The sequence below is a fragment of the Camellia sinensis genome, chromosome 2, assembly GCF_055761805.1.
Source record: "Camellia sinensis isolate YWXY chromosome 2, ASM5576180v1, whole genome shotgun sequence".
NCBI lineage: Eukaryota > Viridiplantae > Streptophyta > Magnoliopsida > Ericales > Theaceae > Camellia > Camellia sinensis.
Genome location: NC_138962.1, coordinates 51,513,824 through 51,658,002, shown reverse-complemented (window position 1 = coordinate 51,658,002; position 144,179 = coordinate 51,513,824). Strand labels below are relative to the sequence as shown.

The 144,179-nt window shown below is 34.2% G+C and overlaps 9 protein-coding genes, 2 long non-coding RNA genes and 1 other non-coding gene across 21 annotated transcripts; 5 read left to right on the top strand and 7 right to left on the bottom strand.

The window, feature by feature from the left end:
• The first annotated feature begins 17,460 nt into the window (after positions 1-17,460).
• Positions 17,461-19,715, top strand: LOC145819550 (uncharacterized). Its single transcript, XR_014360307.1, has 2 exons — positions 17,461-17,677; positions 19,449-19,715. It is a non-coding gene; the product is annotated as an uncharacterized LOC145819550 (long non-coding RNA).
• A 5,688-nt stretch (positions 19,716-25,403) lies between these two features.
• Positions 25,404-32,307, bottom strand: LOC114258562 (WAT1-related protein At1g25270). The gene is made up of 7 exons (XM_028198533.2): positions 31,832-32,307; positions 31,467-31,529; positions 28,068-28,184; positions 27,242-27,494; positions 26,964-27,122; positions 26,142-26,293; positions 25,404-25,941 (listed from the first exon to the last, which is right to left on the bottom strand). Exons 1-7 carry the CDS (start codon positions 32,023-32,025, stop codon positions 25,644-25,646), a joined length of 1,236 nt encoding a protein of 411 aa, XP_028054334.1. The 5' UTR covers positions 32,026-32,307; the 3' UTR covers positions 25,404-25,643.
• A 23,882-nt stretch (positions 32,308-56,189) lies between these two features.
• LOC114258566 (uncharacterized) lies at positions 56,190-58,702 on the bottom strand. Its single transcript, XM_028198536.2, has 2 exons — positions 58,278-58,702; positions 56,190-56,627 (listed from the first exon to the last, which is right to left on the bottom strand). The coding sequence occupies exons 1-2, from the start codon at positions 58,524-58,526 to the stop codon at positions 56,388-56,390; spliced, it is 489 nt and encodes a 162-aa protein (XP_028054337.2). The 5' UTR covers positions 58,527-58,702; the 3' UTR covers positions 56,190-56,387.
• Positions 58,703-66,303: 7,601 nt separating this feature from the next.
• LOC114258567 (uncharacterized) lies at positions 66,304-68,614 on the bottom strand. The gene is made up of 2 exons (XM_028198537.2): positions 68,376-68,614; positions 66,304-68,026 (listed from the first exon to the last, which is right to left on the bottom strand). Exon 2 carries the CDS (start codon positions 67,926-67,928, stop codon positions 66,651-66,653), a length of 1,278 nt encoding a protein of 425 aa, XP_028054338.2. The 5' UTR covers positions 67,929-68,026; positions 68,376-68,614; the 3' UTR covers positions 66,304-66,650.
• Positions 68,615-70,969: 2,355 nt separating this feature from the next.
• LOC114258542 (fructose-1,6-bisphosphatase, cytosolic) lies at positions 70,970-75,145 on the bottom strand. 2 transcript variants are annotated; one of them, XM_082914408.1, is made up of 12 exons: positions 74,813-75,145; positions 74,226-74,273; positions 74,017-74,091; positions 73,211-73,272; positions 73,017-73,083; positions 72,741-72,854; positions 72,386-72,472; positions 72,221-72,291; positions 72,071-72,136; positions 71,688-71,774; positions 71,459-71,534; positions 70,970-71,320 (listed from the first exon to the last, which is right to left on the bottom strand). In XM_082914408.1, the coding sequence occupies exons 1-12, from the start codon at positions 74,969-74,971 to the stop codon at positions 71,204-71,206; spliced, it is 1,029 nt and encodes a 342-aa protein (XP_082770534.1). In that variant the 5' UTR covers positions 74,972-75,145; the 3' UTR covers positions 70,970-71,203. The 2 variants fall into 2 exon arrangements, with proteins under 2 accessions (XP_082770534.1, XP_082770535.1); XM_082914409.1 differs by lacking the exons at positions 73,017-73,083; positions 73,211-73,272 and having other exon boundaries at positions 74,813-75,103.
• Positions 75,146-77,674: 2,529 nt separating this feature from the next.
• LOC114258540 (actin-7) lies at positions 77,675-82,394 on the bottom strand. Of its 4 annotated transcripts, none has more exons than XM_082914406.1 (6): positions 81,874-81,954; positions 81,443-81,499; positions 80,192-80,260; positions 79,525-79,918; positions 78,367-78,980; positions 77,675-78,194 (listed from the first exon to the last, which is right to left on the bottom strand). In XM_082914406.1, exons 3-6 carry the CDS (start codon positions 80,249-80,251, stop codon positions 78,129-78,131), a joined length of 1,134 nt encoding a protein of 377 aa, XP_082770532.1. In that variant the 5' UTR covers positions 80,252-80,260; positions 81,443-81,499; positions 81,874-81,954; the 3' UTR covers positions 77,675-78,128. The 4 variants fall into 4 exon arrangements, with proteins under 4 accessions (XP_082770532.1, XP_082770533.1, XP_028054305.2 ...); XM_082914407.1 differs by having other exon boundaries at positions 80,192-80,251; XM_028198504.2 differs by lacking the exon at positions 81,443-81,499 and having other exon boundaries at positions 80,192-80,251; positions 81,874-82,394.
• A 10,274-nt stretch (positions 82,395-92,668) lies between these two features.
• Positions 92,669-93,934, top strand: LOC114258544 (uncharacterized). Its single transcript, XR_014360940.1, has 3 exons — positions 92,669-92,802; positions 93,058-93,116; positions 93,867-93,934. It is a non-coding gene; the product is annotated as an uncharacterized LOC114258544 (transcript).
• Positions 93,935-99,877: 5,943 nt separating this feature from the next.
• LOC145820035 (uncharacterized) lies at positions 99,878-105,742 on the bottom strand. Its single transcript, XR_014360941.1, has 2 exons — positions 103,304-105,742; positions 99,878-101,655 (listed from the first exon to the last, which is right to left on the bottom strand). It is a non-coding gene; the product is annotated as an uncharacterized LOC145820035 (long non-coding RNA).
• LOC114258543 (uncharacterized) lies at positions 100,133-108,346 on the top strand. 6 transcript variants are annotated; one of them, XM_082914404.1, is made up of 3 exons: positions 100,133-101,050; positions 101,183-101,668; positions 107,528-108,346. In XM_082914404.1, exons 1-2 carry the CDS (start codon positions 100,133-100,135, stop codon positions 101,657-101,659), a joined length of 1,395 nt encoding a protein of 464 aa, XP_082770530.1. In that variant the 3' UTR covers positions 101,660-101,668; positions 107,528-108,346. The 6 variants fall into 6 exon arrangements, with proteins under 6 accessions (XP_082770530.1, XP_082770528.1, XP_082770529.1 ...); XM_082914402.1 differs by having other exon boundaries at positions 100,133-101,668; XM_082914403.1 differs by lacking the exon at positions 107,528-108,346 and adding an exon at positions 105,494-105,629 and having other exon boundaries at positions 100,133-101,668.
• LOC114258545 (vacuolar iron transporter homolog 4) lies at positions 107,340-109,762 on the top strand. Its single transcript, XM_082914405.1, has one exon. It carries the CDS (start codon positions 107,489-107,491, stop codon positions 108,119-108,121), a length of 633 nt encoding a protein of 210 aa, XP_082770531.1. The 5' UTR covers positions 107,340-107,488; the 3' UTR covers positions 108,122-109,762.
• Positions 109,763-111,433: 1,671 nt separating this feature from the next.
• Positions 111,434-118,837, bottom strand: ATRZ-1A (RNA-binding (RRM/RBD/RNP motifs) family protein with retrovirus zinc finger-like domain-containing protein). The gene is made up of 4 exons (XM_028198518.2): positions 118,689-118,837; positions 114,357-114,474; positions 111,787-112,340; positions 111,434-111,697 (listed from the first exon to the last, which is right to left on the bottom strand). The coding sequence occupies exons 2-3, from the start codon at positions 114,465-114,467 to the stop codon at positions 111,810-111,812; spliced, it is 642 nt and encodes a 213-aa protein (XP_028054319.2). The 5' UTR covers positions 114,468-114,474; positions 118,689-118,837; the 3' UTR covers positions 111,434-111,697; positions 111,787-111,809.
• Positions 118,838-127,841: 9,004 nt separating this feature from the next.
• On the top strand, positions 127,842-140,821 carry TRM11 (tRNA modification 11 protein). Its single transcript, XM_028198519.2, has 6 exons — positions 127,842-128,402; positions 130,768-130,979; positions 135,695-136,012; positions 136,150-136,224; positions 136,404-136,478; positions 140,030-140,821. Exons 1-6 carry the CDS (start codon positions 128,147-128,149, stop codon positions 140,582-140,584), a joined length of 1,491 nt encoding a protein of 496 aa, XP_028054320.2. The 5' UTR covers positions 127,842-128,146; the 3' UTR covers positions 140,585-140,821.
• Positions 140,822-144,179: the final 3,358 nt, after the last annotated feature.

Below are 144,179 nucleotides of genomic sequence, written 5' to 3'. Positions count from 1 at the left end.
ATGGCATAAGTAATTATCTTCAACTCTTTAACTTTCCCCCACAAAACCATATATAAATGACACATTTGGACAAATTCGGAATAAATGACGCATTCAGAACACAACTCTTTACCTTTCATCTTATCCTGGCCCAACAACTAGGACATATTCAGAATAAATGACATTAATCAAGGTCATTTATGGAAATTATAGTGATAGAATATATATTTTTATTTTTATTTTTTTAATATATATATTTTAAATTTTTGTTGGTTGTTGGTTGTTTACCAGTTCAACTGCAAGTTCGTCCGATTTAGCTAAAATAAGCCAATTTTGAAGCTTGGATGGCTTAGAGGGTACATCCGAATCTTTCTCGCTCATACATTCATCAACTGAAAAACGGATTGAATTTTGTTTCAAAAGCTTCCTATCTGATATAAATCTATCTGAATAACATCAAATCTATTGTTGATCAACTCAGTATTATATCTTCCTTTATTGATGATGAGGATATCATTCTCATCACCTTGAACGGCTTACGGACTGAGTATGATTCCCTCAGGACTGCCATTCGAGCGAGAACTGAAAGCATATCTATGGAAGATCTCTCTTCCTTGCTCTGTTCAAAATCTCTTCATATTGAAGACAAGTTAAAACACGACTTAGATCTTCATGTTGCCTATGCAACACAGAGAGATTCCAATACCAATGCTTCTAAAGGTTTTGTTTCCTATCATCATAATCGTGGCTCTTCTCGTGGTGATTCTCGAGGCAATTTTTGTGGAAATCAATTCAATTCTAATCGATACTTTTCCTTTTGAGGAGGTCGATCTCAAAATCGCACCAGATCATCTTTTGGAACCATTTGCCAGATTTGTGGAAAAGCTAATCACTTCACTTCTGAGTGTTGGTATCAGCTTGATCTTCAATATCAGCCACAATCACACCAGTCACAACCACCATCTCAAGCTTATTCATCCGGGGCTTCTATGCCTCATCAATCCAAAGCTTTCCTCACTACCATGCTCGATGACACTGCCTTTCACGCTTCTAGTTCTTGGTTCTTGGACTTTGCTGCTTCTGACCATGTCACAAATGACATTTATAATCTGAATTCTTATCAGCCATATACTGGTTCCAATCAAGTTACCATTGGCAACGGAACCTCTCTTCCTATCCATCACACCGGCAAAGGTATTCTCTCCACCCCCACACTACTCTTTTACACTGTGGTTGGGAAATTGGAAAAGGATTTAAAAAAAAGAAAGAGAAAATGTGTGTGAAACTAATGCTGTGTTTGGTTGGGAGATTTAAGGAGGGATTTGGAAAGGGAAATGGAAATAGAAAGAGTAGGTGAAATATGAATAAAATATACTTACATTTCACCTAGTTTCACACACCTTTTTCCTTTTTTTTTTCAAATCCCTCCTCAAATCTCCGAACCAAACACAGCGTAAGTGAAATATAGGTATATTTTATTCACATTTCACTTACATTTTCCATTTTTCTTTCCAAATTCATTCTGAAATTCCCTAACCAAACACAGTATTAAGCTCGCAAAATTTCTTCATGTTCCTTCCATACAGTCCAATTTGCTATATGTTCAACAATTAGCAAAAGACAATGATTGCTTCATAATTTTTGATAAATCTACCTTTTCCATCCACAATCGTTCTAAAGCAATCCTTCATAAAGGTTTTCATGCTAATGGACTCCATCATTTGCCTGTGGCTTCTTGCACTTCCCCACATGTTTTTACTACTTCATCAACATCACCTTCCACTGTGGCCATATGGCACAAAAAACTAGGCCATCCTTCATTTGCAAAATTTCAATTACTGAAATCTCAATTGTCATTGTCTCATGCTTTCAATAAAACTAATTTTTCTTGTGTTGAGTGTTCAATTTCTAAATGTCATAGACTTCCATTTGCACTTTCTAATTCCAAAACTGATGTTCCATTAAGTTTAATTCACACAGATGTTTGGGTGATAGGGAGTAGTTAGTCTTGTGGTATTGTGTTGTGTTGCGTCACATGTGATTGTATACCTGGATTAGTTAGAGAGAGAGTGGTTGGTTAGACAGTTATATAGTGTGACGATCCACCACGGATAGTAATTATCATTTAATTAATTAATGAAATTTTAATTTTAATTGTTTATTATTCTAATTTAATTGTGCGAGGGTGATTTCCGCACTATGAAGAAGGATTGAACTTCGTGGATGAACAGCAGGCTTTGGGAATTAAAGATCTGCACAGAATAACAAATGATGAGGTTGCCTGACCAGGGTTTTGTCAAAAACCCCTCCGATGGTAAAGTCAGGGACTCAGGGGGAGGAAAAAGAGAGATGAGAGAATACAAAGAGTGTATATGTGTTAAGTGTGTGGATTTTTTGGATCCCTTGAGAGTGAATAGTGTTCACCTTTTATAGGAGAAGGTTGTTTGTCGTTCAAGTCCTTCTCTCTCCGCCATCTGTCCAATGTGTCTTATTCGTGGTCGTCTCCCATTGGAGGAGGACGACCACTCCGCCTAACACTCGGGTGCAGGTCTGTTTTGTTTGTCTCATTATCAAACATCTCTCATTGGAGGAGGACGACCACTCCACCTGCCATTCAGATGCAGGTCTGTTATATGTGCACCTTGTCTCTCTGTACCTCCATGTCTCCACATTCTGTTCATACAGAGGGAGAGAAGCAGAGTTGTTTGTCTCTTGTGGGCCCAAGAAAGATCTTCAGTGAATTGGTCTTCTTCGAGTTGGCCTACTCTAGAATGGTTGTCCAACCAGGAGGTCCAACATGTTGCTCAGCCCACTTCGGAGTGGTTGTCTGTCCATCCAGGAGGTTCAACATGTTACTCAACCTACTTCGGAATGGTTGGCTGTCCGTCCATGAGGTTCAACATGTTACTCAACCTACTTCGGAGTGGTTGGCTATCCGTCCAGGAGGTCCACCGTGTTGCTCGGCCCACTTCGAAATGACGCTCGTACATTGGGCCGAACTCCTATGATTGTCTTGCTTCGCAGCAAGTGTTGGCCATAGGGCTGAGGTCCAACCTAGCTCCACCTTGGAGTGAGTATCGCATTGGGCCTAGCACCAAGACTTGATTAATTTTTACCCACTTCATTTGCCCCCTGGCTTGCGCTTACGTTTGGTGAAGCGGAAGCCAATTCTGTCACAAACTTCGAAGTTTGGTTGATTACAACTTAATTTGAGCTCCGTGAGTTAGATTCAAAATTATTGTTCGGTCCAACGTTTGCGTCTACCCAATGTTTCGTAGCTCAGTTGTGCCCCCAAGCTAAATGTGTCTTCACTAGCCTTGTAATTGTCTAGCTTGGTGCTTTTTCAATCGGCTGAGCGTCGTTGCTTGACTCGAAAAAAATATATATATACACAAATTTTTTTTTTTTAAATATATATATATACACAAAATTTTTTGTATTTTTTTATATTTTTTTAAAAATATATGTATACAATTTTTATTTATTTATTTATTTTTTATTTTTAAAAACATATGTATACACAAATTTTTTTTGAAAATATATATACACAAATTTATTTATTTATTTTTATTATAGCACATTGCACATGACCATTAACTTATATAAACAATTACCTTGAATGTTCAGTGGCCCTTTGCTTGACTTTTGGTGCATGGCTATGCCTTATAAGAATAGGTTTGTAATCTGATGGACTTCAAATCACATGCTGGATGTTCTTAGGTTGAAGCCAAGCGAATGCTTGGTAGGCCCCGTTTAAGCTCTCTCTTGCATGTAAACACCAGATAATTGTTTGGCCTCAGTTGGACATACGGTAGGCCATCCATGCTCTTTATTGTTATTAGATGCAAACAAAAGTGGGTCTGGCCAACTGTTATTGTTGTCCCGTCTTTTCTGTTCGGTCATGTGTCTGCCTCATTGGTTTACCTGCAGCTTCTCTTTTTTTTTTTTTACTATTCGGGCATCACCTTCAGGTACTGCTCGGTCAGGCTTGTTTGGTTGACATTGTTGCTCAGTTAGGCCTATTCTGACACCTGATGGGCCGAACAACTCTTGTTTAATTTAGGCATGACCACTACCCAGCTGTCCATTTATTTCAGTCTTCAAGATCCTTTTCTGCGTCGCTTGGTTGGTTTGTATGTCGGTCAACCGAGCAGGTCGTTGGTGGGCTGAGCAATCGTGCACTTCGGTTTGGACATAATCAACAAATCAATTTTTTCTGCTCATCTTCATGCATTGGTCGGTCATCTGTCATGTTTGGCTAGCCTTATTTACGTCTAATGAACTGTAGCATGGCCCATTATTTCATTGGCTTGATCCCATCTCCAGGTACTGCTTGGTTATAAACTTTCTTCATACCCAAAAGCACTTTTCCTCCTTGGCCATCTTTTTTGTTCGGTTGGACTGTTGCTAAGTCAAGCCAATTCTGACACCTGATGGGGGCGAGCAACTCCTATCTAATTTACGTACACACTTGCCCAACTCGATCTTTTTATTTCAGTCTTCCAATTCTTGTTCTGCGTCGTTCGGCCTCCTCCATTTCTATTTGGTTTATTTTTGTTCGGTCGTCTTTATTGTCGTTCGGTTGATCGGCACATCTATGACTTGGTTTGCTTATCTTCTTTATACCAGAAAACTTGACTTCTAGAATCCGTTTGCTTGCTGATTTGGTAGAGCTACTTAATAGAGTTTCGGGTACTCACATGCCGTGCTCGGCTTGCCTGAAGAGTTTAGAGCTAGGCCAATTTCACACTTATCGTTATTTCAAGTGCCCTTTAGCTCGGTCTAAGATGCTTCAGCCGACCGGTCTGTGAGCGTCGCAGCTCGGTTGTCCGTGATCTTGGCCTTGCCACCAGACCTCGAGCTCGGCCCTGACTAATGTCTTTACTCCGACTGTCGAGCCATCACGCGTCTACATTTGACTAGTTTGGGGGCTGTCAACATGACGTGAAGGCAAGCCCCTTTCAGAGTTTTTAAATGAAGACAAGCAAACCCACCTTATTTAACACTTTCTCACTCTAGAAATTTGAATTTCCAGACCTATTTTTTCCATTTCCTTGCTGCATCACTTTTTGACTCCAGGTGCAACAGTACCCATTTTGGAACAAAGCTCTGACTTTGTTTTTATTCTCATGCTTTCTTTCGTTGGAACTTTAAAACAATTTTTAAAATATGAGAGCTTGACCATGGGACTCTTCTTATAAATTCTGAATTTCTTTCCAGAAAGTTGATACCTTCCTCCAACGTTTTGGTTTTCCCATTTTCTCTCTCTAGACTTTCAAATTAGAGAGACCAATCTCTTCTCTATTTCATGTTGGTCCAGGCTTCTCCGATGTCTTGCGCAGTGCATTTTCGATGGAATGAACCCACCGCTGTCTCGTCGCCCATGGCTTGTAGCACTGTTTCTTGTGCCTCTATTCCAAAGCTGCTTTTTCACCAAAAATACTCCATTCCTCGCAGTGGGTTTGCCACTGTAAATTATTGATTCATGTTGTTGACACTGTTTTGTAAGTCCTCCACTGTTATTTATTTATCTTCTTTTTTTTTTTTTTTTGCTCTCTTTTTTTTATTGAATCTTTTATTATTATTATTTTTTTTTTTTTTTGCAACTCACAATTTTTCTCTTGGTTGCCACAATGGGATTACTTCATCGAAGATGCTCGCCATCGAGTTCCTCTTGATTTTGACACCGTAAGTTCTAGAATCCATGTATTTATTTTCCACCTTCACCATTACTTTTTTGGCTAAGTGTAACATGAAGAGTTGTCTAGCATACGATTTCTCGGTCGGTCATTGTACCTCCAACCTTGCAAGTCATCCTTAGTGTAGTTGTTTGGTGGAACGTCGCACCTCCCATGGGTAAGTTTCGGAACCTAGTGGACACCCCGGAGGGAATGGATGAGTTCTGCCGAAGATATAACATTCCCAATGATGTCACGTTGACATTGGCGGCGGTAGGCGCGGATCGGTCGTGTATGAGCACCACAATGCCCTTCTCAATTGCCTCCATCATAGAGGGGGGTGTTAGGTTTCCGTTGAACCCTTTGTTGCGTCGATTCTTTTCTTATTTTGAACTTACACCAATGCAAATATCAATGAACACATTTAGAGTGGTAAACGGTATCTCGGTCTTGAACAACCTCTTAGACTTGGATTTGGGTATTTGGGATATCCTTCATTGTTACTCCTTATGTTGTAATAAAGGCGGTAAAACCTATTATCTCAAAGTTCGGTCGTTGGACCTCCAACTCGTTACTAAACTTCCTGATAATGACAAGCATTGCTCTGATTTCCTTCAAGTCGGAGGTAATTGGGAGATTGCGGCCGAGGAGGTGGACCGATCGAAGCGGGTTCCACGAGAGAATGGCCACCCAGGTCATTCTTTATTTTAGCTTCCTTTAATCCATTCGCTTATCGCCTGTGATTTTTTTTTTTTTTTAAGTGTTATTGTTCGTACTTGCAGGTTCAAAGAAGCTAAAAAGGAGGCTAGAAAAAGAGCATCCGAGGGATATCAAAGTTGCACTAAGGTACGAAGACCGGTCGGCCTCGCATTTGCTTAACTATGTGCGAACTTACAGACATGTCATCCAATGGAAACCCAAAGTAAACAACTTCTCGAGGGACTCATTTGAGATTGAAATCGAAGAACAAGTTGGCCATACCACCGGAGCTTTCTCTTCCGCTGTTGTTTATTCATCAAGTGGATCACTCAGTAGAGGCTACTCTCCGTCGCCAGACTTAGCAAGCGAAATGGCTCGTCGCCAAAAGCACAATCTTGATGCCTTAGTCTTTGGATCTAATGATGAGGACCATCTAACTGTTTCGACGGTCCGAGTTTCTTCTCCACCGATTGAGAGATCTAAGGGTGGAAAAAAGCATGTTGTTGTTTCTCCTCCTACTGTTGCTACTCTTGCTCTTCCTGCTAATAGGGCCTCAAAAAGGAGGAGGTCCAAAGGTAAAGAAGTTGCTGGGGGTTCTAATGAGCAGGGCTCAGTTGAAGAATGGATGCCTCCCTTGGAGCATAACGGCCGAGCAATCACTACATCGGATAGCACAATCTACTCAAGCGACTTGGCCTTTGACTTATCAAAGACATTGCTACTATCTTTGGATATGGCAGAGCAAAACATTTCAAGCGACGTGTTGATCAAGGGTTCGGTGCAGATGCTAACCGCAGTAAGTCTTCTTTTATGTCTTTGTCATTTACTTAAATTTGGTTGTTGAGAATATGACATTTTGGTTTGGTGCAGTGCATTCAGAGGATGCACATCATGGATGAAAGGCAGCATCGTGAGGAGCAAGAGAAGGTTAAGACAATCAACATCTTGGCTGATGCTGATATGTCCTTGAAGGCGGCCGAAGAGGATCTAAAGGAGAAGGAAGATGCAAAGAAGAAGGCCGAAGCACTGATGTTCATGGCCGAGCAGAGGGCTACAGATGTCGATGCTGCTCTAAAGTCTTTAAAGGCTAATTATCAAGGGATGGTGGACGAGGCCGAACAGAGGGGCTATGACGAGACCGAAAAGACCTATTCGGAGGAGATTTTGAAGCTGAGGGACAAGATCTTTACTAAGGGTTGGACTAGGGCTCTGCACGCTGCTAAGGTGGAAGAGGCTTCTCTTCTTTATGATATTGACGATATCCCAGTCCCTTCGAAAACCGCTGTAAGGGTTAAAATGAGAAGGCCTCGAGGGGATGGAGCTACAGATGTTGATCCTTTTGGCCTTTCTCCTTTCCTACCGAGCTCTTCCTTAGTTAGGCAGACTGTCAATCCTACAAAGGAAGAGCACCGCGAGGATGGACACTACGAGGAGGAGCAACGCGAGGAGTAAGTTGTTAGGTTGCCCCGAGTTTTTGCTTTTACTTCTGCTTTAGTAGTTCTTTTGTAATGAAACTTGGAAGTTAATGAAGTATCTTCAACTTTTGTTTTAGTGCTCGGTTGGATAGGCTATGATACAAACCGAGCTCCCTTTTGTAATGAAGTGCCTTCTAAATTTGCCAAATGTTGAACTCGCAACTTGTACTTTTTTATTTGTCTTGGAGTTCGGTCGACTGGACCTCTTCTTTTGTAAGGCCGAACTATTTTTGTAATTGAAGTTTCACTTCAATGCACTCGTTTTTACATTTTCGCAATTGTTGAACTGCTTATCTTCAATTTTTGCTTGTATGTAATGTTTGGCCCCGGCCGAGCAGAGGCTCTGTGGCCTAGCATGCCATATGTTCGGTCTGATCAGGCTTCTTGCCTTAAAAAAAATTGAGGTTTTGATGCCCCCAGCTGAGCATGAGCTCTGTGGCCTAGCAGGCCATCTGTTTGGTTAGACCATGGTTCATGCCTTAGTAGAGAAAAAGTTGTGAAAGTTTTTTATCATGTTGTTTGGCTGCCACTTGACTTGGTCAAGTTTTGGCTTGATTTAACCCCTCGTAGAGTGTAATTTTGCCCTTCTTCGAGCACGAATTATGAGTATGGACCGTGCTTTAAGTAACGATTCTTGGCACAAATTCCACCAAGTTATACCACTTGGCACCCCGTTCCAACTAAAGGGTTGAGCATCCGAGATTGGCTTGAGTTAAGACCCGTGGCTAATGTGCTCCACCGAGCATAAATGTACAACACAAATAAATAAGAACAAACTGTAAAATAAATTTCCATTCATTAATACTTGTAACTTTTGATTACATCAAGGCATGTTCTGAGAAATCCATTACTGTAAGTACTTCATCTTAAGAATCACATCACTGGAAGTACTTCTTTAGGTTGGCGACGTTCCATGGTCTAGGGATTGCCTTCCCTGATAAGTCAGCCAGATGGTATGCGCCATTGCCAAGTGTTGAAGTAACCTTGTAGGGCCCCTCCCAGTTAGCACCGAGTTTCCCTTCTCTAGGAACTTTCTTGTGATCCATTACCTCCCTGAGTACCAAGTCACCTGGTAGGAATTGCCTTGGACGCACATTCTTGTTGAAGCTCTTAGTGAGTTGCTGCTGGTAAGCCGCCAATCGAATGAGAGCACCCTCCCTACGTTCTTCAGCCATGTCCAGAGCTTGGGCGATGGCTTCATCATTGTCTGCCTGCTCAAAGATCTCAGAACGGATGATAGGAAGGCCAACCTCCAAAGGGATGACTGCTTCCATCCCGTAAATAAGAGAGTAAGGTGTCTCACTAGTTGACCAACGAGGAGTAGTTCGGTAAGCCCAGAGGACATTTGGTATCTCTTCCACCCATTTGCCCTTGGCTTTTTCAAGATGCTTTTTTATCCCGTCAATGATCGTCTTATTAGACGCTTCAGCTTGGCCATTGCCATGTGGGTAGGCCGGAGTGGAGTTTCGGAACTCTATCTTTAAGTCAGTGCAAAATCTCCTGAAGATCTTGCCATCAAATTGTGTACCGTTGTCAGAGAGAAGGATTCTGGGAATGCCAAATCGAGTCACAACATTGCGCCAAACAAAACTCTTAGTGTCTGCTTCTTCGATCTTGCACAAGGCCTCTACCTCCACCTACTTGGTGAAGTAGTCAGTTGCGGCGATGAAGAACCTTTTATTCCCAGTTCCCCGAACTAATGGTCCAATAATGTCTAAGCCCCACTGAGCGAATGGCCAAGGACTGGTGAGGGGGGTTAAAGCTTTAGCTGGCTGGTGAATGAGAGGAGCAAACTTTTGGCACTTGTCACACTTGCGGACATACTGTTGGGCCTCCTTTTGCATGCGTGGCCACCAATACCCATGTGTTAGGGCTCGGTGTGCGAGGGACCGACGACCAGTGTGACTCCCACAGATTCCATCATGGATCTCATAAAGCACATCTTCCACCAGACTTGGATGAACACAGAGTAGATAAGGGCCCATGTAGGACTTCTTGTAAAGCTTGCCAAATGGGGAGACCAAAACCGCACGGCTCTATGCCTTGTCTTGTGCGCTTCTTTTTTGTCCTTAGGAAGGGTGCCATTCTTCAAGAAGGCCAAGAGTGCGTCCATCCAACTCGGGCCCAAGTAAGTGCAAAGGACCATTTCGACTAGTTGAATACTTGGTTGGGGTACATATTCCACCCATATTTTGCGGCCGTCTCTGGAGTCGACCGAGGAACCCAAGCAAGCTAAAGCGTCAGCATGACCATTTCCCTCTCGGCCAATCTTCTCGACTCTGATGGCTTGGAACTTTCTGATCAAATTTTTGACCTGTTCTGCATAAGTGGCCATCCACTCATCGCGAGCCTCATAAACTCCAAAGAGTTGGTTGACCACTAATTGAGAATCACTAAAGACGAGTAGCTCCTCCGTGTTGAAGTGTTCGGCACTTCGCAAGCCGGCTAGTAGAGCTTCATACTCTGCTTCGTTGTTAGAAGCTTTCCAGCCCAATCGAATGGCTTGCTCCCACATGAATCCTTCAGGAGAAATAAGGACAACTCTTGCTCCTAACCCTTTTTGGTTAGAAGAGCCATCCACAAACAGCTTCCATACATTTCCAACAAAAAGTTTCCATGCTTCGGCTGGGGATTGCCCTTTATGCTAGGCAGTCATAGTGACCAAAGCCGAGCTCCCTTCGGAGGGGACAACTGGTCCCGGAGTGAATTCTGCAACAAAGTCTGCCAAGACTTGAGCTTTGATTGTTGTTCGAGGTTGGAACTTGATATCAAACCCTCCAAGCTCCACCATCCACTTTGCTGTTCGGCCTGAGAAATCTGCTCGACTGAACACCGACTTGAGAGGGAATTCAGTGAGGACGTTGATGGTATGTCCTTGAAAGTAGTGAACAAGCTTCCTAGAGGCAATTAATAGTGCATATGCCAATTTCTCCAATGGCAAGTATCTAGTTTCGGCATCTAAGAGTGTCTTGCTAACATAATACACTGGTTTTTGCTCCTTTCCATCCTCTCTGATTAGCACTGCACTAACAGCATGATCAGAAACAGCCAAGTAAAGGAAAAGCTCTTCGTTGGTGACAGGTGTAGATAGAAGGGGAGGAGAGGACAAATACTTCTTCAAATCTTCTAGTGCTTTAGAGCACTGGCTTCCCCATTCAAAACTGGTTTTCTTCCTTAGAAGTTGGAAGAAGGGCTTCATCCGATCAGAGGACCGACTAATAAAACGGTTAAGTGCTGCAGCCATGCCAGCAAGTTTCTGGAGTTCCTTAGCCTTTGTAGGCGCTTTGAGGTCTTGGAGGGCTTTGATTTGGTCTGGGTTGGCTTCAATGCCCCGTCTAGTCACCATATACCCCAAAAACTTCCCTGATCCTACTCCAAAGGCATATTTTGAGGCATTTAGTCGAAGCTTGTGAGTCTTCAAAATTCTAAACACTTGCTCAAGGTCCCTTAGATGGTGTTCGGCCAACTTGCTTTTGACGACCATGTCATCAATGTATGCTTCCATGGTTTTACCGAGCTGGTCCTTGAACATTTTGGTGACCATTTGCTGGTAGGTCGCACCAGCGTTCTTCAAGCTGAAGGGCATCACTTTGTAGCAGTAAGTGCCTCTAGGGCTAATGAAAGCCATTTTCTCCTAGTCAGGACCGAACATGGGGATCTGGTGGTAGCCACTGTAGGCGTCTAGAAAGCTCATGCGCTCATGTCCAGCCGTTGCGTCAACAAGTTGATCTATTCGTGGAAGAGAGAAGCTATCCTTGGGGCAAGCTTTGTTAAGGCTAGTGAAATCAACGCAGACTCTCCATTTTCCATTCTTCTTCTTCACCACGACAGTGTTGGGCAGCCACTTTAGGTACTGCACTTCTCGAATGACTTCAGCGGCTAATAGTTTGTCAACCTCTTCGATCACTGCATCGGTGTGTTGCGTGGATGACCGTCTACTCTTCTGGACAAGCGGCCGCGCTCCTAATTGGACGTTGAGTCGATGACAAGCATAATTGGGGTCCAACCCAGGAGTGTCATAGGCTGACCAGGAAAACACTTCGATATTTTTACAGAGTAGAGCCAGTAATTGCTCTTTCTCTCCAACAGTGAGGGAAGTGCCGAGCAGTAAAAACTTGTCTGGGTTTCCTTCTTCTACCAAGACCGTCTCTAGGTCTTCTACCATCTTCTCGGTCGGCACCCTGCCGACGTCTTCCAAAACTGGCTGGTCAGGTACTTCCACCATCTGCACTTGGTCGCAGACTTGTTTGGTTTTCATGGCAGCAATGAAGTAGTGTTTGGCAGCCACTTGGTCTCCGCGAATCTCCTCTACTCCATACTTGGTTGGAAAGCGAACGAGTTGGTGATAGGTGGAAGGGACTGCCTCCATCTGGTGAATCCAAGGTCAGCCAAGGATGGCATTGTACGGAGATGGGGTGTTTACCACCAAGAAGTCAACAGAGACCACCTTGGACTTAGCTATGGCAGGCAGAGTTATTTGGCCGAGCGGCCATTCTGTTTGCGAGTTAAAGCCAACTAAACGGGAGGTGGCAGGTGTTGCTCACTGAGGCCGAGCTTCTTGAAAAGCTCATAATACATGATGTCTGCGGTACTTCCTTGGTCAATCAAAACTCGCTTCACATCGAACTTGTTGGCCACACCAACTGTAACGATGACGGCATCGGTGTGGGGGTACTGGATTCTCTCTAGGTCCTTCTTAGTGAACACGACATTAAACCGAGAAGGTCTGGCTTCTGTCTTGGACATTTTAGGAAGAGGTCCTACCGACATTACCTGTTGAATGTGGATGGCTCGTTGGATTTCTCCTCGAATTGTGTTTTCTCTTTCGGGGTCAGTCATTCCATGGATAACGTTGATGACCAACCTCGGGGCATGGTTCTCTTCAGGAGGGGCTTGGTCTAGTCCTTGCTTTTCCCTCGTCTTATCAACGTCTATCCATTGTTGGAGGTGTCCTGCCGTAACTAAGTCCTCCAAGTGTTGTTTGAGAGCTCTGCAATTTTGCGTCTTATGTCCCTTCTCTCGATGATAGGTGCAACGTAGTGTCTGATTGCGCCGAGCAGGGTCTCCAGGCATCTTAGCCGGCCAAACAAAGAAGGCTTCCTCTTTAAGTTTCTCGACGAGCCTGTATATTGGCTCTTTGAAGACGGTGGTGATGCCTTCATAAGACTTGGCCCTTTCCTCCTCATTTTCTGCTGTGGAGCGGTTCCTTTGGCCATAGTTCTTGTGCTGCTCATCCCTCCTTGGATGCTCAATCTTAGGCGGTCGAGGCGGTCTGACTTCTTCTTCAGCAGCCGCAACATGTACCGAAGCAGCGTCATCTTCCACACGAGTTTGTTGCTCTATTCGAGCCCTCAAATCCTTCAGAGTGGGACAGGTCGTTTCGTCAACGACTGCCTTAGCTTGTGCGAAGGGGGTAGGCCTTGCTTGAAGTATAGCACGGCCAATTGTTCACTACAAACATTTTCCTCCAAGTCACCATACTCCTCCCAATACCGTCGCGCGTACTGGCGTAGGGTCTCTTTCCTGTCCTTTCGGATATTGAACAAAGTATCTAACTGCTTTGGGACTCTGCTGTTGGAGACAAATCGGGCTAAGAACGCCTCAGAGAGCTACGTCCAGTCATAAATCGAGCCATTGGGGAGTTTGTCAAACCATCGGAGGCCAAGTTCTCCAAGGCTAGAAGGGAAGACTTTGCACATGAGTGCGTCGTTGCGGTTCTAGAGGGACATCATCTGGCGATAATGGTTGATGGGGTCAAAGGGTCCGTCTTCCTATCATAGAGAATGAATTTCGGCGGGCTATACTTCCGTGGAGGTTCTACAACTTCTATCTCTGGGGAGAAGGGGGTGGACACCAACCGGTCTAGAGCACGACACTCTTGTTGGTGTATGGACCGATCCAACTGGTCTCTTTCCCTATTGAGCCGGCGTTCCTCCTCCCTATCACGTCGACGTTCTCCTTCCCTGCATAGCCGTCGTGCCTCTTCTCTGTTATCATTCAGCCTACTTCTCAAATCGTGTGGTCGCTCGTCGCGACGACAATGAAAGGTTTCAGATAGGCGGCTAACGGTCCTTTGCCTTTTATGAGAATTCTCTTGTGGGTTATTTTTTTGTAGGTTATTCGTCCTACTGCTGGCCCCTTCACTAAGTATCGGAATCGGCCGCCTACGCTCTCTACCAGTAGGACCACGACTGCAGTGCTCTTTGCGAGGCGGATGGGGAGAAGGGGTACGTCTCCTTTGCGATGGTCCACCAATGGATTTTCTTGGCTCCGCTTGGGTCGCCATGAACTTTATCAATTGGGTGCGAAGCTCAGTGATCTCCAAACCCATTGAGTCGATGATGCGATCACGGTGGTCTTTCTCAACAAAAAGGCGTTGAGACATCTCAACGGCAATGGCACGGCGTCGCTCCGCCGTATTGGGTGTCTGATTGTCGTGGTCCATAAGGTCATCGTGCACTGGAGGGAATGCCAGACCCTTATCTTTGGTTCTCTCCGTCATTGAAGTCCTCTCTGCTAGCCCAGAGTGGGGTGTATCTTCGATTCCCATCGCCGGAGGTCGTCACGAAGCAAACAGTGGTTTTCCCACAGACAGCGCCAATTGTGCGGGGGTGATTTCCGCACTATGAAGAAGGGTTGAACTTCGTGGATGAACAGCAGGCTTTGGGAATTGAAGATCTGCACAGAATAACAAACGATGAGGCTGCCTGACCGGGGTTTGGTCAGAAACCCCTCCGATGGTAAAGTCAGGGACTCAGGGAGAGGAAAAAGAGAGAGGAGAGAATACAAAGAGTGTATATGTGTTAAGTGTGTGGATTTTTTGGATCCCTTGAGAGTGAATAGTGTTCACCTTTTATAGGAGAAGGTTGTTTGTCGTTCAAGTCCTTCTCTCTCCGCCATCTGTCCAATGTGTCTTATTCGTGGTCGTCTCCCATTGGAGGAGGACGACCACTCTGCCTGACACTCGGGTGCAGGTCTGTTTTGTTTGTCTCATTAGCGGACATCTCTCATTGGAGGAGGACGACCACTCCGCCTGCCATTCAGATGCAGGTCTGTTATATATGCACCTTGTCTCTCTGCACCTCCATGTCTCCACGTTCTGTTCATACAGAGGAAGAGAAGCAGAGTTATTTGTCTCTTGTGGGCCCAAGAAAGATCTTCAGTGAATTGGTCTTCTTCAAGTTGGCCTACTCTAGAATGGTTGTCCAACCAGGAGGTCCAACATGTTGCTCAGCCCACTTTGGAGTAGTTGTCTGTCCATCCAGGAGGTTCAACATGTTACTCAACCTACTTCGGAGTGGTTGGTTGTCCGTCCAGGAGGTTCAACATGTTACTCAACCTACTTCGAAGTGGTTGGCTGTTCGTCCAGGAGGTCCACCATGTTGCTTGGCCCACTTTGGAATGACGCTCGTACATTGGGTCGAACTCCTATGATTGTCATGCTTCGGAGCAAGTATTGGCCATAGGGCTGAGGTCCAACCTAACTCCACCTTGGAGTGAGTATCGCATTGGGCCTAGCACCAAGACTTGTTGTGCGGGGGTGATTTTCGCACTATGAAGAAGGGTTGAACTTCGTGGATGAACAGCAGACTTTGGGAATTGAAGATCTGCACAGAATAACAAACGGTGAAGCTGCCCGACCGGGGTTTGGTCGGAAACCCCTCCGATGGTAAAGTCAGGGACTCAGGGAGAGGAAAAAGAGAGAGGAAAGAATACAAAGAGTGTATATGTGTTAAGTGTGTGGATTTTTTGGATCCCTTGAGAGTGAATAGTGTTCACCTTTTATAGGAGAAGGTTGTTTGTCGTTCAAGTCCTTCTCTTTCTGCCATCTGTCCAATGTGTCTTATTCATGGTCGTCTCCCATTGGAGGAGGACGACCACTCCGCCTGACACCCGGCTGCAGGTCTGTTTTGTTTGTCTCATTAGCGGACATCTCTCATTGGAGAAGGACGACCACTCCGCCTGCCATTCAGATGTAGGTCTGTTATATATGCACCTTGTCTCTCTGCACCTCCATGTCTCCACGTTCTGTTCATACAGAGGGAGAGAAGCAGAGTTGTTTATCTCTTGTGGGCCCGAGAAAGATCTTCAGTGAATTGGTCTTCTTCGAGTTGGCCTACTCTAGAATGGTTGTCCAACCAGGAGGTCCAACAAGTTGCTCAGCCCACTTCGGAGTGATTGTCTGTCCATCCAGGAGGTTCAACATGTTACTCAACCTACTTCGGAGTGGTTGGTTGTCCGCCCAGGAGGTTCAACATGTTACTCAACCTACTTCGAAGTGGTTGGCTGTCCGTCCAGGAGGTCCACCGTGTTGCTCGGCCCACTTCGGAATGACGCTCATACATTGGGCCGAACTCCTATAATTGTCTTGCTTCGGAGTAAGTGTTGGCCATAGGGCTGAGGTCCGACCTAGCTCCACCTTGGAGTGAGTATCGCATTGGGCCTAGCACCAAGACTTGATTAATTTTTACCCACTTCACATGTGATTGTATACCTGGATTAGTTAGAGAGTGGTTGGTTAGACAGTTATATAGTGTGACGATCCACCACGGATAGTAATTATCATTTAATTAATTAATGAAATTTTAATTTTAATTGTTTATTATTCTAATTTAATATGGGATTTATGAAAATTATGGAAACTGATTCGTATATGATTCTATTGAAGATTTATTTTAGAATTAGAAATTGAAAGTCTAAATAGCTCAAGAGAGTATAATTGATGAATTGAATTATTTTAATTTCGAATATCATACCATACGGAAGTTTAATTAAATATTTGATTCAATTTAATAAAATTGAGATTTTATTAATTGGGTCTGAGGGAGTTAATTAAGTTACGAGAATTGGGAATTAAAATTATTATAAATTAAATTTATTTATGAGGTGCTCAATTGAATATGTAACTTACTGACAGAAATTTGGAGTTTGATCTAAAATTGAAGGCCTTAATGATTTGAGAAACTAAAATTAAGGATGAAAATGAGTTGAATTTGATATTTGGCACATTTTGGGAGTTTGATTAAAACTCTTATTCAGATTGATAAATTTAAATATAATTAATTGGGCTTTAATGGAAGTCAAATTAGACTGATTAAATTATGCGGGATTTATAATTAGTTATAATTAATTTAATTATGTACTAATTAAGTTTTATTAAGACTAAGTGTTACTTAGCCTCCGTTTGGGAAGTGAGTTGGCTTTTTGGCTTTTTGGCTTTTTGGCTTTTTTGGCTATTTTAGCCTGGGCTTAAAAGCTTGGTTTGGGAAGGACTTTTTGGCTTTTTAGCTTTTTTGAGTTTTTTTGTGAGAGAAGAATGTAATGATTATGGGTTGGATGTGATGTTTTGTTTGTTATGGCTAAAATAACCTATTTTGTTTTTTGTGGCTAAAATAGCCAAAAAATCCTGCAAACCCACTTGCCAAACACAGGCTAATTAATTAAGCTAATCTTAATCATAAATTGAATTGTGGAATGGTTCAGAATTCGGAGTGTATTTGGGTGTGGGTGTGCAAAGAAAATTTTGTGGGTCTGTGCATGTAAAGTGTTGTGCTGGAAGTCCTACGAGTGTAGGTGTGCACGTGTAATGAGGTCAAAAACAGGGATGCGAGTAATATGTGTAATGTGATGAATTGAATAGTGTAGTGTATCATTGAGTCCAAGAACTCTAAAGAGAAAGAGAAGAAAACCGAGAGAGAGAAAGAGCTCACCTCATCTTTGTTGCTGGAAAAGAGCTTGCTGGAGAGGAAGAATTCAAGATAAACAACTAAGAAAACAAAGGAAAAGTGAAGAATTGAAGAGAGACTATAGAAATTTTGAAGGGCTTCACCAAATTCAAGAGTTTAGGTAAGGAGTTCAAACTCAATCCTTATAGATTAATTACTTAGCAACTAAAATCAAGAAGTAAATGGGTTTAATTTCATGAAAGTAGAAGGAAATTAAGAAAATAATGAAGGAAATTGAGCAAGGATCATGGTTTTGGAAATTGATTTAGAAATTAATTATTTTTGGTTTGATTTCGTAGAATCTTCTTATAATACTTGAGATTGAGAAGGATTTGAAATTATATTCACGGAATTAGAAAAAATTGGGTTTTGAACGTGAAATGGGTTACACGCATGTTCATGGTTATGGAAATTATTTATTTTGGATTTGATTTTGAATATCTTACATGAGTTTGAGTCTAATTCTTACATATATGAACAAATTCTATAAATTTTGATGCTCTAATTGTACATACATTAAAGATTTCTAAGAATTGATTTCCATGTCTTGACGAAACAATAACTAAATTTTGAAAAAATTATGAGTCTATGAAGGATGAGCTTAATTTTTATATTAAAGAAGTTTTGATATAAATGGTTTAAAATTCATCAAGTTTTTTTAATTATTTAAGAGTTTGTATATTTTTAAATAAGCTATGTTTAAACCTAAGTTTTGGAATTATATTTTGAAAGTTTAATTCATATTTTAGAACTTACGAGTTTGAAATTGCGTTTGATATGAAGGAAATGAATTAAATTTAAATTTAGACAAATTAAGGAGGTTTTTGTATTGAGATTTGGAAATTAGTCATGTGTTCATATTTATTAATGAGATTACATATTTAAAATGAGTTATGCATGAATCTAAATTTGAAATGAAGTTTGGAAGCTCAAACTACAGTTTTGAAACTCAGAAAATTTACAAACCGCTCGAGCAACCAATTGGTGGCTCAAGCGAACATTACGAGCTTCTAGTATTTTTACAAACAATACAGTCTGCTCGAGCGACCAAGTGGTAACTCAAGCGGTCAGGCTATTTTCAACATGTTTTGAAAAATCACACTTTATTCATATTTTCATCTCATCTTCTTCCAAACATTTCTAAGCAAGAATTATGACTCAATGAAGATTAATAAGCTAACAATCAACATAAATTAGTTGGCTAAGAAATAAGTCATTGATTTAGTAGTAATTGATTACGAAGCCAAGTAGAAAATCGATACGTTTGGAAAAGAAGAATTTAATAATGAAATAATATATGAAATGAGGACTTGATTCATTTGAATAAAAAAAGAATAAGTAGAACTTTGGATCAAGGAAGTGATATTGTGTTTCAATGTGTATATGTTATGTGTTTGTGTAGTTTACATGCTAACGTCTATCTGATCTGTCTAATCTGTCTGATCTACTTCTGGAACTATCTATGAGTAACAACTCTATAAAGCTATATTTGAATTTAAGTATTTTCTGAACAACATAATATGATCTGTTTTTTGAAATGTTATTTTGTAAATCATGAATGATTGTCCGGTTTTTAAAATGCATTCGTGACATCTTTAGCATCATGTGTTCATGTGATATCGGTTACCTGGTACCAAGGTTTCACATGGGTTCCATTCATGGAATTGGTTATGCATAACCGCTTATATGATCTGCACGTAGGTCTTTATGAACAATCTGATTTGTTAGCTAATGGATGTATCACGTATAACTGTTTATGAAATTTAAATAAGTATATGAATCTGTTTCTAATCTGAAATCTGATTTCTGAATCTGTTTAGACATTATTCATAAAACCTTTACTCAATTGTTATTCACTAGATTCCAGCTCACTATATTATTTATGTATGTAGATGATCAGGCGCGTAACCAGGCCTAGAGCTTCTGCCTGGACTCCGCCTTTCGTGGAGGTTTCGGATATGTCAAGTGGTCATGGCTATGTGATAAAAGTTTAAGTTTTTTGTTTTTTGTTTTTTTTTTTTTTTTTTTGTTAAACAAGTTTTTGTTTATTTAGTAAATAGGGCTAAGTTCCCTTTTTGTCTTATCTGTATATATGTGATGATGTAAGAGCGATGTATAATATATGTATATAAAGTTTAAAAATTTTCTGTTCCATATAAGTCTGCACAGCTCAATGAATGATATCCCTAATAAATTGATTTTTGTTTAAGAGGCTTTCGGTAATCTACGGATTACTGACCGGTTACGATGTTAAACCTATAAGGGCGGATTTAGATCGCGACACATAGTTTGTTAGATAGATACATATAGATGTATACATATATGGTAGCTAGTCTATAAGGTACATTTAAGTCCTGTCATTGTATTTAACGTTATCTTTTTTTCCTTCCGCTGCAATTTTTTTTATTTGTGAATGATTTCCTCCCGTGGATCATCCTTCAAATTAATGAACCAATCAAAGCTAAAGAAAGGTTATTTGGAGAACATTGTGCATAATGCATTAGATCAAATAAATTCACTCAATCATTAAAGCCATGTCCTACATGTTACTGCATTGTAAAATTACCAAATGATAACCTAAACTGAACCCAAGTTTTGCAAGATCATTTTGCAATATTTTAACAATTTTGCTAAACCGGCAACAAAATGTGAGCCTTGAATTTGTGCTGATGAAAAACTAATATATTGGACATTTTGGTATTGCCTACTTGCTGATGCCATATCGCTAGCACCATGTTTGTTCTCTAGAAATTTGTTTGCTTCCATTTCTCACCTTTAAATTCATCAACTCTCTTGTTGTCTTCATATATTTAATTGCAGTAGCAAATTTCATGGCAGACAGGGCAAATCCAGTTTCAATTTTGTTTTGCTTCTGGTACATGTTCCCATATCTGCAGAAAAAAAAAACTCATGTATAATAGAATCAGATATTATAAATTTTACCTTGTCTACCATGTGTAACACTAATGCGGAGATACACTAATTCTAAAACAGCCAATCATGGATTCCACCATGGGTAATTTTAATGCTTTTCTTATTACTGAACATTTGCATTCAAATTTCGGAAAAATTAATGAAGAAAACAACCCCTACATAAGCAACTTTACCCGCCATGACATAGAGAGCCTTGGCCCCAACTGTCGCAAAATGTGGATTTGCTACAACCACAATGATGATTTTAGCTGAACATTGCTCCAATATTTTCTCAACAACATTGCTCTAATATTTTCTCAAGATCGTACGTTGTGTTTAAATGATAAATTTGGATAAGAATTTGAAAAAGAAACAAGAAAATGTGCATCAGATGTGAATGTTTGCCTACAGGCTAAAACTTGCCTCGGTGTTTCATAGGAAGTGCACAGTTCCAGAAGAAAGCCCCGAGGCCCAAATACATTCAATTTAGTTCTCATTTGATGGGAATTGAATTTCATATAATACATTAGACAAATTAAGAAAAGAAAAAAGGTCACTCTCAGAACTTGAAAGGACCAACCATTGTTGAAATAATCTTTCAAAACTGTATTTATATATATGAAAGTAATAGTTTAAACTTTTTTTTTTTTAAACTCTACCTATTGAGATTGCAGTGCTCCCAAAACATCAGTCTTTTTTTTGTAGGCCCAATTTTTATGGCACAATGATTTTCTGAAGGCCTAGGCCTAAGCCCAAGCCCACAAAGACCACCTTTTCCCAAAAAAACTCGAGAAACACTGAAACTGAACATCCAAATTCAAATTTGTTTATAGCCAGTAGGTGTTGGGTTGGAAAATTGGCTATTTTAGAGATTTTTTGGCTTTTTAGTTATTTTATGAGATAAAAAAAGTTGTGTGTTTGGAGTCATTTGTGGGTTTTTTTGTGGTTAAATAGATGGTTGTGAAAGAAAAAAGTGATTGATTGATATATAAAATATAACATTTTGTCTTATTGACTATTTTAACATTTTTTGGCTTGTTTTGGAGAGTATCCAAATAAGCTGCTTATTGATTTATTTATGTCACATCACCTCTCTATTTTTTTACATGTCTTTTCGTAATAAGTAAAAAAGTCAAAAAATAAGTCATACCCAGACCAAACATCCCAAACAAAGCCTAAAGTTGAATTTTGAATTATGGATTTAATTAATTTTTCTATTTCTCTCATATTTTTCTTTTCTTTTCTTTATTTTAAATTTTTATCCAAATTTATGATTTAAGCCCTCGTTTGACATGTTGGGTTGGGAGGCTAAAAGGTTAAAATAGCCATAAAATAACAAAATAAGTTAAAAAGTCAATAAAATAAAATGTCACATCTAAATTATAATCATTTCACTTTTTCTCTCACAAAAGCCAAAAAACCAAAAAGCTTAACCCAAACAAGTTTTAACCCAGACTAAGGCCAAGTTTGGCATGTATCAAAAAAAACAAAAAGTCAAAAATTACTCAAAAAGTTAAAAAATTATCACTATTTACGAAAAAAAATATTAAAAAATTAATTTTACACACAAAAATACAATTCATTAATTACAATTATACAACTCATCAACTCACCAAATCAGATCTGTGTTGCGGTTCGAAAGGAAAATTGTATAGTTGAGGTGTAATTTTAACACACTGTTATTCGGCCCGTGGGGGCCATCACAGGTCCCGTTTTGATAATCTGAACCGTTAAATGTGTAGAACTCGTCGATTACTATATGTCTACCAAATATCACGTTGATCGGATATCGATAACTACATGATCAAATCAGTTTTGTATAAAAAAATGATGGTGTTATAGTTAATGGTTGAAAAAAAACAGATCTGATCAGAAAGCTATCGATATCCGATCAACGTTTTTTTTATAGGCATGTAGTACTCGACGAGTGTTACACATTGAACGGTTCAGATTATCAAAACAGGACCCGTGATGGCCCTCACCAGCCGAAAAGCACCGTCCAATAAAATGCTTGAAAAGTAGACAATTATTTCTAACCATCTATTCAACCTGCGCACGAAGGACAGTCGTACTACCCAAAAATAAATCATTTTCTATACACTAATTTATACATTTTTTTAATACATATTTTTTTATAAAATGTCAAAAAGTTAACCCAAACAACCATATTTTTTTCCTCAACTTTTTAGTCCAAAAAGTCAAAAAGTGCACTTATTTAGAACACCCCAAACAACCCCTTAACCAAAAAGTCAAAAAACCAAACGAAACCTAAATAGACATAATCTTAGGCTTGGTTTGACATAACACAAAAAAGTCAAAAAGTCAAAAGTTACTATCCTATTTAAAGTCATATCATCTTATTTAAATCACATTACCTCTCTACCACATCACTACAAACTCAACTCATATTTCATAAAAAATCAAAAAATACACTTATTTAGATCATTCCAAACAACCCCTTAATATACACAATTAACATGTTGAAATTCCTTGCAACCATGTGGGCACTTCCATCTTTTTCTTTTTTTTCTTTTTTTATTAACAAAAATTTATAGTAACTTCATAAAAATGAATACAAAATTTAATATAATTGTGATATGATGTAATAACTAAGATACATGCAAATGTTTATAAGTGTTCCTAGGCATTGTTTAATATTAAGATTGAGATGTAAAGTATTTTACAAATAGAATAAAAAAAAAATTAAAAGTTTTGAAATCAATAAAAAATGTCTTGTGTTGTTTAATATAATAAATTATGAGTTTTTAATTTTATCAATTTAAATTTTAAACTTTTGATTTGTTTTTAATTTAAACTATTCGTCTATTTCCGTTAAGTAAAGTTGACGAAGAAATTATATTTTATCCATCAAACTCAATATAATGTATATAAAATGTTTAAAATACTATTTTTCGTTTACTTTAATGATTTGGAGCAATGTTGTGAAACCCGGACCGGACCGGACCGGCCGGTCAAACCGGTTGGACCGGGAATCGGGCCTTCTTCCGATCCGGTCAACCCCCTAAAACCGAACTAGGAGCAAAACCGGCCTGGAAATGAAAAACCGCCGAACTCGGCTGTCGAACTGGGATAACCGGTGACCCGAACCAGGTTTTGGCGGGTTAGACCGGTGATTTTTTTTTTTGCTTTCTTTCTTTTCTCTTTCTTTCTTATATATATATATATATATATATATTTTAAATTTTTGACTAAAAATTCTTACTTCAAAAACCTTCTCTCATAAGAAAGAGTCACATTAGAAGTTTGAGAAGATTATGAAAGTCTATTCCTATTTATAGGAAAAGATTTTTCAAAAAGAATCTACAAATTTTTATGTGGGATTCAATCAAATTATTTGAAACACATTGATTGGAGGGAGAGTTGAAAATTTCATTTCCCTCCAAAATTAAACCTAACATTCAATCAATTTGTTTGGAGGGAATGTTTAAAAAATTTAATTTCTTTAAAGCAAGTGACTTTTTTTATCAATTATGATTTTATTAAATATTATTAATAAATATTATACAACAATTTTTATTTTTATTTGAGTATTTATATATTTTTTTATTTATTTATAATTTTTAATTATATTTTTTAATTATATAATATTAATTATGACGTCACGGTTCGACCGCTATGACCCAACGGTTGAACCGGTGACCCGTTCAATCGATCCCCTTTCTGGTTTGTTCACCGGTCCGATTTTCAAAATATTGATTTAAAGAAAGCAACAGAATTAATTAATTAATTTTTATTTATAAGATATCACTCTCTAGCAAACTTTAACTGCTACTTTTGAACTTGAGATCAAGTATTATTTTAATTTTTTTTTTTGAAAAGATTAAAAAAAAAAAAAAAAAAAGAGCCTTTATTTCAGGTGAGAAAACAGTGATGATGAGCTCTTCACTATGAATTCAAAACCTATCCGAGTCAATAAATGTCTACTCAAGTCCAACCTAGTACGTGTAAATAATAAAATATGAATAATGCTTGGGACCCCCTTTTGGGGGTCACCCCCTCACCCCCTTTGCCACATGGCAGGTAGTGATTGGAGGAGCAGGAAAAAAAAGAAAAAGAAAAAGAAAATGTAACCAATGAGAGAGAGAGGGGGTCAAAGGGGGTGGGAAGAAAGGGGGGATGAATCATTGTTGATAAAATATATCCAATGATATCGACTAATTCAAAATTTATTTAAATTTAAATTATTTATTAAATAAATGAATTCCGGTCATATTTATATTTGTTTAGTAATTAAGTTGAAGTGACTCTAAAGTAAAAAATATAGTGATCACATGGATTCAGAGATAAGTAGTAAGGCAATAATGATACAGACTTCCACTATCCTTTACTTCCATTATCCCGACACACACGTGAGGATTAGTAATTGAAAAAAAAAAAAAAAAAAAAAGACCAATGACCGTCCACTGGGAGTTATGGGAGTGTCTCAATGGGGTCCCAAGCATTATACTTGAGTCCAACATGTGTTTTTTTTTTTTTAAATATATTTTAAAAACATGATTTGAGCCTTAGTAAAAAAAAGAAAAAGAAAATATTAACAAACGACTGATTATTTCTTTTTAGAGAACAAAATCTGAGTCCCCTGTTCTTTTTTAATTACTTCGAACAAATGCACCCAGTTCTTTTTCAGAGACTTTTGATTAAGAATGTTAAAGTGTATTCTTAAAGCTTATGTTACAAAAAAAATAAAATTATTGCAGGCATTTTCATGCATAATGTATATTATTTTTAAATTTCCTAACATGTACCACAACAACACATTAAAAAATAAAAAATGATGTACAAGTCCACTTTCAATCAATTATCTTCTTGACACATCATTGATCTAAAAAATAGATTTAATTTTTAGACCTAAATAACAATAATTTTAAAAAAAATTCTTTTAACTGATAATCCACCATTGCTTCTTACAAAACTCATTATAAACTAGAAAGTTATCATCCTTTATATTATATATATATATATATTATGAATTTCATTTTTGAAAATATAAAACACTTATCAGTTCAAAGAAATTGAAGAACACTATTACAAACACAACCACCAACCCTACCAAAAATGCCCAAATTTATGGGCGGTTGGGGGTGACAGTTTACACTAAAATTTCCTACAAACTTTACTATAATACTACATTAATAATTACCATGCTCCTATGTTTACACATTCACATTCACCTCTAAACTTTTATCTTGCTGTTCTTCTTTCTTGTTTATTTCTAGTATATCGACGTCTAAAGCATCATTGTAAAGAATCGAAGGACTACTTGGAATAACTGCTACAATGTCGTTGCTACTTCCATTGTTGTTTTCTGTCAAAGAAGTGACAATGATATCGATACATTCCGATTCTCGGGCACTCTTTGATGGCATCAGTTGTGTAATTCTCTTCAACTCCTTTCCTTTTCCCCACAAAACCATGTATAATCCGCACACTATCACCCCAGCTCCTATCACGCTATTATTATATGCAAATAAAATTAAAAAAAAGGTCAAACAAAACAAAAAAAGAAGCAATGTATGTCCATATATATCAAGCAAAGAATTATTTATATGACAAAGGAGATAAGATCCATGATTATTAACTTGATTTTAGTAGTATTAGCTAGTTACGGTTGTTAATAATATCATATCATTATGTATATATGTTATATATACCTTCCCAAGTGTAGCTTCTCGTCCAATAGCAATGAGCCAGCTATTGCCACAAGAACAAGCATCAGAGGACTAAAAACTGATACAAATAGTGGACCCCTCATTTGTACACACCATGCCATGAGTGTAAATGTTACTCCAGAAGCCACAATCCCCTACAATGCAAGAAAGCCAAACACATTTTACAACTGAATTGAAATTCATAATTTAGATTTACACCCACGTCTAAACTTTATCCAATCATTTCAGAGAATTTTTGTAATCACACGTGTTAAATTGTTTAATACTAGCACATCTAACAATTTAAGCTTTTAGATACATTAGTGATTAACAATTTAACATATTATTATAAAGCCAATCATAGATCTTGTATCTGAAATATAGATAATCGTATGATAAACACAAAAAATAATTTGAGAATTGAACGCATAACATGTATGAATGAAAAAGATTTTGCAAGATTTGTTAGAAGCATCAACTTTTTGAAAAATCTTTTTTTTAATGGGTGAATAAAAAAAATCTTTTTCATCTTTTGTACACATACATTCTATATATTACTATGACCATTTCCTATGTTTGTAAACTTATATATATATATATATATATAGAGATAATAACGTAATCAATCTCTTTCATAATAATTTAAACATACGTATATCTATTATTGTAGTATATAAACCACATATATAACTTATTTAGTGATCATTTTTTTTTCTTCTTTCCAATTATAGTCAATTTTTTTTTTTTTTTTTGCTGCTAAATGACGATTATAATCGTCTTTCATTTCTATGCGTGCATGTGTGCTTTTAGTACTACGATACATACCGAGTAAGAAACAACTAGTAGTCTGAGGTTCCATCCCAACTTCCATGCACTCCAGTCTCTATTCATGCAGAGTGCAAATCCAACGGCTTGGATTGCTCCCATCGTGATCATCAGAGCAGTGCTGGAGTACACACAAGGGTAGTTCCGGATCATCTTAGTCTGGCCCAATAAACAAGACACATTGAGAATAAATAACATTAGTCAAGGTCATTTGGGTAAATATTATTTATTTATTGTTATTATTATCTGTTTATTTTTATTAGTTGTTGCAAGATCACCTGAACAATCAATCCCATTGCACTAGAGAAACAACACGACACAACCAGTAAAGCTCCCAACACGTGATTACCATCATGTGTGTGTGGTGTTGCCACGTGTCCATGCTTGTGATGGAGAAGGTCAACGTTGGTTGACCAGATGTTGAGTTCTGCCCCTTTGTAGAACGTGAGCAACATAGCTCCACCTATGCACATCAATGTCCCTGCCACCTTCGCCTTACCTGTCATTGTACCCAATCCTAGCCTCTCCATCCTGTACCCAGATACCCAACATCAAACAACTATCATGCAATTCTATTTGTGTGTTATTTATCTAAAAAGAATACATATACACACACATACACACACACACATATATATATATGGAAAATTAAAATTAAATAGAATTTATAAATCAAAAAAAAACTAATTACAAATTTATAGAAAAAGCTAAGATTTTAATTTATAAAGTTTATTACTGATTTGTAATTATTTTTTGAAAATATCACTGAATTGATATTTTTCCATATATATATATATATTGATTTGCCAAAAAAAAAAAACAAACAAACAAACAAAACAAAACCTATTCATCTAGAAAATATATAAAAATAATATGACAATGTCAATTTTATAAATAAAAACAACCTTCTTGAATGTTTTATTTTAAAATAAAAAATACACATTGAATTATATTATTACATAAATTCTATTTAAATTTTTTATTTTATATGTTATTACTATAAGATTTTTTTTATCACTACACACAAAGTTAGTTTAATTCAAGAAATCAATTAGCTATATATTTGAGAGAGAGAGAGAGAGAGAGAGGGAGGGAGGGGGGTACCCGAAAGAGATGGCCAAAATGAAGGTGAAGGCGGGGATGAGATTGGTCATAGCAGCAGCAAAAGTCGCTGATGTCAAAACCAAACTCTGTGCGTATAGATTTTGTGCCATTGATCCTCTGCAATTGAAAATTATATATAACAATCAAATATTAACAAAATAACAAGTATATAAATAAAAAATTCATAACAAAAATATATTTGTAGATAATTATGTAACTCAATAGGAAGCTTTCAGTTTAAAACAAAACACTTATAAATATTTTTTTTTTTTTTTTACAATAATCTTTTAATAATAATTTAATTTCAAAATATATCATCCTTAATTATTGCATAAATATTATTGCAAAGAATTATATATATATTTTTCTGGAAATTGACATGTTGCCAAAACTTAGGTCTCATTTGGCAAGTAGTTTTTTTAGCTGAAAAATTAAAAAGTCAACAATTTATACTAAAAAGTCAAAGATTTCATTTTCGCTCTACTTTTTGTATTTCTTTTCGTAAAAAGTCAAAAAATCATTTCAAATATATTAATTTTTTTATATCATATTTTAATTAAAAAATTAAAAAATTACTAAAAAAAGGAAAATGTCTCGTAACTCAAATTTTGTGGCTCAAAAGTGGCTCAAATGGTCAAAACAACGTCGTTTTGACCATTTTTATGTTGTTCTGTACTCAAAACGACATCGTTTTAGCTATTTGAGTCACTTTTAAGTCACAAAATTTGAATTACGTAGCAATATCGCTAAAAAAAATATGTTTCGAAAGAGACCTTAACAAAAGTGACAAGTGTAAAGTGTTGAGCTTGAGTAGGCAAAAAAGATGACATAGCAGTTATGACCTACGTGCTTAAGTCAACGATCACCTGTGACCCACATTAATAGAGAGAGAGAGAGAGGAATAGACGGACGGTAGTTTTTGTAAGGTAGAACAACTACACAGACAGATTACTGTAATCTAAACCAAACCATAAATAAATAAATAAAAATACGTGTCACGTATAGCAGAACATATGGCTGTCAGTTTTTTGCAATATTTTTATTTCTTTTCAGCGGTCAGCATGTCTTGTTCCGACTAGTTCACGTACTGCTCGATTATTTTCAGTCTAATAAGAAATTAGTCACAAGTCAAAATTGAAAAATTCACGTGAAATTAATTTTTTATAACCTAATTTACTAGAAAATAAGTCATAAGTCGAAACTGAAAAATTCACGTGAAATTAATTGCTTATAACCTAATTTCAAAAACCGTTCAATGAACAATTACATGGAAAATACACCTACAAACCACTAGAAAATAAGTCATAAGTCAAAACTGAAAAATTCAAGTGAAATTAATTTCTTATGACGTAATTTCAAAAATCGTTCAATGAACAATTACATGGAGAATACACCTACAAACCACTAGGGACAATCCATGGATTAAGATGATTGTATGGCTTTGTTTAGAAAGTGGATTAACTTTTTGACTTTTTTTAGTTATTTTAGTCTGTGTTAAAAAGTTTGATTTGGGAAGGACTTTTAACTTTTTTGTGAGAGAAAAAATGTAATGATTATGAATTAGATATGATATTTTGTCTTATTAGATTAAAAAAATTATTTTATTTTTTATAAAATCAAAAAAAATCTTTAAACTCAACTTCCCAAACATAGAGTATTTGGGGAGAATATAGTGAAGTGGTATAACTTGGTAGGTAGGTATGCACTCATATATAGCGCGTGACTGGTTGTTCATCTTCCACACCTCCTATATATACAACCTTTCTTGCTCCATATAAATCCATTCACATAGGTTGATTTGAGAAATTGATTAAAAGTTAATTTTTAAAATTTTTTTATCTTTTTTTAAATAAAAAATATGTGAAATAATATAACTCAAAATGGATTAAAAATGAAAAGATGGCTTTTAAGGAGCTTCCCAAAGTGCCCCATATATAGGCATAATAATATTATATTTATGATCTCTTTGTATTATATTTATGGTCCGTTTGGTATAAACGGTGAAAAATTAATTTTCTTTTATAATTGATCAGTTTATTTTTAATACATTTCATCATTTTTAGTTGTGGTTTGGGTAGAACTTTTTTAGTTGACTTTTTTGAGTTTGGACTTTTTTAATTTGAGACTAAAAAGTTTGTTTGGGTTTGGCTTTTTAAACTTTTTTTTTCCACTTTTATAAAAAAAAAATGAAATGATTATAGTTTCGATGTGGCATTTTAACTTATTGACTTATTTATCTTATTTTATTTTTGTGATTTTTTAGTCTCAACCATAATTGTCAAACAAAGCCTGGCCTCGTTTGGCAAGTAGCTGTTTTAGCCTAAAAGTCAAAAAGTTACTAAAAAAATCAAAAAGTCTATAACTTACACCAAAAAGTCAAAAATTCCTTTTTCTCTTTACTTTTTGCACATTTTTTCATAAAAAGCCAAAAACTCACCCCAAACATACTAGTTTTTTTACCTCATATTTTAACCAAAAAGTCAAAAAGTTACTAAAATAGTCTATTCCCAAACGGAGCAAGGATCCTCTAGAGTTTTTTTTTTCTAAAGTTTCCTAGAGTGGTGTGTTGTATAGTTGAGATTTAATGACAAGTCACATCAATTTTTTAGCAATAAATCTCACCCATACAATACACCACTTTAGAAAATTTTAGGAAAAAAAAAAACTATAGAGGATCCTTGGTGTCCCAAACGAGGCCATGAAGTAGGCAATATAAGAAAATTCTATTTCTTATCAATTTTCACTGTCTCTCATCAAATTTATAAACTTAACGTAAAGAGAAAAAAAAAAATTAGGATTTGGTTTAAAAAAAATAAAAAAGACTATTAAGATATCATCTTATGTGATATATTCACAACCGTATACTAATGGAGGGTTTATGAGATCATGAATGTGTCAACACTGGATAACATACAAAACATGGCAGGAAAAAATTAGTAAGTGTGGCATTATTGTATATATATAAATGAGTAAGTTGCTGATAAAAAAAATATAAATGAGTTAGTTATATAAAAAACAAAAATATACATAACTCATATTGATTGTATTTGAACTTATCGTTTTAAAACATAATATTCTTTAAAAAAATAAATAATCATAAAAATATCACTATCATATTAATTTAGTAAATACTATAACAAAAAAATGAGCATTACTATTCAAAATCAAAAATTAGACTCAATTTTCTCAGTGACAATCAATTAAGATATTAAAAGTAACACATTCTCTCATATATTTTCTAATTATCAATTAATTATATCAACTACACATAAATCTAGAAAATGAATTTAGAAAATAGGTTTATCTATCATTTTTCTAAAATAATTTATAAAAATAATATTTCTCTATATATATAGTCAAGCATATATATATATATATATATATGTACATGCAACTTACCCAAGTAACCCGCAAAGAAAAGCTTGGCACGCCACTTTCCATGTTAACTTTGGTCTACTTTTCCTGTAATTACAAATTAACTCACATGTCAAAAACACAATATTACAACAATACATATATGTATGTGTATATAATGTGTATAAGTTTTTTTCTTTCTTCATTTCTCTTGCAGATTCATGAAATAATACAACCAACAGTAAATGAACAAAACAAAACAAATTTCCATATTTTTTAAAATAAAAAGAAAAACAAACATGTATACATATATATATATATATATATATATGTTCAAATGATCAAAACCCATCATAAAAATAAAATTTAAAAAAAAAAAAGATCAAAACCCAGAAGCGTATATAGATGACCTTTCAAGGAGGAGAGCGATAGGGACAATGAAGGCAGCAGCAAAGACAAAGCGATAGGCAATCAAGACGCTCATGCTCATTCCAATACTCGAAGCCAGTTTGTAGAATACATTGACTCCTGCCAATGCAACCTGAACCACCGCCATCATCATCGCTGGTTTCAACCCATGTATAGTATTCGCTATCTTCCCCATCTCCCTCCACCCACAATGCCAAATCTATCTCTCTATATATATAGCTATATCTATATCTATGTATGTGTATGTGTATATGTATAGCAAGAACAAGCAAGAAGATCGAGAACAGCTTCGTCTTCTCGCTTGCTTGTCTGGAATTCAATTGAAAATGAAAAAAACAAACACACAATGAATATATATATGTGTATGTGGGTAGAGAGAGAGAGAGCGAGTCAGTTGGGGAGGTCTTGAAAGAGTTAGAGAGAGAGAGAGAGGTGAATGGGGAGAGTTGTGTGGTTGAAAGAAGAGAGAGGGGGTGGTATTTATTGTAATTAAGAGTCGTGGGGTCTTGGTGTGGTGCTATTTCCCCACGTCACTGCTCGCAAGGGTAAGTTCATCGGTTGACACGTGCGAGATTGTACTCGTGGACGTCCCTCGCACCTTCTTCACTTTGCATGGCTTGTGCACGTCACACCCTACGCTTCACTCCACTATACTCATGCACTTTGCCATATGTGTAGGCTAAATCCCATTTAAATAAAAAAATAAGTACAAACACATAAAACGATTTATGTTAGTGGACTATATTTAGGCCCCGTTTGGAAAGAGATTAATTTAGTAATTTTTTAGTTATTTAGTTAAAATATGAGTTAAAAAAAATTAGTATGTTTGGGATGACTTTTTGACTTTTTACAAAAAGATGTTCAAAAAGTAGAGAGAAAAAAGAATCTTTGACTTTTTAATATAAATTATTAATTTTTGACTAATTTAATAACTTTTTGACTAAACTAAAGGATTCCGAAACAAGGCCTTAGTTCTCTATTCGATTTATGTGTTTTGATTACATTTTGGCTCTTTCCACTTTTTATTAAGAAAATGCTTGGTTGTCTTTAATGTTGAAAAACGTAGAAGAAAAATTGTATCCTAGTAGTCTATACATTTTGTTATTTATATTATATTGGTTTGTATAATTTTAATTGATTTATTTTTAATTTTTAATTTTTAATTCTGTATTAATTTGATATAATTGATTCGTTTGGGAAGTGGGTTGATTTTTTGACTTTTTTATTATTTTAGTCTAGGTTAAAAAATATCGTTGGAGATGGACTTTTTGATTTTTATGAGAGAAAAAATTTAATAATTATAGGTTAGATGTGATATTTTGTATTATTTGACTAAAAAGTCTTTTGTTTTTTTTGTTTGTGTGTGTCGCTATTTTAGCAGGAAAAAAAAAAACCTCAAATCTAACTTCCCAAACAAGCACAAAGCTGTTAAAGTTTTTCATTGAAAATTGAGTTGGTTGAAGTTAACCTATTGAGTTTTGAAAAATGTTTGAGTGGGTCCCACAGACTGATGTGATGTTTTGGCCTTAAGTTTTTTTTTTTTTGTTTAATTTCCACCTCATTAGTGGTCCATTAGTGCTCCCAAATTAATAGGATGTATCATTGTTGTTGAGTTTAGGTTTATGCTTTTATCTAAAAAATATGACACATGTCATTTATTTACGTATTTTTCATAAAAATATTAACAATTATTTTACCAAGTTAAGATAAAATTATAAATTGAGAATTAAAATCGAGTAATTTAAAATACAAGAACCAAAAACAACTAAATTATAGGAACTGCGGGGGGAAATTTTGTGATGTTTTAAGAAATTGGTAAAAAGTTAATTTTTTATTTTTTTAGTCAAAAAAAGCTAACTTTTTGGATAGTAACTAGGTAAAAAAATTAATTTTTTTAGCTGAAAAAGTTAAAAGTGAGTTTTTTGCTAGCTTGCCAAAGCAAGCTATTTATTTTGCGTTTCTAGACGATAACATCATTAGCCTCACCTTTGTTAGTCTCACTTTATTTTTTTTTAGTTTTTAATTATAATAGTTAAGTCTGTATACTTTCTTTCCTTTAGATCCGTATTAAATTTCTTACTGAAAATTATCATGTGACAATCACATGAGTCATTTTTACGGACAATTTTTTTTTTTTTTGCTTTTTAATTTCTTTTATATATTTTTAATAATATTCTCTCACTGTTGTATTTTTCCTAAATTAATTACAAAAGAGTGATCGGTACTGATGTTTTAAAAAGAGTAGTGTTACACAAATAAAAAATTCATACATATTGATGTGATTCATTGTGAACCTTTCATTTCAAAACAAAATATCACTGAAGATTTTTTTTATTTACAATAGTGACATTATCACATAACTCTTATCAAATTTTTGTTCAAATTTTATGTACAGTTAGAATTTTCATTTTAGAAAAACTAATAGATAGAGGAATATAGCAAAAAAAATTATATAGAAAAGTAGAACATAGAAAAATAAATTTACAGTTTTGCCTTGAGAGGCCCCTGATATTTTCCGTTAATAAATTTAACACTAAATTAACGAAATTATTATATTATAATTTGACTAAAATATAAAAATTAATTATTACGATTAAAAATTAAATTTAATGTAAAATGAGGAGTGGAAATTATAATTTATCCCACATATATGGAATTTAGCAATGCTAGGTATCATGAAAAATCTTTCATGAAAATAATCATGAAAGCTTTGTAACCTTTGGATTATATTTAAAATAAAATACCACACACTAATCAAGGTAGGGGTGGGCGCGGGTCGGTTGCGGCCATGGAACCTCCAATCCGCCATCCGTCCACCAGATTGGCGGATTGAAGAAAATCAATCCGCATCCGTCCGTCAATCCGACGGATGTGAATTGAGCGGATTGGCGGTTTGGCGAATGGATGCGAATCGGTTTGGCAGTTTAAAATTTTATAAATTTTTAACATAATTCAACTTGTGTACTTCCTCAAAAAAAAAAAAAAAAAAAAAAAGTATTATAGTCAATGACTTAAAAAAGTATTACAATCGTTGTATGCATCATCCAAAAAAAGAAAGTTTGAAATTTTAGAATATCAGAATCACTGCAAGCCTCATCCACATATTATAATCACAACATGATTCATCCACATAAAGTATTACAATATGTAGTTCTTAAAATATAAAAGCAATTCAAACCACCAAAACTATGAACAGAGCAGTAGGAGAGATTGTATGTCTCTGTATTGTTACATCTATATATATTTTTGAAAACAAAACCAACCAGCATATATCATATTTTCTATTTATTATTTTTAGAGTTAGATTTAAAAACCAAAAAATATAGATAAATAATACGTTTATTTTTTTCAATTCAAAAAATATATTCAAGTTAAAAACTTTTTTTCAACAGAATATTTAAAATCTTTTTCAATTGAAAACACAAAATCTTATAAATTACTAAAGGTGCTCGCGGTTTGACGGTTTGGTTGCGGTCAAAGGAATCTCAAATCTGCCATCCGTCCGCCAAATTGGCGGATTAGAGAAAATCAATCCACAACCGTTCGCTCGTCATCACGCATCTGTTCAAAATGCGGCGGATCGATTCGGTTCGATCGATTTTGACGGATAAATATATCCGCTACTCACTCCTAAATCAAGATAATTTAAGAATCATAACTTTTTCATAATCATTTTCATAAAAAAAAAATTTGATGATGCTTAACTTTTCTCTATAGAATTAAGTGTTTATATCGTGGCAAACACGTGCGAAGAGTAAATGCAAGTGTGCATTACAGTTCCTAATAGCCAGAAAAAAGTGGAGAAGCGAATTTAATGCAAAGAACCACGTGGACGGTGGGGATGGCTGGAGTGATATCAGCTGTGATGGGTCGGCACCCGGGTTAGTGGGGAGTGAGGTGTACTCAGATGACTTGTGAAAGAAGGGCTCCTTTGTAACGTTCCTTCAAAGCTGTAAGCCAATTTTGTGTTGGCTTTTTCTTGATGGTTGTGGTGTGTCTAATAAAGCAATTAAGGGTCCATTTTAGAAGTAACCAACCAAAAATAAATAATTAATTAATTAATTAATTTTTTACTTTTAATTTATTTTGAATTATATTATTTTTCATATTTTTTACACACAAAAAGAAAAAATAAATCAAAAAAAATTAAAAAGTCAACTTTTAACCAACTTTCCAAATCACTCCTAAACAAATCCATTGTATGATGTACTTCAGATGTCCATCTTATTATGGCCTCATTTAGAAAGTTAATTATTTTAGTTAATTTTTTAATTATTTTAATTTGATTAAAAAATTGTGTTTAAAAAAGATTGATATTTTTTTTAATTAATTTGATAGTTGTAGGAGAAAAATTAAAATGATTATAAATTGAATGTAATATTTTGTCTTATTGATCATTTTAACCTATTTTATCCTTATTGACTATTTTAGTCTAATTAAAAAAATTATGTTTGAGAAGATAGTTAGTATTTAACCTATTTTATCATTATTAACTATTTTAGTTTGATTAAAAAAAATTGTTTGGGAAGATATTTATTTATTTATTTTTTGTAATTAACTTGATAGTTGTATGGAGAAAAAAAAAAGGCAAACTAATTATAGGTTGAATATGATATTTTATTTTATTGATCATTTTAAGGGTTCGTTTGGCATGAAAGTTTGGTTTGGGTTGGAGCTATTTTAGCCACAAAATAAGCTAAAAAGTTAATAAGATAAAATGTCATATCCAAACCATAATCATTTCATTTTTTTCTCTGACAAAAGTCAAAAAAGTCAAAAAGTTTATCTCAAACCAGACTTTTTAGCCCCCAGGCTAAAATAACCAAAAATTCAAAAAGTCAACCCACATCCCAAAACGAATGCTAACTTATTTTATTTTTATTGACTATTTTAGTTTAATTAAAAAAATTGTATTTGGGAAGATAATTAGTATTTTAACCTATTTTATCTTTATTGACTATTTTAGTCTAATTAAAAAAATTGTTTTTGAAAAGATAGCTTCTTTTTTTTGATTATTTTATTCCAAATATTCCTTCCCCAAGGCCTTGTTTGGGAAATTGACTATTTTAGTTTTTGGCTATTTTAGGGTTTGTTTGGCATGAAGGTTTGGGTTGGGTTGGGCTGGGGCTATTTAGTCACAAAAAAATAAAATAGGTTTTTTAGTTAAATAAGACAAAATATCACATCCAAACCATAATCATTTCATTTTTTCTCTAACAAAAGTCAAAAAGATCAAAAAGCTCATCCCAAATGAGGCTAGCCCTAGGCTAAAATAACCAAAAAGCGAAAAAACCAAAACACCAACCTACATCCCAAATGAAGGCTTAGTAAACTAAAATAGTTGTGTTTGGAAATATGGTTAATTTTTTTTGTAGTTTGATGCGATATTTGTAAGAGAAAAAGTGAACTGATTATAGATTTGATGTGACATTTTGTCTTATCAACTATTTTAGCTTGTGTTATCTTTCTATGTTATTTTAGTCCAAAAAATCAAAAAAGTTTCTTTCCAAACACCCTATTTCATCTCAAGATTATGCACTCGTTTGGCATGAGGCTACGGGACTAAAATAATAAAAAAAAACAAAATAAGTTAAAAAGTTAATAAGATAAAATGTCACATCCAAACATATAATCATTTTATTTTTTCTCTTACAAAAATTGAAAAAAATCAAAAAAATTCATTCCAAATAATTTTTTTTAGTTAAAATAACTAAAAAATTAAAAAGGTAACTCACATCTTCAACCAACCTATTTGTTCACTTTTTGCTCCCCCTCCTTTGGCACTTATTTTCAATTTTAGTAGTAACTTTTTTCAATTAGATATGGTTTGGTTTTGGAAGTGCTATTTTTAGTAATTTTTTGATTTTTTTATGAAAATATAAAATAAAAAAATTAATATATCTATAAATAACTTTTTTTATATATAAAAAGACGTGTATAAAATAATATATATATATATATATAAATGAATCTTTAACCTTTTTATATGAGTTGAAAACATTTTAATTTTTAATTTTTTTTTACTTTTTAACTAAATACTAATTATTCAAATGAGTCCAGAAATGGGTCTCGTGCATGTGTACGAACAGTTTTTTTTTTTTTTAACAAAAGAATACCGTTAGTACAACTTAAAACCATCGTTTGGGAAAAATTAATGAGTGGTGATTCATCTCACTAATTTTTGGATCACTAATAGCTCTAATGAGTTTAAAAAAAAAATCCAAGTCAAAACATCACACCACTTTGGTGGGAGCCACTGTGCCACATCATTAGTGATGCTCTGGAGCTCCCAATTTGCTCTAAAACATTAGTCGGACTTTTTAACTAATTTGATTGGTTAAGGAGTGTTTTAGAAAAATAGTTAAAAGTTAGCTTTTGATTTTTAATTAAGTTTTTTAATTTTTTAAGAAAGTCATTTGAAAAATTGATAAAAAGTTGTTTTTTGAATTTTTAACTTAGGGATGGTTTGGCATAACCTATTTTAATCCATCTTTTTATCTTTTTATCTTTTTGGGTCACATCAATCAACATCTCCTCTCTACTTTTCTATACATTTTTTTATAAAAAGTCAAAAAATATACTTATTTAGGACATCTCAAGCCACCCCTTAATATTTATTTATGCTGTCACATCATAATCAAATGATCAAAATTCCCTCACACATTTTAGAAAATAATTACTTTCACCCATGTTGCTCATTTAAACATTATGGAGTGTATAACTGTAATTTTACATGTAGTTTTTAGCTACCTTCCCAAATAGTTTGATGGCAAAAAAATCATTTTAACTTTTTTGGCCCAAGTTGCAAAACGTAACTTTTTTCTTTGGTTCCCAAATGGAGCCTAAATCAGCTCCGTTTGGAAAAATTTTTAATTTTTTTATTTTGCTTGAATGTGATGGTTATGAGAGAAAAAGTAAAATAATTATGATTTGAATGTGACATTTTATCTTATTTATTTATTTATTTATTTTCGACTTATTTAGTCAATTTAACTCTTGTCAAACAAGGTTTTGTGTTCAATAATTGTTCATAAGTTAGTTAACAAAACCCTCCCCAAAAGGTACAACTATTTGAACATTTCACTTTAAATTAAGATAAATTATCAATAGGTTTTAATGGTTGAATTTAATTCTTATTAAGTCCTATTGAAAATAAGTCAGTAAAATCGTCATTAAAAGTAATTTTTTGTGACATTTTTTGCATATGTCGTTGAAAATTGATAATTAGTTACTTTTTTTGTCATAATTTTTAAAAATTATCGCTGAAACTTATAATTAGTAACTATTTTTTGTGATGAATTTTTTTAAACTGTCGCTAAAAGTTAAAAATTAGTGACTTTTTTGTGATGATTTTTTTAAAGTGTCGTTAAAACTTATTATTAGTGACATTTTTAATGACAAAATTTTCAAACTGTCGCTAAAAATTAACAATTAGTGACGATTTTTAATAGTGTTTAATAAAAAATATCATTAATTATCATAGGACATATTGGACAATAAATTCACTTATTAGAATCTACACGTAAATTTTTCTTAAATTAACTAGCTCATCCTCTTCCTTTTTTAATTTTTAACTTTTTTATTTATTTTTTCCATATTTGTACCTTTTCGATTGGAAATGATTTAGTTATTACAAATCAATTAACAATCAGAATCAAATTAAGTAAATAAATAAATAAATTATTATCAAAATCAGTAGCACGTTTGTTCTACATATAGTGTTGGAGAATCAAGTTAGTTACTTTTTGTTTTTAGTTAAAATAGTGAGTAAATCAATAGATTTTAATTTCATTAAACTAGGGGTATTTAGGATGATTTAAATAAATATATTTTTTATTTTTTATAAAAATATGTATAAAAAAATAGAGAGATAATGTGATAAAAATAAATATACTTATCTAAATAAATGCACTTATATAAGTTATGCTACACACTCCAATCAAATTAGTTATTTTAATATTGGTGGTTTCGACTTAACAAAGTAATTACTGGTTTTGGCTTGTCAATCATTAAAAAAATATTATTTTTAATATTTTAAAATTAATTGTGTTGAGTTTGTAAAATATAATTCTAAATTAAAGTGATAGAGAAATAATAAAGTTTGTGGAAGAGTGTATTTACAAAAAATATATAGCCAAAATAATAATTAAAAAAATAAATTTTGAATTAAAATATAACAAAATTTTAATTAATTTGATAGAAATGTTTATAGAAGATTTATTTTAGCGAAGTCCTCTAAAACGTGCACTCATACCTCTCTCTAGTCATAAACTCAATATCTATCAAAAGAAAGTGACACTGACAATTTGAGAAATGTTATAAAAATAATAATAATGAAGGGCATGCGGGTCATGGTAGCGTGCATAACGCACTAGCCTGTTATGTGAAAGAGTAGGATTTAAATTCTAGGTCATAAGATAAATATGTTATATTTTGATCGTGATTCTGTCTGTGATTCTACCTCTTATTATTGGAAGTGGATGAGGTCTATTGTGGTAGCGTGGATAACGTACCAGCCTTTCATATGGAAGAGTAGGGCTCGAATCCTGGAGACACAAATTTCGTAAGATAAATATGCTATATTCTAATCGTGACTCTGCCACTTGTTGTAGGAAGTTGGTGAGGTCTATTGTTACCCTGGTAATAGGTCTCTTCCTATGAGTTGGATTAACTCTGGCCATCAACTGGCTACTCCGGGATCAGGGCCTACAAATGTTATGATGCCTCCACGAAGCTTCTTTTTCTCCTAGTTCAAAACAAAAAAAAAAAAAAAAAAAAGAAGGACATAGTATAACCATTGGCGTTTAAAATTGAAATAAAATAGTAATTTATTTATTTTTTTTTTTAAAGTTTGAGATTTTTGACAATTACAGAGGCCTCCTCTATAGTTTAATAATTATATAAACCTTCCTTACTTTTCTGACATTGTCAAGATTCTCTCCTCCCATTAATTTAGCCCAAACAATATCAACTTGGTTGTGCAAATGACCATAATACCCTTTAAGTGTAATTTACCTATATGTTAAATTAACGTTTTATTTCTCACATTTTTTTTTTTTTTTGTATTTCCTTGACTTTATATTTTTTTTCCGCTCTAAGTTTTGAAACTTTTATAAGTTTAAAAAAAAATCAACCATTAATGAAATTAAGAAAGAATATACATGTTTCTTGTTTGAATTAATTTTGAAATTTAATTTATTAAAAATAATTTAAATGAAAGAAACAAAGATGGAGATATAGATTTTGGATGTAATAAATAACAAATTATTTTCAAATAATTTATTTCTTCAAGTAAAATTCGATTTTAATTACAAGTATGAAATGACAAATATAAGGATTTTATTATTCTTAAATAATTTCTTTATCTTTCATTCATATCAATTAATTTTAATTTATTGTAACGTGATTAGATATTTTTTCACTTTTATGTATATTTTTAAAAATTTTATTATTAAGGTGAGAAATATTGACTCATTGTTTTTAATATCCATCGATTGAAAATTGAAAGACTCAATGATGAAAATTAAAATTTGAGAATAATATAGGATTGTGATTAAGACCGAATTGTGCAACATTGATGCCGTTAATTAGGATCTCTTAACTTTACTTACTTGTCAAACTGTATATTTTATGTGTGTTTAATATCAATCAGGTTGTACATAGTCGGAGTATAAAATGGGCAAAAAGACAGAATTTGAAAAGAAAACAGATTCCCGCACGTGCGTTGACTTTTCTGGGAAAACAGGCCCGATGTTTTAAACTTGTTTGCAAGACATCAGAAGTATAAATAGGCAAGAAAAGGGCTAGATTAGGGTTCTGAAATTGTTTTTTTTCCAAGGAAAGAGAGACTAGGGTTCCAAGAGGTGATTTTCTCCAAAGAGCTTAAATGACACTTCCATGGGGTCTTCTTCCTCTTCTCACTCCTCTATGAGTGGCTAGTCTTCTTTTCTAGGGTTTTGATAAAACCTTAGCCATGTAATTAGATTTTTCTTTTTGATTTTCAATTATGTAAAGGTTTGAACAATTGTATGGTGTTATAGAAGTTTTATATATATATATATATATATATATATATTTTCCATTATTTCTTCAAATATTCGGCTTTTTGTGATTGTTGAATGTTTTTCATACAAGAATTTTCTATTCTTTCACATTCAAGGTATGAGACGGACCATACTACAAGGGACGAGTCGTGTCACTACCCTAGTTTAGAGTGAACGATTCGTACTACTTGAGATGGTTCGTGCTTGTACATTGAACGTAATGCTTTTCTTGTTAAATGCTTTAAACTTGTAGTTGCAAAGCATTACCCTGTTCGAACCATAACATAATTGATTTCAATTGGAAACCCTATTTACGTGACTAGTGGTGGACTCTTTGCCCTAGGTTTTTCCCCAAATCAGTAAATCCAATTTTATTTATAATTGATAATTTAATTACTTAGTTTAATTTATTTGTTATTAAATTAGGTTATGAACAATCAATCTTTTCATCAAAATTAATTTAGGTATTTAATAATTAAATTAGTTTAATTTCACAATTGTCCCTGTGGATCGATACCTGGACTTGCCATTATTCTAAAAGAATTTGGTGTAGTTTTGTGTTTAATTTTGGTGTGTGCAACGACCCATCAAATTTCGTAATCAAATAATTATCACCGTTACCACCAGAATATTGCCGCCAAAAGGTTTTCAAAGTTTTGAGGGTGAGTAGGTTTTGAAGGTGGGATGTGGGGAAGATGGATGGGTGATGGTGGAGGTGGGTGCTCTCATAAATCCTAATTCATGATGTAGTGGGTAAGTAGGTTTAATTGTGAGATGGAGTGTCTCAAAATTAATAATGTCCTTTGTAGTAATTTTATTTAACGTTATTATTGTAATTAAAAAAAAGTTAAAAATTGGGGGGACTAAAATAATTTATGGAATACTAATAGCAGCACTCTTTAAAATATATATATATATATATTGATAAATTAATAACAATATATATATATATATATATATTCTTATTTTTTGCTTGTACCTATACAAATTTGTTGTAAATATAAACACTATAAATTTTTATTTTTTTTTACCCATGGAATTCATTGAAAATATTAAATCCAATTTTAAATTATTATATTAGTAAGTAAATCAATTTTAATTTTTTTTTCACAATAATTATAATGTTATATTTCCTGAGCAGTTTCATATGATTTTTATAGTTAATATAAATCATAATCATTGAGATTGATATAAATCATAATGATTGAAATAAATTTTGAAGACTTTCAATTGTTAACATTATTAATTTATTCACACTTTTTCCTAACATATAAATTGAATTGTAAAATTTGATTAGTTTCAACTTAAGAAAAAATTATTTTTCCAGATGCAGTTGTAACTGATATGGTTAAACAATATTTTATAAATAATTTATACATTTGGCAAACAACCATCTATTATTGTTAAATAATTCATTTAAAAAAATTATAAGCCTTCATTTTTAAACTACTAATACTGTAATGTAGTGTTTGGTTTACTAAAATGAAATTGAATTAAATGTATTAGTTATTCCTTAGTGTTTGTATAGACTGACTATTCTCTCACAATAGTGAATGACAATTTCATTGTAATATTGTTTAGTAAATTAAGCGTGAGAATAAATATTGTGATAGAATGATTATTCCATTCAACTTTATTTTCAATAAACTAAACATAACTTAAAATCGACATTATTTTGACGCTCTATTTTTTTAGACAAAATTCAAGGCTAGAGGTGGTGGCCTTCCCTGTCTTACCTCAAGGCCAAGCCTGAACTTTTTGTATCACTATAATAAATAAAATTTTAGAGATAAAGATTTAATGACAAATTTACTTTTTAGATTGAAATACTTTAGTGGTCAAAAGTGTGATTGTTGTATTTTTAGTATCAAAATTAGATATTTAATAATGAATTACTATCATTTTAGAACAAAATTTTGATATCAAAACGAAAACCTTTTGGTAAGAAATTGTTTCGCCCCTACTATACATTTTATTAGCTTCTTTTTTTTAAATCATTGCTAAAGATTATTTTTTGACTTTCTGAAATGGCCTTTTCATGACGACTGAGAATTGGTCTTCTAAAATTTTTTGAAACAAAATTCACTTTTAGGTAAGAAGTTTTGTTTACTAAAATCTTTATATGTTTAGTATGTTGGTGTAGAGACAAATTCTGTTAGTGTATTCAGCTCCCATAGTTGGAAGTCTATAGCATCTTAAACAGAAATATAAAAAAATATATTTTAATTTCAAAAATGTCACTGTTAAGTTTTAAAATGAACAAATTACAAATAGGTGAAATAGTCATAAAATAATTACATTATAGATAAAAATCTTCTTTTTGTGTAACTCTAAAAATTCTATAAAAAAATAATTATCCTATAAAAAAATAATTTTTAGAGTAGACAAATGAATAGAACAATTAAAAGGGGGGAATGCCAAGAAAAGTGTACTAATGCTCTTCACTAGTGGGTGGGTTTTTTTAAAAACAAAACTGGGTAGTGGGTGGGTTGATGTTTGGTGTTTGTAGATTACGTGTACTTCACGAGATTTACCAGCTAAAAACCCGCTCACACACACATGCATTAAGAGAATAAATAAATAGAAATTCATCAAAAAGACACACATCACAATATAAATTTGGCTTTTTCAAGCTAATTATTATTATATATTTTTATTTATTAAGTATTTCTTGCCCAATTCTCAACCAATGCTTTAACGATTTTGTTTTCCCTTTTTCAGAATTTCTTCCCCATGTGAAATGTTTTCAACTTGGATAACAACATTGACTAATTTGTTTCTTTGCACACATTTGAAATAATGTGCAAATTTAGTGAACCTAATCAATTTTTCCAACTATTGCATGGTTATAGAATGCTTGAGAAAATAATACACCAAGGCAAATCTCAATAGTTAAAATTAAATATGTTTGATAATTACAATTTAAGTATTTCTTTTAAAAGAAGTATGTTACATAAAAAGAGATAACTTAAATTTTAAGTGACATTTTTAATGTTGAATACCAAACTTTTAATTGCTTATGTGTATGTAATGCAACCGTTAAATTGTACTACTATCACCCCACTTATGTTATCACCACCACATTGTCACCGTCATTGTCAAAACTTTTTGCCGACAAATTTTTTTGGCCGGTGGCTTTGTCATTGAAAGATTGTCAAGGGAAGTAATTGGCGACTAAAAAAGATTTAGTTGCTAAAAGCATACAATTGGCGACTAATAGTTTAGTCGCCAAAAGATTTCTATTAAATTTAACATGACATTTTCACTGACTAATATTTTTTGTCGCCAAAACTTAAATTGTTTAGCTACTAATATTTTAGTCGCCTGAGGTATTATATTTGCTCTTTTGGCTACTAATAGTTTAGTCGCCAAAAACTTTTTTCAGCGACTAATATTTTGTGTCGCCAAAACTTAAATTGTTTAACTATTAAAATTTTAGTCGCCCAAGGTATAATATTTTCTACTTTGGCTGCTAATAGTTTAGTCACCAAAAGTGTTTTTCTTTCTTTCTTTCTTTCTTTTTTGTTTTTGTTTTTGGCTACTAAATCATTAGTCCCCAAAACACTTGTTTTCATTTAATTCTTTTTTGGGTGAATTACACTAATAGTCCCTATAGTTTGGGGCTTGTGTCACTTTGGTTCCTGACTTTTCAATTATGACACATTTGACCCTGAATTTTGAATCTTGTTCCAAATAAGGACAATTGAAGATATCATTAGATTTTTCAAGGGCAAAATCGTCAATTTGATAAAATTTAAACTAATTTGACAAAAATAAATGTCAACCAAATATTTTTAAATTTTTAAAAATTGTTTCTACCCGCTAAAAATAAAATTATGTAAAATTGATAAATCTTTTAGACATTTATTTATTTATTTATTGTGTGTTTGATGATGATCATGTAAAATTAATTTTTAAAAATTAATCATGTAATTTTTATTAATTTTTATCAATTTTACTTAATTTTATCATTGGTGGATAAAAATAATTTTTTAAAAAGTAAAAATATTTGTTCTTGAAATTAGTTTATATTTTATTAAATTGACGATTTTATTAAATTATTTTATATTTTTGTCAAATTAGTTTATATTTTATTAGTTTATATTTTTGTCAAATTAGTTTATATTTTATTAAATTGACGATTTTGCTCTTGAAATTAAACAATGGTATCTTCAATTGTCTTTATTTGGAACAAGATTCAAAATTCAGGATCAAATGTGTCACAATTGAAAAGTCAGGGACCAAAGTTACACGAGTCCCAAACTATAGGGACTGTTAGTGTAATTTGCCCTTCTTTTTTTAGCTACTAAGGGATTGTTTGAGAAGTGCTAAATTAGTATACTTTTTAACTTTTTATGAAAAAAAGTAAAATATGGGTTGGGTTTGAATTGATGTGGTAGAGAGGTGATATGATTCAAATAAGATGATTGTGATTCAAATAGAATAATGTGCTAAAATACTATGTGTTATTTTAGCACATACCAAACAAGCACTAACTATTTAGTCGCTAAAGATATTTACTCTATTTTTTGCTACCAATTGTTTAAAGCATCTCCAATGGCGTTTGCTAAAATAGCATTACTATTGGCAATAAATAGTGATTTTGCCAAATGTAGCAATGGTGCTCCAATGGTCATTTGCTATTTTATCAGATTTCAACCAATTTTCCTTCAAAGTTTGTAGGTATTGTTTGGATATAAATTTTTTAGTGATTTTTTTTTAGTTTATTTTTTGTCTTTTGTGACATTTTTTTAACTGTTTCAAAAAAAAAATTATAAATTTATATTATTCCCGACTAGACAATTATAAAAAAAATTTAAAAATTGAAAAAAAAATTAAATATTAAAAAATATATCACCAAAAAAAAAAAAACAAACAAATTTATCAGAATACAGGGAACAAATTTAAATATAATTCCACTACATTACATTAGGCTTAATTTTTTCTTTTAAGGCACACGGAGCCCAACGGCTCTTTTTATTTACAAGACAAAATCATCATCGCCCACGTACCCCAAACCAATGGTTGAGATTAATTATCTAGAATCATCCTTCCAAGACAACACACAGTTATCTCTTTCTCATCTTCATTTTCATCAAAGTAGGCTGAGCATCTCTCTCTCTCTCTCTCTCTCTCTCTCTCTGAAGACAACACATTTATATCTCTCTCTCTCTCTCTGTTGGAATCGTCTTGTTCTTTTTGATCAAGCTGTTTGTTGATTTCGAAATATCCATATCTCCATCTTTCTATTTCTTCCTGGAATCATCCTTTCAAGACACATTTATGTCTCTCCCTCTCTTTGAAGACAACACATTTATACCATTTTTCCTTCTTTCTTCCTTGGATTGGAAATATCCATATCTCCATCTTTATCAAACCCATTCACCCTCTTTCTCTTTCTTTAGATCTCATCTCACCATCATCAAACCCATTTCTCTATTACATTTTCTTGGAGACATACCAATTTCATTTCCCCTCTCTCTGATATGTGTTTGTTTTAGACCAAATTAGGTGAAAAAATACAACAGACCCACAGATCTTTTATGAGATTTTCAAATATTGAAACTCAGTGCAAAACCCAGGAATTGGTTGAGATGAACAAGTTCGCCGAAATCATACTAGAATCTAGGTATTTATCTTATAAATTCAAACTAGACTGCTTCAAAAATTTATATAAATTTGTGAAATTTGTGTTGACTGATAATTCTGAAATTTGTTATTGACTGATTGTTCCAAATATTTGTGAAATTTGTGAAACAAATTCTTGACTGATCATTCTGAAATTTGTGTTTGGGAAATGCAGAAATTGGTGAAATTTATTATGAGAAAAAAAATTTGAAGGAACAGATGCTATAATAAATAAATGAATTATGTTTGACAAAAAAAATATTAGTGAATTTCGTTTAAAAAAAGACCATCAAACATTTTGGGATGTTTTTCTGGAAGAGGATGAACTCAGCTTTGGAGCCAAAATCAATTATTTTTGATAATGTGGCATGTTTGGCAAATGTCGTTTCTGTTGTCAAATTTGACAACAAAAATGGCATCTACTATATTTAGCAGGAGAAATAGCGAGCCATTGGAGACTCTTTTTTTTTTTCACTCTTGCCAAATTATAACTTTGGCAGCTCCTTTGGCAGTACCATTGGAGATGCTCTTAGTTGCCAAAAAAAAGAGAGCGAAAAGTGTGAGACATAACAGTGTATATTGTATGTGTGAGAGAGACAGAACAGAGAGTGTATATATATCGGTCGCCAAAAATAATTTAAAACCCTCTAAAATAAATTTATTCAACCTTTAGCGACTAAAATAATTTTTTTGTCGCCAAATAGTAATAAATAGTGACTAAATATTTTTGCATCCAAAGATTGAGTAATAGTGACTAATATATTGGTAGCCAAAAGTATCATTTGGCTACTATTTTTTTTTTTCACCGGCAAAAATTAAATATATGGCGACTAAATTGTTAAGTCACCAAAAGGTGTAAAATTGTCCATATTATTTGGTGAATAAAATACCTTTTTGTCAGCAAATAACTGTATACGACGACTAAACCTATAATAGTAGCGTTAAAAAAAAAAATTTGGTGACTAATTTTTTTTTAGTCGCCTATTACTATATATTTAGTGACAAAAAAAAAAGATTTTGTCGCCAAAAAACAATATATCTCGACAAAAATAAAATGGTAGCTAAATCGTGAACCTTTGGTGACTAAAAAAAAAATTAGTCACCAAGATGTATATTTTTTGCAACTAGATTTGTTTTGGTCTCCAAATGTGTATTTTGTTGTAGTGACTATCACCACCATTACCACTACCCTTTCAGTTGCACCATCATCGTCTCCACCATTATCCCACCACCATAACCGCCACCATTATCATAAGCACCAACTCACGCTCACCCTAACGCCATAGTTATTAGCAACCACATAATCACCATCATTATTGTCATTGATGCCACCATTATTGTTGTTGCTGCCATCACCTCTCCGTTATACCATTTTCACCTGTACTCTACCACCAACATTGTGACATTAACGCTACCACTGTTGCCATCATCACCACTACTACCTTTGCTCTCTACATCACAACTACCACCATCGCCACCACACTACTACCAATTGTCACATCACTACCAACTCAACACCAAAATATAAAGAATGAAAGAGAAAATTTTAAAAAAATTAATTTTTTTAAATTTTTTTTTAACTTATTGTACAATATCCACAACTTGATTCAATTGAACATTTAAATATTAATACATACCCAACAATTTTTAGGTTAAAAAAAATTCGATATTTAAATTTTTTTTTTTTTAGCTCAAAAGTTAGAATTTAAACTAATAACAAACCAGGTCTTAATTTTATTATCTGTTTTGGGTGTGTTTGATTGGACGGACTGGAATCCATCGGACTTGAATCCTAAGATTGTGAATCCCCCGGACTATGTGATTGAATTGGATATCTATCCTGTGTTTGTTTTCTCATAGAATTAGATGTCTAGAAATGATTATTTTTACTGAATCCAATGTTTTGTTGGACGGGCTGGATAGAATAAATGAGCAAAAGACTATTTTACCCTTTTTCAATTATTTACTAAACATATCTTTAATATTTTAATTATTTTTAGCTAGATTAAATAAAAAAAATTACACAATTAAATAAATTTATTTTTAAAAAATTAAATAAATAAAATATCAATAAAAATATATGTTATTTTTTAAATAAAATTTTAAATAAATTTGTTTTTAAAAATAATAATAATTAAACAATGAAATTAAATAAAACATCTGTTACCCAAAAAGCAACCTAAGAGGGGGTGAATTAGGTTTCTACAAATTAAAATTAATAATACCCCAATAAAATTAACTACTAGTACAACAAATTATTAACAAGCACAATGATGAACTAACTGGTAAATGATCAAGCAAAATAACAATGAAGTATAACTAATATACAGGGTAAATTAAATGATTAACATATGAATATTATATAGCTATAGCAGTAGTAGGAAAGTAAAGAGATTAAAGAAGAGAAGAAAATTTGATTTATAGTGGTTCGGCTTTAACCAAGCCTACATCCGCTTCTCAAGTTTCACTTGAGATTTTTTACTATCTTCTAGCTTCACAGGGGTGCTAGCAACCTCTTTACAAATGAAGCAATTCTCTACGGATTTTACACAAACTTCACAAGCTCAAACCCTTACAAATCTTAGGTGATTCACAATCACTCTCAAGATTTCAAGAAAACAGTATTTGCAACACTTTTCCAAGATTAAATGGTATTTTTACTTTCAAAGAAAGCTTACAATAAATATCTCTCAAAGATAGATATATAAAATGAAACTTTGATTTTTCTGTAATTCTCACACAAGAAAGATGAGCTTAATGCTATAAGGCTCAGTGTATAATTTCTGAGAGAGGATGTAAACAAAAATTGAAGAACACTCCTCAGAGAAATTTTCAGAGAATAAATGTGAGTGATTGTAGATCAAAGAATATTTTCTAGCTTTTTGTATCTTATTTACATTAGAGGCTTTGGTATATATAATGAAAATTATAGCCGTTTATAGCCGTTGTATTCATTTGAATTTATAGTCGTTTATAGCCGTTATAGTCATTTGAATTTATAACCGTTTATAGCCGTTGTACTTCCATCATTACCAATTTGAATATCTTCCACTCCATCATTACAAATTTTAATATCTTCCACTTGAACCTTTTGAACCTTTATAGTCGTTTATAACCATTGTACATCCATCATTACTAATTTGAATATCTTCTACTTGAACCTTTTGGCCTGCTGCTGTGCTAGACTGTTTGAACCTTTGTTTTGGGCTGTTTGAACTCTTGATTTAATCAAATATTAAATACATTCTAACAACATTTAGGATAAAGGTTTAAGTGAGAAATAATGAGACAAAATAAATTTTGATTCTATTTTTCTCTTTCAAATAAATCATCAAAATAAATTTTGGATTCTATTTTTCTCTTTCAAATAAATTAAAACATAATTAAATAAATCATCAAAATAAATAAGTATAACAACATCTATTAAAATTTAAGTAATGAAATTAAATAAAATATAAACAAAATTTTAAAATAAAACATTAATAAAATATCTATAAAAAATTATTTTTAAAAAATAAATAAAACATTAATAAAAAGTTAAACAAAATAATTTTATTTTTAAATTGAGATATTTAAATTTTATTGAATTTTACTAAATATAATACATAATTAAATAATATAGGGTCAAAATGGTCATTTCACCACCTAATCCAAACAGTAAATAGTCCTTCCAAAATTGTCCCGCACCCCCTCTCCCCCAGGATAGTATAATCCCCCATATGGGGGATAAGGAGTCCAGCCAGACTCCATGTCTAGCGGATTAAAAATAAAATAAACGGCGGATTAGATGCTTTTCTCGAATTACAATCTGCACAGTAAATAGTCCTCCCTTTATCCCCTTAATCAAACACACCCTTTGGTATTGATTGTACAAGCACCTTGATTTAAATTTGATTATGCTGTTTGAGGCAAACTAACGAAGCAACCAAAAATGTCTAGAATGAGCTTTTGATAAGGATAGATTTTATCATTAATTCCACATCCACTGAGATCTCCATTTGATGACTTTTTTTCATATTAAGCAATAAGAATGTGGAGAATTATGATACATTCATACAATCCATTGCTTTTTTTTTATCATAAACTATTTTTATTTTTATATTTTATTTTTCTCTCAAAAGTGAACATTCTAGAACACTAGTTATGTAAAAATCAATTACGCAACTGTAATGCCTCTTGCCCCTCTTGGGCAATACATCATGATTATCTTTTCGACTATCTATCCTAATTTATCATAATTTTGTTCATAAATAGGAAGGGATGAGATTCTTTTCAGTTCTGAAAAAGTTATCAAAATATAATTCATTCCATGAACCTAACTGGATGCTCATCCGCAAATTAGACTGCGGAAATGATCAAGGATGGATTCAAAATTTTCATATAGGCAGCGAACATATATATATTAACAAAATTTTTAAAAAGAAAGTATGAATTATGGTATCAATTTTTATTAGTTTAAAAAGTGAAAATAAGATGAAAATATATATAAATAGCATATTTTTTTATCCATAATTAGTTACAAAAAATAACAACTATAAAACAATCTATATATTTTAGTGATACATCTTGAATTGTTGTACTCAACATTAGTTCATGTCAATGATTAAATCGCTTTTAAAATTTTGTACAATATATTTCTCAATAAACGTGATTAAGTAATTAGTTAATACCTTATTCGATTCTTTAAAAACTTGAACTTGTAATTAAGCAATAATTATAACAAATAATTCTTTTTATTATTTTTGTCTCTTTTTTTTTTTTAATATTATATTTTGATCCTATGCTTCACATATATAGAGTGACAATCACTTAGAATTTTTCTAAAATAAAGAGAAACGTAGAGGAAACGACACTACTAGAAAACAGGGTTTTTGAGTCGGCAGCATGCTTTTGCAAATAGCGTATTTGCCGACTCAAAAACTTTTTGCGACGGCAACTCAAGAGACGAAAATGGTGGGGTCGCAAAAAGTTTTTGAGTCGGCAATCTGCCGACGCAAAAATTTAACCCACAATTTTCTCATTGAGGCTCCCAAGTTTCGAACACACTCCATTTGGACGATTTGACCCGAAGTCACCGCTCTAAGTCCACTTGACCACCATACCACTTTCAAATATTAAATGAGATATATATTATTTATAATATATACACTTAATATTAATATAAAAGTATATGTATAAATAAATATATTTATTAAATATAATCAAGTAAATATATATATATATATATCTTGGCTACAAAAATTTTTTTTTGCTACGGCATCAGTTGCCGACACAAAAAGGTATAATTTTTTGCGTCGGCATAAATTTGCCGACACAAAAGGTCTATGCCGACTCAAAAAGTCTATCTTTTGCGTCGGTAAATTGAACCGACTCAAGTAATGCTATCAAATATTAATTTTTTGTGTCGGCCAACGGTGCCGACGCCAAAGGTTTGGTATTTGAGTCAGTAACTCTATGCCGTCTCAAAAAGGCTACCTTTTGCAACGGTAAAATTTGCCGACTCAAAAAATCGACTCAAAAGGCCCTTTCTTTAGTAGTGCGAGTTTCTATGATATTTAAATAATTGTAGCTACTATTACTATAATAAATGGTGTTTTTGAAATCGTAGGGGGTGCGATTGTCCCCTCTTGCCCTCCTTTGAGTCCATCCTTGGAGAAGACTCTTCCCGATAGAAAAAACCAGTTTAAGGATTTTTTGTTCCAATAATTATTTATTTATTTATATACTATAAGGTCCCGTTTGTTTGGGATTATAGGGAGGGGATTGGGATTACTAATCCCTTGGTATTACTAATGGGGTGTTTGTTTTGAGAGATGGGGAGGGGACTATTAATCCCTTGGTATTAGTAGTCTCCTTGGAAAGGGGGATTGGTAAGGAGGAAATAGAGATTGTATTAGAAAAATAGTGAGGGTATTAGAAATTTTTTTATTTTTTTATTTTTTATATATTGGGAATTTTTAAAAAAATATTAATGTTTAATTTTTTATATTTTTTATTTATTTTATTATTTTATATAAAAATAATTTAAGAATTCCTCACTATTAATCCCCTCACTATCAATTCTCTCACTATTAATCCCCTCACTAACAATCCCCTTACTATGAATTCCCTCCATTCTATCTCTGAAAACAAACGGGGCCTAAAGGTTATGTTTCTTTGAATGGATTAGATAAAGGGAGATTGTAATCCATCGCACTGTTAATCTTGGGATACGTAGTCCCTAGACTATTTGGTTAGATATGATATGTATTCCATGTTTATTTAGGCATGGGATTAGATGTAAGCCAAGGATTATTCTAGTGAATCTTATGTTTGTTTGAGATATTATAAAGAAGAATAAATGTTCAAAAGACAATTTTGTCCTTTTAAATTGTTTCCTAAATGATATTTTTTTTTTGGCAATATTAAATAAAAATTTATTTTGTTTTTTTAAATTAAATAAATTTATTTTTTTTAATTAAATAAATAAAATATCAATAAAAAGTTGTGTTATTTTTTAAAATAAAATTTTAAATAATGAAATTAAATAAAACATCAATAAAATTTTAAAATAAAACATCTATACAAATTTATTTTAAACAATTAAATAAATAAAACTTCAATAAAAATTAAATTATTTTATTTTATTTTAAATTGAGACATTTAAATTTTATTTAATTTTATTAAATATAATACATAATTAAATCAAATAGTTGAAGGGCAAATATGTCATTTTATCATTTAATCCCATGGGATAGTTATCCCACCAATTTTATCCCATACCCTCTCTAGGATACAATAGCCCCACATATGTGGGATTGATAGTCCAACTGGATTCCTAATCCAACTTACAAATTTGTAACCAAATAATGGACTCCATGATCCAATGGACATGGTGTCCAATCCCCTCTCCAATCTCTCCAAACAAACACAGCCTAAGGCCCCGTTTGTTTTGGGGTGTAATGGATGGGAGGGTATTGGATGGAGGTGTGGTTATTTAGTGTTGTGTTTGTTTGTAGATTTGGGGAAGGGATTAGGATGGAGGAAGGGATTAAGATGGAGGTTAGAAGGGGGATTGAGATGAAGGAGGTAGAGATGGTATTAGAAAAATAGTGAGGGGATTAGAAATTATTTATTTATTTTTTACATATTCGGAATTTTTTTTTAAACATTAATGTTTAATTTTTTATATTTTTTTATTTGTTTTATTATTTTATATAAAAATAATTTAGCAATTTCTACAGTAACAACTATCATCAAAACAAACACAATTTTACTTAATCCCCTCACTGTTAATCCTCTCACTATGAATTCCCTCCATTCTATCTCTTAAAACAAATAGAGCCTAAGAATTGACTTATCTTTAATTGGAGTCAAGTACAGTTCAATCCAGTTAAACTTGCATCCTAATTTAATGATATAAATTGTTTATTTTGTAAAAAATTATTGTACATGCTACGATGAATTGTTTATTTTGAAAATAACCATCTAATTTTTAAAGATAAATTAATGAAATTATACAATTACCATTATCAAACCAAATGTTTTTATTATTATTATTATTATTATTTATTTTACAAACGACCCATTTTGAGGCCAATGGACCCAACTAGACCGAACCCAAAAGGGCCTAAAAACCCTACAAGATAAGAGCCTGACGACTGGGCCATCTGCAACGCTTTAGAAAGATTTTACATATTATACATTTTTATGATAAATATCATATAATTTTTAATAAAATTACTATAATATATGATTAAAAGATAAAAATATACATTTTGTAGTAATATTTAGTATTTTTTGTGTAAAATTATATATTTTGTGATTTTTGAATTAAAATTAAGGTAACAATACTATAAAAATAGGTAACATCAATACTCATTTGAGAGAGAATAATTTAATGGGCGGAATTTTGTGTGCCCCTAGCATTATTGGTATAAAAATGTGATAATCGTAACATTAATTTGTAATTGCACGAGGATGGAGAGAGACATAGTGTGAGAAAGATTTTTAAATAATTAAAAATCTTTAAACTATTAGCGAATATTATTTAGGCTATGTTTGGTATAAATTTTTTGGGATAAAATATCTACAAAAAGACAAAATAGATTAAAAAGTTAATCAAACAAAATGCCACCTCCAAACCATAGCCATTTCATTTTTTCTCTCACTAAAGTCAAAAAAATAAAAAAAACTCATTTCAAACAAGCCATTTTAGCCCCAGACAAATAGCTAAAAAGTCAAAAAACTAACTCATATCCCATACGAAGGCTTATATAAGCCCATATATTTTGATTCTCTCAACTCTGTATGAGATATTTGAATGACCTTTATAGTTGAAAAAAATCAAAATATACAAGTTCATAAATAAAAGATGTACAATAATATTCATTAATAATTGAAAATGTCTAAATATAAATCACAATATTTATTTGATGATCGATAAACTGGAAAAAGGATTTATTATATTTTTGGTCATTCATGTTTAAATTGTGTTAATTATGTCCCTTAATATTAAATTGTATCAATCTGATTCCTGATGGGATTAAATTAAAGAACATAATTTAAACATTGAGGATCAAAATAATTCAACAATCATACTTTGAAAACCAAAAATATAATTAATCTCAAAAAATAAATAAATAAATAAAGATAAAGATAAGAAGGAGAAGATGAACAAAACAACCACTATTGTCAAATTAAGGAACAATAGAATTAAAAACCAAAAGAAACAACAGTCACCAAGAATTATCTCAAAACAGGTCACTCACCCCCTATAGAAAACCATTGTCCAATCATGTCACAACTTTGACAGTATACTTAGATTTTGATCCATAACAAATTTAAAAACTCAGAATTATAATAAAATCAATCATCCCATGTAAAATCACTTCTCTTCCTTTGTTATGGTCTCTGTTTCCTTCTCCACAGTGGTTACATGTGCAACTGGTGCTACATAGGTTGCTGCCTTCTCCTCCGATGCCACAGGAACTACCTCGGGCTTTTGTTCATCTGATTTTACTGTCTCTAGTGCAGCGGTTTCAGCTACGGTGGTCTTCTCTGTTTCTGGTGTTTCTTCTATGGTGATCTTCTCTGTTTCTGGTGGTGACACCTTCGCTTCTACGCTCTGTCATTACATCCCAAAATGAGCATGAGATTTTTTGTCAAATTTTTCTCTACATTGATCATTGAATTATTGTTTAAGATTCTCACATAAGTTAATGATTATTAGGAAATTATAGAATTGGAGAATAAGAGCTATTTTGGAAAGATATAATCAGTTTTTTGGTCAAAAACTGCTTATAAGCAGCTTTTTTACGCTTCCCGGATTACAACCCACTTTCCAAAATAAGCCTCGGAGAGAAAAATGATCTTTGGTCATGTTGGCACGTGACTAACATGACAAGTCTCACATTCGAACATGGGTTAGGCTATTTGTACAATGTACAAGCTGGCCCAGAATATAAAACAAAAATTTAATAATATGCCACCAGTTTAGCATCACCATTTTATGTTATACACCTACTTGAATACTTGTAAATGGTTTCTTGTTTAAAATAAATTAGATAAGAAATTTATATTTTTTTAAAAAAATTGGATCGTGTAAGAGATGAAATAAAAAAATTAATAAAAACCATTCATATATAGCATTTCGTAAATTTAAAACCAGAATATAAATGAATCTTTTTTTTTATTTTATGTAAACAAAAATGCCAGTGACCCTAAAATAATCGCCAAATTAGTATTGTGTAGAATATTTGATAATTTATTTAATACTCCTAACATTGTTTTTATTTTGTGTATACAAAAAAAAAAAAAAAAAAGAAAGTTAAATGTTGAAAAAAGTCAGGCCTTGAGTTGGGCCTATTTAAAAACTAAGGTTAGTCAAGCCTAAACCTAGCCCATGACTCAATCACCCAGCCCGTTATTAAACTCCCCCCCCGGGGCCCGTGGCCTAGTCCATTGGCCCGTTTAAGGCCCGGCCCATCCAAGGCCCAATGTCTTTTTTTTAGTAAAAAATAATAAAATTTTAATAGAAAAAATAAAAAAAATGGTCAGACCTACCCAAGCCTATTGGGCCATCCCGAGACCCGAATATCCCTGAGTCTATGCCTATTTTTTGGCCTGTGGGCTAGCTCAGCTCGATCCAAATTTTGGCGGGAGCCCGCGAGGCCTAGCATGGGCCAGGTTGGACCGGGTTAGATTTACACCCCTACCCCCTCTCCCTCTCTCTCCATAATGATTTAACAATCATAAACATTTTGAAACAAAATGACATGAGAATTTTGGAACAAAAATTATGCAATCTGCATTCTCAATTAAGTCGACAATAATATCTAATGAATATTAATCCTTCTAAAAAAATTAATATATTTTGAATGCGCGGTTATGGAAAAACACAACGAGAGAAACCTAAAAATTGTATTGAAGTACAAGCTGAGAATTGAATCTGTTTGTAATCAATATGTTAAAATAGGGAAAAATAATAATAAAAAAAAAATTTCTTCTAAAAAAAATAAACAATTAAGAAACATGAGTAGCCAACATTATGTGTAACTTTAAAATGTCCTTATCACACTATTATATGACTAGGAATTTTTGTATAAAAATTGTCTCATTATAACTTTCCATGCGAATGGATTATTTCTTACCAAACATTTATTTTTATTTTCAAAATCTTTGAAAACAAAAACATTACTAAACAAGATCTAATAAGTTTTATTTTTTATGTTTTATTTTTTGAAAAATTAAATATGCCTAGTTATTAGAGCTTTACCTCGTTGAGCAAAGATCCAAGAGATTGGTGCTTGTCAGCCTCATCACCCTCCTGACCATCCTCATTCTTCTCATCATCCCCAACCTTAACCTTCTCATCACCACCACCATCCACCTTCTTTTTGTCTCCTTCCACCACAACAACATCCTTTTCCGCCACCTCGGTGGTGGTAATCACCTCCTTTTGTGGCTCCGGTGGTGGCGCCGCATCGCCTCTCATGGCCTTGGAGACACTAGCACAGGCTCCCATCTCTTAATGATCTTCACAACAAGAACTCTTTTTTTCTAAATATTTTTCTCTCTTTCTCTCTCTATGTAGTGAGAGAAAGATGGGGGAAGAAAGCAATGATAATGGGAGACTTTGGGGTGTGAATATGTGGGGTTTTATATATTTGGGTTTGCTGGCTGTTCCGACATTCTCTCAATGGTTGAGAAAAATATAAGGAATGCAATGGTTGGCTGGCACTAGCCCTACACACAATTTTTAAAATTTTTAAAATCAAAAAAACTTCACAGTTGGAAGATTGACAATCACAGGCTGTAATCTTTATTAATCAACCATTTCTTTCTTTGTCAATGGAAAGGTACGAACCAATTTTAAAATGGAAAATCAGTTTCCCATCCATCATTCTTAAAACTTGTGTATGGATTATTATATTGCATTAAGTATTTGTTTGGAAACAAGTTATTTTAATAATTTTTTGATTTTTTAACTAAAATATGAGGTAAAAAAAATTAGTATGTTTAAAATAATTTTTTAATTTTTTATAAAAAGATGTGCAAAAAGTAGAGAGAAAATATAATTTTTGATTTTTTAGTATGAGTTATAAATTTTTTAATTTTTTTAATAACTTTTTGATTTTTAAACTAAAACAAACACTTATCAAACGAGGCTTTTTAAGTATATAAAGGGCTAAATACAGAATGAGACATAGATTTTTCACAAAGAGTTTAGTCTACCCGATGTAGGACTTATATACCGGATCTATTCTTTGTGAGACATGTATGTCGGTATTTGTGTTTGTCGGTATTTGTGTTTCTAATATTGTTAAAAATTTACATGTGGAACTCATGTTTTGTAAGACATATGTGTCATATTTTGTATATATTTAGTATCCATATCTCTTTCTGAATTTGATATATATGTTTCTAGCATTGATGAGGACTTATACATAAAACCTATCTTTTGTGAGATATCTATTCCCTCAACATATGAAACCCGTTATATATTAATTAAACATTTTATCAAAACTTTCCAATTTCGGACATCTCATATGCCATAAAGGGTTCCACTATTGTTTAAACAAAAATGGTATTGTTAGAGAATTTTGGTACATAATTTATAATAAGAATGATGTGATAATGGAAAGTGTTTTAGTACAAATGAAGGGATCAAAAGGCACAACATAATTCTATATATAAATTATATTTATATATCATTACTCTTCTTCTTCTTCTTCTTAATAGGATAAATTATACTTTGTAACCTTTATTTTTATCCACTTTTTCACTTTAACCTTTAAAATTTATTTTTTCTCATTTTGACCCTTCATATGTTAAGTTTTTTCAATTTACTCTTAAAACTAATTTCTATTAAAAATTAGACAAAAAATGACACATTAACAGTTATTTGACATAAAAATACTTTATTATATATCTTACATCTCTAACATAAATTTAAACTCTAATATAATAATATTTTTTTATGTTATGTGATAGTTATTATAGCATTTTTTTGTCTAATTCTGAATAGAAATTAACTTTACGAGTAAATTGAGAAAGATTTAAAATATGAACGATCAAAGTAAGAAAAAAAATAAATTTTAAAGACTAAACTAGAAAAATGGTCAAATATAATTTACATTTATAAAGAGGGCAAAGTATAAATATGATGGACCTCACACATATATATGTGATAAAAAAAACATTTCTCTGAATTTATAGAGAAATTAATTGAGGGAAAATAAGATAATAAAGAAATACATTTAAATTTTTTATTTTTTTACTTCGTTTCATAAATTTATAACTCAAAGATAATCTGACAACTAAAAACACATCATGCTTGCTGTGCAATTCATACCGCCGTAAACGGTTTTCTTATTTAAAATAGAAAATTAGAGCAATTATAACATTATTCTTTATTTTTCATTAGTTAAAGTATAAATATATATATATATATATTTTTTATTTAGTTTAATTATTTTTTCATTTATGTTTTCCAACTGCCCTTTTTATTTTACTTATCTATCAACGCAAACTATTTAAAAAACTTCACAAGGCTCTCTAAATGTAACTAGCTAAAATAATTTTGTTAAAAAAACTATTATAGTAGATAGATAGCATGTTAAAGAGACGGATATAGAATGAGATTAACTATGGTGGTGTTTGTTTTGAGGGATTAAAGAATGGGATTGGATTCAATTTAAAATTTTTACACCAGACTATTAGTCCTAAATTCATTGGACTATTGTGTCCTATGGGGGGGGGATGGGACACAAATGGAGGAATAAGGGAGATATGGGATTAGGTGGTGAAATGATCAGTTTGACACTCTACTATTTAATTATGTATTATATTTTGTAAAATTTAATAAAATTTAAATGTCTCAATTTAAAAATAAAATAAATTTATTTCATTTATTGATTTTTTAAATTAATTTTTTATTGATGTTTTATTTTAAAATTTTGTTTATATTTTATTTAATTTCATTATTTAAATTTTAATAGATGTTTTATTTAATTTTATTATTTTATTATTATTATTTTTTAAGATAAATTTATTTAAAATTTTAATTAAAAAATAACATATATTTTTATTGATATTTTATTTATTTAATTTTTAAAAAATAAATTTATTTAATTGTGTAAAAAATAAAATAAAATAAATTTTTATTTATTCTAGTTAAAAGTAATTAAAATATTAAAGATATTTTTAATATTTCTATTACTTAGTCAATAATTGAAATGGGTAAATAGTTATTTAAACATTTATCATTCTCCATAATATTCCAAACAAATATAAGATTCATACATATCCAATCAAATAGTCTTTTCTTAACATTTAATCCCATGACTAAACAAACATGAGATACAAATCCAATCCAATCAAATTATCTGGGGACAATGTATCCTAGGAGTAAGGTGAATTCTAATCCCCCTTATTCAATCCGTCCAAACAAACTCACCCTATAATAACTAATAAATCTATTTCAAAGAGCTCATTATTGTCTTTTCACAATTATTAATCATGAAATGAACATCTTCGTGAAATAAAATATGTGCAATTAGTCTCCATTTGACGGAATTCGAAATAATAAAAAAAAATGAAAAAAAAAAAAGTACAGATCAACATTTTGATATAATATGGCATCTTTATTTCATTCATATAATTAAAAAAATATATATTTAATTTATTTATTATGCATTTAGTCTCCATTTGATGGAATTCGGAAATATATATATATAGATCAATATTTTGATATAAAATAACATCTTTATTTCATTTATATAATTAAAAAATATATATTTGATTTATTTATTAATTTATTTATGAAAAAAGTACTCAATATATCTTGTAAAAGTCAAACAACCATACGCTAAAAAAAAATTTATTTGATTTATTTATAAAAAAAAATACTCAATAAATTTTGTAAAAGTCAAACAACCATACGCTCGAAAAAACTAGTGTAGTTTTCAACAAGTCCAATGAATTAGTCTAGTCACCTTGAAAAATAAAAAATGAAAAAATAAACAACTTAGAGCATCTCCAACGGTTACTCATATTTTTCACCAAATTTGAGTCAAAAATGACTCATTTTACCAATTTGATACCATTCACTCCAACGGTGCACTTTCATCAAATTTGTACCAGGGACAACCGGTTGGTCGACCGGTTAAGCGAAAAAAAAAAATTTTTTTTTTTTTTGATTTTTTTTTTTTTTTTGAACTTTTTGAACCTTTTAGTGGTCGACCGGCTGGTCAACCGGTTAGGCAAAAAAAATTTTTTTTTTTTTTTTTTACTGTTTGAACCTTTTTTTCGAACCGTTTGAACCTTTAGGCGGTCAACCGGTTGGTCAACCGGCCGGGCAACCGGCTGGTTGACCGGTTGGTCTCTCCCAACGGTTAGGAACAGTGATTTGGTAAAATGCTTCGCCTGTTCTCATTTTGGTACAAGATTTGCTGAATTCTGGATTTGATATCGATTTGGTGAAACGGTTGGAGCTCAAAAAAGTGACTTTTTCATCAAATTTTGAATTTGATATCACGTTTGCTGAAGCGTTGGAGATGATCTTAGGTGATACAAATCACTAACTTTCTTGTGAACCAAGGGGAAACAGTATTCGGGAAAAAAGTACTACCATGACAAAAATTACTGCATCAAAACAATACAAAAATTAATATGTTTTTTCGATATTTCCAAGGTAACAAATGGACAATCTACTTTAACATTTCTGTCACTTCTCTCGTAACATGTCGACAACGATGAAGTACTACTTACGTATATAAGAAACATCGAATTACACTTTTTTAAAACGTTTGTAAAAAAATGTCAGCTGTCTTCCTAGAAGATACATTGTTCTTTGCGATTAGAGATTTTGAATCTTTTTTACCTGTTTATAAGTCTTATTATTGGTGTTTTTATTTATAATTTTTCTCACTTTAAGAGGGTTTTGTATTTGTTATTATATTTACGGCAGTGGTAGAGGATTCGAATTCGACGCCTCAAATTTGGTTTGAATTTTTATTTTTTATTTTTTTAAGAGTGGCTATGTGTTGTGTCAAAAAATTAGATATTTTGTACTAACTCATTAAACAAAATTATATGAAATTAATAAAACTTAATTAACAGTTTAACTGATCAGTCAATTTTATCACTTAATCACTCCAACCTAATTGACTGATCAGTTAGGCTACTAGTTAAAATTTGTTAATTCAATATAATTTTGTACAATGAGTTGGAGATGTCTAATTTTTTGACACATCCCTACACATAATCAACTTTAAAAAAAAAATCAAATCAACACAGCCCAATAAATAAAATAAAATAAAATTTTAAAAAAATAACAAACCAACATAGCCCCACAAATAGAAAAAATAAATAAATAAATAACTCAATCTATGTGGTTTGATAAGGTGAGTGAGTTCACCTTATTAAACCATACATGCTGAGTTAGTGCATGATGTCTAGTTTTTTAGCATACTTCTACACATAATTACTTTTGCAAAAAGAAAAGAAAATAGAGAAAAAAAAATTTAAAAAGAAAAGAAAAAAGAAGTCAAACTAACACAGCCACAACCAAACAAAAAAAAAAAAAAAAAGGAATCCAAGGCGAATTTGAGTCCTCAAGCATTATTGTTATATTTATTAGTATATGTTTTATATATAACATTTTATATTAATTAATTTTAAAAAATTTGTCAAATATGAAGGTTTCAGTCTAAATTTAGATAAAGATGTCAAAATTGTTGAGCTAATATACATGTTATATGTTAAAAAAGTGACAACAACGAGTCGCATTTTGCCTGTTAAGATTTGTTAATCTGAGGAGTGAGCTAGTGTTGCAAGGGAGATGTTCTAAGGTCTCACTTGGGAAGACTAGTTTTTAATTAAAAAAATTACTATATAAAAAAGTTAACTTATTTTTTCTTTTCTTTTTTTTACATGGTTTTTCATAAAATAAAAAAATCAAACAACGAGCCTAAGGTCTCGTTTGGCTTATTTTTGTCTTTATTGATTTATTTTTGAAATTTTTCAAAAAAAAATATACTTTTTAAATTCGTCTTGACAAGACAGGCTGGAAAAGTAAAAAAAAAAAATTACTAAAGACAAAAAATTTGAAAAAAGATGAGACTTTTTTTTTTTGATTGCGAAGGTAGGTTCTTGTTTTTTTTCCAGAGGCTAAAGATTCTTTAATCCAATTCGAGAGGCCTCAAGACTAGAGCCTCCAAAAACGGAAAAAATAGCTTTTAACCCTAAAAGCCCTCGGTAGGTATAGGGTAATACCTATGCATAACTCAAAAAAAATATTTTTGGATTCATACATGGTGATAAAATACAGTATAACATTTGTAGAGACATTACTTACGGTAAAATCATAGCAACGCGGTGTGGAAGTAGGGCTGCAAATGAACTGAACTGTTCATGAATAAACTCGGCTCGGCTCGGCTCGTTAAGGACTCGGCTTGTTAAGGGCTCGTTTAAGCATAAGCTCGGCTCGTTTAAGCATAAGTTCGACTCGTTTATCTTTATTTAAATTATATAATAAATATATTATTTATATATTAAAAATATATAAATATATATAAAAATAATAATATAAATACATTTTTTATATATTAAATAATATAAATAATACTAAAAAAAAATTATCGAGCCGAGCTCGAGTTTCATTAAAATTAACGAGCCGAGTCAAGCTCGAACCCAGTTTCTTATCGAGCCAAGCTCGAGCTCAATAAACGAACTCGATAAGTAAACGAACCGAGCTCGAGCTCAGCAAAACTCGACTCAGCTCGGTTAGTTTGCAGCCCTATGTGGAAGTGCGGAAAGGAAGTGTGGATAGGCTTTTCAGGGAGTTTCTGAAAAACACATATCAGCTTCAACTCACAGAAAATTGGAAAAATCAATAACACTGAGCGACTACTAAAACAAAATTGTCTGCAGCCACATTTAAGAAAACAAAATTTGGCAATTAGACAAGGACATGAATGAAAGGTGGCTCATAACCTATGGAATGTATGTATTATTATTCCCCTTGTTTTTAGGTGCAAAACACATTAGGTGTATTCATTACAGACTCGCACGTAAAGGAATTCCCATATGCGACGCATCAAATTTGGATCGGTAAAGATTGAAATGAATTTATCATATTCCACAAAATCAAGGATATCTGTGCCATGGGAAAAGCTCGGATTGTCAAAGCAAATTAAACATGAAAACAAATAGTTCACCGCAATTAAGGGAGCAAATCACTGCAAGAATATATGATAAATGACATCATAAATCTCCAAATTATCCTCAGTTGTGCGTTCATCATTTAATTCTTCCACCTAATCTAAAGTTTCAATATTAATAAGAGAAAAAAAAAAATTTAATTCCCAAGTAGCACTAAACGAAGCCTGAGAGAGATCCAAGGAAAGTTTTTTAAACTACAATACAATTTCATGCGTCTTCTAAAAGAACTCTTCAAAAAGAGCCTTGGTACTTGCATAATTGGGAAAGAAGAAACCTAAAACAATTACTCTACATTCATATTTAATTTCCATGACATGAACCGGCAAACCCATCATCTAAGCTAAGAGATATCCCAAAGAAGATAAGATTGCTACACATCCATAGACATATATGCCAAAAATTGAGCATCAACGTTATATATGCATCTCAAGAAAAACAATTTGACACATTTTTTAATGCAACAAACAAAATAAATCAACTCAAATGCTTTTGGAAAATAGAAACGAAAGATTTTCACATTCATTTATGGAAAACACTAATGACATTTATGGAAAACACTAATGACTTCCCTTCAGCCTATCAATGACATTGATAAATGTGTAAAAAGTATATCGTAATAAGTAGAAAGTCTATTAAAATATGTTTAAAATGTTTGAGATGTGTAAAAGGTGTAGTGAGATTCAAATTTTTTTGTTATTTTTTGTCTGTCATTAAGGTAACTTTTTTGTCGTATTCTACCCAATTTGTGCTAATGACCCGCTGGCGACCCGTACGACCCAATTAATGGGCAAATAGTAAGGTCTCCTCGTATTAATAAACAAATAGTTAGGTCCAATTCAGTTCCTATTGTATTCAGATCTTAGTATATATTATGGGTTATTTCTAAATATAGGGTTACATGAGCACAGAGAAACTCGTTACCGATGGCTTTTGAGAGAGATTCATTCTTGTGTAATTGCTCTGTTTTACTTTCCCGTTTGCATTTATTCTATCGCAATAACTTGGTTAAGAATTTTCATCGTGATGACTCTTTTACCCACACAGTTTAACCACAAAGTTATCCCGATCTTCTACAGTTTGGCCGGAACCCCAAATGTTAAACAAATCCCAAATAAGATACACAATCTGGTATGTAAGGTACATGCATATAAAGGAAAGCCAAAACTATAACTTATGTGCATTCAATAGGGAGACCACAAACAAGAAACATGATAAACTCCTGCAACAATCTATCAAGACCCAAGGCCATAAAATTAGCCATAGGTAGGAAAACCAAAAGCCCTATGACCTATTGAAGACTATTCACTGCACTGCATACCACAATCCATGTATAAACTAAATTTAGATGTGAAAGCGAAATTTTAGTTGGGCAGCAATGCACCTGCATGAAAATGCACCTGCATGAAAATGCAAAAACATGCATTCAGTTGTAATCAGCACCCATTTCTCTGCGTTTGATTTCTAACGCCAAACGCTCATTTTTAAGCTTCATACGCTCATTTTCCATCCTCATCTTTTCGAGCTCCATGTCTTCTTGCTCATTAACTCTATACCACCTTAACCGCTGCCTTTCCAACTCCAACATCTGGGCCTGAATCTTCAACTTCTGCTCTTCCAACCGCAGCGATCGAGACATCATCCATCGATTCTGAAACCGTTCTTGATTCACATTGGCAAAATTGGTCACGGGATGAGGAACAGGACTCAATAAATTCAAGGCATTACCAGAACCCACAACTTTGTTTTCTTCCTCCTCTCGTTTCTTCCTCTTTGCGGAGACCCCTGGAAAATCAAATTCCCTCCCATTACTGTTACAAATAGCATGACCCTCTTCAGCTTTTCCACTTCGATCATCACTTGCAGAATCTTGATCCTCTTCATCAAGGTAATCAGGTTTGTGGAGCGTCGTCAACTCATAATGCTCAAAATTGTCTTTACTTATAAGAGCTAACTGCAATGATTGCTGAAGAGCCTGATCATGAGGAAGGTACAACCTATTCTTATTGTGATACGAGCACATTTCTTTGTAAAACAATTGTTTTGAGCTTAGAATTTTCCTCACATCATCCTTTGCTTTCTCGGATAGGTCCATTGAGTCCAAAAGTGTCGGGTTTTCAACAACCTGGCCAGAAGTACCTCTCCCGAGTATATCATTCAGTCTCTTATACCTTTTGTTGAGATCATTAAATTTATCCTCACATTGCTGAGGCGAAACATGATAGCCCCTCTCATCCATGACCTTCGAAATAGACTTCCATTTCCCTTTCTTTGGTAAAACTGCTGACATAGAAGTCCTTCCACCGCCATTAAAATCAAATGTAGCCTCGTCTCCTATATAAGAAACAGCAGTTATCAAGAGCTTTACCATTTCATCTGTCCATTTTACACGGTGCCAAGCGAACTCCTTTTTCCCATCAACACCTCGTTCCACGACATTCGAACCATCATCATCACTAGCAGAAATTTTCACCCTCCCAACCTTGTTATCAAAATTGAGAAATGAAACGGGTTGATCAGTTTCTTGCATTTTACTAGCCCTAAGAGGCATAACATTTTTTTCAGGAAGCGACAAAAATCTTTGAAATGAATGCAGGTTTTGGTGTTGGTTTACTTGCATTGATCCTTGTAACCCTAAAAAACTGTAGGAACCACCATCACCACCAGGAATCAAATTACTACTAGCTGATGATTTCCCTTCCATTGTTGCTTTTACACAAATAACCCAAAAACCAAGCCAATGGGAAAGTTCTTCTCAACACAAGTTCAATTCAACCCATCAATGTTTCTCCCAAAAAACTCCTATGAATCAACAATGAACAACAACAACCATTTTCAATTTACTTTCACTATTGAATTAACAAGACAACCAACCAAACACAGTTTTAGTTCTAATTCTTACTACTTTACAGTAATGCTTGTTGCTAAGGTGATACAAACAGAGGATATGAACTACATACAGAGGCTATGAACAATCAATGAATAGAAATCTGTATCATATCTAATATAAATTCATCAAATAAGACCATGTCAAGAAAGCTAGATATGGAGGATTAATTGAAAATCTGGAGAGCTTGATTGAAAAAGAGAAAGAACCCAAATGCAGAATCAAGAAAATAAAGAAAACCCATCAAGGCATCAAAAGGGTTACCTCAAAAAGAATCAAAACCACAAACCCATTTGCTAGATTTTTCGAATGGTACCATGTGGGATGAAGAGGGAAGGAGTAACAGTGACTGATTTATTCAAAGTACCCTTGAAGCCCTTGGAAAAATTGGGGCCGACCCGGAATTAATAGATGCCTCTCTGTGATCTATCGAACCGCACATGGGCCGCCACGTTTTTGAAAGGGATGATGAGGATTCCTCGGGTCCACTCTTTCTACCGGTGGGTCTAGTTTTGGTGTAATTAATAAGGATAAAATCGGTCTGGTTGGATCTGATTTTAGGATGATTATTCAGTACTCTCGGAGTATAGACACGTGGTACTTCATAAGGTTTTGATTGGTAGAAAGACACAAGGGTCCATGATTTATGTTGGGGATGGGAGATTTGGAGTATGGACACGTGATGTTCCGGGAGTATTAAATAATTTCTCCTGATTTTATATGATAATTGGATTGGACTAATAAAATCGATTTTTTTTTATGTACTACACCAAATAGACCAATCAAAACATGAAAATTGCACCGGATCGGTGAATTCGGTTCGGTTCAATTTGGTTGGATGCAATTTACCAGTTTGGCCATTTATTCAAAAAAATAATAATTGCCCTTATTTATTAAAAAAAATCTAGATCAATCTAATAAGTAAAATATGGCATGTTTTTATCCAAAATAACAATATAATTGCACCAAGATTAATTCATTAAAGAGTAATGTTAGAGATTCTAAAAGTTTTATCAATATTTTTATCAAATATTTCACAGGAGTATGGGACCTATACCATGTGTGATTTTACATTCATATGAGACATTTAATAGAAATATTAGTAAAATTTTTGAAATCTCTAACATTTTTCTTCATGAAATAACAAATTCAGCAACAGTAAGAAGTAATGTTTGTATATTATTTGAATGTTTAGTAAATTTGGTTCGGATCGATTTCAATAAGAGGGCCTAACATTTATATGAACTTAAAAAAAGAAAATAATAGAGAAATGACATTACATTATTAGATGAGTATACGGTCATGCGATCTTTATGAGTTAAATGATAATTTTTGCTAATTTTGGTATATGGGTTCATTTCAACCTTTTTTTCATTTATTCGAAGTATTTAATTTTTACTATCTTTTGAGTAATTATTTACACAAAAAATTAAATTAATCAGATATTGATAACTACATAAATATAATTATCAATATTCAATTAACCTGATTTTTTGCATGCATAATCTAGTTAACAGAAAAATTATTAAAAGGTTCAGTGACACCATGTGTCCCTACTTCCATTAATCACCAAATACCCAGTCTCCCAGGTATTTCCCATACCCCAACATAGTCGTGAGTCTCACATCGTCAATTTGTCACGATATTCTGAAGCACCACCTATCATGTCCCAAAATCATCAAATAATTTTTTTAATTGAAATATTATAAATTAAATTATTCGAATCAACAAAGTAGACACAAGGCGAGCCATAAGTTTGAATTTGACCTTCCAATCCAATAGTGGACTGTATGAAAGTCTCATTGTACTTATCATTACGAGTGTGCTCCTTCTGTACATCTTTGATCAATCTTACATACTTTAAAAAATAAAAAATGAAAAAATAAGAAGAAGAATTGTTATAAATAAATTTTAAAAAGAAATATATTTTTTAAAAATATTAAGTAAATTTTTTTAAACAAGAGAACCAAAACATTTAGGTGAATTTGGATTACAGATTTAGCATCACTCATTTAAATAATGTAAAGATTTAGATTAATTTTTTGTAGATGGTATTTTAATCAGATTTGAAAGCTTTAAATTAGTAGATTTCAAATAACTTAGCGAATATAATAGTCTTAAACCGTTACCTAAATGTCTATCTTGTATAAAGATTTTGGGTTCGTTTGGTTTGTATTTTTGAAAAATTTTTGAGAAATTTTCTCTATAAATAAGTTTTTAAAAGTAATCAAACCAAACAAATTTTTTCAAAAAAATTTCTCAAAACTTGTAAACCAAACAAGTTTTCCAAACAAATCTCTTTCTTACATATATCAAATCAATCACTTTTTCCAAAACTCTCTCTCAAAATAATTTTCCAAAACATCTTTTGAAAAAAACCAAACCAAACAACTTTTCGTACTTTTTATCTCTAAAACACATCTCTCAAACATAAACCAAACATACCCTTTAAATCTTCTATCTTTATTCAAATCATTCACTGTAAAATTATCAAATCAATGGTTAAAGTTAAACTCAAATATCTTCATTTAAAATTTTTCACTCATCCAAATGGAGTTTTGGAAATACCCAGATTAGTGTTTTATCATCCTACAACACAATTCTGTCCCATGAGAGAAATTGGGTACATACCAACATGTCCATGGAAGAAGGGGATGTTATCTTTTACACACACATGTTCATCAGAGGGCCCTTGAGAAGGACACCCCCGATGGGTTTCCAAAGGTTTGGTTTCGTAGGTCCATCGGAGAAGAAGCCCAGACCCATCCTTGGAGTCCAGCCCAGCAATCAGTCTAGTCTAATCCATAGGCCCACCATTTTACTGATATCACACACATGGCCAGTTTTGTTAATTGGAATTGAAACAACAAGCAATTGGATTTTTTATACACCTTTGTTGTACACATCCATTGTTAAGAGAATGAAAAAGATGAAAGTTTCTGAAATTTTCATTAGAGTACATCACGAAAATGGATTGCAACTTCTAGTCCAATGGAACCTTGTAAATCTGTAGAAATATGTATGATCACAAGCCTAAAATCTGAAGATTAATTCAGAGAGTCTAGGATGATTTTTCGCTACGTATGAGCATTTTATGCTTTGGTCTCTTCAGCAGCAGCATAAAGTGCTTTAATTTCCTCAATGTCGTCGTAGCTGCCAAGAAATATAGGGGAGCGCTCATGTATCTTCTTTGGAAGCAACTCGAGTGCCTACCAAATCAACCAATTCACACCAAGTCAGTTGGCATTTTGCTTTTCAAAAGCGAAATCGTTATTAGGATTTTTTTATTTTTTCTTTTTTTGTTACCCTTCAAAAGAAACAAAAGTATGTGTACAAATTAAGTTTACTTGTTGCTTTCCGGTAAAGGCTTGGCCTCCTGCTTGCTCCATCAAGTAAGACATGGGCAATACCTCATAGAGAACACTGTTTCATAGAAAACAAATCCGAGTTAGAAACAAATGCAATGTGGTAATGCAGTCTTAATGGAAATAGGGCCTATTTGGTAATGTCTTTTGTTTTCAATTTTTTTGAAAGATGGAAACAAAAACAAGTTGGTTAATCTTAAAGGTGACATACCGCAACTTCCCATTTGGGCTTTTCTTGTCAGCCGGGTACAAGAAGATTCCTCCATAAAGCAAAGTACGGTGAACATCTGCTACCATACTGCATGAAGTTGAGCAATTTACTAAAAACTTTACTAGTCCCATAAAATGAGGAAAGTTTACTAGTTTGATATGGTTCGGGGGGAAAAAGAATGAAAAAAAAAAAAAAAGAATAAGAAATAGCGAAAGGAAAAGGAAAAGAAAAAGAAAAATGAAGAAAAAGTTCCTCATGCGATAGAATTTATTTAAGACTATTATGTTGAGGTCGGGAAACCAAGTAACAAAGACAAGGAGATGTGACACAAGATTGCAATGCTGACATGGTGATAAAACTTGTAATGCCAAAAAACTGCATACCTTCCAATGTATCTTAGGGACTTTGGTGATGAACCATCCTTAGGGAACTTGCTATTTTCAACATACCTGAAATTAAATGAATATAAGAAAATTTATTAGCCTTTTAAAGGTAATAGAAAGATGACAATTGCCAAATTTAGCTACATTTACTTTGTGGTTGGTTCATCCCAATACTGGGCATTTCCTTCATTTGTTGAATAGATCTTTCCTTTCTTTGGAACCTGTTCGTAGATGCAGTAATGATGCATGATTAGAGAACTACATAGTACTAAAGCAGAGTTCATGTGTTCAAATATGATAGCACACAATTTTTACCTTGATATCTGGGTGAGTTAATATAAACTCCCCAATAGATGGATCGAGCGTGAAGCCATTGACGCCATTTCCAGTGCTAAGGACTAGCTACAACACCATTAAACACCATTGCTAAATCGTGTTGTTACAATTGAAAACACGAAAACAATTCAATGCTAAAAGCTTGAGAACAATTAATTAGATGAACAAACAAACCCTAATAAGGTGCTTATTTCACACACCGGTTGTGAGAAAATTACTAGAATAATCAACAAGATGGAGCTTTTCTATCAAAAAAAAATAGAAACCCAAGTTTTTCCACAAACAAAAATTCATGACAAAGTATCTAAAACACAGAGAAGGTAATTATAATTACCATGCAAGAGCTTCCATACATGCAATAGCCTGCAGCCAACAAATTCTTTCCGGATTGCAATGCATCGTCAAGAGTTGGATTCTCCTTATCTTTCACCATATAAATCCCAAAGATCTATATCCAATAAAAGAGATTTTAACAGTTTCTAAATAGTATCAATTCAACCAAAATGTGCTTAATCAAAAAATAATAATAAAAATAAATAAAATAAACAAAAATGGCACAAATAGAAGTTAAATAATAATAATATCAGGGCCAAAGCACTAGGGGCCATACAGTTCCAACTGAAACACCACAGTCAATGTTTGAGGAACCATCCAGTGGATCAAAAACAACACAATATCTGCAATAATTGGAACAATTTGAAACAAGACATTAGAAAATTCTTTTTTTCTTTTTCTTTTTCTTTTTTTTTTCTCAATATTACAAACTTTGTAGATACTTGGGATACATAGTGCATCAGCAGAAACCTTCCTCGCTTTGATGGCTCCACAAAAATAGCTTCTTCGTTCTCTTCAGATGCAAGAATGCACTATAAAGGAAGGGGTTGGAGGGGGATAAAACCAATGTTATGAGATCAAAACAATCATCCAACTGAAAAAACATTTAATGGGTAAGTTTTCTTGGGGAAAAGTAGTATGTATGTCAAATTGAATTTGTAATTTCCAAGTAAGAAAAGGAGTACTAGTGTATTATTACCAATGAAAAACATTCAATTTTTGATGATTATGATGATAGGTTTCATTGTATTGAAGAGATTTAGTAAGCCCTAACTCAGGCCTTCTATTATCATCTGGCATAATGCATTCTTTTTTCTATTCTTGAAAGGGAAAAAAAAAAAAATTGAAACTGAAACGATATGGAATTTTTTTTTACGAAAACTATTTCTAATCGTTGTCTTTGGAAAAGCTTTTAAAAAACACTCCGGTAATAGCAAACACTTTCATATTGTTTTTAAAAAATTTCAAAATTTGTTTTCACACAAAAGAAACAAAAAGAAAAAGATATGAAGTTTCTCAACTTTTATTGTTTTTATTCCCAAAAACACGAAGAAAAAAAAATGAAAATATTTCGAAAACAAGTCAATGCAATCAACTGGTTGAACTTTTTTTTCTCAATTGGTTTGTATGGGATTCTATTGGTGTTTGTGAATAACATAGATTCTCATCAGCCCCAACCAATTGGGGCTTTTCTTTGAGCACCAACAAAGCAATTAGTGTAATCCAATCTTAAAGATGATATAGAAAGAAGAAAGCAAATGAAATTAAAAACTCACAGTGCATCCACTGCTTATCAAAGCCTTGACAAAAACATCATTTGACAGTACATCCAATTTCTTCTGTTCTTCACCCTGAAAAATGAAACAGATGTGATCTATCATAGTCATAGATAGACAAAATTGCAATGAAAACACAGAAATGCAAGAAAATGTAAAATTAGCATATTATTGAACAACTTTTGAAAAAAGAAAAACAAAAAACCCACCTGAGTATTTGTCTGTCCTGCAAGTCCAATGAGTTTTGCAAGACCTGCCTGCAAAATGGGTGATTATTGGAAGGCCAAGAAAAAACCCACCTTTAACATTAATTGGTTTCAGGTGAGGTGGTGGAACTCAATCCAACAAGTGTTATCAAAGCAACGTTGTCATGGGTTTAAGTTGCAGAACATCATTGTGAGGGAACAATTGTTGGGTACACAATGTTGCTCCTACAATCACTCGTGCCATGGAGTTGCCACAAGACAAATCACAATGGAGTAAAGTTTATTTTGCCCCAATATATGTATATTCTATTGTATGAAGCACACAACTTGGCGTGTAATTCCATAAGATAATTTTGATTTCTAAAAATAACCACAACAATACTAAATGTTCTCCAAATATTTAGCATTCCTAACACTGTTGTATTCAGTTGCGCACTACTCTCTCCACTTTCACCCATGATCTTCCAGGGCAATTTCAATTGCACACGTTGGTGTGCGCAAGGCTTCTAGTATATGTATACAAACTAAAAATTTATGATATAGTTGGCAAAAGAAAGGAATTAAATGAAAAAGAGGAGAGGGAGAGGGACCTTGGTAACAGCATTGCAGACAAATTTGCAGCCAAGAACAATGTGACTGAGCAAGATTGTGAAGTCGCCGTGAGCTTCAGGGTGCTTCGACTGCTCATTAAGAACATGTCTAGTAATCGTCATTAGGTCTGTCCTCTGTGCTTCGCCTGCGTGATCCATTAATGCCCCCCAAGTTATTAAATTTCTCTTTTTCTTGATGATATATTATTGATCTTCTCAATTATGTAGAAAACAAAAAACAATAACAAAAACACAAACAATAACAAGAAAAATGAGTATTTAAGTAGTAGTAGTACTACTAGAACTAGTACTAGTGCACTACTGTGCCAATACGCATCTCTGTGTTGAATGTATGATTAAATAAGTAAGGGAAAAGAGCATATTAGCATATTAGCACATTCCAAAGGTATGGGTTTCAAAGGAAAAGATTAAAAAGTGGAGTGAATAAATTCCACAAATTCAGGGAAAGACAACTTGATCCCATGATTTACTAAGAAATGTTGTGACAGGAGAAAGAGAGAGAAGGGGTTTTGGTTATCTGTTCTTGCCATGTCAAAGTTTATTCAAATGGGAATTTTTGTTAATAAGAGGGGGAATGGTATCATTAATTTAAAAAAATTCAAATTGAATAGAAATTATATGATTAAAAGTTAGTGTTAAAATCTAGTTAATCATATACTTGTGGTACTTTTTTGCTTTTTTCTTCTATTTTTCTTATTTTATTTTAGTAAACTTCTTATTACTTTTTGTCATTTTTTTACTTTTTTAGGTGCTTTCAAACACACTCAATAAAATAGTAGCCTATTTCCTGGACGTTTTTAAGATATTTTTATGCTAAAAATAAATAAATTAAAGGATCAAAATTTAAAAGACAGGGACACAAATTGCAAACAAAAAAAAATGTTTTTTTTTGGAGTGTCTCAAATCAAGCATTGATGATGAGAATATGTTGTTGATATTGCAACATACTTCCCACGCAACATAGATAAGAATATGCCCAAGAGAATTTTTTTTTTTTTTATTTAAATACAAAGGAGTTTAAATTTTGGAAAGGAACAGTCTTGTCAAGGATAAGATTAGTCACATTTGTTTGACTCTATAGAATGGAGAAAATTAAAGGTACGATGAGATTAAGTGAAGAGATTATTAATGTAGTGGTATTAGGTTAGAAATGTAGGATAAAAAGTATTTGTTTGTATACCATCGGATTAGTAATATTATAAATAATATTAATATATAAAATTAATACTTAATTTTTAGTTTTTTTTTAATATTATAATTTTATTTTATTTTTTTATTCTAAAAAATATAAATTTTGCTTAAAAATTCACTAATATTCTCAATCAATTTCTAATTCCAACCCCCCCCCCCCCCCCGGGATTGGTAGTTCTACCAATGAGGACAATTACTAGTCTAAGGGGATAGTTAATCCCCTCACTCATATCTCCAACCAAACACTCTTTGGCCACGTTTGTTTGGCGGATTAGGTTGAATAGGATTATGAGTGTGGTAGGAGTGAATGAGGAGATTAATAATGTGGTGGTATTAATTTGGAGATGGAGGATAAAGAATGTTTGTTTGTATGTAATATTATGATATGAGATTAATATATGAAATTACATAAATGCCCTCAAATTAGCCAATGTTAGAATAATTATAAAAAATATATATATATATATATATATAATAAAAAAATGAATACGAGAGACAATCCAGGTGGGAATGTCTTGGCCCTTACATAAATGCCCTCAAACTTCTTCTTCTTTTTTTTTTTTTTTTTTTTGCAGGTATTGTAATTCGACTGCCGTACAAGATTATGCATTCTTCAAGGCTATTAATCCGGCCCAGTATTTGCCATCCAAACATGTTTTTCATGAGTATACCTCACTAACAGCCTAGTCCAATCCAACTCCATAGTCAGCGAAACAAACATGTCCACAAACTACCAGGTGTGATTTGAAATGATCTAAATAAGTATACTTTTTTACTTTTTATAAAATGTGAATTGAATATGGATTGAGTTTGAAGTGATATGATAGAGAAATGATATGACTTAAATAAGATAACGTGACTTAAATAGAATAGTGACTTTTTAATTTTTTAACTTTTTTTAAATTATGACAAATAAAACCTTAATCTAATCCCCCTTCCCAAAAGAACATGACCTTTAGAACTCTAATCTAAGCGTTTTTGCATTAAGAATTTGTGAAGCGCAAGGAAAAAGAAAGGGAGAAACTTTTTTTTCCTTTTCCTTTCTCTTTTCTTTTTCCTTTATAAATTCATTCTCAAATTCTTACCTCAAACACAACCTTAATCTTTTAATAAAATACAAGAAATTTGACAAGATTAACTAACCCTAAATAGACGGAATATGCCTAAGATTTCATATCTTTTTTTAAGGCAAATCAGTTACTCATCATATTAGATCACTTGTTCTTATAGAAATTAAGATGGGAAAAAGAATACCATAAAACCTTTCATCAATTTAGACCCAAAAACTTAAACAAGGATTGGAAAGAAGGAAATCTGAGCAAATTTGAAACAAAAGTCCCACAACTTCGATTTCGACTCTGCAACTTGCAAATATGGTTCAAATTTTCTGAACTGTGCTCTTCTCAAAGAGTAATAGCATGTTAGGAAACACATCGGCAAATACGGTTCAAATGAACAATCAATGACCGAACAAACTAACAAATGCTCATTTAACTGTTTCAGGCAGCCAAAATATTCGATGACCAAATATTGTTTTAGGGCAGGGAGCGAATTTCATTCATCAATCACTCAAAGAAAAAAAAAACTCTGCCCTAGAAACATCACCCACACCACCATCAACCATGATATACATAAACCTTGGTATCCTGATTAAGCACACAATAAAATCAATTCACTACTTATTCTGGTGAAAATCAGTCGGATCTTGGCCAAGAGCATATCAATCCCATACCGAAAATACATATCAACAAGAACTTCCAATCCTATATAGGGGAGAAAAAGTAGGACAAAACTTGCCTCATCTCCTATGACAAAGGGCCTAAAAAAGCCATGTCTGAAACATAAGAGACTGTAAAACATGCAAACAGGTTTACAAAGATCCATCTCCAGCCACCCACTGCCAATCATGGGTTGGCCCGTAAGACCTACTTAAAATGCAATTTTTTGGTAGTCCAAACTATAACAATTGCAAGCACCTCTATCAATAACCCAAGCTTCAAAACTAGACCAAACTTAAACTCACATATGACACAAGACAAGCCACACTGGACCTTGCAAGACGAAGACAATGAGGGCCATATCACCAATCACGTATTCACCTAGCTCAAAAGCACTTCCGATGAACGATAGCTGGACCAGATTCGTCATATTCACCCTTGGATATCCACATCTGCAACATGTTGTGAGCATAAGTGAGTGACCCAACCATAATAAGAATTAAGTCTAAAGAATCATTTAACCAATATCACTATGAGATTCTAAAACTTCTTTTCCATACCTTTTTAAGGTATTACATCTCTCTCTCTCACACACACACACACACTGTTGAAGACAGAAATTACCTGCTGGAAGGTGCTGAGAGAAGCTAGGATTGAGCCTCCAATCCAGACACTGTATTTTCTCTCAGGAGGGGCCACCACTTTGATCTTCATGCTGCTAGGAGCCAGGGCAGTGATTTCCTTACTCATCCGGTCAGCAATTCCAGGGAACATAGTTGATCCACCACTAAGCACAATGTTTCCATAGAGATCCTTCCTGATATCGACATCACACTTCATAATAGAGTTGTAAGTGGTTTCATGGATTCCAGCCGCTTCCATTCCAATGAGTGATGGCTGGAAGAGAACTTCTGGGCAGCGGAATCTCTCTGCTCCAATAGTGATCACTTGCCCATCTGGCAATTCATAGCTTTTCTCCACAGAAGAGCTGCTCTTGGCAGTTTCCAACTCCTGCTCATAATCAAGGGCAACATAAGCAAGTTTCTCTTTCATGTCACGGACAATTTCCCGTTCAGCCGTTGTGGTGAAAGTGTACCCTCGCTCAGTGAGGATCTTCATCAATGCATCAGTTAGATCACGACCAGCAAGGTCCAATCGAAGGATCGCATGTGGGAGGGCATAACCTTCATAAATTGGGACTGTATGGCTAACACCATCACCAGAATCCAAGACAATACCTTTTCATATATCCCAAAAATTCAGTTAGTGAGCAAACCATTGTAAGGAGAAGATTACTGAAAGGAGTTAAAATAAATAAATAAATTTAAATAAAAAATAAACTCATACTATCATCATGTTCTTTGGATAAATATTTCCTGTATATGTAGGTAATGTGAAGGCATCATACAAAAGTTTTTCTCAGTACCAGACCCGTTAACCAAAATCATGTACAACCCTAAAATTTACTAAATAATCCCCTAGTTTCTCAACATAGTAAATAGTTCCTAAATTTTTTTCCAATTTTAACAGAATGACACCATAAATTGCACTTTTCTACTTACAGCTCAAAATGATTCCAAAAAAACAACTCCTCATTCGGCTTCAGTATTTTGAAGTTATCACCCGATTTAATAATATGACATGATGCCAAATAGCGCAAAATATAATCCATTCCAAGTAATAAACAAGTGCAATCAAGTTTTTCCATACACCTAACAATGAGTCATAAGAAGAGAAGAAACAATCCAAAAAACAAATAAGCACAAAAATATTAATACAAACCTGTTGTCCGACCACTGGCATAAAGAGACAGAACTGCCTGGATAGCAACATACATGGCAGGCACATTGAAGGTCTCAAACATAATTTGAGTCATCTTCTCCCTATTTGCCTTGGGGTTCAGGGGTGCTTCTGTAAGAAGTACTGGATGCTCTTCAGGGGCAACACGGAGTTCATTATAGAACGTATGATGCCAGATCTTCTCCATGTCATCCCAATTGCTGACAATGCCATGTTCAATTGGGTATTTCAAGGTGAGGATACCTCTTTTTGACTGAGCTTCATCACCAACGTAAGCATCCTTTTGACCCATGCCTACCATGACACCAGTGTGTCGAGGTCGGCCTACAATACTGGGGAACACAGCTCGGGGAGCATCGTCACCTGCAAATCCAGCCTGTAGATGCATGCAGAAGGAAGGCATTGGCATTTTTGTAATGAAAAGAAAAGCAGCAAATGTAATGTAAATGTCAATAGCAACTTCGGTTATGTTGTGCTGTATTACATAGAATTTTCCCATAGACTTTGCAGGGATTTAGGAAGATCTCCCTATCCAATATTTAAAAAACAAACAAAATTATTTGAGAAATCCTGAAATGTCCATTTACATAGAACAGTTGATCAACAATAAAACAAACAGACAACTTTAAATGTAAGAAAACTAACTAACCTTGACCATTCCGGTTCCATTGTCACAGACAAGAGGCTGAATTTCCTCAGCATCGGTCATCTTTTATTCCTTGTACCAAGAAGATGGTGTCATATGAAAGAAACTACCATGAGAAACTAATACATAACATTGTCCAAGTACCATGAGACACTTAAATATCGAGAGTAATAACTAATAAAAATGAAGCCCCGGACATAGAAAATAAATAATGTCCAAAAATCAAGAATAATAACTAACACACAAGGTTTGTAACAAAAAGAGCACATTTATACATCAAGGATAACATGGCTCACAACCCATCCCTTTGACTTTAAACCAAAAGTGATCATCATTGTCTCTTTAATTTCAAAAGTGTCTTTACCGGATCAGTTTTGATGGACATAATCAAATCTTCAAAAATAGCACATCTTTACCCCAAAAAAAGTACTATTCACATCGCTGATTTATGCAAAGATATCACTACCAAAACCGATGTAGAAATGATACTTTTGAAATTAACGAGAAAAAAACGATCATTTTATTTCAAAGTTAAAAAGAAGTCAAACGTCAATAGGTATAGAATTATTGTGTAAATCAGTTATACAACATGGATATCATGAGTCATAACCCATTCCTTTTCATCCTTTTTTTTTCCCTTCTTTTCTGTTAAGTGTCTGGTCCTTTCACAGCAAAACAAAAGTAATCACCATTATCACATTACCTTCTAAAGTGCCCTTGTCACATCAATCTTGAATAATGGCACCTTCCAAAAGGGAAGTATTTTTCACCCACTAATTCATGTGGAAAGACCATTACAAGAACTGATAGAGCAAGGACACTTTCGAGTTTAAAACAAAAATGGTGGTCATTTCTTGTTTTAAAATATAGGGCAGAACTGCATACCATGTAGTAGCTACAATTTACAAACTACATGCAAATATTAGTTTTAATGCACTTCTATTCAATCCTAAAATACAAGCACAGAACTGCAAGGAACAAGATTGTGCTTCTAACCATTTCATCAAGATGCTATTTTTTATCTAGAAAATCAAAAAGTTGAACTTGAACTTGAACAACCATATACTAAACAAAGTATTTCAAGGTTCAGGAGCTACATCACAAATCCAACTCCACATGACAAGTATCAAACACTAGATCCTTACCTAATGACCACAATCAAGTAAACCCAATACTGATCTTCAACAAAAAGTTGAAAATATATAGATATATATTATGTTAGCATGAATCAAAATAATATGAATAGAAACTGACATATTACAAGTTGGGAAAAAAAGAAGAATATTTGAATCCAACAGAGGCGCACCCAACCTGTCATAAGATTCCAAGTTTCAAATTCTTTCCCCAGATTTGAAAACTTGAAATTTAAAGAGAAGAACTTTGAATTCTTTATTAGCTGTTAATAGACTTTTCATGTTTTGTTTTTATTTTCTCACTAATTTTCCATAACAGTCTATATAACTTTAGCGCAAAGTAAATTATAATTTTGAGTTAAACCAGATAAATAGACAAAGATCACCATAAAATCTTCTTATCACCAACAAAATTTATAAATAAAAGAAAAAAAGAAGGCTTTATCGATCTTTATCTATCATCAAGGAAAGAAAAAAGAGAGATGGATATGAAAAGGTCAAGGAAAGTGTTAATTTTCCCGAGAATCGAACAGAAATAAAGATATCGAGTACCTCCGGTGAGACAAGGAGTCCGAGGGCTAAGCTCACTGTTTCCCTCTCACTAAAGAGAGGGTTTTTTGCTGGGAATGCTAAAGATGAAGAAGAGCTAGTTGTGGCTGGGTATATATATGGGACGAACATTTTTACCTTATTAATACTATTTAAAATAAAATAAATTTATTATTATTTTTTTTTTTTTTTTTTTTTTTTTTTTGCTTTTTCTAAGTGTTATAAAAATTATGATGATGATTTTAACGAATGCTACTCACATTGCTCAAAAAAACAAATGCTACTCACATCATAAATTCAAATTTAAATTTTTTTTAATCAATTGTCCAAAATTTCATTTTATTTTTATAACAAAAAATATAATAATAATTTAAAATATCATATCACGCTATATATATACCTATTTTTTCACAACACCTATCTACTTGTCTGTTGTTATTATGGAGTGTTCGTGGCCAAACCACCATTGTCAGTCACCATAGCTACCAATGTGTTCAACTATTGATAACTTTAAAATAATTATTTGAAAAGTCCATTTTTATAAATATATATGACATTAAGTTGAAGGACTTTTCTTAAGTGTGCAACTTACACCTTACACTTACGCCTTTCTGTTTGCTGTCCTGTTTTATGTTTACACCATCCACTTACACCTTTTGTGTTGGTTGCATATGGTGTGCAACCTTAAGGGGTTGCACACCATAACAGCACCCTAAGTTGAATTGTTGAATTATTGATTTATATTGATAATAATGGCGTGTAAGAGGGTAATTTATATGAAAATTGGATCGAGCTGGGTAATCCTGTATAAACCAGACCAGGAGGTCACATCCTTTACAACTCCATGAAGACTGTATTGCTACAAGGTCATGCCCTTTGGCCTAAAGAACGCAGGGACAACATTCCAGAGAATGGTCACCAAGATGTTTGAGCCGTTGTTAGGCAGAACAATAGAAACTTACATCGACGATATGGTGGTCAAAAGTAAGGATGAGAACGACCATCTAAGGGACCTAGGTGAGATGTTCCAGATTCTGAAGAGACACAAGTTGCGCCTTAATGCATCTAAGTGCGCGTTTGGTGTAGGATCTGGCAAATTCCTAGACTTCCCGGTGACCAACCGGGGTATAAAGGCAAACCCCTCCCAGATCAAAGCTATTCAGGACCTGGAGAGACCTAACTCAGTAAAAATAGTACAGTATCTCACCGGCATGGCAGCTGCACTCAACCGATTTATTAGCCGGTCGTCAGACAGACTACAACCATTTTTTCTAGCATTGAAAGCCAAGTTCGAGTGGGACGAAGAATACGACCGCGCTCTGAAAAACTTGAAGGAATACATGTCTTCTCCACCACTGTTTGTCACTCTAATACCTGGAAAAGAACTCTTCCTGTACCTGGCGATCTTTTAGCACGCAATTAGCGCAGTATTGGTCCGTGCAGAAAGAATCCAACATCTGTCCATTTATTATGTCAGCAAAACATTGCTGGGCACCGAAACGAGGTACTTGCCACTGGAAAAACTAGCCTTGGCCTTAATGATGGCCTTAAGAAAGTTGTCACACTACTTTCACGCCCACACCATAGTCGTCCTCACAGCTTTCCCATTAAAAGCTTTGTTTGAGAGGGCAAACTTTTCTGGGCGAATCTTGAAGTGGGCAGTAGAGTTGGGACAATTCGACATCAAGTTCCAACCCAGAACCGCGATAAAGGCCCAAGCTTTGGCAGACTTTGTCGCAAAATTTACTCCTGGAAGTCATCGTATCTACCCAGTCGACCTAACTAATGCAACTGAACTAGAGATGGAAGTTCACGTCGGAATAACGCAACCCCTGGTGCAGGATACTCAGTCGGACCCCAAGGCAGACCAGAGTAAAGAGAGCAAGGCAGAAGCGAACCATGCTACACCAAGCCAAGACTCACCAACAAATAAAGACTTGGTTCAATCAGATAGCGAGAGGCAGACAGCAAATATGGACCTTGAAGAAGACACCAGCAACATTCTTGACCCCACAGCATCATCTGATCCCTCCACTTGTTGAAAATTATTCGTTGGAGAGATGTGGAAGCTCCTTGTGGACGGAGCATCCAATCGGCATGGTGCAGGACTTGGCATAGTCCTCATCTCACCAGACGGCCTGGTTGTGGAGCAAGCAGTCAACCTTGGATTCCCAGCATCAAACAACGAAGCAGAATATGAAGCGCTTCTTGCAAGTCTCAAATTAGCATTCTACATGAAGGCCACCGAGCTAATGGTCTACAGCTACTCACAGCTGGTGGTAAACCAAATTTTAGGCAACTACGAGGCAAAGGATGACAGGATGGTTAAGTATCAAGACTTAGTCAGAAAAAAGATTAAGAAATTCGAAGTAGTGAGGATAGAACAGATTGGCAGGGAGGAAAACAGCAGAGCAGACGAACTAGCAGGCTTTACTTCAATGGCAGATACATCCATCCCTCATCCGTTGCTAATTGACTACTTACCAAGACCAAGCACTGAAGACCCCGAAGCAGAAGAGGTATGTTGCGTCGAACTAGGCCCCTCATGGATGGATCTCATCATACTATTCTTAAAAGGCGGTGTCTTACCAGAAGAAAAGAAAGAAACCAATAAAATTAGAACAAAGTCACAGCGATTTTGGCTCTCCCCTTCTATGGCATTGTACAAAAAATCATTCTCAGGACCTTATCTAAAGTGTGTTCACCCCAGCAAAGTGGAAGCATTCTTGTTCGAAACACACGAAGGGATGTGTGGAAGCCACCAAGGAAGAAGATCGTTAGCTTACAGAGCCATTTCGCAAGGATACTGGTGGCCATACATGCAAGCAGACTCGGAGAAGTATGTGAAGAAGTGCGAGAAATGTCAGAAGTTCGCACACCAAATACATCAGCCAGCCAGAGAACTCCTACCATTGACCAGCCCATGGCCCTTTGCAATGTGGGGCTTGAACATAGTAGGACCACTTCCAACAGCACCCGAAAACAGGAAGTTCTTTCTCGCAGCAACAGACTACTTCACAAAGTGGGTGGAAGCAGAAGCATTGTATCAATCAAGGAAAAAGATGTGAAAAAGTTCATCTGGCAGAATATCATTACTCGATTCGGCATACCTAAAGCCCTAATATCAGACAACGGCACTCAGTTTGATGGCAGAATCTTTAGAGGCTTTTATGAAGAATACAAGATAGAGTTCTACAATTCTACACCGGTATATCCCCAAGCCAATGGCCAGGCGGAAGCATCAAACAAGGTCATCTTGGATGGACTGAAGAAAATGTTAGAAAGAGCAAAAGGCAAATGGGCTGAGGAACTTCCTCATGTTTTATGGGCTTACCGCACCACACCTCGACGATCTACAGGAGAAACACCATTCTCCTTAGCCTATGGCATGGAAGCAGTAATCCCGCTGGAAGTTGGCCTCCCTACAATTAGAAGCTAAAATTTTGATCCAGACTTGAATAGAGAAGCCATAGCATTGGAGCTCGACCTCGCCGAAGAAAGAAAAGAAAAAGCACTGGTTCACATTGCCTCATACCAACAAGAGTTATCCAGGAAATACAACAAGACAGTACATCTAAGATAATTCAAAATCGAAGATTGGGTACTGCGCAAAGTAATGGGAAACACCTTGGTCCCAGGAGATGGCAAATTAGGGCCTAATTGGGAAGGACCTTACAAAGTGGTCGGATTAGCAGGAAAAGGTGCTTACCACTTGGAAGACGAAGACAGCAAAGCAATTCCCAAACCATGGAACACTGCCAATCTCAAACTATTTTACTTTTAGCTTTTTCTTTTAAGTATATGTAATTTTTTCCTTTCTCAATAAAATAAGTAGCTTCTTTTTCAGTATAGTTGTTTTCTTCCGTAAGAGATTGTTTTAGTAAGTTAGGGGCATTGAAAGCAAAGTTGGCCGGAATAACCAACTATGCACCCTCCTAAGCCCAAGATAAGGATCCAAGCTGCAGGACGTTCGGTCGAAATAACCAAACACTTTACTTTAGGTTGGCTGGAAAAACCAACACCCTCCTAAGCCCAAGATAAAGATCCAGGCTGCAAGACGTTTGGTCAGAATAACCAAACACTTTACTTTAGGTTGGCTGGAAAAACCAATCTAAAGGTTAGCTGAAAAAACCAACACCCTCCTAAGCCCAGGATAAGGATCCAGGCTGCAGGACGTTTTGTCGGAATAACCAAACACTTTACTTTGGGTTGGCTGGAAAAACCAATCTAGAGGTTGGCTAGATTAAACCAACTCTTAGTACTCTTTAGCCGAAGTAAGGATATCGGCTAAAGAGTGGTTGGTTGGATTAAACAAACTCTTAGTATTCTTCAACCGAGGTAAGGATCTCGGCTAAAGAATGGTTGGCTGGATTAAACCAACTCTTAGTACTCTTCAGCCGAGGTAAGGATCTCGGCTAAAGAGTGGTTGGCTGGACTAAACCAACTCTTGATACTCTTCAGCCGAAGTAAGGACATCGGCTAAAGAGTGGTTGGCTGGATTAAACCAACTTTTAGTACTCTTCAGCCGAGGTAAGTATCTCGGCTAAAGAGTGGTTGGCAGGAATACATGTAGTGGCAATGATTAAGACCAGGATAAAGTATCTCGGCAAGAGAATACTGTACCTTATCCAAGACTTCAGTTAGAAAGTAGAGTACAAGCATAGAGATCAACCGAAATAAGAGTTGGAACAAAAAAGAAGCATTCATTCAAAGTTCACAAGTATAGAAGGATGTTACTTCAGCCTGGTTACAATTGTCCAAAGGTTAAAAAAAAAACAGTACAGAATCAAGCAAAAAGGTCGTCTATTTTCGCGTCAAGTACAACTCGGAGTCCGGTTTCATCTGGTAGCTCGGTCTTATCTGGTATCTCAGTCGTCAGATCTTCAACCGGTGGCTCCAACTCAGTTGACTGAACAATAGGTTCATTACCGACCGGGGCATTATTTAGAACGACCGGAGCATTGTCTGGCTCGATTTCTTCTTCATCATCCTCAGACTGAAGAAACTGTTGCTGAACGGACGCAGCGTACTCCGTCATCGAACCCGGGATAAAATACGGAGGAGGGTTAAAAAGCTCGGTCTCTGGTCCATGACCGAGCTGGGCCACGACCGCCCTCCATCTGCATTTAAAGAACAAGTCTTTAGCTGCCTCACATTGCTTAATGTAAAGAGCCTCCCCCTCCTTGAAACCTTGAGCATCTGCGTCGTTTGTCTTCTTTTGCAGCTCGGCAATCTCAGCGTTCTTCTTGCCTTCAAGCTTGGCCAGCTTACGCAGGTATTTATCTTTCATCGCGGTCAGGGACCTTTGTTTGTCAACGTTAGCCAAGGTAATTAGTCCAGTCAGACGGGTTACCTCGGCCTCTAGCTCGACCGTCTTCTGTTGAGATACTTTTAGCTCGGCTGTTTTGGCTTCAGCTTCTGCCATGGCCTGCCTTGTTGTTTTCCTAAGTTCCAACACTCGCTTATGAGCAATATGGTTCTTTTGCATGGCCTGAAAAAGAATGGGAAGAGACTTGTAGTAAAACCGAGCAGAAAGTTAGAAAAATCAGCAAAGGAGGCTACTTACAAGCACCATGGATTTTGCGGCTGAGCGGATGGCCTTTAGCTCGGTCAAGTGGTTGTGGTGCTCCATGTTTACTGGGAGGCAAACACTCTTGGCAAGGTTGAATGCCATTAAGTGATCTTTTTCAGCGACCACTGAATCAATGTCCTGAATAGCCCGGTTTTGGAAAGAAATCTTTGGAGCCCACTTAGAAGAGCTAGCTCAGTCCGAACGCTCCGACTGTGGGCTCGGTGGAGGAGTTGATAGAGTGGTTTGAGGGACCACGGTTTCGTCTTCATCAACCAGACATTGCTCAGTTGGAGTAGTCCGGGCACGCTTTCTTTGGCGGGATGATGAGGGTTGATGAGATGGAAGGGCAACCACGGTCTCTTGAGGTTGACCGGCTGGAGGTACCTCGATTGGGTTTGTTTCGGTGAGAAGGGCTCGCACGGCTCTCTTTTTGGCCATTTCTTGTTCGGCAGTAAGTGGGATAAGGTTGATTTGAGGCAAGGATGGGTCCGGTTCAGGAGAGGCTTCTAGCAGGAAGTCAGTTACCTTGGTCCTTCGTTTTCCACTATATCGGTAGGTCGGTTCAAAATTAAGCAGGTCAGTCTAACTCCGGTCTGGATATCGCAACGCGGCGCGAAGCACGTTCAAGTTGGGGTAGCTGTATTAGGACTTAAGAAAGTCCCTATCTGCAAGAAAGAAGACAACAATTAGTTTGGTTCACAATCAGAAAATCGAAATAACAAGAAGAATGCAGTAAAGCCGGGGTAACCCTACCGACTACACCCTTGTTCCAGTTTATTCTGTGGCTTGGGATCTGAGCTTGGAGATCTTCAAAATTTCCAGATACCCAGAAAAAATCATCATCGTTCAAGTCTTTGTCCGGTGTCTCCTTTATTATTTTTTCACGCCGGCGCTTTATTCATAAGTAGTAAACCCAGCCATCTTCGGCTGATCCTATGGAATACTGGTGGAAGAGCTCGGCAAGACCAAGGTTAAGGCCAGCTCAGCGGTTTAGCTCGGCTATTCCGTTTATTGTGCGGTAAGAATTGGTGGAAAGTTGGGTAGGGCAGAGTTTGGTTTGCCTGAGGAATTCACAGAGTAAGGGCTGTACTGGGAAGCGTAGACCGCACTCCACAATGGAAATAACATTAAAAGGGACAAAACCCTGTTTACCCCAAGGAACAGTATCTAGGTCGGCTAAGGTGAGGTGAACATCGTCAGGGATGTTATAATCCTTTCGGAATTCAGCCATACCACCAGGTGTGTTTACTAAATACCTATACTTTCCCAATATGGTTTAAGTTATGAATAAATTATACTTGGGTGTTAGCTCGGTCGAAGGACAATGCCGAGTAGCTCGGTTGAGCGCTCAAAGGAGTGCCTGGGCAGCCTAAGTCTGCAAAGTGAAAAACAAAGGTGTTAAGCACAGATCATTGGACCATGCTAAAAGAAACACAGGCAAGTTAAAATGAAGTCCTAGCTCGGCTATGAGAATTGCTTCTGTTTTAGCTCAGTTTGAGGAATGGGTCTGTTAGCTCAGTGTGAACAAGGGATTTGTTAGCCCGGTTAAGCCTCTAGAGGCAGCATTCTTAGTTTGGTCTGAACTAAGAAAGCTGGTTCCCCAAGTTGTAGCTCGGTCATGGTTGAAACTTTCAAGCACACTTGCGCAGACTTAGTACGGTTTGTTAGCCCGTCTAAGTTAAAACAAAAGATGGTTTAACTTGTCGAAACTACTTGTATAGCATGAAGAGTTAGTTCGGTTGGTTAGTCTAGCTAGACTGACATCGGCTGCAAATAACTTCCTAGTTCGGTTACATATGATTTTGGATCGAAACCAGTGTTTCTCAGGTTATTTCGTAAGTTCAAGTGATTTTATTACTAAGTTTTTTCCAGAAAAGCGCATGACCAAGAAGAAAATGTGTCTTGCAAAAACACAAAACAATATGCTATGAATTGTAAAAAACAAAAACAAGATAGATTTGAGTAGCTTACCAGGTCAAGAGAAGGAAACTGAAGATGGAAACATAGACAGTGAAGAACACGAACTCAGCAAGCTCAGGGTCAAGGAATGTCAGAGAGAAGTTGAATAGTAAAGTGAATGATTCAAAGCATTAGGGCTTGTTTTGTGAAAAGAGAAGGGAAAAAGGCGGGAACTGTTCAAAAAACACGAGGTACGAAGACGGCGTGACAGCTACCTTTAGCCAATAAAAGCATGCCGCGTGTCCTTGGAATGAGAAGCGATTCAGTCTCTGTGATTGAAGAGACATTTTGATCAGACAGGTACAACCCAGTGTAAATTTTGCTCGGCTGGAAAGGCTAAGAATTTAGCTCGGCTAGGAAAGGCTAAAGGGTTTTTAAGCTCGGCTGGAAAGGCTTAAGAGTTTAGCTCGGTCGTAAGGCTAAAGTTTTTAACCCAGTTTATAGGCAGGTAATCCCTATCATGCTGCGCAGATGGAATTAAGGGGCAATTGAGAGGGTAATTTATATGAAAATTGGGCCGAGCTGGGTAATGGGCCGTTATGGGCCACAGTATGAAGGGCTGAGTAAAAAGGCCTTAAAATTAGTTCGGTCCTAGAAGGCCTTAATTAGTCCTGTCCCAGAGAGCATATTGTTATCTCTATCCAGGAGAGCACTGAGGATAGCTCGGTCGCCAGGTTGCCACATTCAGAGTTAGCCCGGTCGTGGAATACCGCAGCTAGCTCGGTCAGGACCTTGATGTTTTGTTTTCTCGGTCTAATCACGCCAGGGTTGGTGTAGGAGAAACCGGGGTAAGAGCAGTGAAAGGAAGAACCAAACTAGCTATAGTTCGGTCTACTCGCGGCTCAGCATAGCCATGCTTACCTCGGTCATATTGGAGTCAGACCATGGTAGAACCATCTCACTTGGTTCAAGCAGTGAGGAGGGTGCAGAAGGATAAGCGTTATCTTTCACGAGTATGACTCCTAGGAGGACTTTACATGGAGGAGTAAGAGTCCTATTAGGATTGTGCCACGCGAAACCTATAAAAGCTCATAACATCACCTATGGAGAGGTAACACAACTTTGATTCCCAAACACACAGAACTTTTTGTCTATTTGTCTATTTTGCTGACTTAGGCATCAGAGAGGTATCCGACACACACCCGCCGGCTAGCTCGCGTTTGTGTTTTCAGGGAGTAAAGCGACGACGTACGGCGGAGTGCAGACTTGATCAACAAGATTATACGGGAAGAATATTTTATGTCCATACAACGTGATTAATAAAATATATTAGTGAGAAATACAAAACATTGTTTAAAAGACTTTCCCTACTCATCTTTACCATTGTCATTTTTCTATCATTACTTCTCAAATACTATTAATTGACATTATTGTCTCTATTGTCTACTGATGTCGATGACTTAACAAAAAAAAATTGACAACAATGGATAAATAGACATAAATAGATAGATAAACATATAAACAAATAAATATGTGTAATATGATTTTTTTACATTATTATTGTCCTTTGACTAAAAAAATAGAATTTAAGACCATTGTGTCAAAAAAATTAAATTTAAATTTTATGACTGGGTTGTCATATTAAATAATAATAATAATGAATTTATCATGACATTATTTAACGACACATATATATATATATATATATTGGGTGTGTGGCTTCGCTGGAACTAGAAAAAGCTAAATTAAAGTAGAATGCAAATGAAATGAGTTGTAAATGGCATGTGATCTGTTTGGTTGCCGAGAAAAAGGCAAGCAAAGATGAGAAAATGAATCCGGAATTTTACAGTGACTAAAGGGGAAAATTTCCCACTTTCTTATTTTCTCGAGAAAATTTGATGGCTTAGTGGAATCCAACCAAGTCTGATGACAGGGTCCAGTCTAGATTTGGTTTTTTATTAAAAAATCCACGTCAGCGTTGTGGGCTGTCATTGGGCAAGTCATGCTGAGTGCCGACCACGTCTCGAAAAGTTTGCTTTTAGTTTGGGCCTAGGAGTTGGACTGGGCCCACAATCGTGTGGTGTAGGTCAGTCTTTTCTTAACTTAAATTGAAAGCTAATCTATACATATTGCATTATTGTGATTATTACCAATTGAATATCGAATAATTAACTTCTTTTTTTTTTTTTTTTGATAGTTCTAATAGCAATTGAATAATTGATTTCTCCTTGGATTTGTGGAAAGAAAAAGATAAAATAATAAGAAATAAAAAATATATATATAATAAAAGAAAATGAAGTGATTTTTTTTTTTTTTTTTGGTGTTAGAAGAATGAGAAAAAATGAATAGACATTCATCAAAAAAAACTATTTTTGCTATTCGGTACTCAAACAAAAATTTTATATATATGTTCCTAATAAGTGATTTCTTCTTCTTCTTTTTTTGCTATAAAAATTTTATTTTATTTTTGCATCTAGATAGATATACGTGTAGATTTTTTATTCCTAATTAAATTCGATGCAATATTGACATTTCTTTATCAGATGTAATATTTGGGTTCAAACTTTAAGTGTAGTATCTTTTCTCTTATATTCGTCACATCAATTGTAAAAAATAATATATAAATTAAATCCGATGTGATCTCTAATTAGACACTAGGAAAAAATAACATATAAATTAGATACTAGTAAAAAAGTCATTGCCCCACTACTTTCACATGATCCCTAATTTGATCCCCACTCTACTGTGAATAGCTAACCTTTCACATACGCCATTGTTTGTATCCAATCAATTAAACATTATTACTCATAAGGTCTGTTTGGCCTCAACCTTATTTGGGTTTTTCCTTTTTTTATTTTTAGATTTTTTCTTAATTTTTTTCTTCAATTTCAAGTGTTTCTGAATTAGAAGTTTGCTTTTAAAAATATATATAGATCAAATTTGTGTAAAAAAAAAAATGATCCTAATTTTAAAATATAAAATGCAATTGAATCAAATTTGTAAAAGTCCACTAAAAAATATCCTGCATTTTTTCAATAAAATCACTTCTTCTTTTTTTTTTCTTTAGTGTATAGATTTTTAAATTTTGAGTTTTTTTTTTTTTTAAGTAAAATAACTGAGCCCAAAGGGGCCTCAGTCTGGTCCATATGACGTCGAGCTAGAATTGTCTGCATCACGGTCTGGAAAGCGATCGATCCATAGCGAAAAAAGTAGGCCCAGATGTGCCTTACTGAGGTTGGGCTGGGTCCGTATGAGGTCGACCTTGAGTTCAATCAGCCCATTTAAGGCCCACACTATATTGGGCCCAATAAACAGGCTATGCCCAAGATTGATTCCGCCCAATTGATTCCAGACTTCTAGCATTTTCCATGGCTACACAGCGAGATCACCAATCCAAAGCTTGAGCTTCGTCTTCTCTCTCATACTCTGCTCTGCGATCGCAGCTTAAAAATTGCAGAAAGGTAAACCCAATTTCTTGTTAATCTCCAATTGGACCTATCTATTTTGGCATTTCTGTATCCAGATCCATCTTTTGTTCCACAAATTTTCTCTATTTGAAAACTAGGGCTGTCCATGATTCGTAGCTTAGTACGGTTTCATGGAGTCGATTAAATTTACTGTGGATTGAATTACGAAGAACTTCGTTTATAATATTCATAATGTTGCGTTATCTCTGCTAGTTTTACGTGAAATTTGGAGAATTTTATTGTTTTCAGGTGATTCCAGCGAGCTCTATTGAATTTTGCTGACCGTTTTCTCTTCGATTGCTTGCTATGTGGGTATTACGTTTCTTTGTTTATTTAATTGAACCATTAACATTTCTTCATTGTTTTGTTTTGTTTTTATATTTTTGGCTCATTTGTTTTGTAGTAAAATGTTTATGTCAAAAATATTTTATTCATTCTTCCTTGTATGCTTGAACAAAAAGTAAGTAAAATATTTTTAAAGAAAAATATTTTTGCATCATTTTTCAAAAAATGACTTACCTTTAAAAATTATGTAGGCTAATTTTTACACATTTGACTTTCACTCGCTCCCTTTTTAACGCATAACATTTTCAAATAAGTATCTTAGCTCACTAAAAAAGTTATAAATTACACTTTATTGAAGCAAAATTTCTCTTTTTGGCAATAAAATGTTTTTGTTTCAAGTATCAATCAAATGCTAAAAAAATAAAAAATAAAATAAAAAATTTGTTTTTGTTGTGTAAAATCAATTTACAAGAAAAATATTTTTTTTATGAAAAATATTTTGCATTGAAACAAACATGGCCTTAATGTACTCTTTCTTTCGGAATTTTATGCAAGAAAATAAGCTCTGTAAAGTCAGTTGTAATTTAGGCTCAATTTGTTTCGACGTAAAATACTTCACACCCAAAAATATTTTTTATGTAAATTGATTTTGCACAAAAAGAATATTTTACTTTTTTATTTTCCAGTGTTTGATTGACACTTTGAAACAAAAACTTTCTATTATATGCATTGGGTAGAAGCCAATGAAGAGCTACTGTTTCACCTTTGCACAGATCAATGTGCTAAAAGGGCCGAGATGGAAGTGAACTTTCTAAAATTTGGCTAACGGAATTTTTAATGTAAGTCATTCTGGGGACTATAACGAAAAATATTTTACTTACTATTTGTTCAACCAAACAATAGAAAATAGGTAAAATATTTTTGAGGAAAACATTTTACGTCAACACAAACAAACCCTTATTAAAGTTCATCTCCTTTCATAGCTCTGTTATCAAAGAAAATAGGAACATATATTGCGGGCAAGTGTCTCTTTGTAGAATTATCACCATGAACCATATGGGTAATGGGTGGCAATTTTTGTCTTTCTCGGAGTTCACTCAGCTGAAAATGGATAGTGAAATGGGATTAGGTACTGATGTAGCCTTGAAAACCTTAGTGATTGTGTGCTGAAATTTTTGCACTCGACAAGTGGGCTTGTACTTATTTTACTGGAATTTGTTACATAATTACAATTGCAATGTGATTGTATTTTAAGTCCCTTTTCTCAATATAACAATTGTTACTTTAAATTGAAAAGGTTGAGTTTCTCAAGAGCTCGGATTTGGATGTAGGACTCCTAGGCCTAGCTTATAGATATGGAAAGTTGAGGTCCCTTTGCAAGAGAAATGTGAGTGTTATATGAGGTTGTAAGTAAGGAGTGCAAAATTGAAGCACAAATGAAAATGCTAACTGATAGGTTGAAAAGTGGTTTTTTTGGGGTATACATGAAGTTCTTCATTCTTGGGTATTCATGTTTGTGACATACTAGTGTTAATACCATGAAACTTCTACATTTATCTGATTCTTCAATAGTTTTTGGCTGCAAGTTTCTTTCATATTCCAAACTGTACACATAGATAGATACTAGGAAAGAATCCTCCTCTGTTTTTAATGATTTTATAGGAGAGGTAAGCTTTGCAGATGAGCTTTGGTTTTGCATAGTACACTCTTGCATTCAAACGTTGCACCAATTTGGTATTGTATTTATTTATTTTTTTCAATACAAGAGGTCAACTTAGAGCAAAGCATGCTGACAAGCAAGCTTGCAAAGCAACTGAGGCAAGCATATGAAGCAGTGTTTCTCAAACTAAAGGATTTTGCTTATTAAAGAACGAAAAAATAGATATTTACTAGCAAATGCTTGTTTGCATGGCTTAAACTTAAAACTATAGCTGATCTGTTTTTTTTTTTTTTTTTTTATGATGCAAAAAAGTTCTTTAACCTATAACTACCCACAGAATCCATGTACAGTTTTCCTTTGATTGTTTAGCTTCTCATTTATTATGTTTCTTGTATCAGCTGAAGTGGAGTTAACAAATTTTCCTTTATGTTAGGGCGGACGAGGAACTTGTTGATCCGAAGAAGTACTACGAAGAGTCTTGCAAGCCTAAGTGTGTGAAACCTTTACTTGAATATCAGGTGTTTTGCTCACTGTGGAATTGAAAATTTTTCATTTTTAAAGTTCAAAGATATGCATTTGTACTTCACTATCTTTGAAGTTCCTTACTTGTTATAATACCTTTCTTTTACTATCTAGCTCCTCTGTCTAGATTAAAAGTCATTTGAGCACCCCTGGCTGCATATACTTGGTTCATCATTTTATTATTGCTGCAAAGTTTTGCTGAAAAATTTTATATGGCTAGAAAAAGGAAAAAAAAAAAGAGGTTACATAGATTTAATGTGTATAAACATATTTATGAAGTCATCATCTCAAAGTTTAGAATGCTTGGATATTTCAAGAAAGTGTTAGCAATGATAAGTAGATTATTTGTGCAAGACAAAGTAAAACAAATAAACTTTAGTAAACATGTACAAGACAATGTACTCGTTTCATATTCATGCCTTCATGGCATTTACTTATGTATAGCTTTATATTTATGCTAATGTCAATTGGTGTGAAGTTCACAAATATATAGTTCTACATCACTGCTGTTGAAGTTCCTTAGTTATTGCAACTAATGTGAAGGTTATTTGAGAATTCTCTGTGAATAATATTTAGGGGAAATTTTACTCTACTCCCCATGGTATAGCCCATGTGCACAATCCCTCCAATAGTTTGTGTACTAAAATGCATCACAAACTTTTGTTAACAACACTTCATCTTCTTCCCCTATTATATATGTAACATGGATATGGAATGGAATACGGTTACGATATGAATATGGAGATATGACAAAACCTAAAAGGGTAGGATAGGGATATTCGTAAAAATATATATATATATATATAATTTTCAGCATTGTATTATGTATTATACATAAGCACAAAGAATTGTGAGAAACTATTCTATGGGAATTAGGTAGTAGTTGAGGAGCCACTAGCTAGTCTACTTTTTAATTTTTAGTCGGTCTTATCTTAGAGTGAGGATCCTCAAGAGTGATTTTTCGTAATCTTAAGAGTATTTTTTGTATGGTTGAGATTTTTTTTCAAGTGATTATCAATATTGTTATACCATCAACTTTTGTAGAATTAAATCTCAGCCATTCAAAAAATCATTCTATGATCACTCTATGAAAAATCACTCTAAGGATCCGGATTCCTTATGTTAAACTCTTAAAAGTGTTTTTATATATATATATATATATATATAAGTGTTAAACTAATTATTTGCTTGTTAAATTGTTGAAATCCGATTTAGTATTGTTATATTTTCTTATCTATCCTTACTTTCTATAAAATATGGATATGGATATGGGGTGCTTGTATGGTACATCAAGGATTCGTCAATTCATTAAATTCTGAAGAAGTAAGATACTACTTGAATCTTAATATTTTCTTTGTTTTTTCCCCCCCCAAGAAGTAAACAAAGTATTGAAAAATTATTCTTTCTTTTTTCCTAACAATTATTCTCTAATGCTATGCAAGAATTATTTCTATTTCAATATCATAATAGTTCGGATACTTGACTTAGAAAGAGTATCTGGAAAGCATCTAATACTTCTCAAAATTAAAGAAAATTACGGATATATTTAGAAAGTGTTGGATACATATCCATGAATACGCAAGGAGTATCGGTATCTGATACGAATACGACTCCCATTAGAAGTTGTGCTTCGTAGCTCTTCTGAACTAAAACCTTAACTTTACTCTTGTAGTATAGGTTATGTGCACATAAACCCCTTGCCACTTGGAAATAACCACTCAATCCCTAGTAATTTGCGGACTTAAAAGGCAGTCACATTTTCCATCCGAATTAACAAAAAGTTCATTGCCTTCACCTGTACAATATTTATAACAACTGTTGTATTCTTAAAAATCAACGTTAGTGCTGTTAGATATACAGTCCATGTGTGTGCATGTGTTTGCGGTGCAAAATTAGCTGTAGGGAGAACAGTTATTGTGACCATTAATTATAATACATTGCTCTATCTCCCACAAGTTACCAGTTTTCTCACCGTTGCCTTCACTCACATTTATGTTTATTTGATAAGTATTCCAGTTGATGGCTTCAATTCAATGTGCTCATCTATTGAAATGAGGTCATAATTAGAGGCTTGAGATGTATGATATATGAATTTGAGGTAGTGTTCAAAATAATGAGTTTGTATACGATAAGTAATAACAAAAGTAAAACCATAGGAGCTCAACAAATATAATATAAAACAAAAAGAGTTGGACGTGGTGGTGGATTTGTGATGAAGGGTGACAGGACAAAGAAGTCCTACCTTTGATTGGAAGTCCGTCAACATCTCTGTTGACGATGATGGTGGCGGTGGTGGATCGGGCTTTTGGTGGTGGAGAGGTGTCAAGGATCTCATAGAGATACGTCACTACTATTGGGTATCGCCTACCTCGGCCATGACAAGCCAATCAAGCCGAGTGTGGTGTTGTTTAAGCCAAGCTTGTTAGGCAGTTCAGCTTGAAACTTGAGATTGTCTTGTTTAATTGTTGAATGTACTGTTTTTTGTAATGATTCAAGCCTGTATTTTTTATGAGCAGCTCCTTTTATTTGCAGCCCATGTTTGCTAATGGGTTTACAAAGATATGTATACTGGGCAGAGCACTAATGAAGTCCGTTACTAATCTGAAACTGTCTCATTTTCTACAGGCATGTGTTAAAAGGATTCAAAATGATGAAACTGGGCACAAGCACTGCACTGGACAATATTTTGATTATTGGGCTTGTATTGACAAATGTGTAAGCCTCCTTTTCTTGTTAAATTTTAATGCAAGTAAAATTTGTTTTTTAGGTAATAAAAATTTGTTTATTATTTGTCATCTTTGATGTGTACTGAGACCACTCTGGAACACAGGTTGCACCCAAGCTATTTTCAAAACTGAAGTAATGGGTGGGATAGCTTTGTGGTAATTAACGTCATGTCGCGCTTTTGTTCAACCTGACATCTCATTGATTGTGTCTTCACCATAAACTTTTGATGTCAGTTCCGTATTTTTCATCAGCTATATGGACTTTGTGTGTGTGTGTGTGTGTGTGTGTGTGGAATAATGTAGACCTTGAGTGAAGTTAATAATAGAGAGCTTGTGGATTAGAGATTTTCTTTGATACTTTCCATGGTTGGTAATTTTGGATTGCCCAAATCTACTGCAATTTAGGTTGCATTTGATTGTTCAAATTTGCAGCCCTGTTATTAGTATTTAGTATTTTCACTCGTGGGCTTAAACTTTGGTGTTCCTGGTAGCGTGAGTTCAAGTTTTGAGAAGAGTCTCCAGAGATGAGTAATTGTGTACTTTCTCATCAAACATTATTTGACGGGAACTTCCTGTTATAGGTCGGGCTTTTTTTTTTCTGGATAAAGAAAAGAGCATCATTTAATTTAATTACAAACCAACTACATGATAGATAAAAGACAAAAAGAAAAACAAAGAGCCACAGCAAGAAACACAAGGGCAAGACTGCAAACAACTTTTCCTTGCAAAGCTCGCATAGGAAATCAATGCCATCAACATCATCTTGTCTTAAGGCTTCAAAGAAAAATTCACGTTTGTAGTGCCATATCAAGCTGCAGATCAGTTGAAGCCCCAGGGATTCAAACATCGACACCTGCAAAGATGAAAACAAGCACAGCCTTGTCTTCCCGTTATTTCTCTGGTATCATAAATATCAACAGGCTTGTATCGCAACAGTTCAAACAAGACTAAAGAACAAAAATGATTAAAATAGATTGAAGAGTTACATTTTTTATGCGCGAGAGATATTGATAGTGATAGAGAATGGTAGCGGTGGTAGGGATGCAATTGGATAGGTTGGGGCCGGTTAAGAGACTGTTTAGATTCAACTTGACTTGTGCTCAGAGTTGTTCAAACTCAAATTTGCCGAAAGTTTTGATTTTTTGGGATATTAGTTTGATTAATTTGTTAAAATTAAACTCTATTAATAATTTTATGATGTGAGAGATTAAGAGGAGAGATGAGAATGGAGGTACTGATGTGACTCTACTGTGGTCTTTATAATTTGAGTGGGAAAAAAAAAATTGTAATGTTTTGTGTTGTTATTTGTATATAATGTATAGTCAATATAGTAAAACAATTCAAATTATTTTAATATCATTCTATGGTTAATAATTTATATATACATACAATTTACACTTTAGTAGCTTAGACTGGTAGTGTTTTTGTTCAAACTCAATCCAAATTTAATTTGAACTTTTCAATTTTTGTTCAAAGTCATACTATTCAAAAATATATTTTCCAAGTCTAAAACTTTTTCAATTGCATAGTTATTAAGAGTGATAGTGGTAGCAACAATTAATGGTGGTTGTAGTAGGGGAGCAAGTGGTGGTGTTGGCGGCATAACGGAGGTGGTAGCAAGATGGCATTAGTAACAATAGTTGTGGTGATGGTAGTGACAACTAGGGTGATAAAGGAATCAAGCCAAACTCGACTCCATAACTAAATATTTTTTTTTAATTATTGTTTATTATATGAATAATATTTTATTTTTTAATTTAAATAAAAAATAAATGAATTGATTTTATTTAAATTTGAGCTCGATTCATTTATTAAAAAAAAAATTAAAAACTATCTCAAATATATTTGTGAACTTTGAATTGAGCGAAACTAAAAATTTGCGAACAACTGGATTCATTTTGAGTTCCAGTGACATCGAGGGAGTATAATAACATTAATAAGTATTGTAACTTGACATAAAAATAAAAATAAAAATCCAAATAAAATGCAGTGTTAGTTAAAATTCAATGTAGAAGTAACTACCAACGGTTTAGTTTTCTAAACCCTAATAAAAACAGAGCAAAGAAACAACAAAATGTCTCTGCCAAAACCCTAGAAACTCTCTCTGCAAACCCCACAACCACCATTGACGATGAGAGACAATTCACCACAACCCCAACCCATAAACCCCACCAAAACCCTACCTTTTCCTTCTCCACCTCCGCCTAAACCTCCCCAATCGCCTTCTCGGAAGCGCCTTCTCTCCAATCCCAATCCCAACCCCAACCCCAACCACAACCCCAAACAGTGCTCAACCTCCTCCGATTCATCTCTCTCATCCGACTCATCTTCAGAGCGATTCCGAAAGAAGACCAGAGACCTCCCCAATTTCTCCGATTGCCACTGCTGTGGACTCCACATCAATACCTCCAACCCCAAGAACAAGCTCCAAACCCTAGACAGTGTTTGGCGGATCGTCCTCCTCTGTAAAAAATGCATTGAGCGAGTCGAGTCAGCTGAATTGTGCTCCTATTGCTTCTCGAAGGCCGATTCGGACTGCTATCGATGCTGGGACTGCGAACGCTGCATTCACAGGGAGTGTGTTGCAAAGTACCGGTGGTCTTCCTATTGTTGTTTGGAATTAGGCTTTTCTGTTTGTGTTGACTGTTGGGTGCCGAAATTGCTTGCGAATTCGAATAGGGTTTATAAGAGGAGGAACAATTCTAGGGTTTCTAAGTCGCTGGAGGATGTGGTGATTGATGCCAAGAGCGTGGTGAAGAAGAAAACTGCGGTTGTAGCTAAAGCTAAAGAGAATGCTTTGAGAAAAGCTATGGTAGCCAGAAAGGTTGTGGAATTGGCGAACAGTGCGTTGGAATTAGTTGCGAAGAAAGATGACAATGGTGCTACTGTGGTTGTTGATGATGCAGAATTGGCATTTCAATTGCATCGTGCGATGAATAGTTCACCAAGGATTTCAAAGAACTTCTGCTTGTTGAATTCGAGCCATTTGCCTGTTCCAAGAATACGCTACTGCGATGGTGATTTATCGGTTAGATCATCTGGCTCAAGGGTGAGTTCACATCCTAGTGCTACTGCCCCTAATAATAAGTTAAATGAGAACGTTGATGCAACTATTTCAGAACCAGTTTATGTAAGCCCTTTAGATAGTAGTTCTCATATTTGTTTGGGTAATTTAAAGCAGGACGGGTTGGCGTATTATACAAGGAGGTGTAAAAAGGAAAAGGAATGTCGGGTAAACGGTGGAGCGATTGTTGGAGACTGCAATTTTGGTGATGACAATAATTGGATTGTTGAGTCTCAGACTTGCCAGAAACAAGTTAAGTTGGAGTATGATTTAGATGACACTAGATACCAAAGTCAATTGACTTGTGATGGAAATGCTACTGTGTTCCATGAGGGAAGATGCAATGGGAAGCCAGATCGCTATATGTTAAAGTATAGCAAGAGGCCTGTTGGCTTCAAACCAATTTCAAATAGTGAGCCTAAAATCCTTTATGATGATTCTTCTGTTGAAAGTAAGGATGAAGCTGTGGGACTACCTCTGAATTGTTCCGAGGAATGTAGAACATTATCTGATACTACATTTCAGTCTTGCACAACGCTACCTTGCAATCTTCGGCCTGTGCATGTAGTCCATCCATCACGAGATCTGTCCTGAAGTAAACAGGTAACAACAAACATTTACTTCTCAAATTTTGTAATTACTTATTGGAGTTGAGGAATTCCATCATGATTAAAATGGTTGTCCTAGTTTAGAGAAGAAAGGCTGCCGCATCTTTCTTCTGTATCTAATTGTGCACCTTGTCTAAGTTGGGTTTTTGTCATGGTATAATTTTCATTTTGTTACAAACTCAAGACCTCTGTTATCAGAATCTTACGATTCGCGATTCGATTCACAATTTTTGCAAAATCGATATGAATCTATGGGTGAATCTCTCTTTTATCAGAATCTTACGATTCGCGATTCGATTCACGATTCGATTCAAATTTTTTGCAAAATCAATACGAATCTATGGATGAATCTATTTTGGAAGGAAATCTCTAGTGAATCGCACGATTCACAATTGATTCACAATTCAATTCACTTTTTATAATTCATGTAATTTTTTAAATTATTGTGTCCAACATATTTTCAACTATTTTTTTCTCCATATTTTTAGTGAAAATGACATAATACAACTTTTAATAGCGTTTAATACCAAAATAACCAACATATATACATAATTTATTGTTATTTTAGTGATCGTGAAGTTTTTAATAGAATCCAATCAGATTCAGTCAGACCCAGCATATTTTTAATCTTTCTTCTCATTTTTTTTCCCTTTAAAAAATCATAATATATCTTCTAAAGCTGTTTAAGATTAAAGTTACACTATGAATTATCTATTGCTATTTTATTAAATTAAAGATAATTGAATATTACATATGTGAGGTCAATTATACCTGTTAAAATGTTTTAGGCTTTAAAATAAAATATTCTAAATAATTCTTTCTTATTATTTGCTCACTGTTACTTAGAAAAGTATGTATGCTTATTGTCCAAATATCAATATCATCGTTAATTATTGTTATTTTGAAAATTGATAATTTGTCTATTTGGTTATTATCTTTATGAAGAATGGTTGATAAGAAATATCTAAAAAGAAAAAAAGTAAGACCGTGATCTTACATAAGAATCTTTGTTAACTTCTTACCTATTAAACTACGTGATTATCACTCAAAATAACATTTTCATTGATTTAAGTCTAAATATTTCATATTCATAAGATATATTTAACATCTAAATGTGTAAATATATATTTTAAAGTAATTTTAAAAAAATGACCGAATCTTTACGATTCACTATTCGATTCGATTCGCGATTCAGTACAAGGTCATTTTGATTCACGATACGAATCTCGATTTGACAACTATGCTCAAGACCAATGTTACCAAAAAACACTAATAGCCTAGTGATTTACATTTCGTAACATGATTAATTTTAAAAATAACAGCAACATCTAATTAAATGTCTAATTGTTAAAATAAAATTGCTCTAGAAGTACCTTAAATTCTAATAGCGTAATCTAAACAAGTCTACTTCTATTGTACTCATTTCCGAGAATGTAACTTACCATTCCCCTGATCCTAGTCTGTACCGAAACATTCCACAGCTCAAGACAAATATCATATGGTGGAATACTTAGTACCATACCATTACCACTCTTAGTTTCTTTCCCTCTCTATATTCTCAACGACCAAACAAATAGGAGATAACAAAAGAAAGAACCAACATATATTTTTTTTCAGCACAAGTTTGTACCTGATATCATGAGGAAGCAAGATGAATCAGCTCAGATGATGCCACCTGTAGTCTGAATCCGTTATGGTCTCAGCCTGAAACAAACAGAGAGAGGGAGAGAAGTAAAATTTGTCAGTTTGGTGGGGGTTCTTTATCAAATCAAGGCTTAGTAATTAGTGACCAAGCTAGTTCAATAACCATCCTATACAATTTAGTTTCAGAAACAAAATCAATATATATATGTTGGCAGAAAGAGAGAACTAAATTAACTTGCCTTTATACTTTGATAATGAATAAACAAAGCAGAGAAGAAGAGAAGCACTGAAATCTATTTAGCTTTCTTTTTTCATCAAGCCTATAGTGGCATTAGTTTTCAATTTTGCCTAGAAGACCCTTCAAAATCATAATTTAAACTAAATTCCCGATTTTATTTCCTCCAGTACTCTTATTTAAATGTAATAATTACAGATAGCCTCATTGTTTCCTGAACGTATACCCTCATATCCTTCTCATATCCAACTGTATTTGAAAATGAAAAAGGTTATAATGATTTTTGGATACTTCTTGAATGTATCTAATATGTATTAGGCCATATCAAGTGCTTATCTGTATCCAGTAAGTATCGGACATGTGTTTGGTAGCCCTTGAGCAAGTTTTGGACTTTGTAGAGATTTCTGATACTGAGGAGGCATGTAGGTTGTTTCTTTTCTTGTTTTGTTTTTCTTTGCTACAGATTGATGTCCCATCTTAACACCATTGTTAATGAAACTTTTTATTGAAAAAAGAAAAAGAAAATGAAAATGAAAATTATAAACATAAAATTAAGACTGGAAAGATTGGAAAAATAAAGATTCTGGCTTTTTCAATAGGTGCCTTAGTTGGCCATGCTGGATATTTTTATATATTGATGATTGGGTAGATTGAAGAGATGTTGTCCATCAAGTTGCAGTAGATTGAAATGGAGTGGAGAAATACTTCCTAAAGTGTCACATGATCAATGAATAATAATCAGATTGAAGAGAAATTTTGATGTATGTGAAGTGAGCATGTTTTATGGTGGGCAATGCTAGGTATTTAAGACATAACATCCCTGTAAGATAATTTTAGTTAAAAGGGCTACTTTTAGGCCCTTGTTCTGCTGATTTGTGAATTGAGAGCAGATATATTGTTAATCTTTGAATACTAGATTTTTGGAGCAGTGGCTCTAAACTTCAGAACATAAATCTTTATTGATACTCAGGATCTGGACATATTTGTTATATTTTAAGTTACAATGGACTTGTGAATGCTGGATTGACTCTACTTCGTGTCAACCTACATAAGATAGACTTGCAAACACACTCATCATCTACAATGATGTTCAATATGGAAACAACATGAAATTGAAATTTGTGCCCGGGGTATTTTCAGTTGCTGCTTTCACAATACTGCTCACACTCTCAGTCTTGCATTATGCTCTAGGCAATTAGTGTGCACATCCAAAGTGCTTTACCTTTGCAGCTGAAGCTATGTGTTTCCTTGTTGAAACTTTTTGTTTGTTTTTCCTACAAGAGGTCCTATGAAGTATCTGTAACCTTTAGCCCGTCGCATGATACCAGCAGAACCTATGAAGTACCGACACTTCAAAACAAGTGTCGTATCTATATTGGATACACGGACACTTCGGGGATACGCATGGGACACACCACATGGCGTGTCCCCTTATTTAATTAATTTATTTTCAAGGGACATGCTAGGGACACACTAGGGACATGCCAAGTTGTCTTTTTCTCCATTTTATTTAGTGTCTTTGATAAATGTTGAATGTTTATTATTTTTTTTCTTAGATTTAAATACTTAATAGATCATCCGTAAAAATATATATATATAAACTGTAAGTGTTAATTTAAAAGTGTTTCAAAAAAAAAAGGAATTAGAGTTAGTTTTTGTTAATATTGATTGTTTTTTGATGTAATATTAATCTATATAGCAGATAAAAATATATGAAAATATGTTTTATTGCCGTGTCTGTGCCCCATTTTTTTTTGAAATCACCATGTCCCATGTCTGCATCCGTATCCATATCCGTGTCCATGCTTTTTAGAACAGAACTTATCACTCTTTTAGGTAGAAACCACAATGCCTATGGTTGGATCAAATTTTGCATCTTCTCACCCCCAGATTGGTTGTTTGATTACATTATTTAATTCAAGTCTATTGGCCTTTTCCCAGTAGCATTACTTCAAATTTAATAGCCAAAGAAAGTGAAAGGACTTCCCCAACTAACCACCCACCAAAGAAAGGGATGCATCGTAGATGTTCTCTAGTGGAACTGGAAAAAAGAGAAGATACAATCACAGAAGGGAGGGTCATTTGTTAAACAAGTTATTTCATTACTCAGATTCAGTATGAAGTTACAACACACCATGGAGCTCCTTATATTGACAGATAGAAGCATCTTAGAACACACAGATACGACACCTACATACTCTGTCAGGTGCAATGCGCACATAGTGTCAACACACCATGGAGCTCCTTATATTGACAGATAGAAGCATCTTAGAACACACAGATAGGACACCTACATACTCTCTCAGGTGCAATGTGCACATAGTGTTGTCTAGCAACCGACATTAGAATACAGGACACTTATTTACTACCACTATCCACTCAGATGTGCAGTCACACTCAGAGTACACCACAATGGTTTGTTTTTTGCTTGAGTGGGAGATATAAAAGGAGTCAACATGAAACTACTTTTTATCTTCAAACCATTTGAATACTCTTTGAGAAGCTTGTGACCTTTGTGTGTAGTGCACACTCTCCTAAATTTATAAATGATATATCTACCTACTTTTGTGTGGAATGCACACTCTCTTCTCCATTTATTATTAACACCATATCTTGTAAGTATCCATTTTGTGAGTGTTTGAAGTGCACTCCTATTCAGCACACCATCTTCCCTAAGGGTGGTTGTCTGTTCAGACGAACTAAAGCCTTCTATATGAGAAGCACTTGCTGGTTATATTGCAAGATTCGAATCCCATAGTTTTTAATAAGACTTGAAAAATATCTGTTAGTACGTATCGAATCGGGTGTTTCTATTTACACTACAAATACATTTTATTACCTTTTATTTTTACATTATGCTTGCATAAAATTACTAAAAAGGATTTTAAAATTTTGAAACTTTAATTTCTCTACCCATAGCTCCACTCTACACCATGCCGCCACCCCTCTCCTCTCTGTCATTGTTCTCTCTCCCTGCCACGCCAAACTCCTTTCCTCTTCACAACCACCCACTCTAACCCATCCCTCTTTTCCAGCCACAACCTGTAACCCCCTCCCCTCTTGACGGCCCCAACCCTTCTCTACTTTGCCTAGATCTGCAACCCCCAACCCCTCCCCACTTCAACCACTGTCGCCACCACCCACCACCTTGAATCCATAGTTCACAGAGAGAGGAGAAATGAGAGAGAAAAGGATGGGTGTAAGGAGAAAATTTAAGATTAGGGGCAGGGATAGATAGGATATTGAGGGGTGTAAAGAGATAAATTCTAAAATTTTTGAAATGGGTGTAAAGAGTAAGTAGGTGTAATGAGGCCAATTTGTTGTGTAATAGAATGTCACTATCATATTTGCATGCTAGATATCAAAATTACTATGAATATGCATAGCAGATATCAAAAATCTGTTATTGGAGACTGTATTTAGGCCTAGAGTTATTTTGGCTAAATTAGCCAATAAAGACAAAATAGGCTAATTTAGCCAATAAGACAAAATGTCACATCTATATCATAATCATTTCACTTAATCTCACAACTATCAAATCAACTACAAAAAAAAAAAAAAAAAAAATCAAAATTTATTCCAAACACAACTTTTTTAGCCAAGTTAAAATAACTAAAAGGCAAAAAAGTAAGGCTAAATTAGCTCATCTCAAATGAGGGCTTAGATAAGAAAATTGCTACTGTGTGTGATTGAAGAAAGCAGGAGAGAGGTCAAATAAAAATTTTGATTTCATTAATTAAAACCCACCATGGAGATTTTGTGCTTTCTACACGATTTGCTACTTTTGCAGCACTAATGTCCACCACTATCAGCACTATTTACACTAATATGCTCTCTTTCTATATATATCGTTCATGAGGAGTGTATCTTCCACAAGCAACCACAATCCTCCATCTTCATTCTCCCATTTATAGTTAAACTTATGCCCTTTTCTTCATGGCCGCCCCTAATGATGTCCAAATTCCCATTTCAAAGAATGAAACTGACGGAGAGAACAACTTGGACTACTCTCAAAGGGCACAATGGCTCCGAGCTGCTGTGTTGGGAGCCAATGACGGGTTGGTGTCGATAGCATCACTGATGATGGGTGTTGGGGCTATCAAAAAAGACGTTAAAGTGATGGTCCTCACTGGCTTTGCAGGGCTAGTTGCAGGGGCTTGTAGTATGGCAATCGGAGAGTTAGTCTCTGTCTACTCTCAGCTTGACATAGAAGTGGCTCAAATGAAGAGAGAGAAGAGAATGAAAGAGAACGGAGGGAATGGAAGGGAGTTTGAGAAAGAAAAGCTACCAAATCCAATCCAGGCTGCTACAGCATCGGCCCTAGCCTTTACAGTAGGGGCAATAGTGCCCTTACTTGCAGCTGCATTTATTGAAAACCATAGGGTGAGGCTTGGTGTAGTGGTTGCTGCAGTGAGCTTGGCATTGGTGGTGTTTGGTGGCATTGGAGCGGTGCTGGGAAAGACTCATGTTGTGAGGTCCTGTGCTAGGGTCGTGGTCGGAGGGTGGATGGCCATGGCCATCACTTTTGGGTTGACCAAGTTAATTAGCTCTACTGGGCTGCAAATGTGATCCTCCGTTTTCAGTTTTCGTCCTCTCGTCATATTTCGGTTTCATGTCTTGTGCCAAATTTCTTGTATTTAGTATGAAAAATGTGCATTGAACCATGTTTATTTAATAAGAAATGAAACCGTTTCTCAACACAAGGAAAAAAAAAAAAAAAAAACCAAGTTGGTTTATATTAAGAAATAAAAAGGGATTAAAAAAAAAAAAACACTAAATTGGTTTGATAAGAAATGAAATTCAATCAGTTCAACAATAGAAGTTATGAAAATGAATTTTCGTTTTTTGGGGATTTGAAAATATTAGTACAAGCCACACGCTTTTAAAAATCTCTGTTTTGTCAGTCTTAGGTCTCATTTGAAAATAGATTATTTTAATAACTTTTTAACTTTTTAGCTAAAATATGAGGTAAAAAAAATTAAATATGTTTGGAATAATTTTTTAACTTTTTACGAAAAAATGTGTAAAAAGTAAAGAGAAAATAAAATCTTTAATTTTTTTGTATAAGTTGTTGATTTTTTAATTTTTTTAGTAACTTTTTAACTTTTAGATTAAAACAGTTACTTGTCAAATGAGGCCTTAGTATTAACAAATTCCAAACTATATGAAACCTGAGCAAAGCTTCATCACATTCACAAACATAGATTCACTTTGAAAGCCATAACCATAGTTTGTCCAGCAGCCTCTAGAAGGGATCACAAAACAAGTAATACCAGCCATCTCATATAGACGACGATTGAGAGAGAGGGAACCTAAGTGCCTAGGTCAAGGAATCACGTGGGTGGTGGGACCTCGACTTCATTCTTTAACCAAATAGGGTATAAGGGGCATAAAGCAAAATAAAGCTAATAATACATCAATATGAGTGTCCCATGAATTTGTCATCGTCCCAAAATACAGATTAAAAGAACCATCCATAAATGCATAAAGCAAAATAAAGCTAATAATACACCTTTTTTTTTTTTTTTTTTTATAGCACAATAAGGTCATGTTTGTTTGGACAGACTGGATTAGATTGGATTAGCATTCCCATGACTAATAGTCTTAAGACTACGAATCATTTAGGTTATGTTTGGATTGAATTAACATTAGAAGGAGGACTAGTAGTCCTGACTTTGATTTAGTCTTTCGATTTATATCACACCCCCTTTAGCGGGATTGAATAATCCACCATATGTGAGATATCATATCCAGATGGATTGTTAGTCCGTAATTCAATTGTTTACCCAAACATCAGATTAATAATTTTATTAGATTATTAATTTAATCCCAAACTCATGTCCACCCAAACAAACATGTAAGAATACCTTTATAGCAAGAAATAACAAAGCTTTACAATCTCATTACTATCATTTTATGAGAGCTAAATCCAAGAAGATACATGTGTAATCAACAATATGTGAAGAGCATATAAATAGGTAATACAAAGAAGAATAATTTACACGCTCAATTCCCTTGTTTCCTTTTAACCAAAATCTGTGACTGCCATAAAATTTAATAACGCAATAAAAAGAGCTAAATTCCCAGCCTTTGCGGCAAAAAATACTGTGCATCACAAGGGGAATTAACACAAGTGGTTGACACAAGAAATATAGTAATATTATTTCCATAATAATTTTAAAATTAAAATTTAAAAAAAAAAAAAAAAAAGGTGCACCTAAAACAGTAATCAGCTGGCATTGTAACAAGGCGGCAACCGTAAAACCAATTCAAAGTGGGGTAACAAAAAACCGTAATCATTTTTAAACTCTCCCTACCGGACAGAGGAGCGAGCATGCATGAAAAGTGCAAAACCATGCTAACAAGCTTCAATACACAAACAAAATAAAGAACTAACTAGCAGTACAGGAAAACCCAGTCACCAGAAAAAATGCAATCACACAATAAATTGCAAATCTCAAAGTCCTACACATATCAGGAAACAGAAGATTATTGGCAAAACAAATCATGATCCCCAACATTCTTAACCCACAGTAGAAACTAGAAGTCAACAGTTATACAGATGGAAGTGAGCACCCATTACAATACCGGAAAAGAAAAACCAATTTTACTTCCCGTATCAGATATTGAAACAGTTGAATTCCAAGAAATGGGATCCCAGAACTCAATAAGATTGTGCAAGTATAATGCGTCCTTTGATTCCAGAGCAAGTAAAAAGGAAAAGAAGAAAATTGCTAGTGTCATTCTGAGAACAAATGTAAGTACCAAGACAACTTAACCACCTACGAAGCATCCATCCATCATGCAAAATCAAGAATATTATGCACACATGGGCAATATTAATTGCATACTTAAATAAGTTGTGAACATAAAAACAACATGGAGTAAAAAGGAAGTGAATATTATGATTTACTTCAAAAAGAAAAAAGACGAGTAAAAAATGATGAGGCTCAGCCCTGACATGAATCAGTGAAAGAAAGACCTAAACAAAAGTGTGTTACAGCTAAAAGCAAAAAGGCCAAGAAAACGAAAAAGCACCTTCCTCCACAGACAAAAAGACACACAGACCATCCCAAGAATCATTTTCCTTCAAAGACAGTTCAGGACTCAAAAGAGGCAGTCGTCTCCCAACAGAAAATTTAAAGATTGACCATCATCGAGGTGAAAGGGAACATCTAATGGGAACCACAAGCCGACAAAGGAACAAGAAGCTGACAGACAGAAACACGAGTCATCTGGATCTCAGCAATAAAAACCATAGCATTACACGCGGAGAACAACAAGAACCTTCTCCCAAAAAGAGCCATGTGGAACAGAGAACCATAACAAAACAATGGACAGCAGTTGCTCAACTCTTCAAGAGCTTCCAAACAACATGCCACATGTTTAAGAAGTATGGAACTCTTCCAACAGTGCACCTTGCAGATGGCTTGTTGCTGCCCAAAAAACTCTCATTTTAAATATGTATAAACACATCCAATTAGCAACAAAGAACCCAATCATGTATCCAAAAAGACCATAAATAGCCTGCCAAAGTTTAACAATATTGACAATTAGCATTATGTATTATATAAGATTTGAAAACAATTAAATAGGAAGCAAATAATTTACCCGGTTAACTCCCATTTATTTGTTAAGAACGTTGTTAGAAGAACAGGAAAGGAGATTATGCTTCTAAGTCTCTACCCCCATTGAAAATAAGTAGTCATCTGATCAAGGACCCCAAAATATTTTGTATAATCACCAAACATGCAAAGTCCTCACCATTGGGCCCCTATACCTGTTTAACATCAAAAACCTTCCAGATATGCAACTCCCAATTCAAGAAATTCATTATGCACCCAGCAGCAACAATGACATTTGTAATTTTGCCCATTCAAGTAAGTAGATATCCAGCAGCAATAATGGCATTCAAAAGTGTAAAACCATATTCGAACATGTCAAGCATGCATAAGAACCCATCAGACCATGATATCGAACATTTTAGGAACACAGAATAGTAGGTTATTGGTGCCAAGATCCACATTTTCAAAAGTTGATCAACTACATAGTTCTGCTAGCCCAAACATCAAGAAGTGAACACATCCAGTAAACAGAATCTTCCATCACCTGCATCCAGTAGCCGTCGCTCCTCCAGTTCTTCAGCTGCAAGACAACATGAACATTGATCAATCAGTAAAAAGAAACCCCACAAGCATTTGCAATGCTCAGTGAATGTTGTGAATGTTGCATACCACAATTTTAAGCAGTCATTTCATCAAGATCGGAAACCTCCTGAACTCCGACGGTCATATGGTCCAGAACGGTCACGACTATATCGGTCACCTCCCCCACCACCACCAGAATCCCTACTACGTCCCCCAAATCGATCTCCATTCCTATCAGGACCATAACGCCCTCCACCACCGCCACCGCCACCGCCACCGCCATACCTATCATCCCTACCACCATACCTACCACCTCCTCTGTCTCCTCCACTGGGACATTCCCTAGCAAAATGACCTGGCTTCCCACACTTGAAGCAGTCTCCACCACCAGATCCGCGACCACCTCCATAATCACGGCTGCGATCACGATCACGACCACGGTCCCGGTCCCGGTCCCGGGAGCGATCGCTGTCATGATCTCTGCCAGATCCTTGGTGAGGCTGAGCTTTCTCAACAGTAATAGTCCGCCCATCTAAGTCCATTCCATGCATTGCTTCAATGGCTTCTTCCATTGTTTTCTTCTCATCAAAGGTGACAAACCCAAATCCACGAGAACGTCCAGAGAACTTGTCGACAGCAACCTATGCCACAAAAAACATTACATGCATAATAATCTCAATGATGCTTTCAAATAATTTACTATATATAATAACCTGGAAAACATCTTCAACGACACCCCATTCCATTGAAACTATCTCACACTTTTTAATGCATGGAAACAAATATGGTATAAGAACAAAAATACGATATTACAATTTCTAAAAATATAAAGTAATGTTATTTCTACCAATCAAAAATAACTTCAAGAGTGGTGTATTAACCATGTCATCCAAATATATGTGGCAAATTAAACATAATTTTAAAACGGGCATTTTTGTAGGTTTCTTCCAACATATTTGGTTATTTTTGCGCACACAAATTAAACTGTAAAACAACTATATCAAAAAAAAAATTTCACACATTTATAAATTTATACATATTATGTATATACATGTTACACATTCTTAGCATGTGTGGGCATCGATACATGCATTTGATTGATCTAACTCCCAAGTATATAGAAAACCTATGAAGCATGGACACGCCAAAATGGAAGCCGTGGCGGTGTCGGATACAGGGACAAGTACGGGACACGCCATTTGGCGTGTCCCTTTAATTAATTTATTTTTTTGGTATGGGACACGTCGGGGACACGGCGGGACGCAGCGGCACATAGCGAGAGGACACGGCAGGGGAACAAAATAGAAAATCCTAATTCGAAGAAAGAGGAGAAGAAAAGCTAAATCCAAAATCAGAAGAAGAAAAGAGAGAAGAGAAATGCGAACCTATTCATCTCCATCTCGATCGATCGATCTATCTCGATCTCCATCTCCAGTCGATCTCTGTCTCCAGTTGATCTTCCATCACTTCTTAACCTGGTGCGTCTCTATTCTCTCTCTTCTCTGGCTCGCCTCTTCTCTCTCTCGTCTTCTTTTAACCCTTTCGTTTGCCTCTCTTCTTTCCCCCCTTTCGTCTACCCCTCTCTCTCTCTCTCTCAGACTGAAATGTTTCGTTGACCACCATTACTCAAAGATAATATACTATATATATTAATAGTTATTATATAACATATAATATATGTATAAGATAATATATAATATATAATATATGTATAAGATAATATATATTAATAAAATAAATAAAAAAACACATGTAGATAAAATAAAATAAAAAAAAATTAATTGGAACATATTATTTAAAAAATATAATAAATAAATAAAATAATTAATGTATATTAAAATAAAAATATTTATAAAAAAAATTAAAAAATTTGCCGTGTCCCCTGCCGTGTCCCCATTTTTTAGAAATTGCCGTGTCCCGTGTCCGTATCGGTGTCCGTATGTGTGTCTGTGTCCGTGTTCGTGTCCGTACTTCATAGTAGAAAACAGAATACATAGACATATACTCTCCACACTATTGTAATTTCTACAAATATGGCAAGACTTGAAACGCTTGACCTTCTCATAAGGTGCAGGGTTCTGGCCGACTAAGCTAGACGCAGTTGATTACTACATAAGTTTTATAAAGTTGCATGGTATTCTTAAATTACCAAGCTTGTTGGGCATATGTCAACTAATCATGTTACAAATATAGTGTTCAAGAAAGGTACTTCATGCAGTTCAAAGAATCCATGTAACATAGAAATGTGGATATATAAAATATACACAGTAAAACTTTAAATATGACATAATTTGTTTTTACGAAACTATAGAATAAAAAGAAAAGTAAGGAAAAGGGGAAAAAAATACAAAATTCAAGCCAAAATAAAATAAAAAATCCCAATGAAACGTCACTCCACAGGGTAGAAGTAGAGACAAAATGTCGTTTTCAAATGACAACCCATCACATAATCAGAGAAAAGTTGCTCGAGTGGCCCTAGTGCCAAATATACCACCAAAACAATTGATGTGTGAAAAATTTTCTAAAGAATCAAAAGAGAGTGATTTAAAAAAAAAAAAAAAAAAAGAGACAAGGAAAAGATATTGGTAGATGAATTGCATAGTATATCATAATCCACAATGTAAAACACAATTTTGATGAGCACAAACAGATATTACCTTTGCCTCTAGAAGATGGCCGAACTTTTCAAATGCATCTTTTAGATCTCTATCAGATGTTGACCATGAGAGGCCACCAACAAAACAGCGATACTCCACTTCATCTGACATTTTTCAACTGTTTTTTGTTTGCAAGAAAAGAAACATTGAACATGAAGAAGTACCATGTAATAAATGATTGATCAGTGCACTAGTGTAAGGTAAAGGGAAACACTTGTTCATATCAAAAGTGCAGGCAACAAATCACTTCTAGACAGGCAACCGATTATGCTCAACTTGGGGAAATTTAAAAAAAAAAAAAAAAAAATTGAATAACAAATGATCAGCCTAGAAATGAACTATTTTTAGCAACATCTGCCATAATGAGGAATGTCACCAAAATAATAAATCATATGAGGAAGAAGATCAACAAACAGATACGATGAGGATATAGTTAAAACATATTATACAATAACAAATAAATAATCAATGTATTGAATGAAGCGATAGGTGAACATTCAAAAAAAGTTGAATGTCCATAGAAATATATCAAGACCACTGTGCTTCTGCAGCATCGAAAATCAGCCCATGTTTTCATCTAGTGAATAATTAGGTCTATGTGTTCCTTAAGACTTGTTTATAACATAATCCATGTGTAAACACATTTCATTCTATTGCAATATCATTTACATATATAAACTCACCCTTGTTTCAATTCAGTTGTTGATAAAGTGTGGTTATATTGAAGGGTGGATTACAATTCACCCATGTTTTCATCTAGTGAATAATTAGGTCTATGTGTTCCTTCAGACTTGTTTATAACGTAATCCATGTGTAAAAACATTTCATTCTATCGCAATATCATTTACATATACAATCTCACCCTTGTTTTAGATATAGAGTGTGTTTATATTTCAGGGTTGATTACAATTTACCCTTTGTTCTAAAATAGATTTATAATCACAAAGAAAGGTTTCTTTTATGAAGGATTATGACAACCTGTTGACGGTTCCAGGATAGGTTCATGCACTATGAAGACCTTATATTGCCCCCCAAAATTTAATTTATACAAACCGTTGGATATAATTAAAGGTGAACTTATGATCATTTAAATTACAATGGCTCTATTTGGTTGAGTTTTCAATATCTAATTTCTTTTTCATTTTTTTGGAAAAAGTAAAAACTAATTTAATAGAAATAAACAACGAAAAATATATTTAAAATTTCCAAAAATTATTGCTGCCTAAAAAAAAAGTGAACCATATGAAAATAATGAGTTTTTTTCACCAATGAGTTTAAATAATGAGTTTTTTTTTTTTCATTTTTTAACCAAACTAATTTTTGGAAATTTTTCAAAAAAATAGGTTCTAAAAACTTAACCAAACAAAAGACAAAGCATTATAAATCAACAACACCCATAGATTTTTTTTAACATGAGAAGAAAAAGAGCTTGGCACTATATGAACATGAAAAGGAAAAAATAAAAAGAAATGATGATCAAGCATGCTTCAGAAATGGCTCAGGCGCAGCCTACAAACACATTGTTTCTAGTGTACATGAGTGCGCGCAGACGTGCATGCATGTGAATGTGTGCATATTATTGCCCTTTCAACATTCTTCAAGTTGAAGATTTCTACTTTGGTTCTCAAGTGGTATGATACCAGCTATACAATACTCATGCAACACTAGGCATGTAAAAATTGAAGACCCACAGGCCTAGATTTTTTAAAATAAATTAAGAGAGAGAGAGAGAGAGAGAGAGAGAGAGAGAGAGAGAGAGAGAGAGATGGGTTGATTTTTAAATTTAATAAAAAAAGAAATCGCGATGTCCATCAATGTTTGCATTTCGCCCTAGACCCCAAGGGGATTATGTGTCAGCTCCTAAACCCAAAGAAGGTTATGTGTTTTCTGGTTAAACAACAAAGGGGTAAATTGTAACTAACCCTATATTAAGTGCTCTATACCAAATTCAACAATCCAATCCCCAGAATACCCTTAACTAGATTCTGCTAAAAAAGGGCAGACACCAGGGTCTAGGGCAATATGTAAACCAGAATGCTATCATAACCTCACTCTCATTCCAATGATTTCATCCTACAGTAAGATTCAAAGTCCCCTAATAATATCATAACCTCACTCTTATTCCAATGATTTCATCCTACAGTAAGATTCAAAGTCCCCCCTTCCCAATTTATACCTGAAGAACATCAGTAAATATCATAACATATTACTGTTACTAGAATTGCAAATCATTAGTGTAATTATGCACTTTACTATGCTCTTAAGTGACAGAAATCAATATCCTTGCAAACCCTCCTGGGTAGGGGTGAGCTGAGCCGAACTTTAGTATGTTTGGACTTGTGTATTAAGATTTTCACGAGTTTGAATTTGAACTCGAGCTCAATAAAAATTTAACGAACTAAGCTTGAGATGAGTTGGCTCAGGCCTGACTCGAACTTGAGCCTGTTCACCAACCTTAACGAGCCAAAAAAATTATAAATACATACTTGTGTACAACACTAAAGTTCTAATTAAAACTTTGATTATACAATTATATATACAATATATAAAACATACTAAAAGAAAAGTCAATATCTTATCAAAATAATAATATCGACCACCACTATATAAATGTATTATCTATAGTTAGCTATTATTTACATTATTTAAATATATAAATAACATATTCGTCCTATTTTTTATACATATTTTTACATTATTTAAATAAATATTAAACGAACAACTAACGAGTTGAACTTCAATATGTTTGGGCTTATTTATTAAGATTCTAACGAGCTCAAGTTTGAACACAATAAAAATTTGACAAACCGAGTTCAAAAGAGCCCTTACCAAGCCGAACTCAACCTTGTTCACAAACAACTCTATTCATATGCAGCCCTACTCCTGGGTTTCTCAATAGAGATTAATATAGTTGTCCCATAAATGTAGAATTTACATACAGCCAACAAACATGTACAACATCAGCTAATAAACACGTGATCACTTCCTCCTTTTTTCTCTAATTTCCCCCGTAACAGCCGACGGTGGCCAGACCACCATTGCCTACCCTTTCTGTGAGACATGAGCCACAACCATTGACCACCGCCTCCGTCCCTACCCTCCCTCTCCTTCAGCCACTACCACTGACCATCGGCACCACCAACCATCACCGCTTCCCTTCCTCCCCTACCACCCAATTGTTGTATATAGGAAAATCCTGCTTTGGGAAACAAGAACAATTATTCAAGCGCTCAAGTTGTACAAAATCAATCAAAAGAAAGATCTTGTTTTGTTTATTTTCATTGAACCCTTCAATTTAAAGAGGAACTATGATGCCATTAGACACTATTGTTTTTATTTCTTCTGCAAAATAGTCACAATTTAAAATTCCTCTCCAAAGCAACAACCGCCATTAACTCAAAATTCTGAAAAATTTTGTGGGAAATTGTTCTTTTTTTGTTGAAGAATTTGATTTACATGTAGTCTGTGGTGGTGGTGATGGCGGCTACGACTATTTCTACGGGAGAGATGGAGGTTGGAGGGACGGGAACAAAGGGGATGGTGGCAATCAGTGGTGATGGCTGGAGAGATGTCGCATTGGTTTCTGACAAAAAGGGCAGGCGCAGAGGTGTTCTGGTCATTGGTTGTTGCTGGAAGAAATTAGAGAAGAAAGGATATGTTTTTAGCTGATGTGGTACATTTTAGCTGATGTGGTACATTTTCATTGGCGGTCTGTAAATTCCACCTTTACGGAAGAGCCGTACGAAACTTAATCTCTTTCACCTCTCATTCCTCTCAAAATTTTATCAAATATCCTGCAGATTATAAATTACTAATATTGCCTGACAAACTCCATAAATCCCAAATTTATCACTGTGATACACATCAATAAACTAAAAAATAGCATCAAAAAAATTAAAATGATTCCTCACTCACCCAAATTCAATTTTCAACCAAGAAATCACAATATAAACAGACCCACAAGTCAACTGCGATAATAATCATAATATAACCAAAAGTCGTTCGGATCAAATTCTCTAATTTTATCAGACCATATTAAATCCCTGTTTCTTTATCATGAATCTGCAATAGCTATCATCGTGAAATCACAACAACCCAACAAAGAAAACAAACCATAATTAAAAACAACGTAATAGATCTGAAGCCAACACATAGATCAGAAACAAATGACAAATATAGATCTAATCACAACAAGAACAAGAAAAACAAAAAAACAGATGAAGAGTAACGATCATGAATCAATGAAAATATTTCTAAAAATAACAAGTTAGTTAGAACAGGAATGTAAGAAGAGGAACAAAAAGCGAATGAATCGATAGGTGAATTAGGTACCAGAGGAACAGAGAGAAGTCAAGAGTCAGATCAGGAGAGAGGCACAAAAGGGGATTCTTGCGTTTCTTGGAAGTAAAGAACCCTAGGCCTCTTATTTATATGCATGTATAGATACAAGGGTGTGTATGTATAATCTTGTGGATATTTGTGGGAGAAGAGATCAAGTGGTTGCGGTTGTATTATGCCCTCATGGTATAACGTGGTCTCTCGGCCGTCCGATTTAGAATCTTGACCTAAAATATAGAGATGAAGAGTCGGTTTGGGATGTTCTAAAAAGTGTACTTTTTAATTTATTGGCTTATATGGGTTAAGTTTTGGTTAGATTTGATGTGATGTGTTAGAGAGGTGATGTGATTTAAATAAGATGATGTGACTTAAATAGAATAATGACTTTTTAACTTTTTTAGGTTATGCCAAACTAACCCGAAATGATTTGAAGCCATGTAAAATTTTATGGCTTGATTGTTTTAGTTGACTATTTGATTTTTTAGTTTTTTTAACTTGATTAAAAAATTTACGTTTAGCCTGTGTTTGGCAAGTGGGTTTGCAGGCTTTTTTGGCTATTTTAGCCATAAAAAACAAAATAGGCTATTTTAGCCATAACAAACAAAACATCACATCCAACCCATAATCATTACATTCTTTTCTCACAAAAAAAAACTCAAAAAAGCCAAAAAGCCAAAAAATCCTTCCCAAACCAAGCTTTTAAGCCCAGGCTAAAATAGTCAAAAAAATCAAAAAACCAAAAAGTCAACCCACTTCCCAAACGAAGGCTTAGAAAGTTGATTTTCTTTTTTTATATAGTTAATTTGATGGTTATAAGAGGAAAAGTGAAATGATTATGTATTAAATGTCATATTTTATTTTATTAATTATTTTTTTACTGAGTTATTTTAACCCAATCATCTTCCCAAATAGGGCCTCAGATTGGCAACTACTTTAAGGTCACGTTTGTTTGGTTCCATAAGATAGAGGAGATTAAGAGTACAGTAAAATTAGGTGAAGAGATTATTAGTATAGTAGTATTAGATTAGAGCTGTAAGATAAATAGTTTTTGTTTGTACACTATCGTATTAGTAATACTATAGATAGTATTAATATATAAAATAATATTTTTTAACTTTTTAGTATTTTTTTAATGTTATAATTATTATTGTTAAACCAAACCAAATCTTAAATCTCATCAAATGGGGTCAATTGCATGAATCCTTATTTTCCACTCGACCCTATCCAAGACCATTTCGTTAGTCAAATTAAAAGATTCATATCTTTATTTACTACACTATTCCACATCAACCTAGGTTTATCCCTTCCCCTAACACTATCATCTACTGTCACTGTATCGCATCTTCACTACTACTTTCTATTAGTCTTCGTTGTATATGACCAAACCATCTCAATTTATTATCTCTCAACTTATCTTCTATCGGTACTACTCCTACCCATTCTCGAATATACTTATTCCTAACTCTGTCCTTTCAAATACTAGCACACATCCACCTTAGCATCTTCTTATTAGTAACATTAATCTTATCTACATGTTGTTTCTTAGTTGCCCAACATTCCATCCTATATAATATCGTTAATCTAATAGTCGTTCTATAGAACTTTCCTTTTAATCTAATAGGTATTTGTTTATCACATAATACTCTAGACGTACTTCTCCACTTAAGCCATTCAGTCTTAATTCCATGGACTACATCCACTCCAATCTCCCTATTCATTGAGATAATCAATCCTAAATAACGAAAATGTTCACTCTTAAATAGCTCTTGGTTCTCAATCTTTACTTCTCATTTACTTCCATTGTGACTGTTACTAAAATTACACTATATATACTCTTTATTAATTATACTTATTCTAAATCTTTTAGATTCAAATGTTTTTCTCTAAATCTCCAATTTAGTATTAACCCAATTTTTACTCTCATCCACTAACACGATATCATCTGCAAAAGACATATACTATGGTACATCATCTTGAATGCTGCACGTTAATTCATCCATAACTAAAGCGAAAAGATAAGGACTTAAGGCTGATCCTTGGTGTAACCCTACAGTAATTGAAAATTCACTTGTCTCTCCAGCGGGCGATCTAATAGTGGTCACCACACTTTTATACATATCCCTAATTACATTAATGTAGCCTTTTGTCACCCATTTCTTTTTTAACACCTACTAAATTATATTCCAAGGTACACTATCAAATACTTTCTTAAGATCGATAAAAATCATATAAATGTCTTTTTCCTTTTTTCTATATTTTTTTATTACTCTCTTCAAAAGATAGATTACTTTCATTGTTAACCTACTAGTCATAAACCTAAATTGATTCTCTAACACCTCTATTATGTCTTGCAATTGACGTTCCATCACTTTCTCCCACACTTTCATTGTGTGATATATTAACTTGATGCCTCTATAGTTGTTACAATTCTAAATATCTCATTTATTTTTATATATTGGCACTAAAATGCTTTTTTTTTTACTCTTCTGATATTTTCCTAGTCAACAAAATCTCGCTAAATAACCTAATCAACCAAATAACTTCCTTCTTACCCAAACATTTCAACGCTGCAATAGGTATATCATCGGGGGTCCTAAAGCCTTATTCAATTTAATTTTCTTAAGTGAAAACTCCATTTCAAAGTTTCTAATCCTACGATAGAACTTATAGTGTTGATTTTCCTTATCACTGCATACTTCCTGCCTTTTTGACCTACCTCTATGTTTCTCATTTAACAACTTTTCAAAATAGTTCTTCTACTTCTCATTAATCTATTCATCCTTCACCAACACCTTAGAGTTTTTACCCTTGATGTACTTAACCTGATTAAAATCTTTTATTTTCCTCTCTCTTATCTTAGTAAGTTTGTATATCCTCTTCTTTCCCTTCTTGCTATCAAGTCTAGTGTATAGGTCATCATAGACTTTCAATTTAGTCTCTCTTACTGCTTTTTTGATCTCCTTATTGGCCAGTCTGTAACGCTTAAGATTTTCCTCGGTTCTATCATTTTATCACTTTTTAAAGCAAAAAATATAAATATCACTTAAAAATCATTTAAAAATCCGTTAATACCCTCAATCAATTTCTAATCACAACCTCCACAATGGGATTGGTAGTCTCCCCGATGGAGGGATTACTAATCTAAGGGGATAATAGTTAATCCTCTCATTCATGCCTCCAACCAAACACTCCATAGGTGGATCTTATGAACTATTAGTCCAATCCTCCCTCCAAAGAGGCAACCGTTTCTATAACAGCAACTCTTGATCTAACTAATCTAAAGGTTGTTTTGGGATTTATTTATTTTAGTAGTTAATTTTTTTGATTTTTTATGAATAGACATTTAAAAAAAAGAAAAGAAATTAGCTGACTTTTTTATAGTGATTTCTTGACTTTTTGAACAAAATAATCTATTACAAAACTCGTCTCTAGTTGTTGTGTTTGTTTGTTTGTTTTTCTTTTTTTTTAAACAGATAAAGCTATGTATCAAGAAGAATAGGGTATTATGTCCATATTTAGAGGTTTTGGGTTTTTGTAATTTGTATAATGGATGAGATTCATAATTTTAAAATGATAATATCATAACATATATCAATACATTAATTAATATACTAATTGGTACGTGTAATACTACTGAAAAATATTCCGTTGCCGCATATACGTTGTCTATATTCTGAAATAATTTGTTAGCACATTATATTAGGCTTTTGTTGTTATTAATTTAGACAAACATATTTAATTGAACTACATGAGCCAAAATGAGAAACTACATTAATGAAATATATCAACGTTAAATTAATAGTTTAGGAAATAAAATTAATTGATAAGTGCATCTCCAATTCCTCGTCAATTTCTGATTATTCTCTAATTTGATTTCAAATTTAAGTAAAAAAAATTGATTTGATATAAATTATTCCAAGCATTTCATCAATTTTTTTATCAAAACTTTATTTAAATTTTTTCTCTTATACCAAATTTCATTTTTCATCAAAATTGATTTAAAAAATGAGTTATAATGTTTTATCTTTTTAAATGTGTATCAAATTCAAATTTGATAATGGTTAGATGAGTTCTCAATTTGATTAAAAAAAAAAGTAAATCTTTCTTAGTCCTTGTTTGGGATGAGCTAATTTTAACCTAGCTTTTTGACTTTATAATTATTTTAGCCAGGCTAAAAAAGTTGTGTTTGAAATAAATTTTGGCACTTTTTATAGTTAATTTGATGATTATGAGAGAAAAAAATGAATGATTATGGTTTTGATATGACATTTTGTCTCATTGACTAAATAATCTTGTTTATCTTTATTGACTAATTTAATTAAAATAACTCATGCCAAACGAAACCTTAATTTGATGAATATTTGATAAAAGAATTGAATATAATTTTTAAATAATGTTTTATCAAATTCAAATTTAATAAAAAAAAATTGAGGAATTTACAGTCAAGTCTTATTTTGACAAATAATGATACCTGAGATCTTACAAAACTTTAAACCCATGAATCCTCTGTTAATTTTATATGACCAATCTATCCTTATAAATTCAAAAACACAAAGAACCGCATGATTTATTTATTGTTTTTGTTCTGTGCTCTCTCTCTCTCTCTTCACAAGTTCCAGATTTCTCTACTATTTTTGTTCCTCTCTCTTTCCCTCTATACAAATTCCAAAGCAACAAAACTAGAAGATCATCTACTATCATCAAACATTGATTCTATTGGAATATTTATAGATTCGAATAAGCGAAATGGCGAAAACAAGTAAGAGCTCTCATTGCAAGTGGTCTTCAACGAGCTCTTGAAGATCACTTCGTTTCCCGATACCCTAAGGTTTGCAAAACTATGATCGACGATGATGTAGATCGACTCCACAATTCGATATTTTCTATAGATGCGAACCTAGGAGAGAATATCTTAATAGTTTCAAACATCGACAGTCCAAAACGTTTCTAAGCGTTGCTGTTATAGATCAAGAGATCTATTTTGATACTTTGATTGAAGTAAATTCAACTTTTCATATTCAAAGAAGCGAAATAGTGAAAACAAATAAGATTCAAATATCTTAAACTCTAGTTTTTTATGGAATATTTTTAGTTTCGAAACTTTTATTTTTTATTTTGATTTCAATTTCAACGTTGATTTTACCCTTATTGCAAATCTTCTCAAATTTCCAAATCTTCTCAAATTTCCAGTTCGTGAGAATGAAATAACCTATTTAATCTCGTGCTCTGTTTTTTTTTTTTTCATTTTCTCTCTCAGTTAGCGAAACAACTATTTAAAACATTGTTATGTAATAATGTTCTCAGTTTTAAAATAGAAAAAAACTAATAATATTTTTAATTTTACAGAATAGTCGAATCAAAGAGCAAAAACATAAAAACGTTTAATTTCATATTATGTTTTTTTTTTTCACAGTTAACAAAATAACTATCTGGAATATTGCTGTGCAAAACTGATAATATTATCAGTTTAAAACTAGAAAAAAACTAATAGTATTCACAGTTTTATTGGATAGTCGAGTCAAACCAAAGGATAAAAGGGCAAAAAGTCATTATATATATATATATATATATATATATATATATATATATCAAAATAGGACTTATTGGTTAAAAAAATCTTAAATAGGACCTGAGTTATCACATTATTTGTGAATATGATTTTTAGATAATTAACCCAAAAATATGAAAGATTAGAGATGGTAAAAAAAAAAAAAAAGATAATCCAACGAAAGGGAGGTAAAAAAAAAAAAATTACAAATTCATAAAAATACAACACTTATTTAAACAATTTTAGTGGGTGATTTAGGAGTTACTATTTTAGTTTTTGACTATTTTAATAGGTTAAAGTTTTTGTATTTGGAAAGATAGATTTTTTTATAGTTGAATGTGATGTTTGTAAAAAAATAAATAAAATGATTATGAGTTTGATGTGATATTTTATTTTATTAACTATTTTAATTTATTTTATCATTTTATGAATTTTAATCCAAAAAATCATTGCCCAAACACCCCCGCATAAATCCCATATATTTTAATGCGTTGAAATTATTTTTCATACAAAAGAAAAAAAAGAAATTAATTAATATATTAACTTGTATATTAATTAAGGGATTTTTATTGATAAGTCCAATTTAGAAGTGTTTTAACCCAAGAAGTCCATGAATGATTTTTTTAACCCATTTAGTCCCATGTATGTATAGTTTTATTCCATAAAGTTCATTTTCTTGATTTACACTATTTTCTTGGACACTTATGCCCTTATATTTAATTTTACACCCTTATAAATATTTTTTCAACGATTAGCAATTTAATGATATGAACAGTTATATTTTAAAATTCACATTTGTAGGAATGTAAATTGGCCCGTGGGCGGCCCGAAACCCGCCCGCGAGCCAGGGCGGGCCCGGCCCGTTGACAATGTGAATATTCGCATTGACATGTTAAAATTCACATTGATAAGATTATAAAATTGGGCCGCGACCCATGGTCGGCCAAAAGCCCGCCCGCAGCCCGGGGCGGGCCCGGCCCAGCCCGTTGACAATGTGAATATTCACATTGACCAGTTAACATTCACATTGATAGGAGTGTAAAATTAGCCCGCGCCTCGTAGCTCCCCGAAACCCGCCCACGGCCCATGGGCGGGCCCGGCCCGACCTATTGACAATGTGAATGTTCACATTAACATGTTAACATTCACATTGATAAGAGTATAAAACTAGACAGTAGCCCAGGCCGGGTCCGACTCGGCCCGGTCCGGCCCGTTGACAATGTGAATATTCACATTGACATGTTAACATTCACATTAATAGGAGTGTAAAATTGGCTCCCGTACCGTGGCGGCGCGAAACCTGCCCCGGCCCGGGGCGGGCCCGGTCCGGCCCGTTAACAATGTGAATATTCACATTGACATGTTAACATTCACATTAATAAGAGTATAAAATTGGCCCGCGGCCCATGGGCGGCCAAAAGCTCGCCCGCGGCCCGGGGCAGGCTCGGCCCGGCCCGTTGACAATGTGAATATTCACATTGACATGTTAACATTCACATTGATAAGAGTGTAAAATTGGCCCGCAGCCCGTGGGCGGCCCGAAGCCCGACCGCAGCCCGAGGCGGGCTTGGCCTGACCCGTGACAATGTGAATATTCACATTGACATGTTAACATGCACATTGATAGGAGTGTAAAATTAGCCCGCGCCCCGTGGCTACCCGAAACCCGTCCAAGGCCCGTGGGCGGCCCGGGACGGGCCCGGCCCGGCCTGTTGACAATGTGAATATTCACATTGACATGTTAACATTCACATTGATAAGAGTGTACAATTGGCCCGTGACCCGTGGACAACCCGAAGCCCGACCTCGGGCTAGGGCAGGCCCGGCCCGTTGGCAATGTGAATATTCACATTGACATGTTAACATTCACATTGATAGGAGTGTAAAATTGGCCCGCAGCCCGTGGGCGGCCCGAAACCCGATCGCAGCCCGAGGCGGGCTTGGCTCGACCCGTGACAATGTGAATATTCACATTGACATGTTAACATTAACATTGATAAGAGTGTAAAACTTGTCCGCTGCCCGAAGCTCGCCCGCAGCCCGGGGTAGACCCGGACCCAAACCCGGGCCACCCACGGGCTTCGGGTCGCCCATGGGACGCGAGTCAATTTTACACTCTTATCAATGTGAATGTTAACATGTCAATGTGAATATTCACATTGTCAACAGGCCGGGTCGGGCCCGTCTCGGGCCGCCCACGAGCCGTGGGCGTGTTTCGGGGCAGCCACGGGGCACGGGCTAATGTTACACTCTTATCAATGTGAATGTTAACATGTCAATGTGAATATTCACGTTGTCAACGGGCCGGGCCCGAGTCGGCCCGGGGCCGGGCTTCGGGCTGCCCACGGGTCACGGGCTAATTTTACACTCTTATCAATGTTAATGTTAATAGGTCAATGTGAATATTCACATTGTCAACGAGCCGGGCCGGGCCCGCCCTGGGCAGCAGGCGGGCTTCGGGCCGCCCACGGGCCACGGGCCACGGGCCAATTTTACACTCCTATCAATGTGAATGTTAATATGTCAATGTGAATATTCACATTGTCAGCAGGCCGGACCGGGCTCGCCCCGGGCTCGCCCATGGGACGCGAGTCAATTTTACACTCTTATCAATGTGAATGTTAATATGTCAATCTGAATATTCACATTGTCAACAGGCCGGGTCGGGCTCGCCTAAGGCCGCCCACGGGCCGTGGGCTAGTTTCGGGCAGCCACGGGACGCGGGTTAATTTTATACTCTTATCAATGTGAATGTTAACATGTCAATGTGAATATTTGCATTATCAAAGGGTCGGACCGGGCCCGTCCAGGGCAGTCCACGAGCCGCAGGCGGGTTTCGGGGTGGCCACAGGCCGCGGGCTAATTTTATACTCCTATCAATGTGAATGTTAACATGTCAATGTGAATATTCACATTGTCAACGGGCCGGGCCGGACCCGCCCCAACCCGGGCCCGGGCTTCGGGCTGTCCACGGATCATGGGCCAATTTTACACTCTTGTCAATGTTAATGTTAATGTTAATATGTCAATGTGAATAGTCATATTGTGAACGGGCCGGCCCGGGCCGGCCCCGAGCGACGAGCTTGTTTCAGGCCGCCCACGGGCCGCAGGCCAATTTTACACTCCTATCAATGTGAATGTTAACTTGTCAATGTGAATATTCATATTATCAACGGGCCGGGTCGGGCCTATTTTTTTGGCTTGTGGGCCGGCCTGGCCCGACTCGAATTTTTCCGGGCACCCACGAGGATCGACATGAGCCGGACCCCTACACATTGACGATATAAACATTTATATTGACGGTGTGAACATTCACATTAAGGGTATTTTGGTAATTATGTCACCCATAGGACTTATTGAACACATAAGAAAATAATGTGAACTAAATGGAACATAAGTAGATGAAAAGGGTATTTTGGTCTTCTTATCTCAAATTAGACCTAATGGAATAGTAAAAAAGAAAATGAGTTGGATGGAATAAAACTCTTAAAAAATGGATTTATCAAAAAAGCTCTCATTAATTAATGATATATCTTAATTTAAATTTTTTTAATATTTATAATTTGTACCATAAGCAATATTAATAACAATATCAGGTTGTACATCAGTTAATATATTAATTAGTTGATGTACCACCACCCAAATTGGGCAGCGAAACCCTCCTCCGCCACATTAACGGCCCCAATGGATTGATTGAGGGTTTTGGGTTTTGGGCTTTGGTCGCTTCATTTGCCTCTCCACCATCTACCTCCGTTGCCGGTGTCCGGTGGCCACCACCAGCACCACCACTCTTCTCCACCACGGTAGTGGTATCTTTTTACTAACACACAGCAATTGAATTTGTTGAGAAAAAGGGAAAAGAAGAAGACGAAACCACAGAGACCAAAACAGAGAAAAGCCAATTATGTGGTATTTGTGCGTGTTCTACCACAGATTGTTGGATTATCGGAAACCCGAAGTCGAATCTCTCGCCGAGCTCTTTGGAGCCTTCAATCTCAGTGACAGTGACAGTGACAGTGACAATAGACATGTTGAAAACAACGGCAACCCAGAAAACAATTCTCTGCAATGGCGGCTCCCTCAGCACCATCACCCAGACTCTCCATTCCACTTCGTTAACCTCCCTTCCGACGATATTGCCCGCAAAATTGCCAACCGAAGTGAGTCATACCCATTTAATTTTTTTATTTTTTTTTAATCTTTTTTTGGGCATGTTGTATGGTTGTTTATCACTGTATAGATTGTTCTGTTCTGAAATGATAAAAGGGTAAGTAAAGGAAATGAGGTTGGAGTGATTGAAATATATGTGTTGTGTGTTTACTAGCTCATATTTTAGATGTATTTTTTTGGCACAGTATGAAACTTGTATTTGGGTTAGGGTTGGTCATGGATTATGGCAATATCAAATTAACAAATTTATTGATTGTTTACCTGCTGCACAAGCACGACAGATCGTGGTTAATTTCTCAGTTATTTATAATCCATTTCCTAAGCCTCCATATGCATTTATTCATTACAAAGATAAAATGAAGTGGTTATGACTTATGAGACCAAAGACATTAGCTTTCTAATTAAAAATAATTTCATCTTTGCTATTGCCCACACAGTTTATCCACCTATTCCTGTAAGTTTGCATGGGGAAGTTTGGAAATCAGACATTGAGAGGCTAGTTATTACTCTGAGCTGGTTTCAATTGATAGGCTGTTGTTGAGATGCTATCTTTTAATTTCATATGTACTGCAGTATGTGTATAGGTGTTTAGGGCTCAAAGTCAGTCTAGCTGGGAATACAGGGGAACAAATTGAGGTCCTTTTATGCAGCTTTGCTTGGTGATGATGGTTCTTCTTTCCCTTGGAAATGGGTTTGGTCGGTTGGTGTTCTGACTAAGGTGGTTTTCTTTGTTTGGAATGTTGTTCATGAGAAGATACTTACCATTGATAATGTTATGAAGAGACGTCATGTTATAGTCAATTGGTGCTGTATATTTAAATGTGATGAAGAGAGTGGGCCACACCTGCTTTTGCATGGTAAGCATGGTAAGCCTCCAAGGGAGTTGTGGGATTTCAGGCTTGTGATGTTTGTAATATTTGGGCCTTCCCTAGAGGTTTAGTGGATTTTTTTGCATACTTGGTGGAGTGGTAGGGTACAAGTAAGAATAAGAGGAAAACTTGGCTCTTGACACCCTTATGCCTCTTTGCGTGTCATTTTGGGGAGACTTTTTGTGTAGTTGATGAACCTTTGTACAGGTTGATGAGTTGTTTTGTTGCTATTTTATGTAGTTGGTAATTAGGGGGGTCAGAGATAACGTGGACCAATTTTTGGATTTTGTTGACAGTAAAGACTCGTAAGTAGTATTCCTTTTGAGGGCTTTGGTCTTCTTTTTAGATATTCTGTAAATGGGTGGCTCCCCTTGATATATATATATATATATATATATTTAATTCACTCACTTTATTATTTATAAAAAAGAACATTTAAACAAATGAAATTAAAAAAATGAGTAGTGAATTATTGTCAGAAGTTATTGTGTGTTGCCAACTTGCCAGAGAAGTTTCAGTGCCTATTCTTCCTTGTACTATGTGGATTGTAACAAACACCATTCGTCATCCTCTATTGGTACACTGTTGTCATGTATGATGCAGTTGAGTTTGTAGACTATTTGTGTGCTTTCTACATCATAAGGAGAGTCATTATTTTTCTTTCCTACTATAGTAAACTTATGTAGTAAAATTATCTTTGCACAACTGAAGTGGATATTATTAGATAGTACTGCCCAATACTTTTCATTGGCAGATAAATAAAGTGGATAAAAAAGACACACCTTAGAGTCATACACGAAATATTATGAAACATCTGTACCTCAATTGGTGTCTCTCAAGCCGGGCATATTTTTAGTATACCTAAACTACCTCATGCTCAAACACCTTTGCATTCTATTTTGACTCGACCATAATGGTAAAACAATGAAACTACTTAAAAAACCACCTTAGCATCCTTTTCCAGAACCACTATCCCTCTTTTGTTAAATGCAGCATCACAACCGTTAGTTGGTTATATATATATACATAGTGACACACATATATACATAAAGGGGTTTACTAATTTGGGCTTCATAGAAGGTATAGAGAGAACATGAGAAGAGGTGAGGAATATTTATGTGCTAAATATGATGAAATTACACACACATTGCTTGTGCAACAATGGTTAGTAAAAAATATAAATGAAATCAAGAAATATGACCAATAAGTTCAAAATAGATGTAAAATCAAAATTATAGATACGAGGGATGTAAGGTTTTTAGGAAAGAGTCTTTTTTGGGGATGTTGCATTACGTCTATCTTGTTTCGCAATTCATATTGATTTCATTTGGCTGTAGCTCCATCAACAACCAAATCCTAGAGTTTTCAAGTTTTTCCTACATATTTTACATCATGCAAAGGCTTATGTAGAAACAATCTCATAAGAATGTCTAGTTATATTGTTTGCCAAAAACCACTGCGCCCTTTATGACTTTAGCAATTGCAGGTATACTTGTGAAGGGAGTTTATGAACTTTGGGGAGAAGGAAGTACCTATAAGGAGCTTGAAGAGGCTATAAAAGCTTATCCAGATGAGCGGAAATTGCCATACTTGACTTCTGAGAGCACATTCAAGATTACTGTTGATAGCTTTGGCAAGGTTATCAGCTTTGAGGAGCAAAATGATCGCATTCGGGGTTTCTCTTACATCCCTTTCAAGGTTTGGTTTCTTATATGATTTTTTCTTTAACTTTGGAAGAGGCTGGAGTAGCTGCATAATTAAGTATACTGAATTTGCTCTCCTTGGGCATTTGCTATACTTTCTATTGGAGGATGACATGAAAAACTCTATGTTTGGTGCATGTGCAGCCTCTAGATTCCTCTGTTCTCTGCATCATCACTTGAACTTTTGTTTTATCTGCTCAATCAGGTGCCAAAGTTGAAGGAAAATTTAATTTCTGTTCTGATCTGAATATGTAACCTGTGTAAGTAATATGAGTAAAACTATATAGGTGGGAAATTACTCGTGTTCTTCATGATGTTTTTTTCTTGAGGGGTTCAGTAAATCAAATCCAGTTCTGGTAGGGCTTTAAACTGTTGGTTGGGACCTAAAGTTTTCTTTTTGGGCCTTAAGTTTATATTTTCAGTAGTAGAGAGAAGATAGGCTAATTAGATCAAGTTTAAGGAATAAAAAGTCACATGTCCGGGAAGGATTTGTGATTTTCTAGTTATCTTTGTACCAATTCTTCTCCAGTTGGTCATGTGGACCACTGCTTATTTGAAGTTCTATAGGTTATCTTTATTGAGTAAGAATTTAAAATTTATGATGTATTTATTGATGTGGAAATTAAATGTTTGTGAAGTTGAAATGTCCTTAATTTGCTTTTCTATATGCTGATAAAAAATTATTTTATTTTTTATCGCTCTACTTAGTTGTACTTTTTGATATTTTCTTTCCCTTCTATGAAAAGCTCATTATTTAAAAAAAAGAAAAAGAAGAGTACTGGAAAGATATTAACAAATAACAACAAATTGCATGAGCCTTGGGCATTTGCTATGCTTTCTATTGGAGGATGACATGAAAAACTCTCTATGTTTGGTGCATGTGCAGCCTCTAACGGCCTCTGTACTCTGCATTATCACTTGAATTATTGTTTTACCTGCTTAATTGGGTGCCGAAGTTGAAGGAAAATTTAAGTTTCTGTTCTGATTATGTAATTTGTAAGTAATATACGTAAAACTATATAGGTGGGAAATTGCTTGCTGTGTTCTTCATGATGCTTCTTCTCTTGAGGGGTTCAGTTCATCAAATCCAGTCCTGGTAGGGCTTTAAAGTGTTGGTTGGGATCTAAAGTTTTGTTTTGGCCTTAAGTGTATATTTTCAGTAGTAGAGAGAAGATAGGTTAATTAGATCAAGTTTAAAGTGTAAAAAGTCATATGTCCAGGAAGGATTTGTGATTTTCTACTTCTCTTTGGACCAATTCTTCTCCAGCTGGTCACTGCTGCTTATTTAAAGTTCTACAGGTTATCTTTATCGAGTAAGAATTTAAAATTACGATGTGTGTATTGATGTGCAAATTAAATGTTTGTGAAGTTAAAATGTCCTTAATTTGTTTTTCTATATGCTGATAAAAAAATATTTTCTTTTTTATTGCTATAGTTAGTTGTCCTTTTTGATATTTTCTTTCCCTTCTTCCATGAAAAACCTGTTAATTAAAAAAAGTAGAGTACTAGACAGATATTAGCAAAGAGTATTGCAAGATACTTTATTGAATCTTGTGTATCTAGAAGAGATTAAAAAATATAACTTAATTGCTAATGATTTATTATTATTTATTTTTTAAAAATCTGTGGTTAACAGTAGACGTAGTAAGAATTAACAAAATTTTTAAAACAAGAAATGTTGTATATTGTAGATTGAACCACATCACTACAGAGAATATTGGTAATGCTACTGATAGATATCTTGACATTTAAATAGCTTATCTTCATAATCAATTTATTGATAATATGGAAGGTTTATCAAAAAAGAAATATATTGATAGTGTTGAGGATATTGTCAATATGTTGATATCTGTAATCTATTTTGATGCATTGACGAATATTAATATCTATTGCGTTGGCAAGAATAGGCCATCTTGGCTTAACTCCTCCCCCTAAATTAGTAAATTGCTAATATACCCCGTTATCAATTTTTATTTCCTTAAATAACTGCTCATATATATAGCAGGCCCCAGGGTTTTGTAAATTCAGACCCTGCTCTCTCTTTTTTTTGAAAGCCAACAAGAAGTTTTATTAAAGAAGAAAGTGTGGAGGACAAGAAGTCCTCATACAATGAACAAGAACCCAATCAGAAGAAAACAGCTATCAGAAAAAGAAAGAGAAAATCAGAAAATCCGAACATTAGGGGTTGCAAACAGCAAACCAATCCCTAGAAATCAAGATAAGTGGAACTCCTTTAAACGGAGGAGACACAAAAGCCCAAAATGAAGACAAAAAACCAGCCCTATCCCACAAAGAATCTATAGTAGCCTCCTTTCCATCAAAGATCCTTGAATTCCTTTCCAGCCAAATAATCCAGAAAATAGCACAAACAATACAAGACCACAAAGTTTTGTCTTTCTTATAGCCGCCGAACTCATCAAACTTAATAAGAAGCATATGTGTGCAATCCCGTGGGGCAGCCCATTTAACATCACACAAACCAAATAGACGCTGCCATAATTGCATAGCCACCGAACAATGAAGAAAGAGATGATCCGCCGATTCTGAACTCCTCTTGCACATCACACACCATTGAGGGCAAAGATAGTGATTATGCCTTCTCCTTTAGAAAAGGTCATTGGTCATGACACCTCTATGAGCTAAGGACCACATGAAAAACTTCACTTTATGAGGAACACCCGCTTTCCAGATTTTCATATGAAGAGGAAACAAAGGAACGGAGGACTTATCAATGAGATTGTCAAACAAAGATTTACAAGAAAAGATCCCCGAAGAACTGATATTCCATACCCTTTTATCGGGAGATGAAACTAAAGAAACCCCATCAATTAATGTCAACAAAGATGCCAACTCAAGAGACTCCCTATCACTTAGATTCCTAAGGAAATTGAAATTCCAAGAGATTGGTGTCACATTAGAACATGCCACCGACGCAATTGACACATTTTGAACATGAACCAATCTGTATAAAAGTGGAAAAGCTTTGTCAAAAGATGTCTCCCCCACCCAAACATCCTCCCAAAATCGAATACTGGCCCCATCACCCACTTTCATAGACACAAATCGAGACACAATGGGAAACAAATGAGAGATAGACTTCCACGGAGAACGACAATTGCTTCTGTTAACCACAATAGAATCTCTACCATTAGCCTGAATTCCGTACTTGCTTTTAATAATAGAACACCATAAAGACTCACTTTCCTCGGGAAATCTCCACAACCATTTGCTCAAGAGGGCAATGTTTCTAGCAACAATGTTCGCAATAGCAAGACCCCCTCTACGCCGAGGAAGAGAGGCAACCTCCCAACTGACTAAGTGATCCCTTTTACCCTCATCACACCCCTCCCACAGAAAATCTCTCAACAATTTCTCAATTTGCCTTGCAAAACGAACCGGTATCTTGAATAGGGACAAAAAATAAATAGGAATACAACTTAATACTGATTGTACCAAAGTGTATCTCCCACCCCGAGACAACAATGCTCGCTTCCAACCCTCCAATCTTTTTCCAATCTTAACAAGGATTAGATTCTAAAAGGCCTCTGTTCTAGGATCGCCACCCAATGGGAGCCCCAAATACTTGAGAGGGAGCTTCTCAATGGGACAACCCAGCACATCTGCCATACGAAGCTCGCAACTACGCTCAAGATTAATACCCACAACACAGCTCTTAGTGAGATTGACCTTAAGGCCGGATACAACTTCAAAGATTCTCAAAAGCATAAGAAGATTACAAACCATACTTTCCTCCTTAGAAGAAAAAAATATGGTATCATCTGCAAACTGCAAATGAGTCACACTAATCATATCTCTACCCACCACAAACCCCTCAATAACCCCTTTTTCCCTAGCAACATCAATTAACTTTCCCAACACGTCAACCACTATGATAAATAAAAACGGTGATAATGGGTCTCCCTGCCTTAATCCCCAAGACGCATGAAAAGAATTTCCCGCTGTCTCTCTCTGTCTCTGTCTCTCTCGTTTGGTGTGGGTACCTTGATAACATCGATGCTGTTATGATGTACCACCATCAACGACACCACTGCTTTTTCTCTCCACTTTACGATGGGCCCAGCCCAGTTGCTGGTGTGTTTGTGCCAAATAAGATGCCACATGAGATGGTATAGAAATATGGTAGAAAAAGATGGTCAACGCAGCATTATTGTTACATAAATCTCATTTTGGAAGAGGCCATTCAAAGATGGTAAATTGGTGAGGGGTGTTTTTGTGTTAGGTCTAGGATTCATTAGTTGCCAAACAACCAAAAGGAAGAAAAGGACAAAATTTTGTTCTCATGTACAATAGTGCTCATGAAGTTTCCTTATTGTGATTTACTTTCATATACCATGCATTTTTTCTTTTTTCTATTTGTTTTTTAAAATTTAAAATTGCCTCGAATTTCATGCTTTCTGCTCCAGTTTTATGTTATAGCCTTAATAATGATCTGTCTATTTGACACTGTTTGCTTGGATTATGCTTCTTTTGCACCGTCCATCGCTTTTGGAGAAATTTCAATATATTTCAATAGACAACCTGGTGGTTACAACTCTATTACAGATGAGGTTTTTCAAATTACATGTACTTGAATTAATGAATATGTCTTAACTTTGCAACTTGCATGATTGCAGCGTTCAAGCTTGAAGAGTTATCAGTTTTAATGTATTCTTGCTGGTTGTTACTAACTACTAAGTCAATTTATTTCAGGGTCGAGTCAATTTACGAAATCCCGATCACAAGTTCTGGCTCATGGAAACTGATGACTACGGGGTGAATAATGGTCTTCCACCTGTTGTCCAAAGGAGAATGTTTTTTGGTCGAGAGGTTGGTACTGCGGATAGGAAGCTCTTGCCCACCTATCAGTTAAAAAGCCGTACCTATCTTGGCCCTACGGCCATGGACGCAGAAATGGCTTTTCTGATGGCTAACCAGGCATTGGTTGCACCAGGGAAGCTCGTTTATGATCCATTTGTTGGCACTGGGAGCATTCTTATTGGTGCAGCTCATTTTGGAGCAATGACAATGGTTTGCATTTTTTCCGCTCTTTTGTTGAACTCTTTAGTTATTATGTATATTCTGCACCTGATACTTTTGCTTTGGGAAACTTACATGATTGATTTCAGATACTTTTCCTTGCATATCAACTGATGTAAATTATTCAGGGTGCAGACATTGACATTAGGGTAGTACGTGATGGTCGTGGACCTGACTGTAATGTTTGGAGCAATTTCAAACAGGTGAATTTTTGCTACATACATGCCATTGAATTTACCTTTTTTTGGTAATCTTTAATTGTTGTATTTATTGAATCATTTTTAAATAATAAAATATTGTATTTCAGAACTGCCCATTTATGTATATTTGTCTACTATGCATGCTTCACTAACTATGCTTATCTGTTCATGCTATTTTGCAGTATGGATTACCAATGCCTCTCGGTCTGTTAAGGGCAGACAATAATCTTCCTCCTTGGCGACCTGGGTTAAAAGAGGTAATTTTTTGTTCACTGCAGTTGGTCTTTTTGAATCTTTCTGTTCATGTGGTATATCTGTAGCATTTTTTAATAAAAAAATTGCTGTGTCCTTGAACCTGAAGTTTTTGGTGTGTTGGACTTCGTCTTCGGTTTGTCTCATGCTATATATTTTGGTGACTGTCTACTCCATTCAATAAATCTGATGCAGTTTTCTTGGTGAATTTCATGTATCTGACTGTAAGATTTAACATTTTCATAAGTCGGGCTTTTATTTTGTTCTATGAATTAATATGATATCTGATATAATGATTTTTCTGAAAATTAAAGACACCATGAGAAATGCAATTCTATTTGTTAGGGTCTCTCAAACAAAAAACTTAGTTGGGTTGCTATTATCCTAGTTGAAGGTTTGGGATTCTGTTTCATAGTAATATTATTAGTCTGGAGAATGGGTGCAGAGAAGTCAAGTCAGCCACAGTCTATTCCCTCTGTTTGTTACTTCCTAAGATATAAACAAATGGTTTCTTATTGCAATTTCAAACAGAAATTTCAAATGTAACAGGTAAATTTCAAATGTGTGTTTAGAGTGGTACTCTCAAAATGTATGGCTAGTACAATTATAGCACCTGCATCTGCACACTTGGTGCTTGTGGTTGTTTAATGTTTGTCAATTATACCATGTTATACTACAATTTATTTTATTTTATTTTATTTTAAAAAATTGTTTTTACTTGAATGTCTTTTTCTATTCCACGAAATCAAACCTAAATTGTTTTATTTGTGGGATTTGAAGATTCATCTTATTGTCCCTTGAGTAAATGTGTGCAGAAGCAGTAATTTTATTTGTTTTTGTTTTTAAATATCTTGCATTAAATACAGAGTGATATTTCAAGTTGGGATGTATCACGAAATAAATTTCACGAAATAAATTTCAGTGAAAAGAAGTTATTATACCTAATGTTTAATATTTATTACTTATGTTTACAAAAACATGATAATTAGAAGTGACTTTAGTGAGGGCCTTTAGCAATGATATCCACTTTATTTAATGCTTCAAACATATGTGCTATAGAAAGATATGACTATGCCCACCCCCTTCCCCCATTTCTTCAAATGGCGCCAAAAAAAAAAAAAAAGAAGCATACAGGAAAAAAAAAAAATCTACAAACCTAATGTTGTTACAGTGTGGTTTCTCCACCTCTAGCAATTAATTATCCTTTTTGATATGAATACTTGTGGTGGAGCGGATTGAATGATGGAGACATGATTGATTTGATTGCTAATATTTCTCCCTAGTAGGCAGGTTGACAAATACTTATTTGCTTGGTTGTTTTCACAGCATTGATTGACTTCCGCTGCCTTCACAGTTTTCCCTTATTGAACAAGTTTCTGAATAACATATTGATGAAGTAATTACTCTGGGAGGGGGGTAACCCTCAAGGAAGTTAACTAATTATCTGTTGTAGATAGAAGGGAAAAAGAAAGGATAGTCAATAGATTTCTAGCGAAAGTTTATTAGCTAATGCGGCTTGATTATGCTAGTCCAACTCCATAAATTTGTTATCTATTTAATTATGTTTACTACTATTAAGTAATTGTGCAAATTGTTTTGTTTCCCATCCTGAGAAATTTCCTTGTTATGTTGGAAATTTTCTTATTATGTTGGAAATTTTGACTGGCTGCTTGAATTCGGGCAGTTTTATAAACCTGCGTATTCTTGCAAACTTCAGATTTAAGTATTTTACTAAGTGCCAGATTTTGGCACTTAGACTTCATTTGTATAGGTAATAGGAAAATTGATTCTGAACTTAAAGTTAGTGCCTTGAAATGAGTTTATGGTGAATTGGTGATCAGGACCCTATACTGCCCATTTACTGCTTATAATAGAGAATTATAAATTATGATTATCACTGCATTTGATAAGAGAGGAAACACTCTTTTTGGCAGTGGGATATATATATTTAATGAAAATTGGAGTATTGCACCCTTAAATTAGCATATCTTGCTTTAATTTCTCTGGACTTCGTATATAGTTGAGTAAAGCAAAAATCAAACATAGTACGAACTGCAGTAACAGGACATAAGTACTAAATTTAAGTCTCGGGGCATTCATTGCAATTGTCGCATGTGGCTATCAATTCTATTGGCATCGTTCATTTCTTATATGCATAGCTCCTTAAGTACATCTAAGTTACACGGACTCGGGTGTGGGTATTGGGTGTGGGTGCGGGTGCGGGTGCGGGTGCGTATCTAGGGGTTGGATACTTCAAAATTAAAAATTAAGGATACGTGGATATGTATCCAAATTTGGATACGGGTACGGGGATACGTTAAATAGTTTTTTTTTAAAAAATATATTTATTATAACGCAGACACAGGACACGATAATTTTTGAAAAATGGGGATACGGACACGACAGGAGACATGGGAAATTTTTTAATTTTTTTATAAATATTTTTATTTTAATATACATTAATTATTTTATTTATTTATTCTATTTTTTAAATAATGTGTTTCAATTAATTATTTTATTTTATTTATTAATATATATAAGTATATATTATCTTATAAATATATTATATGTTATATAATAATTATTATGTAATATATAATAATAATAGTTATTATTATAGTTATCATAATTATACTTATTATTATTTATTATTCAGTTCCTTCACTATTATTATTATTATATGTAAACTACTATTATTATTATATATAGATAGATTATTATTATATATAGATAGATACGAATAGAGATAAGAGATATGAATCAATAGAGACGAACGACAGAGACAGAGGGAGAGAAAAGTGAAGCCATCAATCGCGATCGCGAGCGCGAGAGAGAGAGAGAGAGAGAGAGAGAGAGAGAGAGGCTTTTCGAAGTCGTCTGGGTGTTCGGCTGTTCGATCGACTGATGGAGCTGCGATCTTCGACTGGATCGAAAGGATGGAGCTCAATCGAGGTCTTCGATCTTCGACTGGATCGACTGGTTCGACCAGGTTCTCTTTTGCTCTCACCTCTTTCATTTCTTTTGCACTGTAAAGAGCCGTGTCCGAGAGAGAATAGGCGAATCCGACACAGATCCCACACCCGCACCCGTGTCGTGTCGTGTCGTGTCGACACGGGTACTTCGCCCCAAAGTGGCGAGTCCATGTAACACAGAAGTATATTATTAAGTTCCTCTGCAGAATTTAATCACATTTTGTTTACTGAATGCAATGTGAGCCAGATTACTTATTGTTTCCCAACGTATTCTTTTTTCAATATCTCAATTTAGTTAATAGATGTGTCAACTTTGTTATTCAGGGCATATATATATTTTTTCTAATAGGTGCAGCTCAATCATAAGATTTTGCATTTGGCTATTTGAGAACTTAAATTGACTGTTTTAGAAACTCAATGTGGCATATTGTGGGTTTTCTTTTGTGTCATGTTATCTGCTTTTTACTCTCAGCTCACTGCTTTATCGGTTAAATTTTCTTTGAATTATGTTATGGTCTTCTTATTGATGGTTATTTTGCTCTGGGTTCTGTTTTGGTTTTGAATACTTCTCCTGTTTATGGAAGGTGTTTGATGCCATAATTTGTGACCCGCCTTATGGGGTTCGTGCCGGGGGACGCAAATCCGGTGGTCGAAAACTGCTGAAAGGAGTTGTGGGTCCCTACACTGTTCCCGATGATAAGAGAACAGATCATATACCATCAACTGCTCCTTACAGCTTAGTCGAATGCGTGCATGATTTGCTTGATGTTGCCGCTAAGATGCTTGTGATGGGCGGGCGCCTTGTGTTCTTCTATCCCATTCTAAGAGAAGACGATACAATCGATACCAACTACCCTGAACACCCATGTTTTAAATTGGTTGCTTCTTGTGAACAAATCCTAAGTTTTCGTTACAGTCGTGTATTGCTCACCATGGTCAAGATTGGACCGTACACTGAGGAAGTTGCAGAGACAGCGAGGATCAAACATCTGGAATTCAAGGAGAACCATCTAAAATGGTTAGAAGAAGGCAATCTTCGGTCTGCAGTTTTCAGCCCTCTCGACACTCACCTCGGTGGGGCAGGTGATGCTAAACCTAGCAAGGACTCGAAGCCTAAGTATAGAGGAAAATATGTGTAGTTCTACAGTTTGAAAGCATTCTCTTCATAAGCTTAAAGAATTTATGCCATTTTATGTCATTACTGACAACTTAGGCTCTAGATGTCATTCGTGTATTTTACCATGCTCGATAGTCTGTAACTTTTTTTTTTCCTTTTTCTTTAAGAGATGGACTGGTTTTTTTGATTTCTGGCTGAGAACAAATGCTAAGCTCTAGTTTTGATATTTTTATATGGCAGTTTTCTCTGTTCTATTTTATCTGTTTTAGGGTTTACATATGATTGAAAATGCTTTCAAATTTTAATATACCAGTTGGAGAGAGCTTCCATGATAAACTAGGCCTTGTCAGTGTCTTTTCATCTCTATACTTAGGAAAATTCTATTCTTAATAGAATTATTATACCAATTTCTCCACCAAAAACTTGTAAGTTCTTCATGGATCCTTTCTTAGTGTTAGGGTGATTTCTCTCCCTTACCGTTCCATTTTTTTATGGATCCGGTTAGAAATTTGTTTTTGTCTAGTTGATTTCGTGGTATTCACTATGAGTTCCACTTCGATGATTTGATAATCTGTATATAAATTTACAAGATGAATTATTTGAATCATCAAAGTGAGACTTGTGATGAGATTGACTTTTCAAATGTAACATAAATTGCAGATGAATCGATTATCTTTTAATTCATAAAATGAAAAACCCTAGATTCAATTGCATAATTGAAAAATATCCATTTCTTCTTCTTTATTTTTATAAGGTCTATTTTAGGCTCGTTATAAATCTTAAAAAGACATAAATAAATGAGAAGGCAATAGAAAACTCTGAATGATTTTTTCCATGAGCAAACTCGTGTAAAAAGTCGTGATGTTAAAACGTGTAGTTTTGAATAGAAAATTAGGCAAACATATGGTCCATCATTTTAATGTTTGTGTTGCATCAATTTATGAGCTTTCCTCAGTAGTTGGACCTTAAGATGAATCGTAAGGAATGGTCTGTCTCTAAATTATTTTGTTTTTCTATCTTAAAATATTAACAATTATTAAATTATAGAGAGATAGAAAAATTTAGAAGTAAAGAATCATTGGCCAAGATGAGCATTCTCACTAATTTTGTTTGACAACAGTTAAATATGTCACATATTTTTCGAACTTTTTATCTTTACTGATTTAAAAAAAAATATTTGTACTTTTTAGGTCCTTATAACTTAGAAGGTTCTAAAAAGTAAAAATTGCAAAAAAATAAATAAAAAAAATAAAAATAAAATTAAGTTATTAGAGCGTCTCTAATGATTTACCATTGGAGCTACCATTGCTATAATATAACAGCAGTGGTGCTCCAATGGTGAATATAGCCGTTGCCAAATTTGGCAAATGCTAAAGTTTGTGTTAAATTTGACACAACTTTTGACAGCTGCCATATTTACCAAATCTGCCAAAATCAACTATTTCCCTCTCTCCCTCTCTCATAGCAAAGTAGATAATTTTTTTCAAAATCGCCATTTTTGCAAAATCAAATACAAAAACTGGTGTGTTCAGAATGACTGTCTGAATATGTTTATTTTTGCCAAAATGACATCTGACCATTAAAGCATCATTGCTATGATTCTACTATTTTCTAGAATTCATTACTAAATTATAGCAATGACAATACTATTATAGCATTTATCATTGGAGATACTCTTAATTGACTATTTCATTTAAATTTTTTTTTTTTCTTAATTTTTAGTGTCTTCTAACCTAACAGGATTAGGATTAAAAGTGATTTTAAAAAAAGAATTCGTTAACCACGGAAAAAAACCAACAGAAACTCATTAAAAAATTCATTAACCACGGAAAAAAGCCAACAAAAACAAAAAATTCATTAAAAAAACAATTCTCAAACACTATTCAAATGAAATTTAAAAATGTGTATCTCATCATTTTTTTTGTCTTAATAAATCCAAAATCTAAACATTAAGACTAGGAAATTAGGAGAGACAATTTGATTATGATCTTTTTTATAATTACAAAATTGAACTATTTAGATTGACGAGGTGAACTTAAAATAAAGGATAAATTACCGCAAATCCTACTTAAATGAGGAGAATTCTATTTAGTTTTACAATCTTTTGTGTACTCTTAAAAGACATGTATGGATTTTTCTCCTCTTTCTCTACTTCTTCGTTGCCTCCTCCTTCTTCTTCTTCTTTGCAATTCATTTTTCTGTTTCTCTTTTTGATATTTGGCGATTGGCGATGACCATACTTTCATTCTTCTCTTTCTCTTGCTGATATATAGTCACCAATTACCACCATTGATATTGATGATGAAGGAGGTGAGTTTTCGACGAAAAAGATGAGTAGATTTACTCAGATTTGATAGTACATCAAAACTGGCTAGATTTAAATAAAAAATAGTTACTAGAGTACAATCCCCTCTTTATATCTGTCTCATTCGATCTCTCAGTTTTTTTTTTCTTCTCTGCTACACTAAACACTTCTCTTTTCTTGTTTCAATGGAGAAAATTTTCAAGTTCTGACCAAGTTGTTTTCGAGTTTTAGTTACAGACCATGCTTTAGAACTATAAAATTTTACAGTTTCATAACATATTTTTCAGTTTGATTAATAAGGATAAATGCTTAATAGAATCATACATTGGAATTGTAACAATTTTATAGTTTTAAAGCTTGCTTTGCAGTTTGATCAATATTGGAGATTATTTGCTTAAACCATATAAAAATTAAAAAATAACATATATTTTTTTTCCATTGTTACTCTTTGTTATTGTTACATTTTTCTCCCATTCAGTTTATCAATATTTAGCACATTTTGCTAAATTTTTACTTTAATTTATCCATTTATTCTTGTTTTTTTGACAATATTTTGGAAATTCTGGCGAGTCTCTGATGATATTTTTGATGTCTAGCGAACGTTTTGGACATTCCCGTGACTTTCAGTGACATTCAGAACACTCTAGCGACTTTTCGGTGATATTGAATATTCTAGCGAGTCACCATTGGCGACGGAAGTCCGGTGGGTAGGATGTAACATCTTCAAATTAAAAAAAAAAGGTAATTAATAATTAAAAATATTTAAACTAATTGATACAAATATTTTATTTTGAAACTATATAAGTTTTAAATTTTATATGCGAGACCCATTGATAAATTCTCCTCAAATAAGCTCATAATGGTTAAAGTAGACGCTACAGTCAAAATAGTATACAAAAAGGAACCCACATCCGTATCTGAAATTACAAGCTCAAGCCTGTAATAGTGTAATGATGAGCAAGGTACAAGCTCAATATATTCAACCAATTTTCCCAAGTTATATCTTCCCAAGCTCAATGTATACTGCTGTGTGTTAATCTGATGACTGCTGCTGTGAACCTGCTGTGTGTGTGATGCTGTAAGTGGGCTAATCTGTTGGTTCCTGTGGGCTAATCTGTCAGTCCCTGTGGGCTAATCTGCTGCTGTGAATTCTGCTGTGTGTATGCTTCTGTAAGTGGCTATCTCTGTAACAGAGGGGTGTGCTAATCTGTCACTCCCTGTAGGCTAATCTGCTGCTGTGATTTTTGCTGTGTGTATGGTTCTGCGAGTGGTTATCTCTGTTGGTTCCTCACCAAAGGGTTTTGGTTTGGTG

What these genes read in the sequence shown, in the direction of transcription:
- LOC114258542 (XM_082914408.1), bottom strand. Translation starts at nt 74,971, where the DNA reads ATGGATCACGCAGGCGAAGCACAGAGGACAGACCTAATGACGATTACT. An exon ending in TAACTCACCCAGATATCAAG is followed by an intron (nt 72,292 to 72,385) that starts GTAAAAATTGTG and finishes ATCTACGAACAG; the next exon opens with GTTCCAAAGAAAGGAAAGAT. An exon ending in TGGGATGAACCAACCACAAA is followed by an intron (nt 72,137 to 72,220) that starts GTAAATGTAGCT and finishes ATTTAATTTCAG; the next exon opens with GTATGTTGAAAATAGCAAGT.
- LOC114258540 (XM_028198504.2), bottom strand. Translation starts at nt 82,002, where the DNA reads ATGTTCGTCCCATATATATACCCAGCCACAACTAGCTCTTCTTCATCT. An exon ending in ATGGAACCGGAATGGTCAAG is followed by an intron (nt 79,919 to 80,191) that starts GTTAGTTAGTTT and finishes ATGCATCTACAG; the next exon opens with GCTGGATTTGCAGGTGACGA. An exon ending in CTCTCAGCACCTTCCAGCAG is followed by an intron (nt 78,195 to 78,366) that starts GTAATTTCTGTC and finishes AACATGTTGCAG; the next exon opens with ATGTGGATATCCAAGGGTGA.
- LOC114258545 (XM_082914405.1), top strand. Translation starts at nt 107,489, where the DNA reads ATGGCCGCCCCTAATGATGTCCAAATTCCCATTTCAAAGAATGAAACT.
- TRM11 (XM_028198519.2), top strand. Translation starts at nt 128,147, where the DNA reads ATGTGGTATTTGTGCGTGTTCTACCACAGATTGTTGGATTATCGGAAA. An exon ending in TCTCTTACATCCCTTTCAAG is followed by an intron (nt 130,980 to 135,694) that starts GTTTGGTTTCTT and finishes AATTTATTTCAG; the next exon opens with GGTCGAGTCAATTTACGAAA. An exon ending in ATTTTGGAGCAATGACAATG is followed by an intron (nt 136,013 to 136,149) that starts GTTTGCATTTTT and finishes TAAATTATTCAG; the next exon opens with GGTGCAGACATTGACATTAG.
- LOC114258543 (XM_082914402.1), top strand. Translation starts at nt 100,133, where the DNA reads ATGAGAGACAATTCACCACAACCCCAACCCATAAACCCCACCAAAACC.
- LOC114258566 (XM_028198536.2), bottom strand. Translation starts at nt 58,526, where the DNA reads ATGGGAGCCTGTGCTAGTGTCTCCAAGGCCATGAGAGGCGATGCGGCG. An exon ending in TTGGATCTTTGCTCAACGAG is followed by an intron (nt 56,628 to 58,277) that starts GTAAAGCTCTAA and finishes ATGTAATGACAG; the next exon opens with AGCGTAGAAGCGAAGGTGTC.
- ATRZ-1A (XM_028198518.2), bottom strand. Translation starts at nt 114,467, where the DNA reads ATGTCAGATGAAGTGGAGTATCGCTGTTTTGTTGGTGGCCTCTCATGG. An exon ending in GCCATCTTCTAGAGGCAAAG is followed by an intron (nt 112,341 to 114,356) that starts GTAATATCTGTT and finishes TTTGTGGCATAG; the next exon opens with GTTGCTGTCGACAAGTTCTC.
- LOC114258567 (XM_028198537.2), bottom strand. Translation starts at nt 67,928, where the DNA reads ATGGAAGGGAAATCATCAGCTAGTAGTAATTTGATTCCTGGTGGTGAT.
- LOC114258562 (XM_028198533.2), bottom strand. Translation starts at nt 32,025, where the DNA reads ATGGGGAAGATAGCGAATACTATACATGGGTTGAAACCAGCGATGATG. An exon ending in ATTTTGGCCATCTCTTTCGG is followed by an intron (nt 27,495 to 28,067) that starts GTACCCCCCTCC and finishes ATCTGGGTACAG; the next exon opens with GATGGAGAGGCTAGGATTGG. An exon ending in GAGAAGCTACACTTGGGAAG is followed by an intron (nt 25,942 to 26,141) that starts GTATATATAACA and finishes ATATAATAATAG; the next exon opens with CGTGATAGGAGCTGGGGTGA.